Source organism: Stylophora pistillata, chromosome 8 (genome assembly GCF_964205215.1).
Source record: "Stylophora pistillata chromosome 8, jaStyPist1.2, whole genome shotgun sequence".
NCBI lineage: Eukaryota > Metazoa > Cnidaria > Anthozoa > Scleractinia > Pocilloporidae > Stylophora > Stylophora pistillata.
Window position 1 is genome coordinate 2,290,537 of NC_142526.1, and position 140,705 is coordinate 2,431,241.

Sequence of the window (140,705 nt, forward strand, 5' to 3'; positions counted from 1 at the left end):
ATTGAGTGATTTTAGAACGCTTATGTGAGGAATCCCTGTCCTCTACGTCATCGAATTTAAACTTAAACGGGGCTTTATCTGTTTAAATGCAGGTCACCTGCGAAGCCCCCGTGCTTACTTCATTTTCATCCGTAGGTAAAATTACATTTATTTCATTCAAAATATGATCAGCTTCCTCCAAGGGAAAGAAGAACCCTCTGAAGTATGCCGTATGCCCGGCTTCCAGTGTGTGTCTTCATAGCTCAGTTAATAGTTGGTGTTGAGAGGGGGGGGGGGGGGGTTACCACTCGCTTAGCGAATTAACAAGAGGTACCAAGATTCTGTTAATTTTCTTCTTTATTCCCTACTCTTCTACTTTTGCTACTACCTTCTACTACCACGGCTATTTCTCCTCCAACTTCAGCAAGGAGTACCCTCTTATTTAATGTAAAAATCACAGACATGTTTGGGTTAGCTGACCGTGGGAATTTCCAAAACAGGATATTCAGTGTGAGTAAAACTCAAGCTCAGTTTTACCAACCCAAACATGACATGATTATTCTCGACCATAACAAGCGATTAAAATGTCTAGCACGACAAGAAGGAAATCCGCGAACTTAGCCAAGTTCAAGCGCACACTAAAAATAAAAGATCAAAAATACAGATCTACAAAAACAACATGTAGACGCAAAAAGGCCAGACTCATCAAAACAAAGGTAAACCTACAAATACTCGAAATAGCAATCCTTTAAAATACTCTAAAACAGTACCACCAACTAGTATCAAGGAGGCACGGGAACGAGTCCCCGTGTAAGTCTAAGTTTTTTTTAGGTTTCTACTCTGCTATTGCTTAACAGCTCACCTGTGAGGATCACTGCTTTACTTAAAGTATTTGTTTGTTATTCGTCATGATATTACAGAAATCTTACGCTGTGCTTCGCAAACTTACAAACATAACCTGTAAAATGCTCCAGAGTCGAACTACATACATAGAAGAAAATCTTTGTAAAAGTGAGAAATTCATGTTGCATGAATAAAAGCAAAACGATCTTTATTGACCCCATATTATTTGGACATCTTCCTTTCAGAACACGTAATTGTCTCAGTAAAGTCAATGTGTAAAAAAAGGCTGGAAAAAATTAAGTTTCATATATTGCATGCTTAGAAACTTATCACAGTCCACTGGTAAGCGAATTCATCATTTTTCCTGAGCGCCTCAGAGTGCTCCTCATCATCACAATCACTCTGTTCACACGGGTAAGCTCCAATTTCTCCCAAGGGACCAACATTAAGAGACACGCAGTTGTGTTCCTGAATCAAAAGCATCTCGCTTTACATTCACTTTCTCTTTGTACCTCGACGCTCTAACGAAACCTTGCTGAGTAAAATCTTTCATATCTGGCTTGAATTCCAAAATACGACAGCCATCTGCAAAGGTACGTTGATTTTAATATTTGTCGCTCGCTCTTCACAAGTTTCATAGGGTCACTCCTTGAAAGGGTGAAAAAAAAAAACAGACAAAACAAAACAAAAATAAAACAAAAAACTATAAAGTCTGAAGAAAAGCAAACATAAATCATTGCAAAATAAGGTTAATACTTAACAAATACTCAGTTGGTAGAAGAAGTCACAGCGTAATCGTGTAGTCATGGTGGCTGTTTCAAGCTGTGCAGATAGAAGGATGGAAAAAGGGCCACATGCTCATAGCATTTTTATCTCACGCTCTGGATATTGCCCGTTAGTAACTCTTGTGATCAACCACTGCGATTTCGATCTTTCCAACTTTCATAAACTAAAACGATGTTTAGTTATATTCAGTTAAATTTGTTCTGTCCAAACAATTAACACGATGAAAAGAAAGCAAGGTTAGCTGAACTTAGCGAAAATAATCTGAATACATTCTCTATACGATTTATGACTGAAGAAGAGTAAATACACTGACTGTCAACCAAAAAAGAAAAAAGCAAAGCAATAAAGAAGAAAATCTCAACACACACGTCCGTTAAACGTCCAAACTATCTTACTCTAGAGCCACGGTATTTAATGGGATAAAGTAAACATATAGCTGTGAAATGAAAAATGAAACGAGACATCTTGAAAGAGACAGCGGTCTACCCCCAAAGCTTAGTGTTGAAAAGTCTTCTTTAAATAACATTTTCAACAAGTAATGAAACAATTGTTCCATACACAATAGCTTAAAAAGATCGTGGTTTCCCGTGAATATGTAGAACATGTTGCGTTTCAGTTTTGTTTACATCTGATTAAATTTATGCAATTGCAATGAAATCCCGATTTAGCCTTTTATGCAAGCAGCAGGCTTTCTTCAAATCGAATTTGACCTCTACGTCAAAAAAATTCCTTCAGTGCATGTATTTTAGCAATGTGGTCTGTACGCTTGCGAAAACGATAAGAACTATTAAAACTTGAAGAGTGGAATAGCTTTAATTTGACCACGACTGAGTATTAAGTACAAGTGGTATGATACAATGAAATCGTCGCTCGCAGCATTAAAGTAGATCTGTCCTTATCAGAATTCCTACTTTTTTCGCTTTCGTTTTCTCTCACAAGCAAACTGTCTCTACAAAAAAAGAAATAGAGTATAACACCTCAAACCTATATTAACAGTATAAGATATAATTGTATTTCGAATTCTTTGGGTGGCAAATATCGTTTTTCGAAAGCGTTTGACCGCGATATTATTAAACACATAGTAAAACTAATTCATAGCAGCAGAGTTCTGTCAGTTAAGAAGCTAATGTTGTATTTACAAGTTCGTCAAGTACACGTACTACTTTAGTGCCCTGCTGCCAACTTAGTTGACGCGCAATATATTCGACTAGTGACGAGGAAGTATCAGGGGAAGAACAAGCCCATTCACAAACAGTTTTAAGATGTTGCTGAATCGAATCGTTTCGTTCTCATCACGTCTTAACTTCATCTGTAATCAATTACAGGAACGAAGTACGGCAACATGGAATCCATTTTGTTAAGTAGGTTTAATTTTTGTTTGATTTCGATTTTTTTTTTTCGGGCTGAGGGCTTGGCATCATTTATTATGGGTAGCGTTAAGTCCATTTATTGTGATAGTAATTGATATGGTTTAAAGAAATGGAAAATGCGAGCACTTAATCCCTGTATGTAAGTAGAAATACATTTGAAGCGCATTTTTATTGCGAAAAGTTTCATTTTGACCTAAAATTAAAAATCTGGGATGAAAGACAACGAAGAAAAGTGTGGCTCTTGGAGGGTGTCCACTTGATTATGATGGAAACTCGATTTGATACCAAGAAACCAGAAAAAAAAACAATTGCACAAAGGAAAACAGGCCAGAAATTCTTAAAAGTAAAATAACGTGCATTTCCGTACACTTCTTGGTCACTGTTCAATTTCTTTCATTCTAAAGAATAAGTTGTTCCCAACAATCCAGTAGATCAACTCGTTCGTTTATTGAGATTCAATGAATATATGAAGTTTATATATTTTGAACTGCGCTATTAGATACGTATGATGCACGACCCTCGCAGTAGATAGCGCTATTTATGCAATAGCGAAAATCAGACCTGAAAAAAATCAGGTCTGTACGGGACTCGAACCACTGACCTCTGCGATACTAGTGCAGCGCTCTACCAATTGAACTAACAAGCCAACTGGGAGCAGGCTGTTAAGTTGATTCGTAATAAACTCGTGAAAGTGATAAATGAGATACAATGAATATATTCCTTGTATCTCATTTATCACTTTCAATGAATATATTCATTGTATCTCATTTATCACTTTCACGAGTTTATTACGAATCAACTTAACAGCCTGCTCCCAGTTGGCTTGTTGGCTCAATTGGTAGAGCGCTGCACTAGTATCGCAGAGGTCAGTGGTTCGAGTCCCGTACAGGCCTGATTTTTTTCAGGTCTGAATTTCGCTATTGCATAAATAGCGCTATCTACTGTGAGGATCGTGCATCATTCGTTCGTTTATTGTTTAAGTCATGGGATCATCTTTAATTATTTCGCAATGGGCTTTTCTTGGACTTTATCTGTTAACTGCCTGTGTCCCGAGTATCCCTAAAAACGAAAAAAAGATAGGAACTCTGAGAACAAAGATTAAGTTGACTTTGCTTCATAGATCGATTTTATCACGCCAAATTACTTCCCAGTTCTTTTTATTATGTTTGTTTTTAAACCCTGTTGATTAAAGGGGGTTCATTAGACAATGACTGCTTTCGAACTCATATTTGGAGCCCCAAATTACAGCAGGCTCACCCTGCTCGGTCATTGAACGATACAATTAACTTTATTGGGAATTAGTGCACACAGGGGTATGCATGGATAACGTTCACCATCGAGCATGCTGCCTAGCTAATTGGACACAGATATACTGAGATAGAGCTCTTTCTCTACTTAAATGAATTGGCCTTGCGGAAAACCATTAAAAGCCTCATTGACAGATTGATTTCATCGATTGATTGACTGATTGACTGATTGATCCATTAGTCGATTAGTCAATTTAAATTTCAAAAGGCAGACAGAAATAAAGTAGAAATTTTACCTTAGTTATCTAGCCAATTCTCAGAACTGTTGTCTTCAAACCAAGGGCTTTCAGCTGGCGCGTCTCTTCCTGAAAAAGCAAACGAATAAGTTAAAAAATGATGAAACCATAATCACATAAATGAGTAAGAAAAAGATAAAACATTTACGTAAGTTCTTATGAATCTATTGGTCCTACTGTCGTGATTGGTCGCTGGGAGGGGGGGGGGGGTGGGTCTGGGTAAATATCCACCCCTAGCCACCGGCAAGGTGGTTCCATGCATTGATGAGGCAAATTATCAAACATTCAAAAGTACTTGTAAAAAAACAATCCATCCTTTCAATTATTCTGACATAAATAATCTAAGAGCGTGTTCACCTTGACACACGCACTTGCAGAAATACGGGAGTTTACTGTCGTCTCCGTAGTCCGGTTTGGTACATACTTTTCGCTTACCCTTGAAACATCCGAGACGTCCTGGATATATTTTCTATAAATAAAAAAGAAGCAGAACAAATTAAAGGAAACAAAGCAAAACAAATCGGAACAGAACAGACTATAAAACAAAAGAAAACAGACAGAACACCGGCACAACCTCAAGTCAATATTCCCTAATAAGGCCCTCCTGCTTATTTAGTAAGAAGTTAATACTGTTCATCCTTATTATCCAACTACACTTCGTAGAGTACAAATAACGCCATAGACGAATGCAAATATCACGCGGTATTTGTGCTCTAGAGTACCGGTTAAACAGGTTCTCTCGAATCGTGCAAGCGTAGAATTGAACTGTAGTTACGAAAAAAAAAATGGCGGACAATTGGAATCATACTTCCGACAACGAAAAGTCAGAATGGCTGGCAAATATACATCCAAGTCTATTAGATGAATGGAACGAGGAAAAACAGCTAGACGACCTGGAAATTTCTTCATTTATAAAAGAAAATTACATTGAAACAACAACACGACAACGCGCCAATTCCGTTCAGGTTCGCATACTTCTGTCACGCACTACCCGTAAATAAATATCCGCGAAATTTGCCCGCACTGAAATAGCAGTTTGGCGTGTTGGATAATAAATAACTTATTAGACGTTTTGTTTTGTAGTACCGCTGAGTATTTTTACGGGTTTTGCCGTATTTTGACGAGCCCCTAGGGCGAGTCAAAATAAAAGTAAGGAGTAAAAATACTCAGCGATACTACACAACAAAACGTCTGATACTAAGATCTATGTATATTTAAAACGATCTTATAAACTACGTAGTTTTTTTTCCTTTTATCAAAATTATATTATTGCCATTATAGTGAATATTGTTCATTCTCCACTATTTAGTAGTATGTTTCTGTGAAGTTTCAATTCAATAAGAAAAAAAAAAGAAATTAATGATATGAATAATGATATGAATAATGAAAGAGTAACCTGGTCTTGACGTTATTGTATAGGATGACTATTGTTCTATACATTGTCTCAAAGTTCTGCAAAATTCACGCATATCAATCCTCCTCTGCGCTTTACTTACGACTTCGGCGGTATCTATATCTAAATCACCCTGGGTCTTCCAATTCTGAAAGAAAAAGTAATTTCATATCTGTTATTACAATAAGTTTCATTACCTGTGGAGAGAGATGGCACCTTAATATTTTACGGTGATGGGGTAACTGCGTTTGCCTGAGACTAGATCCGAATTCAACACTATTGAAACTCCTCTCAGCTATATCCACCAACGCATGTTTTAAAGCCGTTCTGTTAAACACGGCTGAAATTTTTTTCTTCATAGAAGCTGCTAAACTAGTGTTTGTTGGCGTTGAAATGAAATTTAGTGACAACTTGAAACCTATTGCATGCAAAACTTAGTTCTTCACTTCTATTTCTGATACAATGAACAGGATATTATAAAGTAAATATTTTGAGAGATATCCCTCTCATAGGAATAATTCTAGTGGGAGGGGCCTTAATTGTTTAACTGCTTGTCATTTATGACTGCTCATAGCAATCTTAAGAAGATATAATTATACGAATTTTCTCAGTGAGAGAATCATGTTGATTCTTACTAGTTTTCACGACTCCATCTCTGAGTTCCTCTGCCGGATCTCCAAAGAAAAAAAAGAATGATTATAATCAACAGAACAGAAACAACAACATAGCAATGTAAAGAAAGGAAAACAAAGCAACAAATCAAAAACCAAAAACCAGGAAAAAAAAGGAAAAAAAAAGAAACAAAAAAAACAAGTAACCAGAAAACTGGAAAACAATAGCGGCAACAAATCAAACGGGTAATACGTTTTTTCTTGAAGTCCAGGTGTTCTTTCAATGGTTGCATGTCCCATCAGAACTCTGCTAAAATTCTCACTACAATATCGGAATTTCTATCCAGTTTTAATTCAATCTAGTTTATTGTCTTTACGTGAGGCAGTTGCCCGAGCCATGTAGGAGGACATTCATGTATGCTGTGTGCCTCTATGTTCTGGTTTTAATGTTAATTTCCAGTCTTGCGACTCGGATGAAAAGTACTCGGATGAAAATTATTCGGATAATAATAATCAATAAAAATGGCACGATGTCATAGCCAACTCGTCTGTTCCTTTGTTTGCGTTTTTTAAGCATCTTTTAAGTGAAGATAAGTGATAGATGATGGTAATAGGATGGCACACTCCTCTGTTTCACGCAATACGTCCATTATGTCCAACGTGCACAACTTGCCGTCTCTATTTATTTTCATAAACAAAGCAATATTTACACATTAATTTTTAGCGTAAAAAATACTGAGTGCTTGAAGTATTATGATTCAAGGTCGCACAATCCGACAGCCCATCTCCTCCCAGTCCGTTTCACAAGGGATGATGGACATTTTTCACAAATACTAGAGCAAGAGCGAGTTTCTCACAAGAATGAATAGGGCAATATTACGGTCGAAAAGCTCTCTATTTCTTTCCCTACTTAGTAGAAACAGAAGAGGTGTTTTTTTTTTTTATGTTTTCAGAGATCCATCGTCGTTCAGTGGAAACAACCTCTGTTTGTATCTAAATAATTCAACACAAAGTCTATTTAAAACCCTCTCATGCCAAGCTGATTTGATAACTATTACTAATATTAATAATATTAATACGACGTATAAATATCCATATGTTATTTACAGGAAGAGAGTTTAATGCGACTTCTAAAGCGCATGTCCAAAGCTAGTGAGCAAGTTAATTATATTCAAAAGCAGCTGCGTAGCTTCTTTTTGTAATTCCCTGATTATCTTGCCAATTTATCATCTTGTTAGTCGTGAGGACAAATGATATCTCCTTTAAGGTCATCAAAGTTAATGTGACCCCAACAACAGATCTTCTCGTCAACGAGTCTGACTTTCGCGTAATGACCAATAAACTCCTCTACGTCCCAGCTCTTACGATACATTGTCTCCAAACAGTTTCCTGTCTCGTTTCTGACGACCTAAAGCGTAACAACAAATTTAAACAGTTTAGACGATTACTGACGCATCTAGTATGACTATATCATACATTAATTGACTTGCAATCTTTAAACTTAGGGAAAAAGAACTGTCGTTTTGAAGGGGGGTAAGCGAAAGACAAATAGAGTGAAATATTAAGTGTCAGGCTCGTGGTTTGCTATGTCATGGACTCTTCCTTAAGAAAGCTCAAAATAAGCCATTTTTAAGTCTAAAAATATTTCAAAGTAAAAACTAGACGTTTTCGACACTAGGTCGTCATTAAGTTCATCATCGTTCACCCCGATGATGACCTAGAGTTGGAAATGTTTGTCGTTTACTTTTTAAACATGTTTTTCCCCGTAAAGATTTAAACTTAGAGGAACTTTAGGGATATCACGAAGCCCAAAAAGGTTTTGCCGGCAATGTTAACAGACCAAATCTCTGATACCTTGAATCAGTCTACTTGGACTGTTTCAAAAGAATCAAACGAACATAATGATCAAGTGCATGATCTCACCTTGTTGTCGACTATAAGCTCCGCACGAACAACATTTACGTCACATCCCCCACCAATGAGAAACGAGATATTCTTGCCTACAATGCGAAAACAAGGTGAAGTGAGAGTTCCTTGGGGTACGTCGGCTCCTTCTGGATGCTGCTGTCCTGCGAAATCGCTCTCTCTGGGTCGTTTTTCAGCTCCCCCCACCCACCAGTCACCTTCGTGCTGGGCGCTTTCTCTAAAGCGCGCTACTGGATTGTCACCAAATGTTGGCTGATAAACAAAAGCTGTGCCTGTCATTTCCCATCCATCAATTCCATCTTCAAAATCAAAGCTGCAAGCTGGGCGAATTGCAGAAAATTTCATTTCACGAAAAGTTCTTTAACAGTTAAAACTCACTTCATTAATTTTTTTAATGATTAATTACCAGTCGTACAGCGTGCGCCAGTGAATCCAAGAGGACATCTACACCGAAATCCTTTAACAGTGTAGCCAGCTTGACACGTGCCATTGTTCAAGCAGGGACTGCTGATACACGGATTCTGTTTAAAAACAAAATGGACAGTTTACTGTGATTATTTTCTATTACTTTGCTTATCCTTAAGTTCTTGTGATACTTAAAGAGCTTAACCGTATTGAGCCTACGTCGTCTTTCGAGCTTCGTACCCGATAGGAGGCCCTCAGAAGCTTTTGCATCTCATCTCGTAAACGATTTTGGGAATTGCACAGTAAGGAATCACTAATCTTACCTCAATAGCAAGATAGATGTGATCTTTTTTACTTTGCAGAACAGGTGAGCTTTGATTTCCCTTTGAGGAATGATCCTGATTTAACTCGCAGGTGAAGTTTCCCCCTGCCTCGGGTCCAAAGTTCATAGAAACGCAGCTGGGCTCCTGATAACACATTTCGTTACAGCTTCCCTGATGCGAAACCTCTACAGTTCTGATTAAGTTGCCCTTCATGACTTTGTCGTGTATTGGTGTTTTGAAAATAATGGTGCGACATTCAGCACCTGTATAAGTATTTAAGAAAGGCTTTGATTTTAGTTTAAATATTTAATGGAATTTATGTCCAAGATCAGAGTGATCTTTGCAACACTATTTCAGTAGTAGCGAGAAATAAGGCCTGAATAAAGTCAGGCTCGCTAGCGAGTTGAATTCATGACCTGTGCGATTCGGTGCTAACTGAGTACTGAAGCCAAATGGCATCGTTATTTCCTTTACGAATCAACCTTGGTAAATTAAGTGCTCATTTTGCTTATTTGTTGTTGTTTTTTTTTCTAGGGTATCTAGATGTATCTTAGCAAAAAGTCTAGATATATGGACAGGGGTTTAGTGTTCATAATCGTGATCAATGAGCAATAATATGTACTTTCTTTTGACTTTCAAATCGTGGATTGGAGTGTTGAAAATTTCATAGTTCTGTCGGAGATCTGAAAACAATTTGTAGACATACATTGAACAATTAAAGCAATCACAACAAAAGAGAGAGAAGTCTCATAGAGCATTTCTACCCACTTATCTAGGAAAACGTGCAAGTAAGGTTCGATATCATTTGCTTGACCATTTCTTCCTAGTATTCGCTTAATGAGGCACAATTACTAGGGAGTTTCTATTTATTTAGCCGTCACTCAGCCATTGCCTTCACACCAAAGTTGGTCACAAATTTCATATCTTTTAATTTGTTCAAGAAGTAAGTAAAGCAACTGATGGCAAATGAAGCACTTTTTTTGGAAGTTTTAGGATCGATTTACCTGAACAAAACCCTCCAGTTACATGAAGTCCCTCCTTGCAGGTACAACCATAGGAGGTCTTAGTGTTTATGCATCTCGCCCTCACACCACAAACTTGACTGTTATTGGCGCACTCGTCAGTATCTTTAATGCAAGTTGTTAAGTTATACAGATAAAGTAACATGTTTTTTATCAATGCAATAACGACAATAATTGTGGTAATAATATCAAAAATTGTAATAACGATAACATTAATGATAATAATAATAATAATAAATATGTATGATGCACGATCCTCGCAGTAGATAGCGCTATTTATGCAATAGCGAAAATCAGGCCTAAAATTATTCAGGCCTGTACGGGATTCGAACCACTGACCTCTGCGATACTAGTGCAGCGCTCTACCAATTGAGCTAACAAGCCAACTGGGAGCAGGCCGTTAAGTTGATTCGTAATAAACCCGTGAAAGTGATAAATCAGATACAATGAATATTTGAAGTTCATATATTTTGAACTGCGGTATTAGATACGTATGATGCACGATCCTCGCAGTAGATAGCGCTATTTAAGCAATAGCGAAAATCAGACCTGAAAAAAAATCAGGCCTGTACGGGATTCGAACCACTGACCTCTGCGATACTAGTGCAGCGCTCGACCAATTGAGCTAACAAGCCAACCCGTGAAAGTAATAAATCACTTTCACAGGTTTATTACGAATCAACTTTACGGCCTGCTGCCAGTTGGCTTATTATCTCAATTGGTTGAGCGCTGCACTAGTATCGCAGAGGTCAGTGGTTCGAATCCCGTACAGGCCTGATTTTTTTCAAGCCTGATTTTCGCTATTGCATAAATAGCGCTATCTACTGCGAGGATCGTGCATCATACGTATCTAATACCGCAGTTCAAAATATATGAACTTCATATATTCATTGTAACCAATAATAATAAAGACGGAGAAACTAAACCAGGGAAATGGCCCATTTCTGAATTGCCTTTAGCCTCTTCTCAAAGCGAGTCCTGGTGCTCATCCTTTCGTATGGTAATAAGTTTTCATTCACATGCAAATTAAACTCATTTTCATACTTATGGTTGAGCACCAGGCCTTGTTTTGAAAAAGAGACCAAACCTAATGCGAAAATGCCCTAGTAATTCGGAAATGGCCTATTATGAACATCATCTGCCCACTATTGACCACTTTGAACTGTATGAGTTTGTGAAGGAGTAAACTTGTCTGTTGTAAGAACCACCAAACAATTTACAGAAGGAATTTCGGCCCAACTAGGGAACGCCGTTGGCCAATTGTAATTGTGAACTTATCACAATATAACCTTTATGATCAAATAAGGTTACCATTGATAACGGCAGACGTTAAAGCAGCACTTGATACTGTCGGCAGGGCCAAGATTGACTTAGTAGTATTACTACTTGGCCTCGTGGAGATTGTTGGTGGAGTTAAAGCTGAGCTAGAAAACTCTGTGAAAAGAATAAACAGAAAAGAGTGAGTTAAGATATTTCCTTCTTAGTGTCTAGCTTTAAAAAGAAGGCTCTTCTCTACTTGTTACTAGAGAAAACAGTGGACCATTTTATGCTCTAGTTTCTGTCCATGATAAATAAATATGCGTAGCTTTGAATATATCCCAGAAGATACACGGTTAAAAATGTACTACCACTCGGTTTCGTGGAGGAATTTGCCTGTTTTGGAGTTGTACTTGGCAAGTCTGGAAAAGGAACATCCTCGGAGACCCAGGGGCTGAGTCGATTTCAAGTTAGGGCATGAAGAGCCCCTGGGGACATTGTCTTACAAGACTAGTTCCAAACGGTCGCAGTCGTTCTGCCATCTGATTGGTGCCAGAAAATCTTTGTGTTTTTCTGCCCAATCAGAGTGAAGTGTGCTTTAGAGTCCTTTCGTGTGTTTTAACACGGACATATACTTGTAGCCCAGTTGCTCGCTATGTTTGTTTGGACCGTGCGACAGAGATTTGCTTGAGGTGAAAAGTTTCAGTCTCGGCACACAACGTCAGAGAAATCGATCAGATTGTCCGCGAAAATCTTACCGGAAGTTATACTGAATACTTTCGCAGGTATCACTAGAGAACGTGTTTTAAAGTTTGCGAGGTTTGTATACCACACGATGGTTGCAGTCATTGATATGTCGCTTTAAACGATAAACGAGATTTAAGCGTAAATCTTTCTGGATTTTTTGCATAATTTGCTGTGACTGAAACTTTGCCAATCCCGTGAAGTTATTTCGTCGCACGGGCCACGCAGGTATGTCGAGCAACTGGTACTTGCGCAACTTTCTGTGCATGCCAAAATCTAATCTCATCTTCACTCGAAAAAAAAGAAAAGCTAAGCGTGGAAACATTTGCTTATTAGATGTGGGTAGATGACCCTGTACTACTAAGCTGACATTTGCAATAAAGCAAACCCGCCCTTTCCATCCAATATTTCTTGGTCTTTGGTTTTGATTTTCCCATTGAAAACAGCATCGGATCGATTCCCAATGATCAAAGGTATTTAACTTGGTCTTCAGCAATCGACAGACAGAGGTGAAATGACAATGACCAAGGGACTAGAAGAGAATCCGTGGCCTTCCTAGCTCAAGAATTTCAACACTCTAGACAGCAGTTGAAAGATTAAGCTCTTTCCAAACCCCTTCGGTAACTGCCCGAAAACATCTCCTTCCCACGATGTTCTCGTTAATAAGTTTTTGTTCAGATTTTAATTAGCTAACCGGAAACACAGCTAAGCTTTCTCTTAGCACTTGCTGGAGGTCGTCCACGAACTTAACGTTCTCTGCAACCTTGGCCGTATTGTGAACGCCTTTACTACTAAGATTAGATTTTGGCGCGCAGAGAAAGCAGAAAGCTACGTAGGCGAAAGCGCCAGTTGCTCGATATACCTGCGTGGCCCGTGCGACGAAATAACTTCACGGGATTGGCAAAGTTTCAGTCACAGCAAATTATGCAAAAAATCTAGAAAGATTTAAGCTTAAATCTAGTTTAACGTTTAAGGCGACATATCAATGACTGCAACCATCGTGTGGTATACAAACCTCGCAAACTTTAAAACACGTTCTCTAGTGATACCTGCGAAAGTATTCAGTATAATTTCCGGTAAGATTTTCGCGGACAATCTGATCGATTTCTCTTACGTTTTGTGCCGAGGCTGAAACTTTTCACCTCAAGCAAATCTCTGTCGCACGGTCCAAACATACATGGCGAGCAACTGGGCTACAAGTATATGTCCGTGTTAAAACACACGAAAGGCTCTAAAGCACACTTCACTCTGATTGGGCAGAAAAACACAAAGATTTTCTGGCACCAATCAGATGGCAGAACGACTGCGACCGTTTGGAACTAGTCTTGTAAGACAATGTCCCCAGGGGCTCTTCATGCCCTAACTTGAAATCGACTCAGCCCCTGGGTCTCCGAGGATGAAAAAGGAAAGTGGTGTATACCCTTGCTATGAGGTGTTATCGTTTGTCTCTCGAGGGTGTCGCTTCCAATGGGAAATACAACCTTTTCAACTGCACACTGCTAGTTTTTTTTTCCGGCGTTAAGGTCCAGCGTATTTGCATTATCTAAAGAACGCTATTATACTCACCACCTAAGGAAAAGAAAATCGTCACGATCACAATTAAATGACAAAAACATACAAAGTAGTCAATCATATTACCAGCAGGTGTTGTGGACGTTTCCAGCTCGTTTGGGGCTGAATTGGCAAGTGCTGAAAAATAGTAACTTGCCTGTTATTTTTATTAGAAAAAAATAAGGTTGTAGGTAACCAGTGGGAGGAGAGTCTTTTTATTATCGTTGTGATTATTATCCTAGTAGATATTTTTTTGCCTTGCATGTAACCATCAATGAAAAAACAAACAAACAAACAAAAAGAAAAATTATTGATGAGGTTATAAAAGAATGCCGATATTTAGCAATTGGGAAAAAAAAGTTTCAATTTTTTTACCATTACCTTCACACCGGTAACCTTTATACGTAAAGCCATTTTGACAGGAGTGATGTAGAGGACAGGGATTCTTCGCACAAGCGTTCTAAGATTTAAAACACCAAATGTGGTTCTAAGTATTTGCTTCTCATAATGTTTTTCAGGAGTCTCATGCTGACCTTCGCAAGCTCATAAGAGAGTACAAAAAGTTACAGTTTCGAGCTACGAATGCATCAAAGGAAAGAAAAAGATCTATGTTGAATAAAAATATGACAAAGTGATCTTAACTTGAGAAGATTCCATATCATATGGTCGCTCTCCTTTCATTGCAAACCACCTCAATAAATCAGACTCAATAAGTTCATTGCACATTGTGAACTGTTTTAAATCTTGCTTGTTAAGGAAGCTAACCTCAGTTGAGTGATAGTTGAAGCCATCTATTGGCTTGAGCGCCTCAGGATGCATCTCATGATCAGAATCACTCAGTTCACACAGATAAGCTCCATTTTCCTCCGAGGGACCAATGTTGACAGACAAACAGTTGTGTTCCTGAAAGCATCTCACTTTACATACACTTTCTCTTTGTACCTCGACGCTCTTGATAACGAAACCTTGCAGGGAAAAGTCTTTCAATTCTGGGTTGAATTTCAAAATACGACAATCATCTGCGAAAACAAAAGTCATAGATATAACGTTTTTGTCGCAGGCCCAGTACAGTTTCCATGAAGGGTCTGTTAAAAAGGGAAATTTAATTTTTTTTAATAATTGGACCTGCCCCCCCAAAAACTATCCATTTCTATTTTGCAATGTCGTAGTTTGTTTTTGAAGAAAACAGAAAGGTCCAAATGAGTGTAGTTCTCGGTGTATTTCGATGTAACTTCTTTTATTGTTGTTTCGACTGCACACTACCATTCTTCCGAATTTATGATCAAATGACAAGCACGCAAAATAGTCATTCATATTACCACTAGGTGTCATGGAGGTTTCCTGCTCTGTTGGAGTCGAATGGGATACTAATATAATGGAGAAAAAGAGTAATATTAATTCTAATATTTTCACGTGAATACCCCTATACAATTCCTGTGAAAGATCTCCCTAAAAACAAGATTGCTTTTTTTTCTTTAATAAGTGAGCCTACCCAAAAACTAAATCATCTATTTCTATTTTCCAATGTCCTATTTTTTTTTAAAAGTCAGATCATCGTCCCTTAAACGAAACAAACAGACAAACATAAACAACAAACAACGCAAAAATAAGAAGAAACTCAAAAGAGAAAAAAAAAACAACCACAAAGACGATAGCAAACGCTAACAAACAAACAAAACATCTTAAATTAAACAAACATACAGTTTAGCAAGGGAAGTTACAATGTAACAATGGTGGCTGATTCAAGCTGTGCAAGTAAAAAAGATATAGAAACAGGACACATGTTCATGAAACACTTATCTCACACTCCGAATATAACTCATAAGTGCCTTTATATGGTGTATGATTGAAGAAGCAAGAAGTGAATACTCTGAATATGGATAGAAAAAAAAAGGTAAAAAAAAGACGACAGCAAAACAAAGTAGTAAAGGGCATTGGAAATTAAATTCAATATCAGTCGCTATTTCTAACACGCAAAATTCCGATCAAATCAGGCACTTCTTTCTTAGCGCTAAACTCAAATCAAATAATCTCTGACGAATGTAATGTAGCAGTAAGTGAAATTGTGAATTTCTTTTCCTGAATCGAGTAAATGTTCTTGTTTGCGAATAGTGTGCGTGCAGCATCACAAAAAATGAAGATCTCTTCTTATAATGATCTCTACTACCACAGTGATGTTATCAAGTCTTAAAACTTCCGTGAACAACTATTACCCGACGGATGTAAACAGAATAATCCATGATTAAATCCCCTCTTCGGTTAAAATTTATGTTGCTCTTCTTACGTAATAAGTATAGCCACTAGTTTCGTTTGGCGATTCAGCACAAAAGTTTGTTAAACGTCCAAAGTATATCATACCATCTTCAGCCACAGCCGTTGAAGGAATTAGGCAAACGCATAGCTGAAGAATTAAAGTGAGGCGAGACATCTTGGGAAGGAAAGAAGTGTACCACCAAAAGTATCGAGAACAACTCCGTGTATACACTTCATTCCAAGGCTTAGAACTGAAAACACTTCCTCTTAGAATCATATATATTGCATTCTCGTCAATTAAGGAAACAATCGTTCCATAGCCAATAGTTTGAAAATATCATGGTTTCCCGTGGATTGTAATACCCGTTAACTCATTGACTCTTGACTTAGTGTATTGATATCTTAGTAGAGTAATGGTGTGAGCTTGGAACTACCTCTAAATAAAAGATGATGCATGACGTGAAATCCCGGTGAGGGCTTTGTAGCTTCATATGCAAGAGGTTTTTTCGCCAATCTAATTTGCTCTCTGCGTAAAAGCTATCAAATTCGCAAATCAAATCTAATCAAAGCTAATCAAATTCGCCTCAGCCCATTTAGTTTAACAACACAGATCGTAAATTAAACATAAGATTTAGATGGGAGTAACAAAAAACTAAATCTTAGTGGGGTGAATGGTTCTACGTTGGCGAATGACTATTGAACATAATTGATAGAATGCATTGAAATCTCACTCAATACCGAATTCGCTCTCATAACACTTTTTTCCACAAGCGGTCCAATCGTACTGTATGTGATTTTGAGGTCTAAAGGTCGTAAACGTTAATAACTTTAATATTAGGACTGAATTTTTAAGTGTGAGCGTGGACTGTCAAAAAGGCAAAAAATCTATGAAAAAATAGAAACAAATTAAAAAGACAATGAAAGCGAGGAATAACGTTTATTTCGTAGCTCCTTTTATCGCTTGCAGTCGTTTTAACGCTATTTTGGCGAATGTATTCAGCATGCGTGTCATTATTACATACAGAAAAACACACACACACACACACACGATGGTCTGTTTGTTGGCTTCCAATCCAAACACTTCCGCGGGAAAATGGAGCCTACCTATATGAATTGAGTGATTTTAGAACGCTTATGTGAGGAATCCCTGTCCTCTACGTCATCAAATTTAAACTTAAACGGGGCTTTACCTGTTTAAATGCAGGTCACCTGCGAAGCCCCGTGCTTACTTCATTTTCATCCGTAGGTAGAATTACATTTATTTCATTCAAAATATGATCAGCTTCCTCCAAGGGAAAGAAGAACCCTCTGAAATATGCCCGCAATCCAATGTGTGTCTTCATAGCTCAGTTAATAGTTGGTGTTGGGGTGTTTTTTACCACTCGCTTAGCGAATTAACAAGAGGTACCAAGACTCTGTAAATGTCTTCTTTATTCCCTACTCTTCTATTGTTGCTACTACCTTCTACTACCACAGCTATTTCTCCTCTAACGTCAGCAAGGAGTGCCCTCTCATTTAATGTAAAAATCACAGACGCGTTTGGGTTAGCTGACCGTGGGAATTTCCAAAACAGGATATTCAGTGTGAGTAAAACTCAAGCTCAGCTTTACCAACCCAAACATGACATGGTTATTCTCGACCATAACAAGCGATTAAAATGTCTAGCACGACAAGAAGGAAACCCGCGAACTTAGCCAAGTTCAAGTGCACACTAAAAGTAAAAGATCAAAACTATAGATCTACCAAAACAACAGGTAGACGCAAAAAGGCCAGATTATCAAAACAAAGGTAAACTTAAAAATACTCGAAATAGCAATCCTTTAAAATACTCTACAACAGCAGCACCAACTAGTATCAAGGAGGTACGGATTCGAGTCCCCGTGGAAGTCTAGGTTTTTTTCAGGCTTCTACTCTGCAATTGCTTAACAGCTCACCTGTGAGGATCACTGCTTTACTTAAAGTATTTGTTTGTTATTCGTTCATATTACAGAGGTCTTACGCTGAGCTTCGCAAACTTACTAACATAACCTGTAGAATGCTCCAGAGTCGAACTACATACATAGAAGAAAATCTATGTAAAAGTGAGAAATTCATGTTGCATGAATAAAAGCAAAACGATCTCTATTGACCCCATATTGTTTGGACACCTTCCTTTCAGAACACGTAATTGCCTCAGTAAAGTCAAAGTGTAAAAAAAGGCTGGAAAAAATGAAGTTTTATATATTGCATGCTTAGAAACTTACCACAGTCGACTGGTAAGCGAAGTCATCTTTTTTCTTGAGCGCCTCAGAGTGCACCTAATCATCAGAATCACTATGTTCACACGGGTAAGCTCCAATTTCTCCCAAGGGACCAATGTTAAGAGACACGCAGTTGTGTTCCTGAATGGAAAGCATCTCGCTTTACATTCACTTTCTCTTTGTACCTCGACGCTCTTGATAACGAAACCTTGCTGACTAAAATCTTTCATATCTGGCTTGAATTCCAAAATACGACAGCCATCTGTAAAGGTACGTTGATTTTAATATTTGTCGCTCGCTCTTCACAAGTTTCATAGGGTCACTCCTTGAAAGGGTGAAAAAAAAAAAAAAAGACAAAACAAAACAAAAATAAAACCAAAAAACTATAAAGCCTGAAGAAAAGCAAAGATAAATCATTGCAAAATACTTAACAAATACTCAGTTGGTATGAGAAGTCACAGCGTAATCGTGTAGTCATGGTGGCTGTTTCAAGCTGTGCAGATAGAAGGATGGAAAATTATTATTATTATTATTATTAAATTTAAATTTATACCGCGCAGTTTCTATAAAAATATTCAACTGCGCCTTACAATAAATATTAAATCAAAAATAAAATAGAAGTTCAAAATTACATTTCTAAAATTCCATAAATAAATAAATAAATAAAATAATTCATCAATAATGCAATTTAATCATAACAACTATAGTAACTAATTAAACGCCCTATTAAATAAAAAAGTTTTAAGTCTAATTTTAAAAATATCTAAAGTGGAAATAGATCTTATTGTGGTAGGAAGCAGATTCCAAAGTCTAGGGGCGGCACAACTAAACGATCTATCTGCCAGGGTCTTCTTGGATATTATTTTCGGGAAAGTTAATAAAGCCACATGATAAAAATGGGCCACATGCTCATAGCATTTTTATCTCACGCTCTGGATATTACCCGTTAGTACCTCTTGTGATCAACCACTGCGATTTCGATCTTTCCAACTTTCATAAACTAAAAAACGACGTTTAGTTATATTCAGTTAAATTTGTTCTGTCCAAACAATTAACACGATGAAAAGAAAGCAAGGTTAGCTAAACTTTGCGAAAATAACCTGAATACATTCTCTATACGATTTATGATTGAAGAAGAGTAAATACACTGAATGTCAACCAAAAAAAAAAACAAAACAAAACAAAACAATAAAGAAGAAAATCTCAACACACACGTCCGTTAAACGTCCAAACTATCTTACTCTAGAGCCACGGTATTTTAAAGCAAACACATAGCTGTGAAATGATAAATGAAACGAGACATCTTGAAAGAGACAGCGGTGTAACCCAAAGCTTGGTCTTGAAAAGTCTTCTTTAAATAACATTGTCAACAAGTAATGAAACAATTGTTCCATACACAATAGGTTTAAAAGATCGTGGTTTCCCGTGAATATGTAGAACAGGTTGCGTTTCAGTTTTGTTTACATCTGATTAGATTTATGCAATTGCAATGAAGTCCCGATTTAGCCTTTTATGCAAGCAGCAGGCTTTCTTCAAATCGAATTTGACCTCTACGTCAAAAAAATTCCTTCAGTGCATGTATTTTAGCAATGTGGTCTGTACACTTGCGAAAAAGATAAGAACTATTAAAACTTGAAGAGTGGAATAGCTCTATTTTGACCACGACTGAATAGTAAGTACAAGTGGTAGGAAACAATGAAATCGTCGCTCGCAGCATTAAAATAGATCTGTCCTTATCAGAATTCCTACTTTTTTCACTTTCGTTTTCTCTCACAAGCAAACTGTCTCTACAAGAAAAGAAATAGAGTATAACAGCTCAAACCTATATTAACAGTATAAGATATAATTGTATTTTGAATTCTTTGTGTGGCAAATATCGTTTTTCGAAAGCGTTTGACCTCGATATTATTAAACGCATAGTAAAACTAATTCATAGCGGCAGAGTTCTGTCAGTTAAGAAGCTAATGTTATATTTACAAGTTCGTCAAGTACACGCAGTACTTTAGTGCCCTGCTGCCAACTTAGTTGACCCGCAATATATTCGAATAGTGACGAGGAAGTATCAGAGGAAGAACAAGTCTATTCACAAACAGTTTTAAGATGTTGCTGAATCGAATCGTTTCGTTCTCATCAAGTTCTAACGTCATCTGTAATCAATTACAGGAACGAAGGACGGCAACATGGAATCCATTTTGTTAAGTAGATTTAATTTTTATTTGATTTTGATTTTTTTTTTCGGGCTGAGGGTTGGCATCTTTTATTATGGGTAGCGTTAACGCCATTTATTGTGATAGGAATTGATATGGTTTAAAGAAAAGGAAAATGCGAGCATTTAATCCCTGTATGTAAGTAGAAATTACATTTGAAGCGCATTTTTATTGCAAGTTTCGTTTTGACCTAAAATTAAAAATTTGGGATGGAAAACAACGAAGAAAAGCGTGGCTCTTGGAGGGTGTCTACTTGATTATGATGGAAACTCGATTTCATACCAAGAAACCAGAAAAGACAATTGCACAAAGGAAAACAGGCCAGAAATTCCTAAAAGTAAAATAACGTGCATTTCCATACACTTCTTGGTCACTGTTCAATTCTTTCATTCTAAAGAATCAGTTATTCCCAACAATCCAGTAGATCAACTCGTTCGTTTGTTTTATTCATAGGATGATCTTTAGTTATTTCGCAATTTGCTTTTCTTGGAATTTATCTGTTAACTGCCTGTGTCCCGAGTATCCCTAAAAACGAACAAAAGATAGGAACTCTGAGAACATAGATGTAGTTGACTTTGCTTCATAGATCGATTTTATCACGCCAAATTACTTCCTAGTTCTTTTTATTATGTTTGTTTTTAAACCCTGTTGAATAAAGGGGGTTCATTAGACAATGACTGCTTTCTAACTCATATTTGGAGCCCCAAATTACAGCAGGCTCTCCCTGCTCGGTCATTGAACGAGACAATTGACTTTATTGGGAATTAGTGCACACAGGGGTATGCACGGATAACTTTCATCATCGAGCATGATGTCTAGCTAATTGGACACAGATATACTGAGATAGAGCTCTTTCTCTACTTGAATCAATTGGCCTTGCGGAAAGCCATTCAAAGCCTCATTGACAGATTGATTTCATCGATTGATTGACTGATTGATCATTAGTCGATTAGTCAATTTGAATTTCAAAAAGCAGACGCAAATGAAGTAGAAATGTTACCTTAGTTATCTGGCCAATTCTCAGAACTGTTGTCTTCAAACCAAGGGCTTTCAGCTGGCGCGTCTTTTCCTGAAAAAGCAAACGAATAAGTTCAAAAATGATGAAACCATAATCACATAAACGAGTAAGAAAAAGATAAAACATTTAAGTAAGTTCTTATGAATCTAGGGGGGGGAGGGTTACTCTCTTTTGTCTTTGTTATTGGTCTAGGTAAATATCCACCCCTACCCACCGGCAAGGTGGTTCCATGCATTGATGAGGCAAATTATCAAACATTCAAAAGTATTTGTAAAAAAACAATCCATCCCTCCAATTATTCTAACATAAGTAATCTAAGAGGGTGTTCACCTTGACTCACGCACTTGCAGAAGTACAGGAGTTTACCGTCGTCTCCGTAGTCCGGTTTGGTACATACTTTTCGCTTACCCTTGAAACATCCGAAACGTCCTGGATATATTTTCAAAAAATAAAAAAGAAGCAGAACAAATTAAAGGAAACAAACAGAACAAATCGGAACAGAACAGACTATAAAACAAAAGAAAACAGACAGAACACCGGCACAACCTCAAGTCAATATTCCCTAGTGAGGCCCTCCTGCTTATTTAGCAAGAAGTTAATACCGTTCATCCTTATTATTCAACTACACTTCGTAGAGTACAAATAACGCCATAGACGAATGCAAATACCACGCGGTATTTGTGCTCTAGAGTACCGGTTAAACAGGTTCTCTCCGCATCGTGCAAGCGTAGAATTGAACTGTAGTTACGAAAAAGAAAATTGTGGACAATTGGAATCATATTTCCGACAACGAAGAGTCAGAATGGCTGGCAAATATGCATCCAAGTCTATTAGAAAGCCCTTCGTCGGAGCTAACGCTCGAAACGTCAGCTTTTGTAATCATTACCGTGGCCAATTTACCATTTCAACTTTGTTGATATATCCAAATTATTTCGTAATGATTACGAAAGCTGACGTTTCGAGCGTTAGCCCGACGAAGGGCTAACGCTCGAAACGTCAGCTTTTGTAAGCATTACGGTGGCCAATTTACCATTTCAACTTTGTTGATATATCCAAATTATTTCGTTACTCCCACCGACGCAGCCCCAAACAGTCTCTTTCGAAACTATCAGCCTTTATTCGCTTATGTATAAGGACATTCAGGGGAGGAAATTCACCATACACGGTGGTCTCGTGCGTGGGAAAATAGCTCACGAATTTTGCATTATTTATTCTTAGATTAAGAGGAAACTGCAGTCAAATTGGAGCTCTTATGTTCATGTTGTGTGATGTTGTAGCAGAGGGACAGAAACAGCTTCCTCCTGATCCTACATGTAATGATTTACCTTGCTCTTGGTCTAACCCTAAAGGTAAACATATTTATTATATGATGGTAAAGTATTACAGCAGACGATACCTTACATGTGTGTTTTTTATCTCTTTTGGGAGTCAAGGCTGAGCAAATCCTCATTGAGGATATCAATTTTTACAAAGCTAATTTTGGCAAAGAGCCACCACAGAAAAAGCCTAAACCATCCCCTTCTGTAACAGAAGTTTACTCTGGTGTAGATGAAAGTGAAAGGAAATTGAATGATGAAAGAAAATTGGAATTAAACCAAAACGTTTTCCTTGTAAATGAAGGGAAAGCACTACCGCCTATTTTCCATATACTTGGATCAAAGAGGGAGGAAAGTATCAGTACTCCAATCCCTACAAATCTGCCTGACATTTTACAGGGAGATGATGTTCGCCTAATATAGAGTTCTGAAGTAGAAATTGACTCAGAATCTATTGAAACTGACAGCACAAATGATTTCCTGAGCCTTCTTGATGTTCATCCAGCATCTTTGCAAGATATATGCAACAAAACACAATCAATAGTGGACCATATTACTGTAGATGATAGCAAGATAGAGCCAATAGAGCAGTTGACACGAGATCAGTCAAAAAGCAGTATGTGGCTCAATGAGCGCATTCCCCGCATTACAGCATCTCAATGCAAGCGTGCTCTAATTAGAGAAACCACAAGTCCTACAAAGGCTATAAGAGACATTCTTGGCTATAACGAACGTAACGAATTTAAGTACATGAGGGATGGTATTGATTCTGAATCAGAAACTATCAGGCACTATTCTATTATGACTGGATACAAAGTAGAAAAATGTGGTCTCTTTGTTTCTAAAACACATCCATTCCTTGCAGCCTCTCCCGATGGACTCCTGGGCAAGAAGTGGTTCATTGAAGTAAAAAGAGTGCACCCTTATGAAGCTGAAAACTTGGAACAGGCTTTCCTCCGGTAGCATATTATCAAGGAAATAGATGAATTACTACAACTCAATCCTAATCATCAATATTACCATCAAGTAGAGCTGCAGATGTTTTGTACAGGGAGGACCTGGGCACATTTTGTAGCTTCTGATGGTAAAAACATTATCATCAAAACAGTTCTGTATAATAAGGAATCTATGGATGCTATTTTGCCCAAGCTGATTAACTTTTATTATAACATACTTTTACTAGAACTAGCATACCCTAGAGTAAAGGATGGGATAGACAGGATAGGTAAACTAGGTTTTAGTTATTTAATGCTATGTAACTTAAGGAATAACTGATGAGACTAACTGCATTGTCACCAGTAAATAGAGTGATTTTTATTGGATTCTGAAAGAATAGTATGGCTAACAGCTGCTAGTAGTTATCAAGCTCTTTGGTTTACTACTTGGTAATTTTCTTTTCACAGTCAAGAGATTATCATTCTAGGTATTTATTGCCAACATAATAGCACACATGTTCATAAGTCTTGAGCTTTCATTGCTTCACATTTCATCAATACCTAAAGGTAACATATTATTAATATATTGTAGCACTTTTTTGCATTAAAAGTCATGACTCATTTATACTTCATACATTATGGCAGTGAATACATTTTTCATTACAGAAAATATTACCATTTTAGGATCAAAATAAATATTTTTAACAGGGTTTTTGCAAGAAAACACAATCAAAATAGCTTATTTTTGATAACCTTTATGTTTCTTGTTCATTATGTCTTGATGGCTACTATGTATCTTGCATGTTTTGCAACAACAAATCTGATAGGTATTATTAAACTTAGTTATATATTTCATTATGGGTGACTGAAAAATTACTAAATACCCACAAACAATAAAGATTTGCTCTGCGAAGGGAACCAAGGACAAGCGTACGTCACTGTCAAGAATATGGTATTTCTCGATCCTCTGCATTGCTCTTTCGACATGAATCCTCGCCTCTGCTATTTTCTCTGATCTTTTGCCCTCTGATTTCTTCAGCTGTTATCTACCTTGCCCTTTAAAATCTGGTATAGTTACACGTACACCACTTTCTCCTAAAACATCTCCAATATCAAACCCTCTATCTGCCATCACCTTATCTCCTTCCTGCAATGTTGCAATAAAATCTATACTAGTAGCTGTTACATGTTTGTGTGAAACCCTCAATTGGTTTAGAGCGCCGGATTGTGTTGTGCGGGAGGTCGAGGGTTCGAGCCCAGGCCGGACCAATACTCATCTTCTAAAAATAATTGAGGAGAATTTGGTACCTTTCTACAACAAGAAATGGATAGGTATTCTAGTCTTCTCGGATAAGGACAAATAAACCGTAGGCTCTGTCTCCTGCAGGGTTAGGGGTAGGAGACGTTAATTTCCCACGCACGAGATTACTGTGTGGTGGATGTCCTCCCCTGGGGTGGGATGGGTAGGCGTTGAACCTGAAAAGCCCTTACAGGGAGTGGTCAATTAACCTATGTATAATGAATATATATGAATTTCATATATTTTGAACTGCGGTATCAAATACGTATGATGCACGATCCTTCGCAGTAGATAGCGCTATTTATGCAATAGCGAGGATCGCACATCATATGTATCTAATATCGCAGTTCAAAATATATGAACTCCACATATTCATTGCATCTCATTTATCACTTTCACGGGTTTATTACGAATCAACAACGGCCTACTCCCAGTTGGCTTGTTATCTCAATTGGTAGAGCGCTGCACTAGTATCGCAGAGGTCAGTGGTTCGAGTCCCGTACAGGCCTGATTTTTTTCAGGTCTGATTTTAGCTATTGCATGAATAGCGCTATCTACTGCGAGAATCGCACATCATACGTATCTAATACCGCAGTTCAAAATATATGAACTTCATATATTCATTGCATCTCACATCTCCACAGGCAGCCCAATCATACTGTGGGTCTAAAGGTCGTAAACGGAATATTAAGAGTAAATATCAAGTGTAAGCGTGGGACGTCGAAAAAGGAAAAGTTGTGAAAAAAATAAAAGGGATAATGAAAGCAAGGAATGTGACGTGTTAGGTCTTTTTACTTTTATTTCGTAGACTCTGATCGCTTACGGTTGTTTTAACGCTATTTTGGCGACCGCCTTTGTAAGGCGTGTCATTTCTATACATATATATAGTCGTATATGAGAACGATCCTTCGCAGTAAAGCACTATTTGAGCAATAGTGAAAATCAGACCTGAAAAAAAAATTTCAGGCCTGTACGGGATTCGAACCACTGACCTCTGCGATACTAGTGCAGCGCTCTACCAATTGAGCTAACAAGCCAACTGGGAGCAGGCCATCAAATTAACTCGATATAAACCCGTAGATGATATATATAGTGTATACATTGTTATACACATTTCCCTAAGGAATGATTCTCTGTGAGAATCGCAAACCATTTTAGACAAGGGAAAAGGGCGGTTCTGTTTGATCTAGTTCACTCTAATAGTTAATTGCTATTATACCTGCACCTATTTCGTGGTTCAAAATAAGGATAGGATTTTTTGAGCTGGTTCACCAGAATAGTTAGTGATTATTCTACTTGCACTTTTTTCGTGGTTCAAAATAAGGATAGCTGAAAGATGTTATCATCTTTTTTACTAAACGCAATGTTTTTGGTTGAGAATTCAGATGAGAACTGGATAAGAATTGGAAAAAGAAAGAAACAAACAAACAAACAAACAAAGTCTTAAGCTCTCTAAACAACAAACGTGTCTAGTTACAATGAGATCGGACGTCAGTATTATCAGGCGCCTCTGGCAGATGCTTCAGTCCATGTAACGATCTCACCTTCCCACCCATCCCACCCCAGCGGAGGATATCCACCACGCAGTAATCTCGGACGTGGGAAATTAACGTCTCCTGCCCCTAACCCTGCAAGAGACGGGGCCTACGGTTCATTCATTCTTATCCGAGAATACTAAAATATCTATCCATTTCTGGATATTATAGAGAGGTAGTTAATTCTCCTCAGTTATTTTAAGACCATTAGTATTGGCCCGGTCGGAGCAAAAACCGAAAAATATTATTTCTCATTCACTCCCGTCTTCTCCCTCCTCTCCGACACCAGCGAGAACTCCTTGGCTCGTAACAGACAGTTTAATGAAATGACCCCAACTAGTTACCGTCGGGCATGATATACAGCATGTTAAGAAAGTAATCATTATCATCATTCTCCCGATTAAGAAATTCCTACATGATTATAATATTTAGAATATTAATATAACGTATTAGAGATATCACTTCCTTTCTTTAAAACTGTCAACTTACAAAAGTGCAGGGGTGGGCCCAAAAGAGCTTAAAGGTAACACAAGACAACTTATTAACTAATTCCAAGTTATGCAAATTTCTGGGCAGAATTAAGAAAAAATTCTCACAGGTTTTAATATAATAATAATAATAATAATAATAATAATAATAATAATAATAATATCTAACGAGGGAGCCCAACTCGCCATAGCGGTTTTCAGTTGGGCCCTCATTTTTTTTAATTTCTTTATTTTTTTTATTTTTTTTAAGTATTGCTCAAGTTTCGGTCAAGTATAACAATAATATCGTTGTTGAGGATAAGTTGAAGAAGCTACAGAATCTAAGAGAGGATCGTCTCTTGAAGAACTTGATTCCTCGGGTGACGACGAGAGATTCGTGACTTGTCCAGTTTTAAAAATTCATAACTATTTTCTTTACATGTTTATTTGTCTGCCTGTTGTTTGTTATTATTTGCCATTTATGAACTAATACAAATTGTAGCTTTAGTTAATGAACATAAAACAATATTTCAACCATACCACGAGTACCTAGCCATTACGTCAACGGTGTGGACCTCAGTGAATGGATTTACATAAAGAGAGAACATTTCAGACCTGTTCATTCCTTTATTTTACTTGTTTATTAGTTATTGGCCACATTACAATAAAATTTAACGAAGCCTGAAAAGCTTAATTAAATACCACAATATGTCTGGCGAGGAAACCTTGAAAAAAACACTCACTTCTCAGTTAACTCAGTTTAAATCATGTGAACATACGATATCCCCTCTAAGGTGATCAAAGTTTATATGAGCCCGTATATCAGTGCTGTTGTCCACGAGTCTGACTCGAGGGTAATGACCAACCAATTATATCGACGTTCCAACTCTTGCGGTGCATCGTCTCAAAGCATTTACCTGTCTCTGTTCTGACAATCTAAGAGAAAAATTAAGAAGAAAACGAAAAGAAGAATTGTGATTGAATACAATACCCTCAATGGCGAAAATAAAGAACATCAATGAAATTATTTAAAAAAAAATTCCTAGATCTTTCATTGCCTATTTTTACAACAACTGTCAATATATCAATCAATTAATTTCTTTTCTGGATTTATTTTGTTGGCCTGTTTGTTTAGTCTTTGCATTTTCTTAACCACTCTGAGCTTTTGCCTGTGTTTTTGCCCTGTCTTTGTTTCATTTTTCTTTTCTGCGTTTTTTATTTTGTTTTTTGTTTTTTTTTGTTTTATCTTTTAACTTCTGAGCTGCTTGTGAGTTGACTGCGTTCCAATGCTGTATGACTCTATGTTCTTGTTTTCATTTCCGTTTTCGTTTTAATTTGCAGTCTTGTTACTAGTTTTGTTTATTCTGTTTCCTTTTGGTTGCTCCTTTGTTTGTAGTTGAGTATTTTTATCAGGTGTTGTGGGCTCACAACATACAGGTTATTTCGTTGAATGCGATTTCCAAAAATTATTAACAACGCTGCACTTATTATCTATGCAAACTACTCAGATAAAAATTATCGGCTCATCTATAAAACTGGCTATCATAGTCAACTCTTCTGTGCCTTTGTTTGCGGTTTTTTTGAGAAATATTATAATCAATCAATCTCATCTTTTAAATAAGTGTCAGATGAGGCATAGGGTAAAATATGGACTGGACTGAACAATTTTTTGGACCATTTTTGGACCATTTTTTGGACCATTTTGTAAGGGGGAATGCGATTTCCAAAAATTATTAACAACGCTGCACTTATTATCTATGCAAACTACTCAGATAAAAATTATCGGCTCATCTATAAAACTGGCTATCATAGTCAACTCTTCTGTGCCTTTGTTTGCGGTTTTTTTGAGAAATATTATAATCAATCAATCTCATCTTTTAAATAAGTGTCAGATGAGGCATAGGGTAAAATATGGACTGGACTGAACAATTTTTTGGACCATTTTTGGACCATTTTTTGGACCATTTTGTAAGGGGGAAGCACCTTTAGAACTCAGGGAGGGGTGGGTGCAGTCTACAAGTACTAAGGGTGGGTTGGCGGGAGAGTTTTATTACTCAGGGAGGGGTGGTAGGTTGTTCTAATTGTAAACACTACTGGTTAATGGAGCTTTTACTGGATTGTAATAATTATTTTAATCGATTTTTCGGCTGACATCAAAATTTTTGCGCTGGGCCGCGGCGTTTCTTCAATTTTTAGTCATGCGAAACTGCCAGGTAAACACTGAACTTTAATTTTTTTTTGAAAATATCGTGTTTACGATCCTCCACTGTTGGGATACCAGTCTGGCATAGGTGTGCCTTTGGAGTCGACTTGTGCACCATCAGGAAAGGAAATGGGCAACGGTAACTTTTCTGTCCTCACCAATAATTGTCACATATTAAAAAGGGTAAGAACTACCATTTCCTGAATTTGGCTTTTGTTTTTCTCATATGAACTCTAGAGACTTAGCTCCTTCTGTATATGATTTCGATGAGCTTCAAGTCATTCACGCTTAACGGCCGCTGGAATGATCACCAAGAAGGGAATAGATTGGATAATCGTGACTAGGTATTCCTCGCGACTACTTTATAAGGGAGAAAGCATACTCCGAAATCCGTCAGAAGGAGGTCATCTCGTGTAGATTTCCAATTACAAAATCCGAGCTCCCCAGATTTTGTGCCTGTGATGATGGCCCTATTTAGCATTTTAGACCCGCATGATAGATTAGAATCGAACATGAAAGAGAACACAAATAAACTAGAAATAGAAATTTAAGAAATGAAAATAATAATTACTGAAAAATTCACGCCGCCTGAAGTGGACTGTTCATATGGTATATTTAACATAAGATTTTCATAGTTAGCAGTTCACTTTTACGAAAAAGAAAAAGTAAAGAACAGTCCAGTTTTGACCATGTCTAGAAAATGCGAGAAATTACACCTTCGATTTTGCTGGAAAGCCGTATTGCTTCGAGACAATCTCAACCTTTGCTTTCCCAAATTAAACTGCCCGGGTGAATTAACCCTTAAACTATCCTCACAACTTGTCAACTGCACGTCCTAAAGTGCTCGCAAAGTTCAAACTAAAACCTTGAAAGATATTTAGCGCTGAAAAATAGTAAGATGAAAAATGTAGATTGACAAATAGAGAAACAAGTCAATGTACAGGTAAAGTTGCACTTTGAGAAGTCAAATTATAAAAAAAAAATGTTTTCCCAAAAAAGCCATTTAACGTACTGCAGCGCAGCTTAACCAAACCACCTGTCTCGCCAATAATCACGTGCAACTCCTTGGCCTTGCATTCCTGTTAGAATTAGCGATGTCACACAGATTTATCTGCAAAACTGTTTTAGTCGAGTAGAACTGAAGTGAGTTATATATCAGTTTATGAGAGTAACCATCAGGGAACAGTATAAAACAGCTGACCGATAAGCACGAATTGAGTGCAAGTGAACTGTCAGCGAGTAGAAGGTGACTGAATAAACAAAGTCTTCGGGCCACGCATGACTACTCGCGTGTCGCGCGAGTTTTAAAGAATGATTCCAGCAAAACTGAAGGTGTAATTTCTCGCATTTTCTAGACATGGTCAAAACTGGTCGGATGTTACTAAAACTGTTAACGGGGAACGGGGAACGGGAACGGCGAATGGGGAACGGGTGTACAGCAGTAACCCGCCTGAGAATTCAAAATGGCGGAGTAAAGGGAACTAAAAGGGTCAGGCAACTAGTTTTGAGCACGCTCTTCGAACGCAATCGTCGGAGCAAAAAGCATGGACGGTAAGTATAGGTTTTAATGAAGGATTTTACTTTGAAATGTTGAGTGCCTCATAAATTTAGTTTTTGTCTGGCACACATTGCAGGGTGCATAGAAATCAAATCCTCGGAGAGGTGAGTGTCTTACATTTCATGCACAACATTTGAACAATCAACACAGAACTACAAGCTCGCGGCATTTATTCTTATATTCATAGAGTAATTGTACTGCAAGGTAATGAAGTTTACCTCCAATATCTTCACCGCTACAACCTAACAATATATATAATGTTGTAAAGCAAACAGCTGAATGACTTTCACGCCCATTATGAGAGTCATTTTCTCTTGAATATGATCAATGCAGTGTAAATATTATTGTAAGCATTAGCATGACTGTGAATTCATACACCTACATTCTTGAAGACATAACTCATGTTTTCCTGTTAAATTAAATGTTATTAAAAGTTCTGTCAATGTTTGATTTCTCTATTTTTTACATGGAAGCTTATGGGTCGATACAAAGATATGTTCCCGATGTTATTTTGCGGTAAGGTAAGTAGATATCTGCATGTAGTAATTTTAATAACTAGGCTGGTTATTACGTTTCCTAGCTCATTTCTGTTGATCTAAGATATTACCTCCTTGCTACTTATCTGCAAAAAATGCTGTTGGGCGATGCAAACAGCCAACATATCCAAACTCTGCCAAAAGATGCAGATTTCAGGAAGGAAAAACAAAGAGAGACGTCAGAACAAATGGTGGCATGGCAGCCATTGCAGAAACGTTGACTTCAAATTCTCGCCTCGGAATACTAGGCTTCGTAGCTTCGCCTGGGTAATAGTTAGATAAGAGCGGGTCGTCTAATTTCGCTGCAAGCGGCGACCTAGCGATAAAATCAGTGTTTGTAAACATCGTTTACTCCGCCATTTTGAATTCTCAGGTGGATTACCGCTGTACACCCGTTCCCCGTTCGCCGTTCCCCGTTCCCCTTTCCCCGTTCCCGTTCCCCGTTCCCGTTCCCGTTCCCCGTTCCCGTTCCGCGTTCCCCGTTCCCCGTTCCCCGTTCTGTATTTCCCGTTCCCCGTTACTAATTTCAGTAACATCCAAACTGGACTGTTCTTTACTTTTTTTCCGTAAAAGTGAAATGCTACGTATGAAAATCTTGAGTTAAATATACTATATGAACAGTCCACTTCAGGCGGCGTGATTTTTTAATAATTATTATTTTTATTTCTTAAATTTCTATTTCTAGTTTATTTATGTATTTAATTATTCTTTTATTTTTTTTTTATTTTTTTTTTTTAGACTCCGCACTCTACACTCCTCGTTTTCGGAACAGCCTTCTCTGGGTTCTTTCTCGGGAGTTAAAAAATCCATTCCTAAAGGAAAAGTAGGCAGATCTTCATCGGCTTGTTCACTTGTTGCCCTGTCTAGTTTAACTTTTTTTGCGGAAGCTTTTCTCGTTTTTTAATGAAAAATGCTGAGGTCACTTGCGAGAAAATTTTTTCTTCGAGGCATTTGTTTGCTGACGTCACCAGCGTGCACAATGGAAAATTGAAGCAAGCTCGCGCAATTGAATTTGATTGCACGAATTTACAATCTATGTTATAATTGTACTCGTGTTTGGTGTGAATGCCATGGCTATAAAAGAAGCCCGAGTGAACGCTCCTCGAGCGTCCAGTTTGAAGATTAAAGAAGTCTCTGATGGTTTGATACCTTGTTTGTCGCCTTCTGCACCAACTGCCAATCACTTCTTGCGTAAAAACTTACGAAACCTTCGAAGTGAAACTAAGGTGGCTACTGTTGCTTGCCGATATTTTCCGCCGACAAAACGTAGAAGTCCGATTTTGATTGGGAAATTTTATTGTCTGGAGCTTAAATAAGTCAGAAGAGTTTCATTGACAACTGGATTACACCCCGTTCTTTGAAACCATCTATAAAGACATCCTGCTTTTTCTTCACTTTTTTTTCACGTGCAAAAAGGGAAACGCGAGGCAACTGAAAGACGATTCATGCTAACCCGTGAGTATCATTTAGCACTAGCTCAAGTCGACTTCACAGGCACACGCATGACTTAACGGTGCAAGATGGCGATATTTTCAATTAAAATTAGAGTAAAGTGTTTAGGTGTCAGTTTCTCAGGCCTACTCTGGGGCCTTAAGAGGCTGTCCGCCTAAGAACGGATAAGGCAAATTTCGGACCTTCACCGATTTCCTTAATTTTTACTGTAAAAGTCGAGACTTCTATCCCATGAACAAATATTGCGTTTATTTTGAACCAGTCCGGTTATTTCACTTTTTACGAGATATTTTTCAAGGTGACCTCACAGGCACCCATTTCCCCCCCCCCCCCCCGACCTCCATAATTTAGCTACAAAAGTCGATCGCTGCTGTAGCCGTATTTTCAATTCTAACGAGCTTTCTATTTTATGTGTCTAAGATCAACCTTTTGTCATTACGTTAACGGTAAAATAATCACACTGTATATATTTTTCACTGAGTTACAAATTTTTCAAAATACTTATCTCAAGCACTGAAATTTGTGATGCGTGAGGTACATGTGGTTGAAAGCTATTTTCTCTTATGTGGGACCTAATCTCGAGTCAAATCTATTACAGCCTATAAGCACTTACACCTAATAAGTAAATTATGGAATAGAACTTTTGGGCACTCTTCATAGCGCGCCGCAGAGAGCTTTGCGAATTTCACAAATATTCGCCATTTTGATCGAAACCAAAGATAACGCGATCCGCACATGAATCCGATTTCTAAGCCCTAATGGCCTAAAACTGCTTGAAGATAAAGTACCAACTCCTTAATGAAGTATCAAATCGATAAAAATATTGTTTTGTCCGTTTTACATGGCATGGAGGAAATGTTTCAGAATAATCTTCTCTGAAGTCATATGCAAATTAGCTGCATGCGTTCCTTGTTTTTCGACACACGCGTCCAAAATAGTTTCCGTAGCAATATTTGACCATGCAAACAATAGTTTCTATAGAAGTGGAAACGTTACTGTTGTATTCCTTTTGGACTTGAGAAACTTACTTAATGTTCAAGAGCGCTAGCCTTTGTTTTCAGTTATCAACGACGTGCCAACGGAATTTGTTGTTGAAAAAGTTGTTCATTTCACTCGTGTTTATTATTGTGGCCAATTTGCCAGATTTGACCATTTCTTCCAGCTATTTGCTAAATTTTTCCTTTTAAGTGGTTAGCAAGTTGTTCATCATCATTTGTAGAATGGCATCACTGTTGGTTTGTTAGCCTAATGGTAAGAGCGCTGAACCGGCGGTGTTGCAAAAGTCAAGGGTTCGAATTACGTTCAAGCAAGAATTTTTCAGGTTTATTTCCGCAAATTAAAAGTTTCGTCTATAATTGCGATGAAATTCTTCTCGTTCCGCAGTTCCAATATACTGTATTCATATATTCATCATTTCAAAACGGTATTTGTTGAAGAGGTGAAATTTACATGTTTACTTTTTCAACGTGACTGAGTCAGTTACGCCTGGTCACGCAACATCTAGTTTCAGAGGTTTGTCTTGTCGTCGAACCAAACGCGAATCCCGAAGATATGCAATATGATCGAGTCATCGAGAGTAGGAGAATCCTGCCGGGAGAAATTGAAAAATAATACAAATGATCGAAACTGGCATTTTAATAAACTCCTGCAAAATTCACATATCATTAATTTCTCGAAATTAAGAAAATCACAAACCTATATTTACGCGTAAATGCTATTGACATCTCCCACGGTCAGGGTAGTATTTTTTTACTTTCTTTTTTCTCTTTTAATTTTTGCGAGTTAAGAAAATCGCCACAAACTTAATAACGACAAATTCTGAGAGACTTTCGCGAATTTTCTCAGAAGTGAGTACGTTAATTCGCTGAGTACAACTGTTTATCAGGTTACTTTGAGGCTGTGCCTATTCAGTCCAAAACAAACTCGCTCCACAGGCACCATCATTTGTTTTCCTGGGCTATGCAGCTTCTGATATAGTTTAATGAAAGCATTGGCATTCCTGTATAAATGACATCAGTTGCTCAATAAGGTCTTTTTTCCTGTCTCTCGATTTAAATGGTTCTTCAAAAAACGAGAGGATTTCTTTGAGCATTGCTACATTAAAAAGACTAAGCTTATTCTCCTTTGCGCACTCACACAGATTAAAGGCATCGTAGGACAGAGGATGCTGCGGCTTTAGCTCATTAAGGATGTGTTCCATCAGCCATTGCCGTTCAGCTTCCTCTTCCTGTAGGGAGAGTTCCTTCGGATTTTGCTCGATTTCTGAGGGTGTTCGTTGCCTTTTTCTGTTTGCTGTAAGGCGAGAGAAAAACCCCTACACTTGGCTCTTGGTAAACCACTCGTCTCGGTCAAACAACCTATTATTCTGCTCGTCTCTTGCCTTTCGCATATCATTTGAAACCTGCTGAGGGGCAGCTTTTAGCCCTGATTGTTCGCCTTGATCAAAATTTGCTGTTAAATAATTCTTAACTTTGCAACTGAATCTAGTGGATCGTGCTCGTGGCTTGGGTAGGGCCCAGCCCATACTGACAGTGTTTACAGGAGGCATTGAGTCACGTACAACCTGGTGGGTACTAGTTTCGCCCTGTGGTTCGTCAGTGATGCTGACTGATGTAGTAAACCTCTCTGCCCAATCTCTACGGAGTTTATCATATACTGTTTCTGACAGCCTTTCATCCTTCACACAATGGTCCCCTACGTTCAAATGTAACTCGAGCTCTGAAAACGTTTTAAAACTCTTCACGCATCCAGGCTCCGAACATTCAAACATGTCCATCTTTGAATCGTCCAAATCATCGTCTTCATTTGAACCCTCTGTTCCAGGAACTGTGTATTCATACACACGTGCATTGTGAAAAGGGAAGAACTCCTTACTTACAACGAGAGCGGTGTCTCCTTGGTCATTTGAAACTAGCTGGTCGTAAGAAATCTCCTTGCCACGCCCTATTCCGTACGACCTCCACGCACGTATACTTTTTTCCCCAAACTGCATGTTGTGTAGCTTGCTAAAACAATCTATCTTGTTCACTTCATAGGTTCTCTTAGACTCGTCAACTTCACATACGCACGCGGATGTACCTTTCACTGGTCTCTCAGAGAGCACCTTTCTCAATTCTCCCGCTGTTAGAATGTCGTGTCCTTCGTTGCAGAAACATCGGATGCATGTTTTCATTGGGCACAGGATACGATCACACAATCCTTGCCATACTGTGACTCTGAAAAGTCATACCGAAAGACTTCAATACCTGCCCGCTGACCGATAAAAGAAGCTGTTAGGAAAACGAGCACTGTTGCGTCTTGCCGAAAAAAAAAAACATCTCTTGCTACTGAAGAGAGGTTAAGGAAATATTACTGGTAAGATCTTCGATGTCCACTTCTCTGTGGTTGATGATAACTGAATTAGTTGGCGATAAGCGTGCGAAACAAACACTGCTGTTTTACTTAATCAGCGCTTCGTGGGAGATGAAAATGGCCATAAACTCAAAAAATACCTTGCCTTAGAAGTGTGGAATAATATGATCTTCAGTTAAAAGAGACAGCTCTTTGTGTTTAAGAACATGGTAGAAAAAAAAGTTTTATGGACACAATTTTAAATAATGCTAATTTGCATAATTTATTAACTATAAACACAGGTCTTTCCTCTTTAGAACTCCAATGTTTTCAACTTAACGACGAAAAAGTCGCATGATATGTATTTTTCAATATAAAAATCCGCTCTTCATTTTTTTTTTTATGATTTGTAACAAGTTCTCAGATCCCAAATTTACCTGTTGGTCGGATCGCGTTATCTTTGATTTCGATCAAAATGGCGAATATTTGTGAAATTTGCAAAGCTCTGTGCGGCGCGCCATGAAGAGTGCCCAAAAGTTTTCTCCCATAATTTACTTATTAGGTACAAGTGCTTATAGGCTGTAATAGATTTGACGCTAGATCAGGTCCCACATAAGAGAAAATAGCTTTCAACCACATGTACCTCACGCATCACAAATTTCAGTGCTCGAGGTAAGTATTTTGAAAAATTTATAACTCAGTGAAAAATATATACAGTGTAATCATTTCACCGTTAACGTAGTGGTAGAGGGTTGATCTTAGACGTATAAAATAGAAAGCATTTTAGAGTTGAAAATACGGCTTCAGCAGCGATCGACTTTTGTAGCTAAATTATGGAGTTCCGGGGGGAGAAACTGGGTGTCTTTGAGTCACTTTGAAAAATATCTCGTAAAAATGAAAAAACCGGACTGATTCAAAATAAACGCAATATTTGTTCATGGGATAGAAGTATCGACTTTCACAGTAAAAATCAGGGAAATCGGCGAAGGTCCGAAATTTGCCTTATCCGTTCTTAGGTGGACAGCCTCTTGAGTCGCCGTAACTTTAGGCGACTTAAGCGAAATTGGCTAAAAAAAACATTGCGACTTTAGGCGATTTAAGGCAACTTAAGGCGACTTAAGGCAACTTAAAGTGATTTTATTTGATTGAAGTGATGAAATCAAAGTTAGGAACAGTCTCTCCATAAACCCTAAAAATATCTACAGAATCCCTTGCAATAAACACCATAGTCAATTTGGTTACTTTTGTGTGCTCATAGGTCACCATAGCCTAAAATATTCAGATTTCAAACCAATTTAGCTAAAAATAATTAGACAGAATTACCACAACAGTTATTGTTAAATTATACAGTCAAAGCTAGTGAATAAATAGCCAGGAAAACATTATGGGTTATCTACCCAACATAAAACAAACCTATCAAAAATATGCACGTAAAGACACATTTTTAATTAAGAAAAGAGACATAATTTACATTAAACTATCAATAAATTTTCCACTTAATTCATTAAAAATAGCTTGATTATTGAATTATTTCACATAGCCTCACAAATTATAATAAATTGTTATCTTGGTAAACTTATCTCCCATATTTTTGCCACTTGCACTGTCAATTTTGGCATGAAAGTTTGGAAACTCGCATGCCTTTCCAACAGCATCGAAAATTAGTCGGTCCTTTTCAGGGACCCAACCAATTTTTTGTTCTCCTGCCTTAGTTAGACAAAACACTCCAATACCATACTGAGAACCATATGCTAAACTTTTTCTCCACTGCTGATCGGATCAGCAGGACCCTCCAAGCACTCAAGTTTTATTTTAGCCTGGTGGCAGTATTATAGGTTTAAAAGCATTCATTGTTACCTCACAACTGTCTAGAAACTAACGAGTCGCGACGAAATTCTCCAAGCTGAAAGCTGGCTCTAAAGTCTCCGCAATTATAATTCTCCAAGCAATCTTGGCGCCTCTAACTAATTTCCCTGTTTCTAAGTTAGGAGCGGGACAACACTATAGGATTTCTCTCGCCAAGTACCGGTACGTCCATTTCATTGAGGCGTTCGCCCAGTTAAACTTTCAGAGTGAATTTTTTTAAAGCTTTTTGATGATCTTTTTTTTTTTTGCGCAGATAAATTAACTATTTTTCTGTACACTTTCGGCAAGCTCGCGCGCGTGTTGTTCTCAAATACACTTTGGTCACGGGAAAAAAACGAGTCACGTGATCAAATATTTCTGGTGGCCACGTTTGCCTTAAAAAGCTTTTCTTGGCTTAGAAGTGGTTGATGTATGTTTATCATCAAACTGACGAAAATGAACAAAAAGACTATCAAAGTTTCAAGATAGATAAATATTTACACCTTTAGTAGGTTCATCGAGCTACAAAGCTCAAATGTTTTCAGTTGGTCAAATCACATTTGGGAAATAGCTAGTACAAATTAATGGGTTTATGCTGGAGAAATGGCCCACTTTTGTCATTCTTTTACTCTGAGTAAGTTACGTGCATTAAATTTAGCTTCATTTAAGTTTAGTTGACCTTTGATAATGTTATTTACACTGCTCAAGGTATGTGAGTGGCAAGAACTGAGCCTTTCTCCAGAATACCTTTCTATCGTTTTATCTTGATGATCTGGTACTGTAGGTTTTATATGATTCAACTTTTATTATATCCTGATGATAATATGTTGTGGTTCAGTTTTACCCTTGGTTTAAATTTTATTTTCCATTGTTTTTGGTTATGGTAATGTATGATAATAGGGTTGAAACAATGGAAAATAAAATTTAAACCAAGGATAAAATTGAACCACAACAAATACACTGTGTCAACCCCTTTATCAACATTTTCATCATGAAATGCAAGACAGACAATTTGTTGAAACAGATAGCTGTTTTAGTAAGAAAATGGAAGAGTATACAGTGTCATATTCCTACATCAGTATTGTTTACATGTAGGAATTACCCATGCCAGCATAGGAGCTGGACAGGTACATGACTATTTTTACATGGAGTTTCTATATATATGGAAGCCACTGCCCACCTCACAATAACAATAATTAAACTCAGTCCATCGCAGGGTTAACTCCCCCCCCTGCCAACCAGTACCGATATTTTCACCCAGAAAGGGTGAGGCACTTTGAACTTACAGTTTCTTGCCCGAGAACAAAATGCAATGCTCCAACACTAGACACCAAAACTGGACCAATGTCGAGTCTAGTGAACTAACCATTCAGCCACCATGCCTCCTCCTCTGATCCTTATGATTAAAATGGGGTGAATGGGGTCAATTGGAATTAGGGTGGAACCCTTATAACATTGTGTAACCAATAGTGACTTAAGGAAACTTAAGGCAACTTAAGGCGACTTAAGGCGACTTAAATAAGGCAACTTAAGGTCCCAGAGTAGGCCTCTTTCTCGTTCGCATGACAAACAACTAAAGAAATGCTACGGAAGATAGATAAAGGAAGATAGATAAATTCAGTAATAACATACGGTATACACAGAGGAAAACGTGAAGCAACTGATAGTGCACACACAGGTCCACTCAAAAGGCACTCGGATAACTCAACAGTGGAGGATCGTTAACGCAGTGTTTTCAATAGAAATTAAAGTCCAGTGTTTACGTGTCAGTTTTGCTTTCGCATGATGGAAATTCCATTATCTCGTCTGATAACATCAATGACAAAAGGAAGAGAGATAAATCTGGTAATTACACACTGTATACACGTTTTTCAAGGTCTACGTTTTCGAGATCTGCGGTTTGCGGTCTGCGTTTTCGAGGTCTGTGTTTTCGAGACACCCGAAAGAAGATTGCTTTGTACGATTGTACCAAAAGTTATTTCATATAGTAAACGTACAAACGTTAAATCTGCGATAGCACTTGTGAATTCTAGTCAAGGGCTAAGGACCGGAAATTCCATGACCTCGTCTGATAACATCAGTGACAAAAGGAAGATAGATAAATTTGGTAGATTCACACTTTTTCACAAAGGAAACTGATGGTTCAGAAGTCGACTAAAAAGGCTTGCGCATAACCTATGCCAGACAGGTAACTCAACAGTGGAGGATCGTAAACGCGATATTTTCAATAAGAATTAAAATCGAGTGTTTACGTGGCAGTTTCGCTTTCGCATGACTGAAAAATTTAAGAAACGCCGCGGCCCAGTGCAAAATGTTTGATGTACGAGAAGTCAATCGAAAAACCGATTAAAATAATTATTACGCTCGAGTAAATGCTCCATTAACCAGTAGTGTTTACAATTACAACCACCTACCACCCCTCCCTGAGTAATAACACTCTGCCCCACACCCCTCTCTCAGTACTTGTAGACTGCACCCATTCCTCCCTGAGTACTAACGGTGGGCTCCCCCCTTTTAAATTGGTGCAAAAAATGGTCCAAAAAATGGTCCAAATAATGTTCCAAAAAATGGTCCAAAAATGGTCCAAGAAATGGTCCAAAAAAATGGTCCAAAAAATGGTCCAAAAACTGGTCCAAAAAATAGTCCAAAAAATGTTCCAAAAAATCAGTGATCCAAAAAATGGTCCAAAAAGTGATCCAAAAAAATAGCCCAGTCCGGTCCATTAGGCCATATTTTACCCTATGCCCAAGGATAATGGTTCTATGCTTTTAAGATATTTTACAATCAAACAATCGTATCATTTGAATAAGTGTCAGATGATCGTTCTAAGGTTTTAAGATATTTTACAATCAATCAATCTCATCTTTAAAATAAATGTCAGATGATGGTTATAAGTTAGCAGATTCTGTCCAACTTACACATCGTGCCGGCTCTATTAATTTGCATAAACAAAGCAATATTTACACGTATTAACCCTTAGCGTAAAAATACCGAGTGCTTGAAGTATTATGAACCAAGGTTGCATAATCCGACAGCCCATTCCCTCCTGACCCGTTTCACAAGGGATAATGAACAATTTTCAGAAATGCTACAGCAAGAGCGAGTTTTTAACAAGTAAAAATGGGGCATTATTACAGCTGAAAAGCTCTCTCTTACTTTGTAGTAGAAACAGAAGAGGGTTCTTTTGATGTTTTCAGAGATCCATCGTGGTTTAGTGGCAATAACCTTTTTCTTTCTAAACACTTCAACACAAAGTGCATATAAAACTTCTCATGCCAGCTGATGTAATAATTATTACCAATATCAATGATGTTAGTATGATGCATAGATATCTGTATGTAATTTACAGGAAGAAAGTTTAATGCGACTTCTAAAGCGCATGCGTAAAGCTAGTGAGCAAGTTCATTATATTTCAAAAGTAGCTGCGTAGTTTTTATATGCAATTTCCTGATTATCTTACCAATTCATAATCTTGTTAGTTGTGGGCACAAATGCCGTTATCATTGGTAACCTAATTTGCTCATAAACATCATATTATGATAAATTTACAATTTAATTCGCCAACAGTGTTCCCTGCTTTGGGCTGAAATTCCTTCTTTTCTTTTGTTGGAATTATTTACAAACTGATCTCCCCGGCCTGCTGAATGGCCTTTTGGACTGTTTGGTTGTTCTTACAACAGACAAGTTTACTCCTTCATAAACTCATACAGTTCAAAGTGATCACTAGTGGGCAGATGATGTTATAATCCCTATGGTTTAATTTCCCGTCTCAGTTATCATTATTGTTGATGTTATTGTTGTTACTGTTATTAATATCATTACTATTCATGATCAGACGTTGAAGCAGTACTTGATACTGTGGGTAGGGCCGAGATTGACTTAGCAGTATTACCACTTGGCCTCGTGGAGATTGTTGGCGGAGCTACAGGTGAGCTGGAAAACTCTGTCAAAAGAATAAACAGAAAAGTGTGAGTCAGGGTATTTTCTTCTTAGTGTCTAGCTTTAGGAAGAAAGCTTGTCTCTAGCTATTACTTGCAAAAACAGTATACTTCTCTGCGCTCCAGTTTCTACCCCATGAGTAATAAATAATTATACGAAATTTTGAATATATTCCTTAAGAAATACGGTTGAAAAATGTATTACCACTTGGTATTGTGGAGGAGTTTGCCTGTCTTGGAGTTTTACTTGGAAACTCTGGAAAAGGAAAGAAAGAAGTGGTTATAATTATTTCTCATGGTGAATACCCTTGTTATGAAGTATTATTGTTTCTCTCTCAATGTTGTCACTTCAATTGTGAAACGCGACTTTTCGACTGCACACTGTAAGTTTTTTTTCAGACGATAAGGTCCAGCGTATTTGCATCATCTAAAGAACGTTATCATACTCGCAGCCGAAAGGAAAAGAAAATTGTGATGATCCGCATTTACAATTAAATGACAAAAACATACAAAACTAATCATATTACCGCTAGATGCTGTGAAGGTTTCCGGCTCGTTTGGGGTTGAATTGGCAAGTGCTGAAAAAGAGTATCTTGCCCGTTACTTTTATTAGAAAAATGACTGTACATGAATCAGTGGGCGAAAATTATTTTACTTTTATCGTTGTGATTCTTATGCTAGTAGATAGTTTTTTGCCTTGCGAAAGAAACGAGCAAACAAAAATGAGGTTCTAAAATAATGGCGATATTTAGCGCGCGAATTAGAAAAAAAATTCTTAGTCTGCCTATTTTTACTGTAAAACGTAGACATTTCAATTGTTGCTTTCACTATCTGATGTATGGAGGGTATAAGGTACGGTGCTGTGCCGCCAAGCATATTTAAATAGGAATCAATCTCAAGCGCTCTGGTATGCTTTTTATAACCTTTTTCTGCCTTTTAAAGGACTCAACTTGGAAAATAAAACTTTGAAATTTTTTTTACCATTACCTTCACACCGAGTTTCCAGATGGGATTTGAACCCACGACCCTCCGTGATCTAGTCGGATGCACTAACCATTGAGCTACAGGAGACTCTATGGTGTCAACCATGCAGCCAACCATCCTCAGCACATGCAGCCAACCAGCCTCCAAAGTGAGCACTTTGGAGGCTGGTTGGCTGCATGTGATGCTTTAATGCATGTGATGCTTTAACGAGACAGCGTGATGCTGTTAGTGAGCTTCTATGCGCTAACTGATGTTTGGCTGTGTAGCCGCGTGATGCGGTTCCAGTCAATACCCACTAATTGACCCTTGCTCACCATAGAGTCTCCTGTAGCTCAGTGGTTAGAGCATCCGACTAGATCACGGAGGGTCGTGGGTTCAAATCCCATCTGGAAACTCGACTTTTAAAAATTGTTTATTTCATCTTTACATACCTACACACCGGTAGCCTTTATCCGTAAAGCCATTTTGACAGGAGTGATGTAGAGGACAGGGATTCTTCGCACAGGCGTTCTAGGATTTAAAACACCAAATGTGGTTCTAAGTATTTGCTTCTCATAACGTTTTACAGAAGTCTCACGCCGACCTTTGCAAGCTTACAGAAGAATAAAAATAACAGTGATGGAAAGAAAATCTATGTTGAATAATGTTTCAATAAATTCATTTCGCATTGTGAACTGTTCTAAATCTTGCTTCTTAAAGAAACTTACCTCGGTTGAGTGATAGATGAAGCCATTTCTTGGCTTGAGCGCCCCAGAATGCGTCGCATGATCAGAATCACTCAGTTCACACAGGTAAGCTCCATTTTCCTCCCAGAGACCAATGTTGAAAGACAAACAGTTGTTTTCCTGAAAGCACCTCACTTTACATTCACTTTCTCTTTGTACCTCCACGCTCTTGATAACGAAACCTTGCAGAGAAAAATCTTTCAATTCTGGGTTGAATTTCAAAATACGACAATCATCTGCAAAAAACATAAATATTACATTTTTCACGCACGCCCAGTACAGTTTCCATGAAGTGTCTCCTTAAATTCGGTTTTTCTGTTAATGATGGGACCTTCCCAAAAACTAAATTATCCATTTCTTTTTTGATTTCCAATGTTCTATTTTGTTTTGGAAAAAAATAAAGGTCGACATATGTGAAGTTCTCGGTGTATTTCGATGTGAACTTTTTTATTGTTGTGAGACCCACACAAGGCTATCCGATCAAGGGGATTATGAACCTCATAAAACTGTGAGAGTGTATGCAGAAGTAAACTTGTCTGTTGTAAATAATTCCAACAAGGAAAAGAAACAATTTTAGCACGAAAAGGAAACACTGCTGCCCCATCATAAAGCTGGATTTATCATAATTTGATGTTTATAAGCAAATGAATTTACCAAAGCCAAAGGCTGACGATGAAGCAGTACTTGCTACTGTTGGAAGGGCCGCGATTGTCTTAAATGTATCACCATTTGGTCTCTTGGGGACTGTTTGCGGGGTTGTAGGTGAGCTGGAAAACTCTGTAAAAAGAATAAACAGAAAAATTTGTGGTACGAGATTTTCTCTCCTAGTGTCTAGCTTTAGAAAATAAGCTTTCTAGCTGTCATTAGAGAAGACAGTGGGCTTTCCTACACTCCAGCCTCTGACTTGAGAGAAATGAATACACGAGATTCTGAATATATGTTTGAAGATATAAGGTTAAAAAACGCATTACTATTCGGTTTCATGGAGGGTTTCGCCTTGTTTGGGGATGTACTTGGCAACTCTGGGAAAGGTAAGGAAGAAGTGGTCATTCATCATGGTGAATACCTGTTTTACAAACTATTATTGTTTCCCTCTCGATATGGTCATTTCCAATGTGAAACGCGATTTTTCGACTGCATAGTGCCAGTCTTTTTCAGGTGATAAGGTTTAGCATTACCTAATAAACGCCATTATACTTGCAGCCCAAAGTAAAAATAATCTTCACGATCCGAATTTACGATTAAATGACAAAGACATACAAAATAGTCATGGGTATTACCACCAGGTGTTGTGGAAGTTTTCGGCTCGTTTTGAGATGAACTGTCTAAATGCTGGATATTATAATGAAGCTGGTCCAATACTGAAAAAGAATAACATTAACTCTCATACTTTAACTTGAGTAGGCCTTGAACAGTTTCTCTTTAAAAAGGAAATTCCCCTCCCCCTTTTTTTTTGTTTTTTAAATAATGCGACCTGCCCAAAACATAAATTATCCATTTCTATTTTCCGATGTCCTATTTACACGTCCCCTACACGAAACCAACCGACAAGCAAAAAAAAAAAAAAAAACATTGCAAAAGTAAAAAAAAAAACTCAAAAGAAGAAACACACAGTTGGGCGTGGGAAGTTACAACTTAACTAATGGTGGTTGCTTCAAGCTGTGCAGATGGAAAGATATAGAAACTGGCCACATGTTCATATAATTTTTATCTCACGCTCCGAATGACTCATAAGTGCTTTCATATGATTTACGATTGAAGAGGCAATGAGTGAACACTCTGAATCTTACATATGATGCACGATCCTCGCAGTAGATTTCGCTATTTAAGCAATAGCGAAAATCAGACTTGAAAAAAATCAGGCCTGTACGGGATTCGAATCCCGTACAGGCCTGATTTTCGCTATTGCTTAAATAGTGCTATCTACTGCGAGGATCGTGCATCATATGTATCTAATACCGCAGTACAAAATATATGAACTTCATATATTTCATTGTATCTCACTCTGAATCTTAATATTAAGAAAGCAATTAAAAAAGAAGACGAAACCAAAAGTAGCGGAGGGCAATGAAAATAAAATTCAATATCAGTTGTTGCGAGACCGACCAATGAAATCAAAATTTGCTTTAAGTCTTTTTATCGCCATTTCAAACACGCACAATTCCGATCAACTCAGGTACCTCTTTCTGGGCATTAAGATCAGATCAAATATATTCTAACGAACGCGTTTTATAGGTGGCGGAAATGTTCAACACTGGTCAGTGAAATTTTGAAGTACTTTTCCTAAATCGAGTAAATGTGTTTCTTTTTTGAAAAGTGTGCGTGTGGCATCAAAAAGATGAGAATCTCTTCTGTTAACTATCTCTGCTGCTATAGATAATAACAAGTCTTGAAATTTCCGTGAGGAATTATTCCCCGACGGATACAGACAAAAGTAGTCCATGATTAAAGCTCTTTTTGGTTGAAAATAATAATGCTTATATTACGTGATGAGTGTAGCCACTAATTTCATTGAACGATTCAGCAAAAAAGTTTGTTAAACGTATAAAGTATATCATACCAATTGGAGCCACAACCGATATGTTTAAGTCCATACCAATTTGAGTCATATCCGCTGAAGGAATTAAGAAAATGTATAGCTGTAGAATGAAAGTGAAACGAGACATCTTGAGAAAGTAATGTACCAGCAAAAGTTTCAGAACAACTGTGTCCGCATCATTCCACGGCTTATGAATCTATTAGTCCTACTGTCGTGATTGGTCGCGGGGGGGTGTTGTGGGGGATACTCTCTTTTGTCTTTGTTATTGGTCTCGATAAATATCCACCTCCTAAAAACTAATAACATCAATCAAATTCGCCTCAGCCCATTTAGTTTAACAATACAGACCGTAAATTAAACATGAGATCTAGATGAGAGCAACCAAAAACTAAATCTTAGTGCGGTGAATGGTTTACGTTGAACATGAATCACTATTGAGTATAATTGATAGAATGCATTAAAATCTCGCTCAATACCGAATTCGCTCTCATAACACTTTTTTTCCAACGTCAGCTTTTATAACCGTAACGGTGTCCAATTTACCATTTCAACTTTGTTGATACATTCAAATTATTTCGTTAGCCCACCGACGCAGCCCCAGGCTGTTTCTTTAGAAACTATCAGCCTTTAATTTTTTCCACAGGCTGCCCAATCGTACTGAGTGTGAATTTGGGGTCTAAAAGTCGTTAACGTTAATAAATTTAATATTGAGTGAATTTTTAATATGAAGACTGAAGTGTGAGTCACAAAGGTAAAACCGTAGACCGCAGATCGCAGACCGGATAACGTGAATCAACCGATAGTGCACACACAAGTCGACTCAAAAGGCACAAGGATAACGCAACAGTAAAGGAGCGTAACCGCAGTATTTTAAATACACATTAAAGTGCAGTGTTTACGTGGCAGTTTCGCTTTCGCCTAACGGAATTTCCGAGATCTCGTCTGATAACATCAATGACAAAAGGAAGAGAGATAAGTCTGGTAATTACACACTGTATATATACATAAGTTTTTCGAGAAGGGCGTTTTCGAGGTGTGCGGTCTGCGTTTTCGAGGTCTGTGTTAACGAGTCACCTGAGAGAATATTGCTTCGTACGATTGTACCAAAAATGATTTCACATAGTAAACGTACAAACGTTAAAATTGCGATAGCGCTTGTGAATCCTATATTTTCGGCTAAATTCAAGGGTCAAGGAACAGAAATTCCGAAACCTCGTCCGATAACATCAATGACAAAATGGAAAGAGAGATAAATCTGGTAATTACACACTGTATACACAATGGCAAACTGATGGTGCACAAGTCGACTCAAAAGGCACACACATAACCTCTGCCAGACTGGTAACTCGACAGCGGAGGATCGTAAACGCGATGTTTTCAATAAGAATAAAGCCCCCAGCGCAAAAATGTTGAGTTAAGAGAACTCAGTCGAAAAACCGATTAAAATAATTATAATGATCGATTAAAAGCTCCATTAACCAGTAGTGTTTACAATTACAACCACCTACCAACCCTGCCTGAGTAATAAAACTCTTCCCCCACCCCTCCCTCAGTACTTGTAGACTGCACTCACCCCTCCCTGAGTACTAAGGATGTGCCTCCCTCCCTATAAAATGGTCCAAAAAATGGTCCAAAAAATGGTCCAAAAAATGGTCCTCAAAATGGTCCCAAAAATGGTTCAAAAAATGGTTCAAAAATGGTCCAGTCCAGTCCAGTCCATATTTTACCCTACTCCATTTTGTTAAGTAGGTTTAATTTTTATTTGATTTTGGTTTTTTTTTCGGGCTGAGGGCTTGGCATCTTTTATTACGGGTAGCATTAAACTCCATTTATTGTGATAGGAAATGATATTGAAAGAAAAGGAAAATGCGAGCACTTAATTTATGTATGTACGTAGAAATTACATTTGAAGAGCATTCTTATAGCGAAATGTGTCAGTTTGACGTGAAAATAAGTTGGGATGGAAAGCAACGAGGAAAAGTGTGGCTCTTGGAGGGTGTCCACTTTATTATGATGGAACTCGATTTGAAATTAACAAACCAGAAAAAAAAAGTTGCACAAAGGAAAACAGGCCAGAATTTCGTAAAAGTAAAATAACGTACATTTCTGTACACTTCTCGGTCACTGGTCAATTTCTTTTATTCTAAAGAATCAGTTATTCACAACAATCCAGTTGATCAACTCGTTCGTTTATTGTTTCATTCATGAGATGATCTTTAACTATTTCGCAATTGGCTTCTCTTGGACTTGTTCTGTTAACTGCCTGTGTCCATAGAAACAAACAAAAGATATGAACTCTGAGAACATAGATTAAGTTGACTTTGGTTCATAGATCGATTATGTCTCGCCAAATCACTTCCCAGTTCTTTTTATCATGTTTGTTCTTAAACCCTGTTGGATAAAGGGAGTTTATTAGACGATGACTGCTTTTGAACTCATATTTGGAGCCCCAAATTACTGCAGGTTCACCATGCTCGGTCATTGAAAGAGACAATTGACTTTACTGGGAATAAGTGCACACAGGCGTATGCATGGAGAACGTTCACCATCGAGCCTGCTGTGTACCTAATTGGACACAGATATACTAAGATAGAGCTCTTTCTCTACTTGGATCAATTAGCCTTGCGGAAAACCATTTAAAGCCTCATTGACAGATTGATTTCATCGATTGATTGACTGATTGATCCATTAGTCGATTAGTCAATTTAAATTTCAAAAGGCAGACAGAAATAAAGTAGAAATGTTACCTTAGTTATCTAGCCAATTCTCAGAACTGTTGTCTTCAAACGAAGGGCTTTCAGCTGGCGCGTCTCTTCCTGAAAAAGCAAACGAATAAGTTAAAAAATGATGAAACCATAATCACATAAATGAGTAAGAAAAAGATAAAACATTTACGTAAGTTTTTATGAATCTATTAGTCCTACTATCGTGATTGGTCGCGGGGGGTGGTGTGGGGGATACTCTCTTTTGTCTTTGTTATTGGTCTCGATAAATATCCACCCCTAGCCACCGGCAAGGCGGGTCCATGCATTTATGGGGTAAATAGTCAGACATTCAAAAGTACTCATAGAAAAACAGTCCATCCTTCCAATTATTCTAACATAAATAATCTAAGAGGGTGTTCACCTTGACTCACGCACTTGCAGAAATACCGGAGTTTACCGTCGTCTCCGTAGTGTTTGGTACATACTTTTCGCTTACCCTTGAAACACCCGAGACGTCCTGGATAAATTTAAAAAAAAAACAAAATGAAGCAGAGCAAATTAAAGGAAACAAAGCAAAACAAATCGGAACAGAACAGACTATAAAACAAAAGAAAACAGAAGGGAACACTGCCACAACCTCAAGCCAATATACCTAGTAAGGCACTCCTGCTTATTTAATAAGAAGTTAATACTATTTATCCGTATTTTTAAAAGGATCTTATAGATTTTTTCTTTTATCAAAACGATATTATTACTATTATATTGAATACTGTTCATTCTCCACCATTCAATAGTATGTTTCTGTGAAGTTTCAATTCAATAAGAAAAAAAAAGAAATTAATGATATGAATTATGAAAACATAAGCTGGTCTTGACGTTATTGCCTAGAATGACTATTTTTCTATACATTGTTTCAAAGCTCTGCATAATTCACGCATATCAGTCCTCCTCTGCGCTTTACTTACGAGCTCGGCGGTATCTATATCTATATCGCCATGGGTCTGCCAATTCTGAAAGAAAAAGTAATTTCATAAATGTTAATACAACAAGTTTCATTGCCTTAGGAGAGGGATGGGGCCTTAATTTTTTTTACGGTGATGGGGTAGCTGTGTTTTCCTGAGACTAGATCGGATTGCAACACTATTGAAACTCCCCTCCAGCTATATCCACGAGTGCATGTTTTAAAGCCGTTTTGTTAAATACGGCTGAATTCTTATTTCTTCATAGAAGCTGCTAAACCAGTGTTTTTTGGCGTTGAAAATAAAATTTAGTGACAACGTGAAACCTATTGCAAAACTCAGTTCTTCACCTCTATTTCTGATGCAATGAAAGGGATATTACTATACACAGTAAATATTTTGAGAGATATCTCTCTCATAGGCAAAATTCTAGTGGGAGGGGCCTTAATTGTTTAGCTACTTGTCATTTATGACTGGCCATAGAAATCTTAAAATGATAAAATTATAAGAATTTTCTCAGTGAGAGAATCTTGTTGATTCTTACTAGTTTTCACGAATCCCTCTCTGAGTTCCTCTACAGGATCTTCCAAAGGAAAAAAAAATGATTATAAACAAAAGAACAGATACAACAACATAGCAAATGCAAATAAAGGAAAACAAAGAAACGAAACAAAAACCAAAAACTAGGAAAAAAAACAAGAAACAAGAAAACTGGAAAACAACAACAACAGCAAATCAAACAGGTCACTATTTTTTTCTTGAAGTCCAGGTGTTCGTTCATTTGTTGCATGTCCCATCGGAACTTTGCTAAAATTCTCACTACAATATCGGATTTACCATCTCAAGCAACGCAATATTTAACAACATAATCACAATGCGTAGTAACAATACAGCAGCAAACCGTGTAATGTTACAAAACATTGTCAGGAATGATGCAGATCCAATTCCATGTTGAAAGGGTTATTATTAATTTATTATTATTGTAAGGGTTATTATTTATCGGAGGATTTTGACTGTGCCATGATGAGAAGTAGCTGATCCCATCATGAGACTTTGGAGTGTTCTCATGATTCCCAAGAATGGAAGTTAATTGGCAGTCAATTTTCTCTAGTACCCCTTTATGTTTTGTTGGCGACACTGACTCAATCACTGATCAGATACCATTGAATATGAATGTTTCCATTTTCTATCGTTCAGCTTGTATACTCTGGAAGATCGTTTACTTTTAGGAAATTTCACGTCAAGGGATGGAAAATATCACCCTGGAAGTTACTCTGTGACAGAGTGATGTAATGGACCGAGCAGCATTTTCCAACCGAGCCAGAACATTAACAGCCTTTTTCTTTTTTTTTTTCTTTTCTTTTTGTTGCATCTTCCTCCTTATCTTGGTCAAATTGCCGAGACCAGATCATCCCAATAATGGCTTATGTGCCGAAACATACGATATTGGTAACTTTAAAGGTGTTTATCACTATTGTTATTGATATTGTTATTTTTGTAAAAGTTGCTATCTTCGAATTCCTTTATGCAAAAATAATTCAATTTCATGGCTTTCCATTGGGATAAGCCCCTTTTGCCAATGCAGCCAAATGGTAAAAAAGCAGTGACAATTGAAAAAATACTCAGTGGCGTAAAGTGAAATGATAACGCAACCACTCGAAACATTTATCAGAGATTGTGATGTGCGTTGTACTCGATGACGACAAGTAACAGGTCGAAGTCAGATAAAAAAAGGGTCAAGTTATATCGTAAAAAAACAATGTGATCATTGCACTAAAAAAAACTGACCTCTTAATTCCTCCTCATCCCTTTCGAAGTAGTTCTCTGCCAAAACGATAGAGAACAAAACAAGAAGAAAACCAAGTTTTAGATACATTCTGTTGTCTTCCCCCAGTTAAGTCATGTACGCTAATGGACACGGGCCCTTTTAGTAAGTTCTTTTATAACACCTAGTGGCTCTTAAAATTGAATTATGCAAATAGAATAAACCTGATATGGTGATACTTTTAACCCTGTGTCCATATTGAACAACTGTAAAAGTCATGTTGTAGTTATCTCGCCCACATATCTGTCAATGCTCCACAGAAAGATAATTAAGATTACCATAACAAAAAAAAATTTCTTAAAATTTGCTTAAACTTTTAAATTTTCTTAGATTAATATGTGCCTCATCTGCTTGGTGATTCAAATATGTGAATTGTATTGTGCAAAGAAATTAGGTCCGAACTGATTCCTCTTAAGAAATGATTGAACAACTGATTGAGCCAAGTAGTTATTCATTTTACCAATATCTCTAAATATCAAGATCAAGAGCGGAAATGTTGTTTCTTTTTCAGAAATTTCAGAAGTAATAATCAGTGAGAACATGTTGCGAGAATGAAACAGGAAAAAGACCAGAAAAAAATCGTGAACTGAAATGGGATGAAATGTAAAAAATAAATTATGTGTCAATATAAAATAATAATTAAAAAACGGTGTTTGTGAATATATATGTATATATATAAAAAAAACATCCTAATTGCTACTTGCTTGGAGGAAATGATAAATAAGTGTTTTTTGTAGAAGAACACCTTTCTTCGCAAGTTCTTGGCCGAAATAAATTATATTTAATTTGGTTTCATATTCGAATATTCTTAAAGTCAAGTTTGGTTTTTGTAGCGACGACTTGGCCTTGAATTTTACAAAATAGACCAAATGATAGAATTGAATTTGTTGAATGATGCAGATTCAGAAATAGGTAAATAAAAAAATTAATAAAAAAATGAATGAAAAAACCTTCAAGTTTCCTTCTTTCGCCAAAGCTGTATCAAATCTAATCTTTAATTATATCATCGTAAGAAACTGTTTGATTTTTTTTCCATATGGTATCAACCTACACACTAACGTATTCATTTGAAAGTGATATTGAGCCCATATCCAAAAGTTGGCAAGACTTTCACGGTGTGATTGTGCTGAACGATATTTCGCAATATCAGTAACCAGTTAATCAATGAGATTTTTAACATTTCGTTTTGAAATAGCATTCAGCGCAATCATACCGTGAAAGTCTTGCCAACTTTTGGATATGGGCTCAATATCAGTTTCAAATGAATACGTTAGTGTGTAGGTTGATACCATGTGGAATAAAAAGTCAAACAGTTTCTTAAGATGATATAATTAAAGATAAGATTTGATACAGCTTTGGCGAAAGAAGGAATCTTGAACGTTTTTTCATTCATTTGTTTATTCATTTACTTATTTACCTATTTCTGAATCTGCAGCATTCAACAAATTCAATTTGTAGATAATTTACTTTCGACTATCTGTCACTAAAACTCTAACTAATCTCTATGAATCCCTCACAGTTGTTATAAACAATTTGAAAAATATCAATTCCATCTTGCCTTCGAATTCTCCTTTGCTCATTAAAATCACGGCATTTAATTAAGCCTTTACACCATATATTACCATAAGATTTTCTCAGCTAATTGCTTGGAATGGATTGCTGTGTGATCAGGTTAGTCAACCTATATTGTAGCGATGGAATCATTTTTATCGAAAAAGTAATAATTACTAGGTCAATTAATAAAACGGGGAACACGTAAACGCACGTTTTAACCTGCAAATGATATATTTTGCGTACTATTTTGGCTTCAATTTCATACACGAGAATTTTTTTTCATGTGGGTCGATTTCATTGTTATATTACTGATTATTGAAACGTCATGGCTCAGTTGATACGATTTGCGAGCTCAAAAGCATTAAGATATACCATTTCATCGGCATGACCATAGTACCAATTTAATTAAGCCTCAGTTTCTTCGTCGGGATTTCAGATGCATATCTGAACTGATACAGTACGCAAAGGTGTCACAGAACACGTAGGATCCATCAATATCGATTTTGTTGTTGTGGTTTTATTTTTTCAAAGAGGATTCCGTTTGTTTGCTAGCATCAAGCGACTCCTGGAATGTTTCAAATCAAATTTACCAGAAAACTCAATAAAAAATAAGCGAAAGAAAAATATTATTGTCAAAAATTGCGTGGATACGAAAAAGGAATAAAAAAAGAAGAAATAAAAGAAGAAAAAAGAAATCGTGTGATTATTAGTTACGTGACTTTTGATAATATCAATGTGTGAACTGATACAGCGGGCAAAAGTGTCACGGAAGACTCTTACTTATGAAGGAAAGTTTTCCAGAAGTTTTAAAAAGGAGGGTTTTCTGAAATCATCTCTTTTCCAACTCCCTCATCCAAACAGTTCTTCCGTGCAACAAGTATTTCTCTCTTTCACATGTTCGTGATAGATTAAGCCCCCATATAGTTTTGAATATCTTTTACTTGCACAGTCGGTTATACCGAAACGTTTTAAGATTTATATCAGAGGTTTTATCCGCGGAAATTTAGGTTGTATATATGCATATATGCTAGTCTCTTTGGATGAAAATTGGTCTCATGCCTTTGCAATTTGATTTGATTTTATCCTTTGCGCAATAGTCTATGGCTTTGGTACAAAAGTAAAAGTCTGTATAAGCGGAATATTGTCATCGATGCAATCTAGTAATCTCCCGACGTGCCCACACAATATATTATTTCGCTTGCTTAAGTTTCCCCGTGTTTGCCCGTTCACGACCGCTCGATAACGGTATCGTGATTCTAGAGCTCTTTTTAAGCTGGACTGACACTTTCAAAGCCCCAGGATCATTATAAGTCATGCAATGTCCTAGAATATTAAGAGGCGGTCTCTCTAAAAGCGGTCCGATGCATTTCGGATCAAAATATCGATTTCTTTCAGACTTTGCCCATGGATCTGTCTTAGTTTAAAAGTAATCGAAACCATATTTGTCTCTTTGAATATGGTAAATTCAGATTTTTTTCCGAGCGGAAATCGCCTCAGCGCTTGAAAGCCCGTTTTTAAGAGCGCTGATTATCAAAAATGGCACAAATTGAATTACGCAACGTCTTTTCACATTAACCTTGCTAGAGGAATTATTTTACTTCGCATACATAGATCGATCCTTTGTGAGAACAAATCACATCAGATCGATTTTCTTTTTTTAACTGTTTTTCACTCTGAAAACTATTTTTTATTTCGAAACCCACTTGGCTTTTGCCGCCGTATGACCGCAAATATGCAATTTATTCAGTTAATCTCGGCTTAGCGCAAATTTCCAACTTCTTTCCTACGATATTTTTATTCAGACTAACCAAAATAGATCGAGGAGTATGGGAATATAAAAATATGTTGTGGTTTCGGCGAACTTCTTGTACAGCAGGTCAACACAATATGAGCATTTTTGAAAATTCCAACCAACAATGCAAAAAAGCGGAGTCAATTATTTACCAAATTTATGTCTAAAACCCTATGGTTGACGCCTGAATTAAGCACTTTGAAGCTTTATCATACTTGATAATACCATAAAACAGCATTTAGGGGAGAAATATCTCACCCTTCTACAAAAATGCTGCCACCGAAAGATTACTTTTCACTCTAGGCGACATATTGTTTTGTTTATCACTTAGTAATGAGAGAGAGGGAGGAAAAAAAAGAAATGACTTGGAGGATAGATATAAAAATATTAATGTTAATCCAAAATATTTAACAATTATTCCACGAGCGCGCGTTGGATATGAGATGATAGATAGCCAACGAGGCGCGTAGCGCCGAGTTGGCTATAATCATCTCATATCCAACAAGCGCGACTGGAATAATTGTTTTATGAAAAAAAGTGCCCCCAAGATATTAGACAAATCTTCTCGACTTTATTTTGTTAGAAGAATCCGGATGTTGCAATGTACAGATATTAGATTATGGTATTTTGGCTCATATACCATAATGGCTAAGCCAATAAAAAGTCTTAAATTGCATTATGCAATGATCCAGTTTTTAATAAATCCCATTATCCAATAATGAGATTAACAATTAATATTACTAAAAGAGCATTCATTTTAAATTAGAATATGTAAACTGTAATTTTAAGATAGTGAGCGACGTGAACTAATTTATTCAAAGGTTTCATCTGCAGTGTTGATGAACCTCAAGTTTTTATGAAATCGCCAGAAATAGAATATTTTACAACATATTTAAGAAACAAAATCTTTATAGACGGGTTTACAAGCCTCTTTCAATCATTTAAGAGTCAATGCTATCTCGAAATATTCAAGACTTACGTAACACAAGTAAACTGAAACCCTGTTTCCTTTCGGTGTCTCCACAGGTCACACTAGTTCCTAAACTACTGCTGCAGATCATGATGCATACGAACATGCGCAAGTGTGCGTGGAAAGTTCAATAAAAATCCTAGAGAAACTGGAGTCTATGCACTTAAACAGTTGAAGTGCAATAGAGACGACATTTGGTTTTCTAAGGAAAGTTACATTGTTTTGGATAATAGTCGGGAAACAAATCAGCAAACATTAAGGAGAAACAAATGGACTTCGACCAAGGGTTATTAGGGAGTTGTCGTTTTGTTTCGCGCATTTAAATTGATGTATTAATCAATTAATCAATTATTTAACTGATTTATTCTTTTATTTATTTATTTATTTATTATTATGCTCCCAATTGCCTTTAAAATATCAAACTCTTTCCCCTGTGAGTGGAACATTTGATTTTGAGTAATCTTACTTGAGGGATTTCGTAAAATTACCCTTAGCGCATGGGCGAGCTCCTGTGATTTAAAATGGCGGAAAAAACGAAACGCACGTCGCAGCCTCCAAAACGGCTTTTAAACGAATATTTGGCGGTTGAATATAAGAAAAAGAAGAGGAGGAAATCAGCTGGGGATAATAAGCTTTATGAAATCGAAATAGTCGCGATCGACAGACAGAAGAAAAGAGTTAAAATTCACTATAGAGGTTACAAAGAAGAAGCTGATGAATGGCGTGACTGTCAGGACGAGAACACGTTTCCATTCGAACGGGTGGAGAAAGCGTATATTCCTGAAGAAATATCTCTTGAAGACAGGACGAACGTCTTCCATGGACATATCTATCAAGAAATAAAGCGTAAGCTGTGGTCAGGGCAGCGTGATAATCCTGAAATCAGGATCGGAGTTAATGTTGACTGTGATGTTTTCGATAGAGGACTTGGTCAGGTTGTAAAAGGAATTCAGATCAGAGGGAAGAAGGTGCATACAATCAAGGATAATGCTGACTTGGATCATATACTAGGTTTAAAGTGGAATGAGAGGATTTTCAATGAAAATGGCGACTTCGCGTATGTTGTGAATGGAACAGTACAATACTGGTTGACCAAGAGAAACCCAATTAAGGAGTTTAAATACATCGGAGGAAAGTTTGTACGGTCAGAGATAGAAGGCCTGTATGCTTTAGTTTTAACCTTTGTTAGGGGAGACAGCAACAAGAGACAGTACATCAGCAGAACTTTTAAGTTTTATTATAATATGTCATGTGTAAAATAAATTTTGCATTATGTTTGCATAGTCGACACTGCTAATTTGAAAGGACATAATTTGTCAAAGGCCTAAATCACTCAATGAGGTAAAAGTATAATTTCACTGTTATATTTTCTGAAATGAACATAAAACAAATGGGGAATAAGTTCAAATTATGTTGTTAAGACTGCTACAAAGGCTTTGCTAGTCACTTAAACCCCACATACATTTTGGGGTCCATTTTCCATTAATTTTAACAAGATGCGAGCAACATCTAGGATGCTGGCAATGTATACAATGCGATGTACATGTCTTAATTGTGTGCCCAGTGTTTGAGCAGTTGGAACACTTATAGGTGTTTTTGACCCTTGCATATCCAGCTGCCTCTAGGTACTGTATTCTATTTTTCTTCAGAAATAGTTGTTTGAGTGCAGCAATTCCCCTGTGGTTGGTGGATCGAAAGTAATCCTTTGATGCCCTATCATTGTACTTCTCCATACCTTGCTGAGTATAGTGGGCAATGTTTGTGTATAGATTAAGGAATTCAGGAACATGGTAATTAAAGGCATGCATGTAAGGGGTGACATCCTTAGTTTGGTATAATGTAAGAAAGTTACCTAACCAATCCCCAATCTTGCCTTTTAAATGCATAACTTCATCATTACAATGAAAATCAAGCTTTAAATCACCAATAATATCTATGAAATCAGCCCATAGCTTTTGAATTTGGGCACAGTTTTCACAAGTAGGAAGAATTGCTGACATTTCTATATGTTGAAACAATTTCAGCTTCTCAGGACCAGTCAGGTCTCTGTACCCCAATTTCTTGCTTTCTTTCCCAATATGCCACTGAAATGATACTCCCAGGTTGTTGAGGAGCATTTCATAACCCCCCATATATTTATATTTATCTCTTGGAAATCCATCTGTAAATATTACCTTTTTCTCAATGCTATCTAGTCTTCTTAATTGTCTAATCAGAAGTTCAATCAAATTGTCAGAAATTCGTAAGAATAGATGTAAAGTATCAATGACTACATGATCAAGAAGAATAAACGGGAATAAAGGATTCCTTTTACAATTAAACTTTTTTGATTTTGCACACTGACTTATTTGTGCCAAGTTTCGTGCCCCTAGACTAAGATCAGTTATAGACCATTGCTTATTTGTATCCCACCTCTGTAGTCTGGGGCACTTGCACCATATGCAAGCATAGTCTTGGTTTGCAGCCCCCAGGCCACAAACACAAGCCAGAAACTTCCAGTCTCCCCCAAGGAAATATTCAATATCATAGTTGCAATTATTTACAGTAATTGTCTTAAGCAATTCCATCTCATTTCTGAGATCAGAGAGACTTTCTTGTAAATTTTCATAGCTTTCAGTTGTTTTTATTATTGCCAAAATGTAATTCCCTTTTTCCCCCATGGCTACATCTTTCTCATTTAATATAGTGTAAGTGAAGTTCACTATTTTCAACCTCTTTCCTATCTGTGTTCCATCCCCACTGAGCTTTACCTTAATTGTGTTTTCTTTCAAGTCTAGTCTTGTTAATTGTTTTCGAAGGCTGTCTTCAAATTTTACTTGAACACATTCTGCTTCACCAGGAGTGCAACTAAAATTCCATGAATTATTTAACTTGTTTATCTGTTTCGTTATCTGGGACAGTTTTGGCATATCTTTTGCCTTGATTGAAAACTCACGCCAGGCTTCATTGGAGATGTTAAATTTGTCTTTCAAATACATCCACATATTAAGATCATCCAGCTCTTTGTCTGTCATTTCCTTTGCATTGTCGTCAATAAAAGGAAGTTCACCTTCTTCAAGAAGACTAAAAGTCTCTAACTGACCAGTGTCCTCATTGAAGACTTCTACCTTGGTGGCAACATAATTGTATAAACCAAGGAATGACAGGGTTGTGTGACATTGTTCCTTCATTTGTTTTTTGACGCATGCCTGATGCTGTCGCGTGTACTGCTGAAAAGATTTCTTCTTTGCTGGGCCTCTTGACCTTTTTCCCGAGCACATGTCTGCAACCTTTTCTGCTAAACGTTTAAATCGTCTCTTGCTCTCTTCATCTTTCTTCTGTGACTTATTCAAGGCAGTTTTCAATTTCTCTTCAAGGCAAATCCGTTTAGCTGCTTGCTCAGTCACGCACTCCTCGAGAACTCTTTTCTCACCTCTCAGCCGATCGCAATCACCCTTAAATTTCAAAACGTCAACTTCGTTGTAGAACACTTTCAATTTATAATTTGGTCCAAATTTCCACCCGTTAACTAATTTCTTCAGGGCTTTTCCTCCTGATTTGCTCGCCCGCTTGAACGCTGTATGGAGGATTGATATCTTTTTCTTAAAAACGTTCAAAATGCGTTTGTTTACCGGTCAGTACAAAATGCAGACTGCAGACTGCAGATTGCAGACTGCAGACTGGGTATAAAATGCAGACTGGGTATAAAATGCAGACTGAGACCAAAATTGGGTATAAAATGCAGACTGACAGCAAAATTCTCGTTTCGTGCAATACGCGATATATTTTCATCGTTAACTCACCCCCCAGTCATGTAATCGCCTTTCCGAGTTCGTTTCCTTGCAATTTCCTCTCCATATGCATAGACTGTGGTCAGTCTATGTGAACAGTCCGTTTATTTGTTGCGCTGAAACATGACAACACGTTCGATCGTAGAGCCGCCATCTTGAATAATCCGAGCAAACCCGAACGATAGCGATTTCCTATTTGTCATTACCGCTGGCCCATGCATGTATCAAATATGGCGGCTGTAGCATGCGCAGCGTGTAATTTAAGCAACCAAATGACATATCTCTGGCACCAGCAGCCGTTTTAGTTTATGAACTCGAAGGGAAACATGTTGTTCTTTTGATGAAAAAGCATCAATTTATGGACATATCTTATGAAAGCGCCAAGAAGGAAACTTTTAGCGGCTGCTAAACTCAGGAAGGCGATTGCGTGACACTGAGGTACGTTAAAAAAAAACATTGCTCTCGCATAGTCTGCATTTTATACCTAATTTTGGTCTCAGTCTGCATTTTATACCCAGTCTGCAGTCTGCAGTCTGCATTTTATACCTAGTCTGCATTTTATACCCAGTCTGCAGTCTGCAATCTGCAGTCTGCAGTCTGCATTTTGTACTGACCGGTTTGTTTACTTCCACATTACGTGCTCCTGAGTCTTCCAAAATTTTCTTCACGACAGATGCTAAAGGAGAATCGTTACCTTCATCGTCATGACTCTTTCCCTCCTTCGATATGGTGTAAATAAGCAAACTAAAGGGAAAAAAATGTAACACCGGTAAATTTATTTTAAATGCCGCTAGCATGAAACACATGTAACACAATCTTACTTTAGAATTGTTGACATTACGTAAAGTGTATTTTGTACTTCTTGAGCCGGCTACGGCGAGCGCTTGTATTCGATGTTATTTACTCCTCTTCCGAGCTCAACTACCTTTTCCGAAGGTACTCTTTACAGTATTAAAATTTACAGTAAGAATGTTATTTTATATACTTACTTGTTTATTTCGTACGAGAACGAAGGAAAAGAATCACCCGATGAACCGCTTCCCTGCTCTCCTGAATCATGCCCAGCCGATTCACTTCTTTCAATGGAAATGAATAGCAGCAGTAAAAATAGGTATAGGTAACACTTGAAGGCCATCGGTCCGTAAGAAAATGTTCATCAATGTTTATGAATCGTACACCAAAACGCGGGGAATTTATTACAGTTTTCAAATCTGGCGGTAACACGGCTATCCCGGCATGCAGTGAGAAGCTGTTCCCCAGTTTTCACAGGCAGTTTTGCTTTTCGCGCTCAGATTTCTTAAAAATTGACTCGACCTATTAAAAGAAACTTCCAAGGTCCGTGACTTGTTATGTGCTTTTCGAACTAAAAAAGTGCAATAAAGATGTAATAAACAGGTACGTTTCATAAACCGGTGGTAACCAATTGTGAAATTTTTCATGAAAATCACAGTGAGCAAAAACTACCAAATTTTCATTTCTTTGTGAGAGAGCTATTATTGGGCGTGGCCATCGGAAATATGATAGAACCTTTTGTTAACAAGGAGTTTCATATGTTTCCTTGTTCCATTATGGATGCAGTTGCTGTGATTCTCTAGGAAATAGCAAAAAAAATCATTGTGAGATCATAACCTTCGGCTTTGATCTGCCACCACGTTTTTAATTCTTCATATTCTATTTTTATCCTTATTTAATCTTCCCCGCCCTCAATCCTCGTTAAGATGGCAGGAAAACTAAAAGCATCAAACAATGGCCCACATATAAAAATACAGTTCGAGCTCCACGTTAATCACAAGTTAATCAGAAGGGATACCGACTTTCGTGGCAGTTGTGCAACCAGGGTTACTAAGCTAGAAGCTATTCTCGGTAAAAAGCTCTAATAAAACAGAGTAACAGATGCCAATATGAAGTACTCCTTGCAAATGAATCATTTGGCCGTCCCGGAAACCTTATTTTTGGTGTCTTTAGCACGAAGACACCTATAGAAGATTGGAAAAAAAATTGAAAAATACTTCATATAGCACAAATTATGACGTCATACCACTAAGGCCACACTGGAGTATGCATTTTGTGATGGTCGACATGACAGAAAAAGAAAATGTTAACCAAAAAAAGTGTAAGAGATCGATTTATAATCGCGAGAAGTCGGAAACGAAGAAACTAAGACGAATTCCACTCAAGAAAAAAGAAAGAGCGAGGAATAGTCGGGACCAATGGAATTCGGAAACGAGAAGAAAACATCAAGTCGATGAAAACGTGATGTTAGCTTTCGACGTTGTGCGTTGTCAAACCCACGCGTGGGTGGTGAACTAGGTAAGTGAAGCGGTCTTCTTTTCTAACTTTATAATGAGTTTCCTCCGAATGCGTATTTTCAGTATTCCACAGTTTTCGAAGTTGGAACAAATTTGGCTAAATTAAAGGCTTTGAAAGATGCCTTCGAGTATTCGATGACTGCTGTCTTCGTCGCCACACAACAACAGCGCTTCAAAGACAGCGCCGGATTTCCAATCGGAAAAAAATCCAGGTTGTCCTTATGGCAAATGCCGAACAACCTAACCCTTGGGTTTGGTTGCCTGATGAGGACTTGGTTATCCTTTAAATGTTGTATGATTTTCGGTTTTAAATGTGCTCTGAGGTCATGAAATTATAAATGTAATCTACATTCGATTCACACCGGCGTGAAACAGTGGATCTGATATAAAACTGCAATATGTCTCATCTCATCTCATCTCCTTTATTTTTTTTTTTGAGCAGGTTGAATTATGGCAGCTATTTGCTGATGTGGACCTGCTATCATCCCACCCATCCTACCCAAGGGGAGGACATCCACCACACAGTAATCTCGTGTGTGGGAAATTAACGTCTCCTACCCCAACCCTGTAGGAGACGGGACCTCCGTTTATTCGACCTTATCTGAGAAGACTAGAATATCTAACCATTACTCGATGTTATAGAAAGGTAGCAAATTCCTCTCAACTATTTTAAGACCTTGAGTGTTGGTCCGGCTGGGGCTCGAACCCTCGACCTCCCGCACAACAGTCCAAAAAAACACAACGGCGGTCAAAAAACAACGCTTTCACTTACTAGAAATGTTAATAAGAATATTCCTTTGTATTTTCTGAAGTGGTCTAGTATTTTTGTAAATCCCAGCATCCGCAAATCACACAACCCAAAACAGCTAAATTTAAAAGTATTCCCAGACAAGTTGCGTCTCGGATAACGAAAGGGGTGTCAAATCTGTTCGCTCAAAAATTAAAAAGTAAAAATTTCCGACTAAAGATTGAAAATATGAAAAAAAAGTCGACTTAAATTTATTTAGATTTGAACTTCATCCAAGATGGAGCCAAGAAATGCATTCCAAAGCGCCAAGAAATAAAAAACTTCGAAGTCATGCAGCATGCGTAATTAGTTTGGTCTGGGTTAGAAGACAACATGTCAATCTTATCGTGGATTATTGAACTAAACGAAAAACGTCCAACTCATTACATTACATTTGATTGCCTTCATTTTTAAGAATTGTCGGGCATTCCATCGAGCAGAAGAGAGCTATTTAGAGCTACCTTTGTGTCTCAATTATGCATCTCTGATCTTTATCCTGTTGAACATCACGATGTAATTCATGAACTGTATTGTAACTTTTCTCTGGGTGGTCCGGCGGTTTTTTCTCGGGCAACCAAGCCTTTGCTTTGATTTTCCTGAAAAAAATTCTTGTTTTTTCCGCAGGTGTCTTTGTGATGAATTTCTCTTTTATATTACGATGTCATAAAGCGTTTTGACAATCTTTAAGTGGCTTTTATTTGCTAATTGTTTATTTTTTTCCTTTCAATTTAGAGTAATCTACTGTGATCTGCGCACCAACAGAGGTCAACAGAGCCAATTGCAAGAAATTGTGGAAGTTATTCTTGAAGTAGATGCTTACTGATGTGTGTTAGCAAACAAAATTATGTCTAGATCATATAGAAACAGGAGTAATGGAAAGTTTTAACATCCAGAACTAGTTGTTGCTACCTTTTCTTCTTTTTAGGATTTAGAAGAAAACACTATTGTGAAATCCAAATGAAACAGAAACAGAAATTACGACAGTCATTTTTATCATCCAAAATTTATTTCTGTTATATATTCTTATTTTTCAACCTTATTAAAAGGAATAATGAGAAATTCTCATCTATCATCCAGGAGTTGTTGTGGTTATATATAATTTTTCTTTTTAAACCTCTTACATAACAACATTGTTGATGTTCAAGTTTCAGTTTCTTAATACTTGTTACAGCTCAATGAGCATATTGAGAAAACTTCAAAGCACAACCTTAAGTGACGAATGAATCAACAAATTGTTTCCAACCATACAAAAATGGTTAAGAAGAACTATTCCCGTAATTGTTGAATAGCCAAACAAACTTATAGTTTCATTGGTGGATTGTAATTGTTTATGTTCTTATCAGTAGATACATAACATCTGGGCAGCACTCCTTTACCTATTGGGTACACTCCAAATTCATTACATCTGAGTAAGCACATTATGATCGTGTTCATGTTAAATTTTGACCGAAATCCTGGAGATCATTATGCAAGCAACTATCCAGCTGCAATGACACCTGGCACCGAATTTATTTTCAAAATAACTGCTCTTAGCTGAGTCAGTGCGGAAAGTAATGGCTGTTAATAGAAAAACAGTTAGTTTACTATAACATATTAGCACATTATGTCCATGTTAAGGCCTGGCAGGTAAAGAGTTGAATTTGATAAAGAATACAATTATTGTGAAGGTGTAGTCTGATCGTCCGGGTGAGTGTAGTCCTGAGAAGGACTGTTGTCGGTGGTAGTGACTGACGTTTCGACAACCTGTGCGGAAGTCATCACCGTGTTTCCTCGAAGAACAACTACAACAACGACTTCATCCGACGAAACACTCACCGACCCACCACCACTACCGAAACAAAGGACACCGCAACCCCTACGACTACAGTAACCATACCACACATAAAAGGCATGTCTGTAAACATCTCGCGCATCTTACTACCCTTCAATATCCGCGTCGCCCACAAACTCATCACCACACGACGTCAGTTACTAACCAACGTTAAAGACAAAGACGAACCGAGGAACAGACAGGGAATGATTTATTAGATCAACTGTTCCGACTGCCAAGCCTCCTACATCGGTGAGACTGGCAGAAACCTCACAACAAGACTGACTGAACACAGACGGGCGACGAGGAAAGGTGATGTCAGCAATCACATTGCTGAACACCATCGACTTACCAACCACAACATTGACTGGGACTCTACGCAATGCCTAACCTACAGCACTGACTATTTTCAACGACTGACTCTGGAAAGCTGGTTTACTAACTTAGAACAGACTCCCCTAAACAGATGTCAACAACTACCCGCTCCATACAAACGACTCATTCACGACCATAAACATCACAAACGACCGAAAAAGAACGACCTAACTTTACCGACAGATCGAAACAGACCAATCACGACCGACTTACGTCACTTGAGTCTTACAGCCAATAACATCACGGCAAAACCAACCGATCATTTTACACGAACTGTAATAAGAACATTCTACTGACAACAATCTTTCACTTGACTCTGATGATGACTTCCGCACAGGTTGTCGAAACGTCAGTCACTACCACCGACAACAGTTCTTCTCAGGACTACACTCACCCGGACGATCAGACTACACCTTCACATGTTACTCCCGGGTTCAAGCCATTCACTGCAATACAATTATTTTTGAAAAAAAATTGTTTATTTCGTGGTCACAACTTCCCTTACGGAACACTTTTATCGGGATCCGCGGCACTTCAATTAAAACGTATTGAACCTACTCTCTACAGAACTCTCTTCAAATATAAAAATTGAAATACATGTATCAACCATTCACATTAGTGTTAGTAGGTAGAATATATTCCCACACTAGACGCATGTACGCTTTGCGGACCTATTTTAACTTTATTTGTCTAAAGGTATTAGATTAATGTATTTCCAACTTTAATTCGCATCTTTCAATTGGGTTATTGATCCAGTTGATAATCATTAATATCATCATAAAAACCTCACTCTTCAGTCGATTGATTGTTTCAAAGAGGAAGAGATGATGAAAAACGAGAAGAAGACTGAGAAAGGTGAGGGAGAACTTTCAATTTAGACAATGGAGCTATTGTTGGTGAAACCTACTAGAGCCTTGAGGTTTTTATGCAGTTTGGTTTTTCTTGAGACTTGTCTGTTGCTTCTTCTACCAAAATAATCGAATATAGTTCGCATGAATGATGGCATAAATAATGAATCTAACGAAGGAAAAAACATCAACTGAGGGAGCAAGCTCCCGCAAGTGTGTATGTGTTTGTGAGTTATTTAATAAATTAATACAACTATGTAGGTCAATTGGTCATTTCTTTTTAAAGCAAAGCAAAAGAGAAACCAAACCTTCCTGCTTGGTGGGGTTCACTACATATCCTAGGGAATAAAAATAAAAATATAATAGCCCAGATTAGACAAATCTATAAGGGTATGTATGTCACTTTGTTACAATCAGAACGGCGAAAATGTGGCAACTGTCCATGGCTGGGAATCACACCGTTTTGCAAGATGCTTAGAACCTGTAATCGGCCTATAATTCTGCAGTTTAGTCTTCCGTCCTAGCTAATCCTAGTAAATAGTCTATTAAAAACGTAACTCTAATAAACACATTCAAGATGGCTTCATTTGTAATCTAATGTTGAGGAAAAAAAAATTCGAAGAGGGTTTTAATGACCTGAACCTTTTGTTAAATGGGATTATGCTTTTAAAGGTTTCTACGAACTTTTATCACTGTGCTGTGAACGGAAGACAGTGTATTTAATAATTACATTGGATACGAATCCAATTCAATTTTCTTACATTCTTCTTCAGTTTTAATTTTTATGTATATCTATTTTCACATCGCAATTGAATATCCGAAGCAAATGCAATTACAAATAGTAATAGTCAATCTCAACTTGCAAGACATGATTAAAGGAAAAGTTGTTACGCGATAATTATCCTGTTTTAATTCGTACCGGTACAAGGTGTTATGTAGGCGTCTCTGACTTCCTCTAACAGATCTTTTAGTGAGCGAGGAATAAACAAAATATATTATTATAACAAACAACGTATAAAAAACAGTAAAAATAATAATGACGATGATAATAAAGCGAAACCGACAACGAAAAGGACGAAAAATATGAAGTAAATAAAAAAATAAAAAAAAAAATTTAAGTACGTAAAACACATTATATATCAAGAAACCAAACATTCAAGAAAAGTTATTTATATCTGAAAGTCTGATTTCTAGGGAAAAAATTAAATGTAATGATAGCAGTTCTTGACTTACTGCCGGGTGGTTTTAAAAAGTTGTTTTGACTGTTATTTTACCGGTTTCACCAAATATAAACAAACAAACAAAAAATAGAAACAAATTACCGTAATAATCAAATAATAATAATAATAATAATAATAATAATAATAATGATAATGGTAAAAGTATTTGTTTTGTCGTGCGTCGTGCTGATTAATAGCTAGTTCTCCATGGCCTACAAAGAGGATTCTGAAGAAACTGAAGGGAGGATTTATGTTCTACTGACAAAATAAATTGAATTCCTACGGTTTTTTTGGTGTCTCCATCGATGTCCTCCTCTAGATCATTCAACAGGAAGCAATGAAAATAATACATAAGAAACCAAAAAAAAAAAAAAACATGATTATTAAAATATAATCAGGCTGCCATGCAGATCTTAAAAAAGTTTAATTTCTTCCCTATGTTTTCCAATTTGCTAACCTTGTATAACATCAAATTGAATTTTGTCAAATCAGCTTTCACCAGAAGGCACAAGTGCACTACTTTCCACAATTAAGTAAGTGGAAATCAAAGTGTTATAAAAAGGGCAAGTGACACCGTTCTACACATTTCAATAAATTTACTCTGTAGTTGTGATTTTTAATTCCCAAATTTCCTCCCAATTTCTTCTGCTCTTCTTCTAGGTAGGGCTTTGCGTTAGCAACCGTAAGGAACACAATAAGGAGACTAAGTTTCAGGTACATTTTGATTCGCTTTAAAGTTAAGACATCAATGAAGCTTCAACCTTTAACTCACCTTTTTGATGTCATTCAGTGGGTCAAGGGTGGTAATTAAGTTGCGCAAATAACTTAAAAGCAATGAATTGTTGCTTTTAAAATCGGATCTCTATTTGAACAGTTGTTAGAGACAGTTTTTAATCTTTAGCCGGATTAAAATCTCCGGTAAAATCTCTCGAAAGAACGAGGATGCCTAAATCTCGAATACATGTTGCTATGATTAAAAAACTAGGTCGAATCGAAAATTTTCATTCTATCTTAAAAAGCTACGTATCTAATTCATTTTGTAACTTATAGCTTTTGATAAATGCTTGAACAGCTGTTTGAGTCACTTTATACCTACCTAACCTTTTCTTCATGCTGTCAAAGGGAAGACATTTCCTTTAAGTTCTGTTTATTATTCAGAGTCTAACGCAGTATCGCTAGCTGTATCATTCAACGTTTCGATCTCAGTTCAAAACCTTCTTTCCAAGGCAAAAAAAGTTAAAATAATAAAACGAAACAGCCTCATAAGGACAACAGAAGGATCGGAAACGATGAAAACTACCATAAAATGAGATAAATTAACTAAATTTTACGCTGTAAAATCCATGAAATTAATGTTTTCTCCATACTATCGTATTATTTTGCCTGACTTTAACATCCAGAAATTAGACCAATGTTTCCAAATATTAAATCGAGATACGCCTAAAGGCCTAGAAGTTTTCTTCCAAGAAATTTCTACAAACAATTCGCTCAGTATCAGTTTCAAAGAAAGAGAGGAGATGTCATAACTTATAATCCTATAGGAACACATCAACAAGACCCAGCTGCGATGCAGCTGATTAACCAAGAAGGAGGTAGAATGAAATGTCGATCTCGATCTTTCTTATCATTTATTAGATCTGTTCATTTATTTGTCAATCGCTTTAATCTGCAAAGTGCTCGGACATGACACGATTCTCGACAATTTGCAGATAAAGTGTTGTCAAAATATTTGTCATAACACTTCCATTTAATTTTAGTATTGAACTCGGGGTAGGTACAAGCTCACTTGAAAACACTGATTTTAATGTGTTCTGCATACTTATTCAAATACGACATTTTATTGTGCTTCTAAAGCTTATTTTACCATAAACGTTGGAGGCGAATCTAAAACTCTAAAAAAACTCTAAAGCTGGTGTTTTGAGCGTTAGCCTTTCGTCCACTGGGTAACGCTCAAAACTTTAGCTCAAGAAGTGTCCAGCAGTATCCAAAAGAGACAGAGAGATCATTTGGCAACATAACGTTAACTTTCGATAAAATTAATGCCAATATGTAAACTGATACAGTATACAAAGGTATCACGAAATACATTTCTACACAGAGTTATTTCGACTGTTTAAAAAGGAGAGAGTGTAATTCCGGAGAAAACATAAATATACAATATAAAAGCTGACGTTTCGAGCGTTAGCCCTTCGTCGAAGCCTTCGAGCGTTAGCCCTTCGTCGCTCTGACGAAGGGCTAACGCTCGAAACGTCAGCTTTTGTAATCGTTACGGTGGCCAATTTACCATTCAACTTTGTTGATATATCCAAATTGTTTCGTTACTCCCACCGACGCAGCCCCAAACAGTTTCTTTCGAAACTATCAGCCTTTATTCATAAATATACAATATAGTTTGCCACAGACTATAGCTAACAAGGTATGTCCCTACAGGGATGACAGCTAGCTCCATGACAACGATAGTTGGGCAGCTGGCTCCATGACTATGATAGTTGGGACTACTAAGAAGAGTTTGGCGACCACAAAGAAGACATTACCGATAACCGAAGAGAGTCGGATGACAACTAAAGATGGTTTGGGTTCAACTTAAGGGAATTTGGCGTCAACTAAAAAGGGTTTGGCTACAACTCGGGGAGGGGGGGGGGGCGACAACTATGAAGAGTTTGGCGACAACTAAGGGGAGTTTGGTGATAAACAAGGATGGTCTGATGTCAACTAAAAAAGAGTTTGGGAACCAATTTTATCAGCCTAATTCAATACCCTCTCCGACTGATGCATTGCTGAGTATGATCTATAAAGGACAAAGAAACTTGCAACAGAGAAGACAGCTTGAATCGGGTGGATACAAGCAAATTAGCTAGAGAAAGACAGCGCAAGAATTATTGGGGAGTTGTCAGCCGATTTTCTGTTTTCTTTTTTTTTTTCTTTACATTTTATATTACTCCATTATATTAATCAATCGTTTGAACTCATTTATTTTTTTATCTTTTATTGATTTCTCATTATGCTCCTAATTGCTTGTCTTTATCTTGTTCCACTAGTTAGGCTTGGGTTAGTCTGCATATCTAGGAAAATAAGAATGCACGCATAAGTTCATCTACGTACAACTGTGCGTAATAGATTGTCAATAAGATTTTCTACCACAGTTGGCATTAATATAGCAGTTTGATTGGCCATTTTGCCGTTTTTGATAAGAGCTGCGTTATCTGTACTCATACCTAAAGCCGCAAATTGGCCAATCGGATTGCGACATTATTGCCAATTGTGGCGAAATATTGGTTAAACCTACCTTAGTAACCTTGCTAATCTTAGGAAGCGTTCTCTTTCTGGTCAACTTTTTCAGCTGGCTCGTCTGCTGCTCCTTCTATCGAAATAAATGAATACAGGGCATAGTCATGGATGTTATAAAGTGGAAATGAAACTTCGTGTCGCGCCGTTTAGAATGGCCAGAGATCAATTCACTAAACTGTACTCCAATCATTTCAATTACTGTCATTCATTTTTACCAGTTCTTCTGACCATTTGCGTCCAGCAACTATTGGTCCAGAAACAAGTTCATAAACCTTAGTCGTGCAATTTATCCCTCCAACCAGATAACAATATAAACTTAGAGGAAACGAGACCTGTAACCTTGGAGGTTTGACTGCAGACAAATAATCAAAGCACTTTACGTTACGTCAAACCGTAACTCCTGTTTACGTACCACTTTTACTCGCCGGGTCTTCCAATGCTAGAGAATAGGAAGAAAAGAAGAAAATATAATGTGTAGTTGAAAATAGATAAAAACGCCTTTTGGTAGTTTGCTACAATCAATAAAGACATAGAAGGGCGGAGGTAATTCAGCCATGTTCGGTTGGGACTGAGAAAGTTTTGTAACGCGGGTGTTACCCATCCCGCTGGTGATTCTACAGTTTGCCGTATTCATTTTTCAGTGGAGATTTTTAACTTCTAGTCGGTGATAAATATTCTTGGCATGCAAGACGTGGTTAAAAAATAAATTCATACGATAAGGAAGTTATTTTGACTCTTACCAAGTGGGACTGTTTTGTCGTCATCACTGTGTTCATCCTCCTGATCTTTAAATAGGATGTAAAAAAAAGAACAATAAAAAAATTAAAATAACTGGAAAACAAAATACAAAAAAACAAAAACACACTAAAAAAGAAAATAGAGAGGAAAGGGAAAAAAAGTAGATGTAGCAACAAAACCAAAAATTTAAAACAAAGGCTGAAAGTGAAACGTAACAGCGTGCAATTTAATTGAAATTTCCGGTGGGAACACACCTATTGACAGCTCTCTATAATCAGCAAAAGAGACTTAAAATAAACAATATCAAGCTTGTTCTTAATTTTACTGACAAAATAATTTGATTTTTACCATTTTTGACCAATTCGTCGCTTAGGTCTTCCTCCTGATCTATCAAGAGAAAATTATGAAAATGAGACAAATTGGAAAGCAGTTCATCAAAAAGAATGTTGATAATGATAGCGATGATAATCAATTAGTTAGTTTGAAATTTTACTGAAAGTTTCGGTGGGCGCATAATGCTATGCTTTATCACATTTATTGATAACTTGCGAGCATTCCCTCCTTCTCGCCCGAGTCCGTCGCGCGAGTCGAAAACATCCATAAAAATTAAAAAGGAATGTATGTTGGCTCGCCGCGGGAAGCTATACTTTTGACTTAGGCATCGCGGGGCTCCATGAGTCTTGCGCTCGGAAAGTACCCACAATAACAATATATGTCGCACCCACATTAACAATATATGTCGCACCCACATTAACAATATATGTCGCACGCACATTAACAATATATGTCGCACCCACATTAACAAGATATGTCGCACCCACATTAACAATATATGTCGCACCCACATTAACAAGATATGTCGCACCCACATTAGCAATATATGTCGCACCCACCATAACAATATGTGTCACTCCGGCTCATTATTTTTACACGAAATTAGTAAAATTAGGAAATTTTTATCTCAGAAAGACACCAAAAGGGTCTTTCATGCCTTTATTTTCTCTAAACTGGATTACTGCAATGACTTGTTTTAAGGCTTGCCCTCTTCTGAAATACAGAAACTTCAAAGACTGAGAAAGTTTTGTAACGCGGGTGTTACCCATCCCGCTGGTGATTCTACAGTTTGTCGTATTCGTTTTTCAGTGGCGATTTTTAACTTCTAGTCGGTGATAGTTATTCTTGGCATGCAAGACGTGGTTAAAAAATAAATTCATACGATAAGGAAGTTATTTTGACTCTTACCAAGTGGGACTGTTTTGTCGTCATCACTGTGTTCATCCTCCTGATCTTTAAATAGGATGTAAAAAAAAGAACAATAAAAAAAATTAAAATAACTAAAAAACAAAATACAAAAAACCGAAAACACACTAAAAAAGAAAATAGAGAGGAAAGGGAAAAAAAGTAGATGTAGCAACAAAACCAAAGATTTAAAACAGAGGCTGAAAGTGAAACGTGACAGCGTGCAGTTTCATTGAAATTTCCGGTGGGAACACACCTATTGACAGCTCTCTATAATCAGCAAAAGAGACTTAAAATAAACAATATCAAGCTTGTTCTTAATTTTACTGACAAAATAATTTGATTTTTACCATTTTTGACCAATTCGTCGCTTAGGTCTTCCTCCTGATCTATCAAGAGAAAATTATGAAAATGAGACAAATTAGAAAGCAGTTCATCAAAAAGAATGTTGATAATGATAGCGATGATAATCAATTAGTTAGTTTGAAATTTTACTGAAAGTTTCGGTGGGCGCATAATGCTATGCTTTATCACATTTATTGATAACTTGCGAGCATTCCCTCCTTCTCGCCCGAATCCGTCGCGCGAGTCGAAAACATCCATAAAAATTAAAAAGGAATGTATGTTGGCTCGCCGCGGGAAGCTATACTTTTGACTTAGGCATCGCGGGAGCTCCATGAGTCTTGCGCTCGGAAAGTACCCACAATAACAATATATGTCGCACCCACATTAACAATATATGTCGCACCCACATTAACAATATATGTCGCACCCACATTAACAATATATGTCGCACCCACATTAACAAGATATGTCGCACCCATATTAGCAATATATGTCGCACCCACCATAACAATATGTGTCGCTCCGGCTCATTATTTTTACACGAAATTAGTAAAATTAGGAAATTTTTATCTCAGAAAGACACCAAAAGGGTCTTTCATGCCTTTATTTTCTCTAAACTGGATTACTGCAATGACTTGTTTTAAGGCTTGCCCTCTTCTGAAATACAGAAACTTCAAAGACTGAGAAAGTTTTGTAACGCGGGTGTTACCCATCCCGCTGGTGATTCTACAGTTTGCCGTATTCATTTTTCAGTGGCGATTTTTAACTTCTAGTCGGTGATAGTTATTTTTGGCATGCAAGATGTGGTTAAAAAATAAATTCATGCGATAAGGAAGTTATTTTGACTCTTACCAAGTGGGACTGTTTTGTCGTCATCACTGTGTTCATCCTCCTGATCTTTAAATATGATGTAAAAAAAAGAACAATAAAAAAAAATTAAAATAACTAAAAACCAAAATACAAAAAACCAAAAACACACTAAAAAAGAAAATAGAGAGGAAAGGGAAAAAAAGTAGATGTAGCAACAAAACCAAAAATTTAAAACAGAGGCTGAAAGTGAAACTTGACAGCGTGCAGTTTCATTGAAATTTCCGGTGGGAACACACCTACTGACAGCTCTCTATAATCAGCAAAAGAGACTTAAAATAAACAATATCAAGCTTGTTCTTAATTTTACTGACACAATAATTTGATTTTTACCATTTTTGATCAATTCGTCGCTTAGGTCTTCCTCCGGATCTATCAAGAGAAAATTATGAAAATGAGACAAATTAGAAAGCAGTTCATTAAAAAGAATGTTGATAATGATAGCGATGATAATCAATTAGTTAGTATGAAATTTTACTGAAAGTTTCGGTGGGCGCATAATGCTATGCTTTATCACATTTATTGATAACTTGCGAGCATTCCCTCCTTCTCGCCCGAGTCCGTCGCGCGAGTCGAGAAAATCCATAAAAATTAAAAAGGAATGTATGTTGGCTCGCCGCGGGAAGCTATACTTTTGACTTAGGCATCGCGGGAGCTCCATGAGTCTTGCGCTCGGAAAGTATCCACAATAACAATATAAGTCGCACCCACAATAACAATATATGTCGCACTCACATTAACAATATATGTCGCACCCACAATAACAATATATGTCGCACCCACAATAACAATATATGTCGCACCCACAATAACAATATATGTCGCACCCACATTAACAATATATGTCGCACCCACAATAACAATATATGTCGCACCCACAATAACAATATATGTCGCACCCACAATAACAATATATGTCGCACCCACATTAGCAATATATGTCGCACCCACATTAACAATATATGTCGCACCCACATTAACAAGATATGTCGCACCCGCATTAACAATATATGTCGCACCCACATTATCAAGATATGTCGCACCCACATTAACAATATATGTCGCACCCACATTAACAAGATTTTTCGCACCCACATTAGCAATATATGTCGCACCCACCATAACAATATGTGTCGCTTCGGCTCATTATTTTTACACGAAATTAGTAAAATTAGGAAATTTTTATCTCAGAAAGACACCAAAAGGGTCTTTCATGCCTTTATTTTCTCTAAACTGGATTACTGCAATGACTTGTTTTAAGGCTTGCCCTCTTCTGAAATACAGAAACTTCAAAGACTGAGAAAGTTTTGTAACGCGGGTGTTACCCATCCCGCTGGTGATTCTACAGTTTGCCGTATTCATTTTTCAGTGGCGATTTTTAACTTCTAGTCTGTGATAGTTATTTTTGGCATGCAAGATGTGGTTAAAAAATAAATTCATGCGATAAGGAAGTTATTTTGACTCTTACCAAGTGGGACTGTTTTGTCGTCATCACTGTGTTCATCCTCCTGATCTTTAAATATGATGTAAAAAAAGAACAATAAAAAAAAATTAAAATAACTAAAAACCAAAATACAAAAAACCAAAAACACACTAAAAAAGAAAATAGAGAGGAAAGGGAAAAAAAGTAGATGTAGCAACAAAACCGAAAATTTAAAACAAAGGCTGAAAGTGAAACGTGACAGCGTGCAGTTTCATTGAAATTTCCTGTGGGAACACACCTATTGACAGCTCTCTATAATCAGCAAAAGAGACTTAAAATAAACAATATCAAGCTTGTTCTTAATTTTACTGACAAAATAATTAGATTTTTACCATTTTTGACCAATTCGTCGCTTAGGTCTTCCTCCGGATCTATCAAGAGAAAATTATGAAAATGAGACAAATTAGAAAGCAGTTCATCAAAAAGAATGTTGATAATGATAGCGATGATAATCAATTAGTTAGTTTGAAATTTTACTGAAAGTTTCGGTGGGCGCATAATGCTATGCTTTATCACATTTATTGATAACTTGCGAGCATTCCCTCCTTCTCGCCAGAGTCCGTCGAGCGCGTCGAAAACATCCATAAAAATTAAAAAGGAATGTATGTTGGCTCGCCGCGGGAAGCTATACTTTTGACTTAGGCATCACGGGAGCTCCATGAGTCTTGCGCTCGGAAAGTACCCAGAATAACAATATATGTCGCACCCATATTAACAATATATGTCGCACCCACATTAACAATATATGTCGCACCCACATTAACGATATATGTCGCACCCACATTAACAATATATGTCGCACCCACATTAACAAGATATGTCGCACCCACATTAACAATATATGTCGCACCCACATTAACAAGATATGTCGCACCCACATTAGCAATATATGTCGCACCCACCATAACAATATGTGTCGCTCCGGCTCATTATTTTTACACGAAATTAGTAAAATTAGGAAATTTTTATCTCAGAAAGACACCAAAAGGGTCTTTCATGCCTTTATTTTCTCTAAACTGGATTACTGCAATGACTTGTTTTAAGGCTTGCCCTCTTCTGAAATACAGAAACTTCAAAGACTGAGAAAGTTTTGTAACGCGGGTGTTACCCATCCCGCTGGTGATTCTACAGTTTGCCGTATTCATTTTTCAGTGGCGATTTTTAACTTCTAGTCGGTAATAGTTATTTTTGGCATGCAAGACGTGGTTAAAAAATAAATTCATGCGATAAGGAAGTTATTTTGACTCTTACCAAGTGGGACTGTTTTGTCGTCATCACTGTGTTCATCCTCCTGATCTTTAAATAGGATGTAAAAAAAAGAATAATAAAAAAAAATTAAAATAACTGAAAAACAAAATAGAAAAAACCAAAAACACACTCAAAAAGAAAATAGAGAGGAAAGGGAAAAAAAGTAGATGTAGCAACCAAACCAAAAATTTAAAACAGAGGCTGAAAGTGAAACGTGACAGCGTGCAGTTTCATTGAAATTTTCTTGTGGGAACACACCTATTGACAGCTCTCTATAATCAGCAAAAGAGACTTAAAATAAACAATATCAAGCTTGTTCTTAATTTTACTGACAAAATAATTTGATTTTTACCATTTTTGATCAATTCGTCGCTTAGGTCTTCCTCCGGATCTATCAAGAGAAAATTATGAAAATGAGACAAATTAGAAAGCAGTTCATTAAAAAGAATGTTGATATGATAGCGATGATAATCAATTAGTTAGTATGAAATTTTACTGAAAGTTTCGGTGGGCGCATAATGCTATGCTTTATCACATTTATTGATAACTTTCGAGCATTCCCTCCTTCTCGCCCGAGTCCGTCGCGCGAGTCGAAAAAATCCATAAAAATTAAAAAGGAATGTATGTTGGCTCGCCGCGGGAAGCTATACTTTTGACTTAGGCATCGCGGGAGCTCCATGAGTCTTGCGCTCGGAAAGTACCCACAATAACAATATATGTCGCACCCACATTAACAATATATGTCGCACCCACATTAACAATATATGTCGCACCCACATTAACAATACATGTCGCACCCACCATAACTATATGTGTCGCTCCGGCTCATCATTTTTACACGAAATTAGTAAAATTAGGAAACTTTTATCTGAGAATGACACCGAAATGGTCTTTCATGCCTTTATTTTCTCTAAACTGGATTACTGCAATGACTTGTTTTAAGGCTTACCCTCTTCTGAAATACAGAAACTTCAAAGACTGAGAAAGTTTTGTAACGCGGGTGTTACCCATCCCGCTGGTGATTCTACAGTTTGCCGTATTCATTTTTCAGTGGCCATTTTTAACTTCTAGTCGGTGATAGTTATTCTTGGCATGCAAGACGTGGTTAAAAAATAAATTCATGCGATAAGGAAGTTATTTTGACTCTTACCAAGTGGGACTGTTTTGTCGTCCTCACTGTGTTCATCCTCCTGATCTTTAAATAGGATGTAAAAAAAAGAACAATAAAAAAAATTAAAATAACTGAAAAACAAAATACAAAAAACCAAAAACACACTAAAAAAGAAAATAGAGAGGAAAGGGAAAAAAAGTAGATGTAGCAACAAAACCAAAAATTTAAAACAGAGGCTGAAAGTGAAACGTGACAGCGTGCAGTTTCATTGAAATTTCCGGTGGGAACACACCTACTGACAGCTCTCTATAATCAGCAAAAGAGACTTAAAATAAACAATATCAATCTTGTTCTTAATTTTACTGACAAATTAATTTGATTTTTACCATTTTTGATCAATTCGTCGCTTAGGTCTTCCTCCTGATCTATCAAGAGAAAATTATGAAAATGAGACAAATTAGAAAGCAGTTCATTAAAAATAATGTTGATAATGATAGCGATGATAATCAATTAGTTAGTATGAAATTTTACTGAAAGTTTCGGTGGGCGCATAATGCTATGCTTTATCACATTTATTGATAACTTGCGAGCATTCCCTCCTTCTCGCCCGAGTCCGTCGCGCGAGTCGAAAAAATCCATAAAAATTAAAAGGAATGTATGTTGGCTCGCCGCGGGAAGCTACACTTTTGACTTAGGCATCGCGGGAGCCCCATGAGTCTTGCGCTCGGAAAGTATTCACAATAACAATATATGTCGCACCCACATTAACAATATATGTTGCACCCACATTAACAATATATGTCGCACCCACATTAACAAGATATGTCGCACCCACATTAACAAGATATGTCGCACCCACATTAACAATATATGTCGCACCCACATTAACAAGATATGTCGCACCCACATTAACAATATATGTCGCACCCACCATAACAATATGTGTCGCTCCGGCTCATTATTTTTACACGAAATTAGTAAAATTAGGAAATTTTTATCTCAGAAAGACACCGAAATGGTCTTTCATGCCTTTATTTTCTCTAAACTGGATTACTGCAATGACTTGTTTTAAGGCTTGCCCTCTTCTGAAATAGAGAAACTTCAAAGACTACAAAACTCTGCCGCCTGACTTATTACACGAACGAAAAAAAATTTGAACATATTACTCCAGTCCTCATTAATCTACACTGACTCCCTATGGAACATCGTTTTATTTCCAAGCTGCTTCTCTATACCTATATAGCACTTCATGGTCTGGCTCCTGATTACTTGGCAAATCTGTTAACTCTCTACACACCTGTCCGCTCTCTCTGTTCCTCAAAGTCTATTAATCTGTATGTCCCAAGATCTAGAACCTCTACCAATGGCGACAGATCCTTTGTGTGTGCATCCCCTGTGCTTTGGAATAAGCTTCCTGATTTTATAAGATATTCCGAAACCTTAGATTCCTTTAAAACCAGGCTTAAGACTTACCTTTTTAAAATCGCTTATAATTTGTAGTTAATTTTAATCTTATATTTGTACTTCAAATCTTATGTAAAAGCATTGAGACTCATGTATAATGCGTTTTAAGAACTGTATTGTTGTTTTATTATTACCATAGAGTTTTCCGCGCTTTTTCGTGAAGGTTTTCGACTCTCGCGGCGGATTTCGCCGAAAAGGAGGGACTGCGATTAATGTAACCTAATGAGCGCTCTTTATGATAAGCAAAAGAAACCTAATATTAACAAGATTAAACTAGTTCTTATTTTACTGACAAAAGAATTTTAATTTTTACCATTTTCCATGAAGTCATCGCTGAGGTCCTCCTCCGGATCTTCAAACAGAAAATTATGAAAATGAGACAAATGAGAAAGCAGTGAATAGAAAATGGTGATAATCATATTGATGATGATCAAGTAGCCTTGAAGCTCCTTTATAAAAATAATTTTACCTTAATACTATTCAAATATTATCCAAAGGAAAGGTTGCTATTGATGTCATTGCTTTAATTACTGCTGTTGCCTTCGTTGTTCATGTCCTTGATACACTGGAATATTTTGTTTCTTTTGCTACGTTACAAGGGAGTTAAGCACCTTTAAACCCAACGAGATAAAATAGCGGTAAGGAATTGGGTAAGAAATTTTGCACAGTTAAACGATATGCTATTTGTATGAACTACTCTGAGCATTTCCTTGATATCGTTAGCTATCTTTTTATTCTCATTCAACAATGAGCACGTCGTGTTCATAGTGTAAAAAAGGTCAAATGATATCGTCCTAACCCATCCAATAAATCTTCTCTTTGTTTATGGCTTTAAATAGCAACTAACCTTCAAATTTCTGCTGTTCCTCCCCTAGGTAAGGCCTCGCGAAGGTAATCGAAAGCAAAAGGACAAGAACGCACAGTTTTAGATACATTTTGATGCGCATCAAAGTTGAGATAAAACACCTATAAAGCTAGAGCCACTGTTTTTCTTTGTTTTATACCATCTCATGGATCAAACGTGGCAGTTGAGTTATACAAATAACTAAAGTGCAGTTAAGTGATGCTTTTAACTTTGATTCTACATTTGATCAACTGTTAGAGTCCATTTTAAGTTGTCAAGTCGAGGTATCTTTTGCGACGACGAGAACAGATGCTATTACGCTTCAAAAACGTTAATGAAGTTTACAGTCTTGGTTAATCTAAACTAGTTTAATCTAAACTATATATCTAGTTCAATCCCTGCCTAATGGCGGTCGATTGAACGTATGGATACTTCAAGTTCAAAATAGTTGCTTTATCAAATGTTTAAACAACTGGTTGAGTCACTATTAGATTATTTGACTATTATCTCGTAACACCATAATAAAGAATTGCCTCTGAATCTTTTTTTTTCATCATTCCGGACTTCCCGCTATTGGAAGAGTCATTCAACGCTTCGATGTCAACTACTCCATAACATATTCAAATGAAAAAGAAACTAGATCAGATAGACTGAAACATCTAAGACGCTGAAATGGTTCCCGAGAAACATCGGAAAATTAGTGTTCTTGTGAATGAATTTAACATTCAGATGTTCATTCACGTTTGAGTCACACGTTAATTTTCTGAGTAAATGTTTAAGCTTTGTTTTACAAAAGCTAAGGAAAATGTCTCATAAGATTATTGGCCTTAAACTCTAAAGGAAAATAAATGGCTCGATTTCAGCTCGATAAATCAGATAAACTCTTATAAGGTAAAATAGTTCCTGAGAAAAATCGGAAGATCAGTGCCTTTGTGGATTAATTCAACATTAACACTGTAGATCGTCAGTCATTTTATCGAGGCAAGTTTAAATTCTGAGTAAAATGCTTCAATTTTATTTTAAGAAATTTTAGAAAAATGTCTCATATCGTTTTTTGCCTTAAACGCTTCTTATCCACAAACTCCCTTACGGGAAAACAAATCTCGAACTAGATTTCAGCTCGATAATATGTTGACGGAAAGGCTTGGAAAAAACTGTAAACAGTCCTATGAGAAAAAAATAAGCAACAACAAGCTGCTATGCAGCTGGTTCATCAAGAAGGAAGGAAAATGGAATGTTTTATCGGTGATATTTACCTTTATCTCTACTTAACAGTTTGTGTTTTGAAACGTCAATCACTTTAATCTAAAAGTGCTCAGAAACGACATGAATCTCGTCAAGGACCTCCGATGTTCAATTTTCAGATATGATGTCATCAGAGCATTTGTCACTTACACTCCCACTGATGTTTTTGTAGACTCAGGGCAGTAAAAATATATTTGATTTCATTTTTACCTTCTTACCTATTCAAAACATGGCATTTTATCTGACTTCTAACCCGTATTTTGTCGTAAATGTAGTCCATAAATCTATTGTTTTATTGCCGATTGGGTGAACTTTACTGAAACTGCATGCGGAGATGAAATGCTCGTCAACGAAAGAGTGATATAAAGTAGATCAGTTCACAACATGGAAATCCATATTGACGCCCATTCTTGAAACGAATGATAAGGCGGTGCAGCTTTAATTCATTACGAACACTTAACGGTCTGTGTATCTTCTTGCCAAATGCTACGTCATCCTGCTATTTATTATTAATGGCTCATCTACTACGCTCTTTGTGCTAAGTGGGACATTAATTGAATAAACGTAAGAAAAAAAAAAAAAGAAAAGAAAACGGCGATAAAATTCTTTGTTTTTATCCTGAGTGCGAAACAAGAGATGCGAAACACAATTACTTAGCCTAGTTTTAACTTGCAATTCCACGCTAAATATCTCGCTTTGTTAACCTATTCATTTAAGTGATTCTATAACAGAATTTCCTTTGACTTGAGCCTAACGTTATATTTATTTCTCAAGGAACAACCTTATAAAACAACATTGATAGTAAAGGTAACTTCCTCGATATCTTACTAAATATTGCAGTACCCAATCACAACTGAGATTTTAAGCGACAATTGATCCATTTTTATTCTTCATTAAATACCAAAAAAACTTCCGCTTCGGTGAAAGTGATAAGTTGAAATTAGAATTAAGAGGGAAGAATCTAATCCCTTACTTTATCATACATGTGCTTTTATTAAAGCTTTTGCAGGGCTTGCTTTGACTACATAGCGGCGACTGAAAATAAATCGCATTCATCACTCCTTATGCGATCCTACGAGTGCATCAAAGGTTCCCTGAACAGCAATCTGGCCTTCTTCTAACAATAAGATACTGTCACAGTTTCGAACAGTATTTAAACGATGAGCAATGATAATGACAGTTGAGTTATTCAATTTCTCGTGCACAGTTGACCAGATGATTTTCTCTGTATTTGGATCCACGTAAGCTGTCGGTTCATCCAAAATAACGATCTTACTTCGCTTAAGCAGAGTGCGAGCCAAGCATATCAATTGCCGCTGACCAGTACTCAAGTTTTCACCTCCCTCAAAAAGTTTGTGATCAAGCTGACCGTCTAGATTTTCGACCAAGCTGGTGAGTTTCACCTCTTTAATGGCAGTCCATAGTTCGTCATCTGAGTACTCCCCCAACGGATCCAGGTTTTTTCTTAACGATCCGCTGAAGAGAACAGGCGATTGTCCGAGGACAGAGATACATTTTCGTGATTCCTGAAGTTGAATATCTTCTATACACACATCATCGATGAATATCTCTCCTTCAGTCTCAGGCATGCGTAGAATAGCTGATACAATGGACGACTTCCCATCTCCCGTCCGACCTACGATTCCCAACTTGCTCCTTGCCTGGATTTCAAAACTTAATTTTTTTAGCACTACCGGTCCGTCTGGATAGTACCTCATGGAAACATTCTTAAAACTCACATGACCGTCATGTGGCCAGTTTTTCGGAGGAAGTGTTTTGGTGGTGTATCCTGGCTCTGTGTTGAGGCGAGTGTACGCCAGGACTCGCTCGACAGACGTCATAAGATTCTCAACACCAGCATATCGTCTAACAGCGATTTGGGATATTTTTGCCGTATCGATAGCATAAGCGAGTGCCAGACCAGCTAAAGCTGAGATAAATAGATTAAAATATATTAGTAGATCAGCAAGCATAGACTTGAGTTGATAAAAAGCTAAATGAATCATAGATAAACTTTGTCAGTGTTATCAGCTCCGTCGAATCTTCGAGATTGATACCTGGGTTTTGAGAAGCAAGAACAGAAGCGAATGCCACTGCAGTTATTAATGTCGCGCAAAGTACATCAGCACGGAAACCAAGCCACCGTGTACTGGCTAAAACCATGGAAAATGCTCGATTGTGTAAATCTTGGTGCCTGTAAGTTGTGGAAATAAACAGATACTATCAGGAAAAAAAATAAGCAAATTAGAACTACAACAAAACGAGAAAAGCTATCATTTTTAGTTATCTAACTCCATTACATTCATGGACACGTACAAAACCTTACACTTAGCTACATTCATTTTCGAAATTGCTGTCTTGGCACGGTTAATTGGAAGCTCATTTTATGTAAAAAAAAAAGGAAAATTTTTATATGCGGCGAAATGGAGGTACGAAGATATTGGTGGCCTGCCTTTATTAACGGTTCCACGCAGAAATCACTGAGGGATGCTAAAAGTGCGAGAAAATGCTTTAATGACGGAAGAATTACGAGAAATTAAAGCTTTCAGTTTCAAGATTTTACATTCTGAAAATTATCCAGATTCAGACTTATTAGATTATCATTTACCCTCTTAGCGAATGAGAAATGTTTGAAAGTCTTTTCGGTTCATGGAAATCGTGTCAATCATTTCTTGTCTCAACTATCCCTTTTCGTCGGTGATTAGTAACACGTGTTCTTCAGCTATAACAACCAGTTTCCGTTATCGGTTTTTGCCATAAAGCATTAAAATTGATTGCTTCCTGCAATAATACCCACCTATAAAAATCTTCGATGAAATCTTCTTCTCTGTTCCGACTACGAATTGTATCTAAACCGATCATGGTTTCTGAAAAGTGCGAGAAAACTGGACTTTGACAAATGGCCTCGAGCCTCTTGAGTTCACGGGAGCTCTTCAGGTAAAACCAAGCTAAGCTTAGAAATATAACCACAGCTGGAACCGAAACAATGGAGAGCCAAACATTCGTAAACAAGGGTAGCAACATGGCTGTGGATACAAACAAAAGATACTGGATGGCTGATAGAAACGTCTTGGGAAGCAACTCGTCCATGCAGTCAATGTCCTTAGAACATCGGTTTAAGATGCGTCCGGCAGGATTGGTGTCAAAAAATAACACTGGCGCTTTAAGTAAACAGGTTACAAGGTGGTTGTGCAGGTTTTTAGAGGATCTGAGAGAGACACTGAAGAATATGATGGCACGTATAATGACCATAGCAAAAGCGCCTGTCACAAGAGCGGCGTAAATACCCAATGTGGAGAATGATTGTTGTTCCGATAAAAGTGGAATTGTAGTGAGCACTGAAAGCCAGATGTCGGGTGACACAAGAAGAGCTGATAAATGAAAAATTAGAAAACAAATTACTAGTCTTTCATAGGAGGAATGATACTATGGTATAAGCATCATTCTTTCAGAGTTGCTAAAAAATCACGTATTTTTTCGAGAAAGCAATACGCGCTTTAATCATAATAACAATAAATATCACTGCTAATCGCCGTCGCAAAGTACAGCAAGGACGCAGCTCGACAAGTTCGAACCGAAAGCAGCCGCTAGCAGCCTCTACCAGCCGCTATGTGTAACCTTGAGGGACAGCTTACAGCCAGCTGGAATCAGCTGTATGTTGGTTTTTGAATTGGTGAGGGAGGAAAACCAGAAAACCCGGAGAAAAACTCTCGAAGCAGAGAAGAGAACAAGCAGAAACTCAACCCACATATGGACCCAGGTCCGGGAATCGAACCAGGACCACATTGGTGGGAGGCGAGTCCTCTCACCACTGCGCCATCCCTGCTTTAATGTACCTGTACACCCCAGCTGTTCTTTAATGTACCTGTACACCCCAGCTGTTCTTTAATGTACCTGTACACCCCAGCTGTTCTTTAATGTACCTGTACACCCCAGCTGTTCTTTAATGTACCTGTACACCCCAGCTGTTCTTTAATGTACTTGTACAACCCAGCTGTTCTTTAATGTACCTGTACACCCCAGCTGTTCTGGAAAAGTTTCAAAATACAGTTCACTCAGAGAACATTCATTACGTAATTTCACTCGAGATAAAGACACCAAAGGTAAAATGTATAATGCATACAGCCGCTTGGTTGTTGCTAGTTTCAGGTTGCTTAAAAGTACTTAATCATCATCATCACATCAAAATTCCATTGCTAGTTTTATTTTTGCCAATATTTTTCCTCACTATTCTTTCCTAAGTGAACCTTAGAATAATCATGAGAAGTTTGCAGGTATGATTATCTTACCTTGTGTTATAAGAAAAATTAAAAATAGAATAATCATAAATAATGGATGCATTCCGGCTCTAAAATAGTTCCAGTATAACGAGGAGGAAATTTCTCCAGTTGTAGTATCTTCTTGGGTAACAGACAAATGCTCCTCAAATTGGCCTCGGAATTCTTTATCTCGCAAGTTAGATTCTTTTTCTGCAGTGCTGGTATTCTTTTCTATTGCAGCAGATCCAGCTATGATAGTATCAAACATTAATCCGCTTTCTTTCAAATCGCTAAAGGTACCTTGTCCTGAAACGGATCCGTTGTTGAGAACCACAACATGGTCAGCCATTCTGAGATGCCTCTCTGCGTATGTGACTAGAATTCTTGTTTTATCCTTTAACAAGTTACAAATGCACTGACTAAATATGTGTTCACCAACTTTGGAATCCACTGCACTCAAAGGATCATCTAGCAAATACATGTCTGCATCTGCGTACACTGCACGAGCCAGATTGACACGAGCTCGCTGACCGCCACTCAACACGACACCGTGTTCTCCAACAAATACGAGGTCACCTTTGGGAAACCTGTGAATGTCGTCAGATAGTGCACAAGCTTGAATCACACTGCTGTATTTTTTATCATCGAAAGGCTTACCAAACAAAACATTTTCTCGGAGTGTTCCAGAGAAAACCCAAGCAGTTTGAGAGACATAAGCCACAGTTCCGGAGTAGGTAATGTTCCCACTGAACGCGACGATTTCTCTTGCAATAGCAGCTAGCAGTGTAGATTTTCCACTCCCCACTTCACCAGTAACGACTGTTATACTCTTTTCTGGGACCTCAAAACTGACATCTTCAAGGAGATTTGGCCCTTCCAGTTCATTAGCTTTACACCAAAGACTTTCAATGGATAACTTCCCTGGAGAGGCTTGTGTAAATTCAGTCCTAGAGGCAGGATTAGCATCGGTGTTAAGAGGAATGTAATCATTGAAGTCTTGATTTTTAGATCTTTTTTCTTCATTTTTAATTTCTGTTCCTAGAGATCCTCTGCCATAAAGCGCTGGGAAATTGTTTTTAGATTCTTGAAAATGATCTTGGTTGCCAGGGGGCGCCTCAGAGGTCTCCAAGCTCAACGAAGGGATATTTTTCAGTAAAAGAAAGTTTCTGATTCTTCTAAAAGATATCCGCAACTCAAATACTGAGGTGATAGCATAAGAAAGTCTTGTGATAGTAATTCGAAGTGTGTTAATAAAAGCCAACAACATGAACGCCTTGGCAGACGAAATTAGATGGCCATCGAGGCTGAGAGCTAAGACAGACAGAAAAGTGGCTACAGTCCCTGCAGTAAACGGAAGAGATTCCACAATTGATAAAAGAGCTCCCTTCTTTAGGAGGATCCAGGTCTCCTTCCTACAGGACATATAAAAAATAATTCTCAGCTACTAGCACCTCACAGCATAAAATAGTTATCAAAAGTGGACGCCATTGTAGCTAAACTAATCATATTTTTCGTGACAATAAAATCTGTTTCAACCCTATGAGAGTGAAAACCAGTTATTTTTGGTCAGCAGTCCGTCTTTCCATCACTCAGTTGAATAACTGGTTAGTCTAACAATTAGCAAGTCAGATGGTTGATCAGCCTCTACATGGATGTCAATTATAAGCGAACTTTATCTCGATTTTGTTGTTTTTTTCTTTCTTTATAAGGAAAGAGGTCCTCTTTTCCTTGTGGAATAAACCTAGCCAATCATCACTTTTTATTTTTAGTTTTAATTTGCAGTTCCATTGTTGTACATTATTATGAAATATCTCCACCTATTCTTGACAGAATGACCTCTCTTACCTTCTCACTTCTTGAATCCTATCCCCGTAATTGTTCTCCCAGGCATTAGCCTTAATTGCGCGTATGCCTGATATCAGTTCAATCATCATCGATAGGCGATGATCGGACACGGCGGCTGTTTCCTGCCTCAGCTGAGCACATAAGGATGAAATAATCATGACACACGGAATCACAGCTACAAGGTAGAAAACTCCCATTATCGCTTCCCAGCTGATGAGGTAAAACAACAAGGAAATGACAGCTGCAATTTCGAGCATAGTTAGAGTTGAAGTGAATATCCATCTGGGCGCCATTTCAATTCTTTGAACGTCATTTGAAATTAAGTCGATGACATTTCCACTTGTCACTTTTCGAAGCGTCTGTTTACTGATCAAAGGTATCTAAAAGGAATGATCACTTGCTGTTAGAAGCATGATCGGCTTATTGACTGATTGACTGATTACAAGTTTCATTTGCTGTCTAAATAACTGACCTTGAGGTATATAAGACCTTTAATAGCACTGCTGAGTCGCATTCCAAGAAGTTCTAACCGAAACCCAGTATAGTGAATACAGGCTGTGGATAAGCCGCTTAATGCCAGCAGAAAACAGCATCCATATGCTAACGAGTAGTCTTTCTCAGTTAAACGGAGCAAATGAAGGAGCAACCCTAGGAATAAGGGCTGTAACACACGACATACTGACTCCAAGATCAAAAAACATGTCAGGACGGAAATCTCCCTTGTGGTTACGGTCTTTAAGATGCACTTCCAGAGCCTGGGTTGTTCTTTACATGCTTTATCCTTGTTGAGTTCATGTACGTGTTTGTTCCATTCTTTCCGCAGGTTCTCAGTCAAATCTCTGGTCCTGTCTTCTTCATGAAGAGGCAGTATATCAGCGTGTGTCAAGGGTCTCTCTGCTCCCACTCTGAATGTACCGTTCATCCACCAAAAGGATAGTAATGATAACCAATTTGCAGATTCAGCAGGATGAAAAGAGCTTGTACCATCTCCATCACTTGACAGCCTTTGGTAACTTGCTTCGTTGGACATTCTGAATTTAATAACTAAATAAAAAACAATGGGAAAGATAACCTACAAGCATGAGGTATGGATTAGCAAAAAGAGATAGACTGATGCATCGATTGCTAACTTATTGACAAGGCTGCTACCTAATTGAATCATTCAGAATCGTTACTAATTTCCATTTTTACTTCGAATGGATCTTGGAACGAAAAGGAAACGAAAAATGTGCTGGAGAATTGTGCTTGCGAACATTGCAATGATAAATTTCCCTCCCTTAGCTTTTTCTCCTCCCAGGTTGAATTTTATTGCCTTACGAGATTGGGCTTCGACACTACAATCATTTTACAGAATAGAACTTTCGTGCGGAAATGCTCCAAGGTTCAACTTTCCTCCCGATTACCCTACAAACCTCCTTTAAACTTTGATATATCGCTCATTTCTTAAGTGAAAAAAATTAAAGCTAGGCGAGTGTTGTGTAATTTCTTTTATAAACGGCTTAAACTTTATATCAGTCTCTACCTCAATAAGAAGACAACAGCTCTCTTTAATCGTCAGAATACCCCTTGGCTCTCACATAAATAAGTGAGTGTCTAACGATTTATGAAAATTATAGCACACATAGCACACATTTCACACTCAAAGAAGAGAAGCCTTACCAAGTTAAATTTCGCTCTCGAGCAACAGCTTCTGTGAAGGTCATAAAACTGGTTATCAGCGATTCGACCAGATCGGATGGCAGAACTCTCAAATAAAGTTACACGCATGCTAACTCTGTAAAACTGAACTAGAACCGCTGAAAAAAGACCGCTAACAGCATCGATAGACATCCACGTGTTAAAGCTCATGACGTAATTGCTAAAAAAATGACGAATTGACGAAGATAATTAATGCTAATCGTTTACGTTCATACTTTACTGGTCGAATAAGGCAGGTGTAGCGGCTGAAACAAACGAAGAAGGTTTCGATGACAACTATTAAGTTTCGCAAGTGAAGACGCACTATGAAGCGGGGATATATTTTACGGACAAGCCTTGAATCGTTTTATTTAACGTAGTCGAGGTATCCAAGTACTTATCGTAAACTGAAATATTAAAATCATAAGGAAGAAGTTAAGCTCATTTCCAGTTTTCGAACTGACATTTTAAACGTTTCGATACAAAGACATAAGAAAGCTGAAACCTAAAGCACAAACTCACACAAAAACTATATCTTCGACAGGATAATTGTGAACCGCTTGAAAACGAACTCGTACACATACCAATAGCCAAGTGGGAAAAAACTTAGCCAAGTGGGAAAAAAACTTGTAGCGTTCTAACTTAACGTGAGCCAAGTGTCACGAGATTGCAAAAACGAGCGATGAAGAAACTAGTGTAAAACCTGAACGGGATTACTAAAAAGGCTAGAAATCTAGAAAAGTACAAAGAAAAGGAACAGATACTTGCATAAGAGTCCCGCTTGTAAGAGTCTAACGAAAACGAACTACAAAATAAGGTGGGCAAAACTCTCTTCCGATAAACACTACCTATCGTTAGCCCGAGCAGAGACAACTGACTAAAATGTGGTTCCAGATGAAACCTTAAAAGATCACGTCCCAAATGGACACATGATAACGTCACTATTGCGGTTTAACTCAAACCAAACTTGTGCTAAATCTCTCTTATGTACAGTGACATAGGCGTGGCAGCCGTTACAACCAGAAAACACGGAGAATCAGCTGTGATTAACGATGATTTATTAGCAATAATTCAACGTATACTGTAATATAATGCAGTGAATCAACTTATTACTAAACTTGTAATTGTTTTAAGGCGATGGCAATAATATAAACGATAACAGTCATAAAATCCTTAAGTCCATAGAATTTTAGGAGATAAAAAGCTACAGGTTATATCACGGTATACGATCACGATTGTTTTCATTAGTGGCCATTTGTAACAAGACGCTCATCCGAAAATGGATGTCTTTGTTCACTAACTCACTCACTCAGTCTTGTCTTTGTACAATTTTCAACTATATCGTCCGCGGTTGCAGCAAAACAGGGTGTTTTCTTGACAGCAATTCGAAAGTAAAAGAATTTGATTGATACTTCACAGCGTAATTCAGCTAATCGAGTTTCGCAGCAGTGTGATTCCTAAAAGAGGCAAAGCCACTAATGTTGTCGCGATGAGTAAACGAGTGAGTGTAAGAATAGAATTCCGTTGCGATCTGACCCAATTTTGACCCAATGTTGGCCACTTATTATTATTATTTTTTTTTTGGAGCAAAAAGCGATAAACATCTGACAATCATTTCAGAATTGTGCACAACATAAGTTTTCCGTCGGAAATATCTTAAATAGAGGCTGATAGTTTCGAAAGAAACTGTTTGGGGCTGCGTTGGTGGGGGTAACGAAATAATTTGGATATATCAGCAAAGTTGAAATGGTAAATTGGCCACCGTAACGATTACAAAAGCTGACGTTTCGAGCGTTAGCCCTTCGTCGGAGCGAATAGAGGAATTGTGGGTTGTGTGAGCTTTAAAGGCGGAAAATGGAGCTACGTTATTGGTGGGAAAATTCCTCTATTCGCTCCGACGAAGGGCTAACGCTCGAAACGTCAGCTTTTGTAATCGTTACGGTGGCCAATTTACCATTTCAACTTTGTTGATATATCCAAATTATTTTAAATAGGCGTGATCGGTGCATCATAAAACCTGGGGGAATGTTTTTTTTCCTTGGGAAGAGAGCATTTTATCGTTTAAATCAGCAAATTATGTAGACCCGACAATAAATTATAACATTTTCAGTCCATGCCGTACGTGACACTATCAAAGACGATAAACATCTCAAGATAGTTTCACAGTCTGCGGCATTCAATGACGCACAATTTTAACTCCAAAATGAGGTTGACACCAAAATGACTATGTTAAGTCATATTAACAGAACTTGCTTATCCGCTTTCTATTATCTTTATAATTTACGTAGAATTAGGAAACATTTGAGTCGTCCAGTCACCGAATCATTCTTAGTTAGTAAGTGTAACAATAGAATTACGATCTCGACCCAATTTTGACCGAATGTTACCCACCTATTGTTTTCTTCGGAGCAGATTCAATCAGCAAATTAGGTAGATCCGACGATAAATTATAATATTTTCGGTCCTTGCCGTACGTGACACTACCAATGACGATAAACATCTCAAGGACATTTTAAACAAATCATGCAGGGTAATACTGAAAACCATATCATGGTCGTAAAAGTCCTCTTTTGGTCTGCCATGCCTACGCAGAGGTCTGTGGGTTACGTTATCTTTTAAAAATGCGTCATATCGTGCCATCCATTATAAATCTCGTTGAGGTAATCGGCAATAAAACCGAACACTCAGATAGAAAACGAATAACATGCACAACAATGCAAACATACTCAGGGCAAAAAAAAGATCAAATTTAAATATATATCATTATTAAATTTTCATTATCATTTTTAAGCCATTTATTTAGCATGGATATGAAGAGGTTGGCCCAGTAATGGAAGACACAGTGCTTCAAGGAGAATATTGGTGCGTGAGATCGAATTTTCCTTTGCCCTAATTTGGCTAACTTACTCCCTTACGTGAACAAACACGTATATTTACTGACAAGAACAAACCGATTATGTTTTCGTGAATAAATATGCAGCGTCAGATATTTTATTCATTAAGCACAAATCAACAGCAACTGATACCATGTTTCAATTTAAAGGTGTTGAAACAACCTCATAAAAGTGCAGTTTTAAGGCAAAGTTAAGCTATAAACGATCTCCACGATGTTGGCGCACCTTGACAAACAACCTTGCCGGCGTTTCTATCATTTTAATGATAAATTTAATTTTTAAGAATGTTAACTCGCAAACACCAATGGATTTTATTTGATGTATTGAGAAATTGGGAGATCTGAAACACAAGTTAATGGGTTTGCTTTTACTCACGAAGGCCATGGAGGTCATGGATATCTCTATGAGAGAACCTTACCTAGAAACGAAATCGCCGAATTTGCATTGTCACATCATCTGGGAAAAAAGAAAAAAAACTAACGGACCCGTCATTAAAATAAGAGTTGTGCGCCACGGCACTTGAATTATCATCAGAGCAAACTCTCTTCAAATACACTTTCAGTTCTTCATAAAGGCATGTTGTACAGCTAAAAGTTTTTGCTGAATGCAACAAAATAGCCTCTCTTACTTCATAACAGCATACTGTCCTTCACACCTACTCACGTTTGGGAATGCAGTTATTTGTGAGATGTGTTTTATTAATTAAGCAGGCCAGTTCGTCTCAATCTGGCAGCATCTAAAAAGGGAGAAATGTACAATGACCATTTTTGACTTGGTTATATTCCCCACCACGGTATGGAAGGGAAGTTTTCCTTTTTCAGCATTAATATATTTTTTTTTGTTTATCATAAATTATAAATGAAAAATTTACTACAAAGCACTGTAAGCTATCTTTTATTAAAATGAGATGCCATCGATAGAAGAATGTAGCGAGGCAACAGAAATATTACGTGAAACACAAAAAAGGTAATAATGGTGATGAAATTAAATGTGTGAAACATTTGTGCTGAAATTGTTCGTTTTGTGTGATTTAGTTAGGATATCGCTTCAATTCTATAAACAAAAACCAGGTGATGTATAACTGTGTTTCTCATTTTGAACAGTTTTTACGCTACCGGGTTAAAAAAAGAAAGCAAATTTTGGACAGGTTTTCCTTGGCTTCAATTGGTTTCGTTGGTAACATAGATGTATAAAGATCACAAGTTTTTTCTTCAAAGGGAGACTGGACAAGTGTTATTTATTCGAGAGAGAAATGTGTTACTTAAGTTAGCTTTTTTTTGGTATCGCTATCAATTGATCCCAAAACTAATAACCTAAAGCACTGCTGGAGTGAAAATAATTTTTGCCAACCTTCACTTTGACCTGCACAATTTTGCAATCATAAATCTGTGTTCTTTGAGTTTTTATTCTTCTCAGTTTGACACTGTATGCTCCATAACTTAGCCAAGATGTTGTTATATTAGCATTTTTTTAATATTTCTGAGGCCAATAGTGCACGTACAAGTGTTCTCGAACTCCCGCTATATAAGTTCTTGGCCTTAAAACGATAAAATGCAAGTAGCCAATTATATCAGCAGCAAGAATAGTAATCGAAGCAGCATAAGTTGCAGAAGTTAAAACTCTATTATGTTGTTTTTTAGCGTTTTGTTCATGGTTCAGCTCTGTTTTCACAGTAATAGCTTAGCCGATTCCCCTCTTAAATCTTAAGGGTGTCTTCTGATTTCTAGATTTTAAAGAAAGGAGATTTACGATCAAAAACTCTATCATATTTCTAAGCTGAAAAAATTCTCAGAAATATCTACCTTATTAAAGAATAAGATGGAATATTACCTGACTTGCGATGACTGATCGATGATTGTTTCATAGAGCTTTATCTGACTATTTGAGCAGAGATTTCATATTTACTTTGCGCGCAAACTTTGTCAGGCAGGTAAATGTCAATTTTAATCAACAGTTTCTTTAAAGGTTATAAAATTGGTTAGCATCAAAAGAAACAATTTGGACCTCTTGGGTAGCATTAGTTCAACGAAATCAGTTGGTATCCTTTATAGAAAAAAAAATGCCTCATGATGTGTCGGAAAAAAAAGGAGAAAGAAAATAAAACTTTATATGGGCAATTTTCTCATAAGAGTCTGTGTATGTTTAGTTATAAGCGATTTAACTCCGTTTTTAGAAAAAAAAAGGGGGACAGAAATGACGTGGCAGTGAAAAAAACATAGTAATAAAAATATGCACGGTGAAAGATTAAACACTCTCTTGGCAAGAAAAGACCTTGTATAATTTTCCATGTCACCAGTGGCAAAGGTATTATCTTTGAGTGATATGCAAATCCCGTTGATTGCAAAGCTGAGCGAGCTGGTCGTTATTAAAACTAAACACAGGCTGAAAACAAACTGACACGCACAATAAAGCAATTATATAATTTTAAACACAAAATATAAATTGAAATTGATGGCAACACTTTTTTAAGGTGAACAATTCCATTGATACAGGTTAGGCCCACGAAATTTTGATTCGCATCGGGTGTTACTGCATTTCACAGATAATATTGGTAAGTTGGATTGGATTTACTTTTATTTGGTTATGACCTTGTTACCCTGTTCGCATTACTCGAAACACGATCATGTGTGATTGTGTCTCTCTCTCTTTTTTTTTTTTTTTTTTTTTTTCTGTCGTTGGATAAAGAAGCAGAGGGTCCTACACGCCAACTTCGCGTGATTAAGAGTAACCATGATATGTTTAAGGTGTCAAGATGTTAATGTGTTCAAATAAAAGCGAAATTTATGAATTTATGTGGGCCTTGACAAAATTTCGGTCGCAGATGCTTATGTGCTACTGTTCATACTTGTATGAGATGGGGGGAATGACTCTACAGCCAAAAAACGGTAGAATTAGTTTTTTTTTTGGTACCCTCATACATCGGCAAATGTGTGCTAGATGCACGTATTCATTTCTTTTTTATATAAATATCGCCATTGCTTGTGAAACTTTCATAAATGAACGCTGAGTTTTATCCATTTATCATATTCTTGTTTTCATTCTTTTTATTTAATTATTTTATCAATTTATTTGTTTTTGTATATTTCTATCAGCTGTACAGGAGAGTGACCCAACTCTCGACATGGAGAAAAAAGGAATAACTGGATCAACACTGGCGGCTGTGGCGTTCGAAGCTTCGGCGAGCTATGAACGAATTCGACCTACATACCCATTGGAATCTGCAAGATTCCTTTTGAGAAAACTCGGAATTCTAGAAAAAAACAACTTTGAAAAGTCTTCATTTACCAGAAGTCTGCCTCACACTGTTCTTGAATTAGGATCCGGCACAGGCAAGTTTACTCGAGTCATGGTTGAAATCTTAAAAGGCACTGGGACTCAAGTAATAGCAAGTGATCCCACTGGTACCATGATACGGCAGTTCCAAAGAGTTTTACCTTTCATTGAGGTGCTGCAGTGCAGCGCAGAGAATATTGGTAAGTCAGGTTTAATTCACTTTGTGTCATCTTTTGGAATAAACAAATAAGTTATCCATAATTGATAGCCGTGAAATGATGAAGCAGGAATCGTTTTAACGAGATAACGACAAAATAAGCAAGGTGGAGGAGAAGAGAAAGTTAATCAAATGATGAGAAGTTAAGGAGTGGCAAATAACCATGAATCGGGTGCGAATAAAGAGCCTATTTATTACTATTAATTATCATTATTATTTTTATAAATTCTATTATAATTATTATCATAATAATATATTATCTCATGCAGCATTTATAAATTGCCTCTACGTAGTGAGATTTACAATTGTATATTCAAAATCACAATTAAAGTCTCCATTATTATGATTATTTATGATAAAATCCATTAATTCTTTCTGAAACGCCGTCATAAAAAAGCATGTTTTCAAGATAAACTATAGAGGAAACTGATGCAGTTACGAGGAGTGAGTATTTCAAGCTATTACAATTTGCTTGTTTTGCTCGCTTTTACAAATTAATTTTATATCTTTTGCCCAATTAGCTCTCCCAGACTCGAGTGTTGATGCAGTTGTCGCTGCGCACTGTTTTCATTGGTTCGCAAACGAAGAGGCTGTGAGAGATATTTACAGGGTGTTAGTGCCTGGTGGTTCTCTGGGAATGATTTGGATCTTTCCAGATGAATCAGTGCCCTGGGTCAAAGAGTTGTTAGCATTTTTTCGCCCGTTAGAAAATGGTTTCAAACACACAACCTCAAAAGAAACCATGAATAGGATATTTCAAGTGGTCGGAAAACTGTTCACTGTACAAAAGGATTCGACAACGAGGAAACACTGGCAGCTTACTTATGACGAATGTTACAATACCCTGACCTCTAAAGGTATTTTGCAAAGCAGCCCGGATGAAGTGAAAGATGAATTCAAGTTTTGGTTTCATAACGTCATGCGAAAGCATTTTCCCGATATCAAAGAAAACGAGCGGATCCCATGTCCGTCGGTCACGTTGATATGTTGGTGCAAAAAAAAGGAAACGATAGAAAATTTAGAATGAAACTACTGGTTCCATTCCGTTTGATTTGCTTGGTGCTCACGTACTTTTTCATATGACATCTAGCTCATTTGCACTTAAAAGTTTTACCGATTCACTCCTTCAGCCAACAAATCCTTCCCTTGATGTATTAGAACTAGCTAAAATGGAGAGTCCACACGGCCTTACAGATTTAACCACTTCAATTGAAATATATACCTATACTCATGCCATAATTATCACATCTATTAAATCTGACCGCACTACCCCATCATCGCAGTCAACTCTTTAACTTCATTTCCAATACATTATAGTTTTTGACAAGTGTTAGAAATTTCCAGAGTATATTTTAGAGTCGGGTAGAAATTTGACAGCAGTTAAAGATTTGTTGAGTTTCTCTCTGATAGAGGAAGTAGCGCCGTTACAAACGTCGATGTTGCGACCGTAGAGTTGAGATTTGGAGCCATTGTACTGATTGAAAACTGTCGCTCAGCATAGCCTAGAATAATATTGGCGTACGTAGTTGGGTCCCATTTTTCGAGTTCTTTTTTTAAGAGAGATGGGGGATGGGTAGAGTTGGGGGGGGGGGATTCTTTGGTCAGGACACAAAGGTTAACACAGGAGTAAATAAAAAAAATAGTTTTACGAGAAGAAGTCAGGTAAAAGCAAAGCATTTTGCCATGGTATCAAAATTATTTTAATCTAATCATGCTGTCAAAATTACAAGTTGGAATCTCCGCTATCGCTATTACTAGGTTTAATCTTCAATTACTTTTATCGTTATTATTGCCAGTAGTATTATATTGATTATTTCACACATGTTAAAGGCATACTTTGAAAATTACATAATCAAATACACTGAGGACAGGTACCTGTATGGCGTGCTATTGGTCAAAAATCTTTCACCCTTTCATCCGATAGTTAAGTATAGTTGTGGATGATACGATTCTCCTTATCCTTCCACCAGAGAAGATCCTGGTTGAAAAAGGGTTCCTTTATCAATCGTATTTTGTGCTCGAATGGATACTGCACACAGTCAAAAGATTGCTGCTATTCGTTAGAAAGTTGAGTATCTTGAAAAATTTCAATGATTAAGTTAGTTATCGCACCTTTCGTTAACTGGGTTTTAATTATCATTTTAGTAGTAGTAGTAGTAGTAGTAGTAGTAGTAGTAGTAGTAGTAGTAATAAATTCCACAGTCGTAGCGTTTTCCCTTTCGTACAGGCTCCAAGAAGGAAACACGCGATCAACAGAAGTTTCCTCTGCATGGCTGCGACATTTTGAAGACCGATCATAGTATGTCTGTATGACTGAGTAAAAGCACGCTTCTATTCATTTTGATGGTGCAAATTTAGGAGACACAAAATCCAACATATCGTATAGCATGTTTTGGAAATAAATCTCTGAAAGGAGTAAAACGAGCTCGATATTGTATGATAAATAGCGAGACAAAGAGAAGAAAGAATAGCCTAATAAAGACATATTGAATGTGGCATATTGAAAAATGTTAGAGGTCTAGCAATTTGATATAGTCATTTGTAGGCTAAAATAAAAATAGTAGCACTCATTTGTTAGTTAGACACTCAAATGTCAGTTTTTTTGCAAAGATTAGATGAAAATTCGAGTAAAAACGGACTTAGTTGTTGCCTGTGTATGTCGCAGGCAATTACTTGTACTGAGTTTGGAATTGTATCAATTACGTACGTTATAAAAATCATCTTTACCCAAAAGAGTGAAATATGATAATCGTGCGAAAAGGTATTTGAAAAGTCTTAGGAGAAATGACCACTACGATTTGTAAATTAGAGGAACTGATACTATTTTGTTTTCAACAAAGTTCTGTTTATGAATTGGTCTTTTACATCGTATCCTGAATATGATGTCTAGGACACGCTTGTCCCTTCTTGAATCGTTATTTCGTTACTCCTGAATTTCGATATCTCACTGAACTATAACTAGACAACCCCCAGTTAAAAGTTGTATTGGAAGACAGTCTGTATCTGTATTATAAATACTGTGAGTGACTAAAGCAGTTGAAAATCAAGTGGTCCAAAATAGATCAGGTCTAGATATAAAACCTCCCTGAGGGCTTTTTTATTACAATATATATTTTTTCGTAGGCAGGGTCCTCTCAAAAAAACTGTAAAGAGTATGTTGCACGCCAAGTACACGAGTTCACGAACCAGAAGGTGTACTGTGTGGTGTCTAAACCTGCCGTTGCATTCGTTTAATCTTAGCACTATTTCTGGAGGAGCTCTGTTTAAATAGGACCAACATGCTGGTAGGAATCACTTGTTTCCGTGATCATGTAAAGCAGATGTACGTTATAAAAAGAAAGGGCGTTACGTCGCAAACTGTGGTGTAGTTATTAGTACGCGCCACTGTACCTTAGGGCAATAATCAAAGATATCACATCGCGTGTTTTGAAACGATATTTCTCAGAAGAGGTCAGGCTAGCGTGACTAATATTAAGCATGACATGATATTTTTGGATGGCGAAGCGGGAAGGCGAAGCAGGAATGTAAATCAACAAAGAGGTAATCGCACATATTAATACATGCAAGCAACCTTCAATGTACTTTCTGCTGTTTGTAAGCCGACGTAAAAACATTTGCATTATTTTCACTGAAAAAGTAAGTTTTTCATATTCTACTTCTACCAGCTTGACGTAAGGGTTACAAAAACAGGTAGGAGTAAAATTACCCGATTTGTAGATTATTATTTATATTGGATTTGTACTATTTCACAAAAGTAAAGAATAACTTCGTTAATAACAGTTTTATTACGTGCTTTGACAGTGTTAACGACCATCTTAAACTTGTACCATGAACCAGCCTAGATCACCAGACCTAATTTTTAAGGCCAAGACTTATCTTTTGAGCTTTATATCTTTAAGAAGAAAATCTCATAACGAAATGGCATACGCTCTGAAACCTTAGAAACTAACTATGCAGGGGAGATCATGAGCAAGCATTCCTCTACGAGCCCATAGTAGGCGATCAAATTAAATGTAACAGAAATGTATAAAATTCCTACGTTATTTTAAATTTGGAATTCTATTGTGTCAGATATTCTTGAGTAATAAAAACTTATTTTTTGAAGATGATTTGAATGTGGACCTACCGACTGCACGAATGTTTTCGTGCCGTCTACAAATCTAATCTATTACGACCCATTTTCTTAGACACATGCTTTCCTTGTTGGTTATACATGTATTTGTGTGTATCATGTCGTTTCCTCGGCCAAGTTTGTGAATTTTCTAGAATTATCGAGAGTTAATAGAAACTACACTACAGCAAATAAAAGATATAACAACATAGTTTTAAATGCGACTGCTATTTTATTTTCTTCTTCACTGCTACATGATCATTTATTCGGCTGCCATTAGCAAATAAACAGTTTTTCTTTTTAATTAAACATATGTACTGGATTTTCATGACTTCTTCTGAAGGACTCTAAAAACTGAAAGAAAAAGAAGCGTTACTTTTGATACTTTACTTTCATGCATATCTTTAAACGCACCAAGTCATAAAAGACACAAATGCTAATCAAGGGCATAATTTACCCAAACGCTATTGTTACTTTTTGTTTAAACTTGCAGGTCTCTTTTATTTCAACAAGAGTTTAAGGCAAATCAAGAAACATCACACAACAGACTGAATTGAGAAAATAAAAATGGAGGAAAGGATGGAAGCAATACCTACTTTAAAATTTGCATCCCAGTGCTGCCTTATGCGTAAAATCAGTAACCTGGGCCTGGAATATAACAATAAAATTATTGTTTAATTTTGCAACTACTTTAAGAATGACTTGTTTTACCTTGTGAATGTTCAATGAAACATTGCCAAAATGAAACAAACAAATGAAACAAACAAATGAAACAAACTCGAAGGACACTGGCCATGTCCTTTTGCTTCTCTTAATCGTATCTACTACTGTACAACACGCCAAACCCGAAAGTGCAGCATTAACAAAATAGATTCACACTTAATACTTCCAGAGGGAGAAGCTAAATCGAACGAGAAGAAGCCTTGTATGAAATAAAGCAAAAAGCACACAGAATCATTAAAAAGAACCATAAAAAGATGATTAAGAATAGCTTAAAAAATTGATTGAAAAATGTTAGAGCAGTCTTTCGCGGACATTCCAGAATTAGAGACAAAAACAACACTAACTGCTCTTTGAAATAAAAAGTTCAGAACCTTCAATTATCATTTATAGGTATTAATTTGATATAAGACAGCTTATTAGATCACTTACAGGGCTTGTCCTTGCAACGTTCCACCTGGTCATTAAGCCCAACACAACCAGAGCCTCCATACTGTGGAGGGGGATTTGCACATGAACGAGATCTTTTCCTGTAACTCAGACCACAAGTCTTGGTGCATGAAGTCCAGGCTCCCCAACTTGTCCAATTACCATCGACTGCCACAGTAGAAAGAAGAAAAAAAAATGAAAAGAGACGTACATAATCCAGCAAACTGTTTCACTCGTACAAAAGCACAATGATTTTGTGAGGGCTAAGTTGTGAACGCTATGATCAAAAGCGAACTCGCCCCCTTCACGATTTGAACAGGTTTGACAGAAAAAGAACGTCTCTCTACACTCCAACAAGCAAAAATTGCTAATTTGAAAGTAGTAATGCAAGAGGGTTTGACTCCCTGAAAGGTTTATATTGCAAAAGCCGAGTTTAAAATAGAAAAATACTAAAAATGATACCGAGAGTTGGAAAAAGGTGAAATACCTGGGCAAGGATAATAGGCGTGGCATCTTGCCTTCTGATACCCAACACCCACGCATGACTTTCCATTGTAGGCTGGTTTTGGATTATCGCAAACACGTTTTCTCTGTCGATTTCCGTATCCACACGTAGCACTGCAAGCGCTCCAAGGAGCCCACGAGCCCCAGCTCCCGTCGACTGTGGTAAACATAGAAGCGAAAGTGAATAATTTGTTTCATTAGCTTGTATATGTTAGGGAGGTTAGAAGACAAACGAAGGGAAAAGTGTTCTTAGGATCGTAGGTTTTTGCGAAAATGGTGGATAATTTGGAACGGATCAAACAAACAAAAAATAGCTTTTGAAATATTTTAAAACAGTAATACCACCTAAAGATACGTCAAGCCATAATGATTCAGATCATCAGTCGAAATCGAATTTTGTTCAAAAGCTTGAAAGGTTTATTTAGTACATCCTACATGCATTCTAGTGCATCCTACATGCATGCTAGTGCATCCTACATGCATTTATTAGCTTTCTTCATACCTGGACAATTGTTCTCATTACAAGGCCGCCTCTGTCGAAATGCCCCTTCACATATCTTGCCTCCGTGCGCAGGCGCAGGACTGTCGCACAAACGCTTTCTCGAGTGTTCTCCTCCCCCGCACGACTTGCTACATTTGGTCCATGCTCCCCACTCGCCCCAGTTTCCATCCACTGAGAGAGGATAAAAGAATTAATGGTGAGACCGTCGCACATGTCATTCAGTAGCTACTTATTTCTACTACAGCATGATTCTGAATTCATTCTAACCAAAACTCCACCAGATTTAAAGTTTTAAGTTCTGTTGAGATATTAACCTAAGGCTCTCAGCATCACCCATAGTGCATGCAGCTATTATCATTATTATTTTGATTGCAAGAACTTGTCACAGAGAAAATCAATAATAAGGAGGACACACCATTTAACAAGTAAATACACATTTCTCAAAAAGGACGCGCACGCAAAATCTGAGCCTCAGATGAAATAAGCGACTGACGCCGCATTTACCCGTAAATTAGTTATTACGGGGAGTTCTTCAAAATACTTCAATCATCGTGATGATAATTACAGACAAACTGGACAGTTAAAGCTAGTAAGCAGCAAAAATAGCAACTACTTAAAGAGGACAGAAACACACTCTCTTCACTGAAAAAGTATCCATTTACTTGCTATGACGAAATATTAGTTAGTTTTAGATTAAACCTGCCTGGGCATGGAATATTCTTGTTGCAAAGTTGTGTTTGCCCCGATTCGCCGTCGCATTTTTTCCCACCATATTGAGGTTGAGGTGAATTGCAAGCTCGCGTTCTTGATTGCTTTCCTTCTTTACATGTTTTGCTGCACGTACTCCATGCGCTCCATTCTCCCCAGTTTCCATCAACTATAAGGAAAAGTGCCAGTAAATAATGGTAAAGTACTCTTTCTAGTCGTTTGTTATTTAATTCCAAAACAAATAATCATGAACTCTGAGGAATACCGTCGGGTTAAAACCAATTGGAAAACCCAGACTCTTGACTAAAATCCTTCTTTAAGCTTTCTTGCTCACCTGGGCAAGGGGTCTTGTCATTACATATTTGGTTTTCATCAGCTTCGCCTTCACATTTTCTCCCTCCATACTGTGGAGCAGGGTTGTCACATTTCCGAGTTCTGGATTGTTTTCCTTGCTTACATGTTTTGGTACATGTGCTCCACTCGCTCCACTCTCCCCAGTTTCCGTCAACTTATAACCAAACCAAAACAAAACATCAACTTATAAATCATTCAATATCAAACGATTTTGAAGAAACCTTTCGATGCACACTGTGATAGCTGTATGCTCTTCAGAATGTTGAAAAGGAATTTTTGAAAAGAGGCGAGTTGGATACCGAGCGACCATCCGAACACTGTGAAAATCTTATGCAAATTTACGTCTTCTCCAATCTGTAACTACACCAATTTGCATTTACTTCGTAAGTTATCTATTACCTGGGCAAGGTGATTTGTCGTTACACACTTGTGTCTCCTTTCCTTCACCATCGCAATTCTTTCCACCATATTTAGGAGCGGGGGAATTACATTGACGAGATCTAGACTGTTTTCCCTGCTTGCACGTCTTTGTACAGGTGCTCCACACACTCCATTCGCCCCAGTTTCCATCGACTGAAAGCATACAGATTTCTCAGCTTTTAATTACAGTTAGGGCCTTTGTCACACCATCAAACCGTTGATCCCTTAATTTATCTATACATAATCCCTTTTCGCTGGATAACAACAACAATCCTAACTAAAGTTAATGTGCAACAACGCAACCACTCTGGCGGAAAAGTGCCACTGTTTGAACGTCTTAGTGTGGTAATAATCAGAGCTTATTCGTAGAATAATAGGCGAAAATTCAACTACGAGTCACGTTCTGGATATTGCATCCAACCCCTTTATCATAATAATTGAAAATACTTTGCCATAATTGTTCCTGAAAGAAGACTTACGTACCTGGACATGGGACTTTGTCGTTGCACACTTGTGTTTCCTTTCCTTCTCCATCGCATTTCTTTCCACCATACAGAGGAGCTGGTGAATTGCATTCACGTGTTCTCGACTGTTTTCCTTGTTTGCATGTCTTAGTACAAGTGCTCCATTCACTCCATGCTCCCCAGTTCCCATCGACTAGAATTGAAAAGATCATGAGCTTTTTATCACAATTATGGCTTCTGCCAGGCCATGAATTGTGCATCGTTATCCTTGAAAAATGCCATTGCAAATATGGAAATAGCAGCTTTGGCAACAAGGACATTTCATAGCTTTCACGAAATAGTTATAAGAGAAATGATAGTCACCCTTACCGACAGGTCAGGTGTTTGCCACGAAATCACGATCTGAGTAAAACGTCGATGAATATTAAAGATCATATTAAAACAAAAATTCCAGAAAGAATATACTGAATACCTGGGCAGGGGACTTTGTCGTTACACACTTGTGATTCTTTCCCTTCTCCATCGCATTTCCTTCCACCATATTGAGGAGTTGGTAAATTACACTTACGTGATCTGGACTGCTCTCCCTGTTTGCAAGTTTTTGTACAAGTGCTCCATTCACCCCACTCGCCCCAGTTTCCATCGACTGAAATCGTAAAACATTTAAAAATGATCAACAAGGTTTACCTATCTATTTTTAAAGCTTCAGATGACAGCTATGCAGTCCTTTTTTTGCCGTCTATGAAATTACTGATGTTGGTATCAAACACTTATACAACCCCGAGCAAGCAAGGATTTTTGAAAGCTATTAATGCCGTCTGCTTCCCAAGGAAAAGAGCATTACAACAAACTAAAGAAAAATTTTATTGTTGTTAGAAATGCTATTTTTTGTTAATATTGGCAGTTCTTGTGTTGCAATTAATGCTAGCCCTTTATTGCTAATTTTATTTTTGGATTAAGGAAAAAAATGAAAAACAATAGTGATAAAAGCAATCAAGGAAAAAAGGCCTGCCTACGTCATTGTCTCTGAAATAGTAAACATAATTAGCTTTCTATGTTTTTTAATTCTCAAGCTAACATTGCTTGGCTATCTATTTCCCAACATCTTAATATCGATTGCTTTCATTTTACATTTTATTTTTCACTGGGAAACAGCGGCTTTGATGATAAATAATTTCATTTTAACGCAACTACTGCGCTGATGAAAACTGCAATATCGTTATCTTTACCTTTACCACATAAAATAATTCATCTTCCAATCAATATCCAGTTACCTTGGTACAATATTGTCCTTGAAAGATTAATAGAAAAGGAAAGGTCTTTTTTATAGGAAAGAAAAAGTCTTTTTATAGAATTACGCAATAGTCCATTTTACAGTTGTGTGCTTGGTTGCCAAGCCTTTGAATGGGAGTGAGGCTTGGGTTGACCTTGTTAAGATACAAACCTTGCTGCCTTTCAAATGTAAATCACTTTGTTATCATGCTAAGTAGATACAGGTCTCTATCACAACAAGGTCACCTTCAGCCTCACTCTGAATCAAAGGCTTGGCAACTAAGTACACAACTGTAAAATGGCCTATTACTGGTGAACCAGTGGTTTCCATTGTCGTCCTTGCAAACAAATGAAACAAATGGTCTAAATTGAATATAACATCATCAAGAACATCATTAAGAACCCCAACCGGCCGGAGGCAAACCAGTTGGCTATTTACAAGCGTGGCCAAGGATCTGAACGCGGGGCTACCGTGAAACAAATCCAGTGGTCAGGGTGGGACTCGAACCCGGGAGCGGCGGATTACGGGTCCGACACTCTAACTACTCGGCCACACTGCCTCCTGATACCTGCCTCCTCCACCGTAATAGTTACCTGGGCAGGGGATTTTTTCGTTACACACTTGTGATTCCTTTCTATCTCCATCACAATTCTTTCCACCATATTGAGGAGCTGGTGAGTTGCATTCGCGTGTTCTGGACTGTTTTCCCTGCTTGCATGTCTTCGTACAAGTGCTCCATTCACTCCATGCTCCCCAACTTCCATCGACTGAAGACCAGATATTGTGTAAAAAAAAAATCATTAGCACCTTCCTGCAGTGCGATTATTTATAACTGTTTGCTGGGAAAGACAAAACCAAAGTGAATCTAGTCATTGCTTGAGCTCCAACGTAAATTATCCGACATTTTCTCGAAAAAAATGGACATCGATACTAAAAGCTTCACTTACCAGGGCAGGGGACTTTCTGGTTGCAAATTTGAGTCTGGCTAGACTCTCCATCGCATTTCCTTCCACCGTACTGAGCAGCTGGTGAGTTACATTTACGTGTTCTCGACTGTTTTCCCTGCTTGCATGTCTTTGTGCACGTGCTCCATTCACTCCATCCTCCCCAGTTTCCGTCAACTGAAATTCAAAATTACTGTTAAGAGCAAGGTCTCGTTTCTATTAGAGAGTACTTTTAGACATATCTGAGTGGTCTTAGTAGCTGGAAATAAAACAAACAAACAAACACTCAAAAACAACAACAACAAAAAAACCAATAAGTGACATCTCCTCTTCAAACGACGTAGCATATCATGACCATAACCAACTCATTATCGAGTACTTCTAAACATTTTTCCACTCAATGAACGGAGCATTAAAGGAACCTTTCTGAGACGGTAAGAAAAGTTACTGGCCTTAGATAAAGTACTTTTAGAAGAGTACTTTTATTTTTTGAACTTTTATCTAAGGCTAGTAACTTTGCTTACCGTCTCAAAAAGGTTCCTTCAATGCTCCGTTCAGTAAAAGGAAGAATGTTTAGAAGTACTCGATAATGAGTTGGTTATGGTAATGATATGCTGCGACGTTTTAAAAGGAGATGTCACTTATTGTATTTTTTTGTTGTTGTTGTTTTTGAATGTTTGTCTGTTTGTTTGTTTGTTTTATTTCTAGCTACTAAGACCACTCAAAGAAGTCTGAAGAGAGATTTCGGAGCGCCTTAAAAGTAAAAGACGAATACCTGGACAGGGGACTTTCTGGTTGCAAATCTGAGTCTGGCTGGAATGCCCGTCGCATTTCCTACCGCCGTACTGAGGAGCTGGTGAGTTGCATTTACGTGTTCTTGATTGTTTTCCCTGTATGCACGTCTTTGAGCATGTGCTCCATGCACTCCATTTTCCCCAGTTACCATCAACTAAAGACAACATCATTCATTAATTTCGTCTTGTAAGCCCTATTTTCTCCACTTGCAACAATGTAGAAGGCGGGGAGGAATAAAGGGAAAAAATCCTCTGAGGGAGAATTTGATCACTTTCCAAATTAGATCTTCTCCTGTGTCGCAAAAGATCACCGCTTCCTTTTCAGCCTATAAATCGGACCTTGACGTTTTGAATCACAAACTGCTCACACTGGTTAGAGTTAAAAGACGATTTCTGTTTGACCTTCAACCCAGGCGGGAGAACAGTTAATGAGGATCAAATGCAAGATTATATAACTTACCTGGACATGGTACATTTGCGTTGCAAATACGGACTCCAATTGACTCGCCTTCACATGCTTTTCCACCATACTGAGGGGCAGGAGAGTTGCACTCACGTTTTCTTGATTGTTTACCTTCTTTGCACGTCTTCGTGCACATGCTCCATTGTCCCCATTGTCCCCAGTTTCCATTCACTAATTTAGGAATAACACATATCTTTAAAAACTTTAACTACAGAGAAAATTTCAGAACAGATCCCCTTACAGAAGGTTAACAATTTCATATCTGTTTATAGATATATATTATATCTAGAAAGGTCCAACCTACCAGGACATGGTACATCCTTGTTGCATACTCTGGTCTCCTCTCCATCTCCTGTGCAAGCTTTCCCACCATACTTTGCTTCCGGTGAGTTACATTTTCGTGTTCGTGACTGCTTTCCCTGCTTGCATGACTTTGTACATGTGCTCCATTGGCTCCACTCTCCCCAGTTCCCATCAACTGCATAATAAACTTATACTTATCTCAAAGCGTATACAGCACTTTTCGATCGATTGTAGTACAGCCAAAACCAAAGTGATCACGTTGGCCGAGCGAAAGAAAGGAAAATATCTTTAGGAGCTAATGGGAACTCAAAGTAAAAGAAAAAAAATTGCCTAAAATAAAGGAAAGCGGAGACGATCATGTCGTAGCTGGTTTTAATTTTGCGTCTGATTGGCCGAGAGAATGGTAAGAATTTTCTGGTCCAATGACAGAGAGAAGTAAAGGAAACCAAGTGCAATGTTGAAGTACTTTCGACGCTCAAATGAAAATTTCTCAGACAATAGTGACTTATTCTCTTCTTACAATGTAGGTGGATTAAAGAAAGAGTGTCAAGAAACATACAATGCTTTATTTTCTTTGAATATTACGCTTAATTAAAAAAAAATAGTGAGTTCATCCCACCTGGACACTTGTTAGTGTTGCAGTCACGGGAATTCTCAGATGTACCAGAACATCCTTGGCCACCATAGGCAGGTCTGGGGTTATCACATTCCCGTTTCCTTCCCTGCCGCCCGCCACCACAACTATTCGAACAGTGACTCCAAGATCCCCAATTGCCCCAGTTTCCATTAACTAGAAAAAGAGGACCGTAGAAATTACACCAGGACCAGTTTCATCTTCCAACAATTTGTATTCAATAAGTGCTTTATATTTGATGCGTTTTTCTGCTACTTTGGACTTGCTTTAATTCTACTATGACTGATTTGGCCGGGATTGCTCACCTTCACAAATACTACAAGTCTTCTGACACTTAAAATACTTGTAAGAAGGATAACTGCAGTAACCCTTTTTCTTGTAGTGCTCGCATTTATCGGTGCCGAAGCGATCGCTATCTGGTCCTGAAAAATAAATAAAATTAATTCATGATTTCTTGAGAACTAATTTTGAATGACATATTGATTAACATAATGCTACACTAATAGCCCATTTGCAAATTACCCTTGGCCTCGTTTTCAAAACGAGTCCTGGTGCTCATCCCTTCATATGATTATAAGTTATTCATTCACATGCAAATTAAACTCATTTTCACAATAATGGTTGAGCACCAGGCCTCGTTTTGAAAAAGAGGCCAAAAGCAATTCGGAAATTGCCTATTGCAATCACTCGTTGAGGCACCTGTATAGTTATGGAACTCCAAGATTTAAACACAGTCATACCCTCGGCCATGCATTTTAATCTCCTTGTTTTGAATATTGTCTTTTCATTCCACCAAGATTTGTTACATGTGTCAAACATATCAATGAAAAATTCTCAAAGCACCTTTACATCCTGAACATGTTTTCCTGCAATAATTCATGTAATGATAACACTTTCCATATGACTTTATCTTAAAACATTTTTCGCAAGGGTAGGTGTCCAAACAACCTGGAAAATAAAACAGGCGAATGAAAACAGTAATAACTGTCCGTTTGGTGAACAACGATAATTAAATTACGTTTTGCAATCCGCTTTAGTGTACAAAATAAGTTCCCCCGGCACCCCCTTGTGTATCCTTCCTCATGGTTCAGAATTTTATTTCATTTTGTAGAACCACTGATAATGGCAAATCAGGGACCAAGAACACCGATAATGGCAAATCAGGGACCAAGGTAACATTTATCTCAAATACGCAGATTCTATTGAAGGTGACCCTTTATAGCAAGATCTGATTAACACTGGTCTTTAAAAACGTTCAAATGATAGTTGTATAATATATGCGAACTTACGATTAAAGTAGTCAGAATCATCTGCGGCAATGTTATCAAGATCTGTAAATATAAGTGTTAGTCGTAAGAACTCCCATTGTATTACACGTACATTTGGATTCGGGCCAGAGGTTGCATAACCACGATAAGAATTAAAGTTTGGTAAATATATCATATTAACCAAGCGCGAGGGCCGTACTGGGAGAATATCGGCCCGAGGTCTTGACAGTACGGACCGAACGCAGCGAGGTCCGTACAAAAAAGATCGAGGGCCGATATTCTTCCAGTACGGTCCCGAGCAAGCTTGGTTAATAAGTATACTTATCAAACCACGTTGCAATAAATATTTTTGGGCCAATTTCAAACAATACATGTGAGAACCTTGAAGAATAAATCCTGAAAACTTTATGCGGTTATCAATCTTAACTTTTTCAAATGGGTAAAACGACACCAACAAACTTATTTTATAAAAAGAAAATCATGCGTTAATAACTGAGTTACGCGATAGGCATGATACCCACACCTGTATCTTATAACTTCGTTGGAAGTTTTCTGTCCAAATACCCGTTATCACTTTTTTCCCTTCTTTTTGGTCCGATTCGTAGTATTTTCTGATTTCAAAAATATATGTATTACCTTCTATGGCATCAGAGCTCTCGGAAAACGGCCAAAACGCGGAAGTAAACTGGAGGGAAATGAAAAATAATAGTAAATTACGAAACAGCATTTTGATTTTGCTCGTCTTCGCGTTGCCCTTCTTGCCTATCTGTGATACAAAGAGACTCAGTCTATACTTATATATCATCGAAGGATCATGATTACGCATTTTTCTGCGGACGTCAATCGCAAGAAACTTTTCCACAAAAGAAACCATGGGGGACAAAATAGACAATACCTAGATCGGTTACCTAATGTTCGCTTTCAAAGTCGATTAAGCTAATTTCAATGAAGTAAAGAACTTTCTTAAGAACGAATTTAGAATTGTTACTATTTTCTTTTTGTAACTGCAACTATGCATTTTTGAAAGGAGGTGATACCCTCCTATAAAGAGTTAAGATATCTTTTTCGAAAAAAGCATGTCTTGTTCTTAACTCGAAAGAAAAATATATGTTGCCCCTTGATCAAGGTTTGATCTTCCTTGCTCTGAATGGGACATCTTTTAACACAGCACTGAGTTTCATATCATACAATAACATAATTTATTAAAAGCAAGTGCATTCCTATTTTTGCATTTTTTTCGAAGTTAAGATTGGGATTTGCTGTAAAAGTCATGCATTTCACTTTACAAGTAAAAGAATATTGAAAGTTAAAAATCAAATCATCCTGTTTCATGTGAGGCAGTGAGCATGTTGTAATATCACGGAGTGATTCAGTTTTAAGTTTCTTATTTTTCTTAACTTAAAGTACTTACAAGATAATCGAATTATTCGCGTAGCAATATCAGCTGAGTCAATCATGGGTGGTAAAATGATATTGTTCTTTTTAAGACAAAAGTATTCATGAGAGCCTTTTCACGATTAAAAGCAAATTCTTTTCATTCAGGTTTTAAAAACGATCCTTCAAAGGTCACCAAGAGCCCTTTTTATAACCTGTTTTTACGCTTTCATGAAATTGTGTTCGCTCTCATTTTAATCATTGGTCTCTTTTTAGTCAACCATAATTAGCAGCTAGTATAGGTCCCCAGCATCGCAAAAGATTTTTTCAGCTTTTGTTGATGGTTTTTTATTGGAGAATACAGATGATGATACACATGGCATCGTCATCGAAAATACTTTTAAAAGATAAATGCACACTTTTTTAAAGATGTCGCTTTTGTGTACTAGAAAAATTGGCTTTTGAAAAAAAAGAACCGCCAACCTAGCTTATAGAATTGGTTTTAAAATCCAGAAAACATGTCATACCTAGAGCTCGAGCATACAAGTCTCTCCCATGGACGAATCAATTGCGGTTATTGAGAATAAACAACAATATTAGCTTTTAATTTTCAGTGAACCCAATCTGGCATGGAAATATTCTAGACTGGGAATGTTGAGCGGCGATTAATAATGTTTTCTGGTTAAAATCTTTGAAAAATTTTAAAAATGAAATATACAAATGATCGAAAAATATAAACCGACAGCTTAGATGATCTGAAAAATTAAAGAAAATACGGAATTAAAGTTGTGAATTGAAATTAAAACACGAGAACGGTATCTGCACGTGATACTGGTTTTGTGTCAAATACTGATATTTGGTTTCAAAGGGTCTTTTGTCATAAACGGTATTATAGAGATTACTCAGTGAATTAACTCCATTGTCTTGTAATTGCGATGGAGCGACAACTGCTTTTTATTTTTCTCTTTCTTCTAACCTTCTCCTTTTCTTTGTCTAACGAAGAACTTGAAGCAGGTAAGCCATTATCTATTGACGCACTCTTAATGACGGTGGCTCAAAAGGACGAGCTGAAGCAGAGAGTATAAAGATAACACAGTAGTAGTAGTAGAGGGGGATCATGGGGAGATTAACTTAAGTGCAAACCCTTCAACTAACATTTAACTTCCATGCAGGGTTCATGCGCAGTTTTAGGAAAGTCGTATTAAAAATTTATGCCAAGTTCTCTAAAATGTTATGTTATGCCTTTCTTTTATCTTCTTTATCGTGATAAAATGGTGTGATAGGAAGCCCTATATTGTTAACTCCATATTCTGATATTTACCTGAACTAACCATGATGAATACGCTATCTTCTTTCATTAGATCTTGCTGAGGAAGTTGAAGACTTACTAGGTAACTTTTTCTTGCTCCTCCAACGAGCATCTATATTAGCGTTTTGGCAATAGACCCGCTCTCAAATGTTAAAGTAAATGGAAGATATAATTTAGGAGATGTTCAAGATCGCTAATTACATGAATTGCCACGATTTAAAGTAAAAGTATTTTGGAATATTTTTGATCATGATATCTCGATATCTAATTATCTCGGTTACCGTATTTTACACCGACCCATGTACGGTTCTCTTTTTCTAAAACGTTCTGAAACGTCTTTCTTTTGACTTTGTGCATTTTAGACAGCGCGCAAGATGAAAGAAAGAGGGATATTTTGCAATGATAAAATGGCCGCTAACTGCTAACTGTTAGCGTACATAACACCGACCCATATATGTACAGTACTTGTTTTCTAAAACGTTCTGAAACATGCTTCTTTTGACTTTACACATTTTAGATAGCGTGCAAGACAAAAACAATGCATTGAAAGGTATCGCAGTTGTTTAAAAGGACTTTTTCATTTCAAGTGTTGAGAAGGAAAGAAAGAAGAGAAAAGGAATAAGAAAAATGTCATAAAATTAACGAAAAAATTAATACCCTTTACTATACGTGCGATCCCATTGCATGTCCGTAGAGACCCTGTATCCAAGATGAATACATCCATGGATTATAATCATTCAGCGCAAACCTAGTCATATAGATTATGTAAAAATAATGGCCAACCTTATTTTAGTTCTGCCGTTCTATGGATTTGCTGTCCTCGTCTCATTCATTTCTATCACCCTTATTTTTTTTTACATGTTCTATGATCTCTTTAAAGCGTTCCTATCAATTCTCATTTCTGTAGGATGCTACGACAAGTCGAAATATTGGTGCATAAAATTTTCCAATTACTGTTCTCATATTTTTGTGTCAACCTCTTGTCCAAAAACCTGCGGCCAATGTTCAGGTAAGCTTTTATTTCCTTTAATCCAACAATACAGAAGAAAACAATTTTGTCAGTAGTGTATATATCATTTGATAGCGATACGCTATCGTTTCTATTACCGTTTTATCGCCGTCAACTTTACACATTTAAACTAAATTAAAGGAATTCAAGAATGGATAGTGAAAGCGATGCTCTTTGTTTTACAGATGGAGGGACCTGGAGTTCATGGAGTCCCTATGGTGAATGCTCGAAGTCATGCAATGGCGGCTATCAGTTCAGATCTAGGAAATGCAACAATGCGTCTTCATTTCAGGGTAGAAGTACTTGTTCAGGACCCGCAATGGAAACGCAGATATGCAACGAATATGTGCCGTGTTCAGGTATTCACAAAAGGAAAAAAAGAAACATAAATCCATGAATAAAAAGGAAACAAACAATCACCCAAAACATATTGTGATTGAATGAGATTGACATAAATTACGAAAACGTCCTGACGCATTGCTACTGGTTTTCGATGAAAGAACGAAAATCGCTTAAGATGTGGAATGGGGATTTTTCTTCCCCAATTCAGTCCAAATTCTTCATCCTAGGGGGGTAATGTTCGATGAAGCATTTTTTGCTACTTTTTACAACTTCAAGTGCCAAGTTGTACCTCATAGATATGGTTAGTTATGCATTGCCGCTTTTGTCTAAGCAAAAAAGCATATTCAGGGGTGGAAGAAGAGAACATATAAGTGTTGTCATGACGCCGTTTTCGATGGCTTATGTGTATCAAAAAACCTCAGTTGTTAATAAGGGAAACGGACAGTTTTTCCGCGAAATTATGCAAGAAAAAAGCGATTCTTTATTTGAAGTCGATTCGTTTTTTAAGTGCTGTTCGATTTCCTCTTTTCTCGCGAGTCCAATTTTAACGCTATCTTTTGCTCTCCCTCGTGCCGTGAAACGTCTGAAGACGACTTATCTTGCAGCTGGGAGGACATAGGAAGAAACAGGTCAATACAGCAATGTCAAGGCATTTCCTCATCAAAAATAAATACTTTTCCATCTCGATAAATAACAATGTTGATTAAACTCGAACTTTTTCCACATGTTTATTTATTTTTTTTTTTTGTAGATGGTGCGTCATTAGCTGCAATGGAATCAGCAGAAGGCCAGTGGACAGCTTGGGGAGCATACACCCCATGCAGCAAGTCCTGTGGAGGAGGCATGCAGTCAAGAATACGTAAATGCGTAAACCCATCACTTCCACATAGTTTAAAAACATGCCAAGGAGCGTTCAGACAGCATCGCCAGTGCAAACTTGATCCTTGTCCAGGTAACAAAACAAACAACACTAAATTCATCAGTGCATCACAAACGATTTCAGAGACTTAAGATTTCAGTGTATTTCAATTATTGAGTAAGTTAAACGAGTCGACGGTGGTTTAGCGTGTTCTGTATTCTCATGGAGAACGACATTTTTCATTAAGTGGTGTGCCGAGTGAGTCCACAACGAGAGACGCTAGTCAAATCTTTCAGTGCGTGACCATGGCGTGACACGTTGACGCGAGCAGCGTTGTCTGTACTCTTATCGAAAACGGCAAATTGGCTAATCAGATTATGACATTACGGCGTATTTTCTTTAAAAAATGGAATCATTCAAAGGGAAAATATTTGAGAAGTTGTCCGTAAGGGTTACATCGTCGTTTTTCTTACTATCGACACCTTTCATAGTGCCGGATGTCGACAGAAAAGTAACATTTGCATTAAACTTTCTTGTGTACGTCAGTTGATGGTGGTTGGACCTCGTGGGGACCGTATAGACCATGCAGTAAAAGCTGTAGTGTAGGTGTGCAATATAAATATCGAAAATGCGAGAAGCCTGCACCTCAACATGGTGGAAAGCGATGTGTAGGGCATTATAAAATTTCTCGTCATTGCAACGCTGGAGCATGTGCAGGTGAATAACATCTTTTTAGTTATTTATGTTTTTAGTTGGTTATAATTAATAATTATTCGCCGAAGGCCAGGTGAATATCGTCGAATAATCCCCGAGACGTGGATTATTCGACGATAATGTCGAGGGGATTATTCGTCGATACTGTCGATATTGTCGATTATTGTCGATATTGCCGATTAGTCGTCGATATTGTCGAGGGGATTATTCGTCGATATTGTCGAGGGGATTATTCGACAATATTCACCGAACCTGAGGCGAATAATTGTTTTAGTATATTTTCAGAGCTGAACAACAGAGAAATTTCTAAAATCATAACATTTTAGAACCATTTATTAAAATTTTATTCTAACATTTTATATAAACCGCATGTATCCGTTTATATAGCGTCATTTAAGAAACTGCTCGACCAATCAGATTGCTGGAAACTCTTTGCTCGGCTCTGAGATTATACTAAATATTGATAATTAGTCGGCAAGTATTCCCCCTAACGTTGAACCACATTTTCAATTCTAGTCTTAAGTCATTATGCTCACATGTTAATAATGAGCAGAAAGAAAATTTGATACCAATCAGAAATTATATTTCAACCCCATAAGCAGAGCGGGGGCAACCTGTTACACTTGCATCAAATACCCATCTTTTTTTGCGACTAGTTGATGAGCTGTAGTTTTCCTGGAGAGAATGTAACCAGTGCACCTGGAATGATTTAAGAAATAACCTTGAAATACTTTAGGATGACTGCATGCAATAACATATGTTTTTTAGTTGATGGTAACTGGTCTCCATGGAGTGTTTTCGGACAGTGCTCAAAGACGTGTGGCGGTGGGCTGAAGTACAGAACCCGCAGTTGCAACAGTCCACCGCCGAGCAATGGAGGAAAGAGCTGTCCAGGACCGTCTCGGGAGGCAATGGATTGCAACACAAATGCGTGCCCTGGTAACCGCCGAACGAATATATATTGTTCATGACCCTCTCAAATGCATTTTTAAACTTGTCGTTTCCACTGTTTTGGATCTTGCGGTGGCACTTTGGGGTATTATTTTTCTTACTAAACCCTTTTTTTAATGATATCATATTTTGTCTGTTTTCTTTTCTATCTCCTTTTCTTTCTGCTAGTGGATGGTAAGTGGTCTCATTGGAGCAGCTTTGGAGGTTGTACCGCAACTTGTGGAGGAGGGTTTAGGTACAGACGCCGGAAATGTGACCATCCTGCACCGGCCAATGGAGGCAAGAAGTGTCCAGGAGCATCTTTCCAATCAATTGGCTGCAATGTGCAGGCTTGTCCAGGTTAGTTTTTCAAAGTTGTAAGAACTGAAACGCAAAAGAAGTATATTAGTAATAATAGTGTTGACGAGGAGCTGTTATTTCAGCCGAGAAATGCCACAAACGTCTGTCGACATGTCCAATTTCAGCTCTTTACTCCTCTTGTAAATTGACTCACCTTTGATCCGCTAAGTGTCAAGGAAAGAGGACCTTTAGCTATTACTAAATTCTGATCTTTGAAACCTCAAAATCTTGAAAACCCAATTTTATACACTTTCAAATGAGATAAAGTAATCTTCTTTTCTGTTAATACCAGCGGAGATATGAAATAAAACATTGATACAGTCAATTTTTTGTGTTTTTTCTTCGGCTCTCAAAGAGTTAATCAGTGCGTTTTATCGTATGTTTGAATAGGTTACTATGCGAAATAATCGATATATCAACATCTTATAAAGAGTGAAAAAGAAATACTTTGTCCTCTTGTTGACGTTTCTAGTTGACGGTCACTGGTCCCCTTGGGGCAGATATAGAAGGTGCAGCAAGTCATGTGGAGGAGGCTCACAACACAGAACCCGGAAGTGCAGCAATCCACCACCAGAAAACGGTGGAGCAAGCTGTAGAGGACAGAACAAACAAACAAGAAGCTGTAATTCACGTCCTTGCAAAGGTAGGTAGCAGCCTTGAAGGGTAAAAAGCATAACCAAAGCGCGGAATTAATGAACGGGTGATTTACCATGAAACCTCTAAAGCCCACTTTGAAAGCTTTCACCTTAGTTATCGCGTTTTTTCACCACAGTTTTCCCATGTTTACTGCTTAGTTATGTTCTTAAGATTGGCTTAGTAATCGTTAGTGAGTAAGTTTGAAGATTTTCAGACTTGAAATGACATACACAAAGCTTTTTTCAGGAAATCAATGTACCTATTGACGTGACTATTATTTACGTTTTCTTTAATATACTTAGTTGACGGTCACTGGTCCCCTTGGGGCAGATATGGTAAATGCAGCAAATCTTGTGGAGGAGGTTATCAACACAGGAACCGGAACTGCAACAATCCCCCTCCGACAAACGGTGGAGCAGGCTGTAGAGGGCCGAGCCGACAAACAAGAAAATGTAATTCACGTCCTTGCAAAGGTTGGTCACGGCTGCTTGATGGAATGACGACGCCCTGGCATTGTAACACTAAAAAGGAAAAAAAAATAGTGCAATTAATAAACGGGAGATACGAGATGAAACCCTGTTAAGCACACTTTGAAAGCTTTCACCGTTTCACAGCAGTTGTGCATAAATACTGCCAAATTGCGTCCCTAACATGAAGTCAGCGATTTCTAATAAGTGAGTTAGAAGAGCTGTAAATTTAAAGCGGCATAAGTAGGGACTTGCTTCAAATAAATTTAGGAAAAATATTTCCGCGACAATTGGACACCCTGACTGAAGTGTTCCACCTTTCTTAGCATTAACTTTAGTTTCATTGTTTTTTCTTCACTCTGTTTAGTTGACGGTCACTGGTCCTCTTGGGGTAGGTATGGTAAATGCAGCAAGTCTTGCGGTGGAGGTTATCAATACAGAACCCGCAAGTGCAACGATCCGCCTCCAGCAAACGGTGGAGCACGATGTAGAGGACCGAGCCGAAGATCGCGACGCTGTAATTCACGTCCTTGTAAAGGTAGAGAAACCTCTTAGCCTGTAATGTAAACAATATGTGCGAAAAGTACAAGTATCAACTGGCAGGAACAGAAATAGATGAATAGATGAAACAATGATGGCTGGGGAAAGACTACGTTCAAAACAAGTCTTTTCGTCCAAAATTATTTGTTTCGTCGAAACTTTCATTAAATGATAAGAAAGAAACATTTGCATTCCGTTTTGTGCCCTGCATTTCCTGCTGAATAATGTGAGACAAGTTGCAGGTTTCCAACTGTACGTGTAGAAAAATTTGCACGAAGCAAGCCGATGACCTAGTTTTGACAATTGTTTTTGGGAGTTTTTGTCAAGTTCTAGATGTGTAACGAGTTGCTTCCACTAAAATATGGTATAAATTATTTATCATATCTTTGATTTGTATAGTTGACGGTCATTGGTCCCCATGGAGCGGATACGGTAAATGCAGCAGGTCGTGTGGAGGAGGATATCAATACAGAACCCGAAAGTGTAACAATCCACCACCAGCAAACGGTGGTAAAAACTGTAGAGGACCAAGCAGACGAAAGAGAAGCTGTAATTTACGTTCTTGTAAAGGTGAGATTGGCTGACAAGATGCGATATAATGATAAGAATAAAAAATACAAGAAAAGCAAAACGCATCCCTTGCATTTGTTTTTCACACACAGTTTCAAGGCAATGATACAATGTCCGTTTTACAACACTGCTAATTATAAAACAATTATTAGAATTCTTTATAATTTTATTATAACGAATTCTATGAAGCTTTTTTAGCATTAGTCGAGGCGGGTTGGTGTTGTCGCATATGATCCTCGCAAGGATCATACGCTAAAACAGCCGCACGCCGCAACTAACGCTAAAAAAGCTCCATAGAATTCCTTATAATAATATTGTAAAGAACTGAATGAAACTCTCCGGGATACTTACAGTGCAAGCCCTGTGTGTCTTCTCATGATGAAGCACTACCTCTTGGGCTCCACTGACCTTACATGTATAATGCGTCTCTCGCATTTTTTTTCTTTTTTATTATTTTCATTTAATTCTTGTAATTGCAGCTGCGAGTGGATGGTCTAACTGGGGTCCTTATAGCAAATGTAGTCGCACGTGTGGGTCGGGAGGCACGCAAACAAGATATCGCACGTGCTCCAGCCCTCATGCGTATTATGCATATGGTCGTTCTTCATGTCGAGGATACTCCAAACAGACGAGGAAATGCGGGGGAAAGGTTCCTTGTCGAAAAGGTGAGACTTATTTTGTCATTGCTTACTAATCAACGAAAGATTCATGAGAAAGAGCAATTGTCGACGGCTTAGAGATTGACGAGAAGTTTTCTCAAACGCTTTGATGCCTTGCATGATTATGTCTTTTCTTATTTTTAACAAGAGGGAGGGAGACTGCAAGCTTCCTTTCCTACAAGAGACAGCAGTCTTTGGAGGCTACCTTTATAACCTACTTTTCCTTTAACGGAATAAAAAATGTATATTTGTCTGTTTTCTTGGCCTTTAAACTGGTTGTGTTTACCTGAGAACCGCAGATAAATTATCTAAGGTGTTGCAGGTGTTATCCTGTTGTTCTACTAAAGGTCCTGTTTGTCTTTTTGTTTCTTATCCATTTAAGTGACTCCTTTGTCTCACTTTACAGTTTGCAGAAATACTCGAAGTCACGGCTATTGCAGATGGGTCGTGATGAGCTACAGATGTGGTCGATATTACAAATATTGTAGAAAATCCTGTGGTGCATGTAAGTATCACCGTGATCGGTCATTTTTAATTTTTGAGACGCTTTGGAAAAGAAATATCAAATATAAGTAAAAAAAAGAAAAACCAGAATTAAGGGTTCGACGTCACTATTCTAATAGCAAACATTTTTTAAGGATCATTCAAGGGTGTACAAACAATAGTCATGAAAGATATTTGTCTCTTTCACTTTAACTAAACCACAGGATGAAAACATATTCCAAAATGGAAACCACTTTTATCTTTATACAGTCAACGACGACTGCCAGCTCACCTAAACTAGGCCAAAACATGTCTACGAAATCAATGAATATATATTTTAAGAGCTCTATGTATTAACTTTGCAGGGTATGAATTCATTTCCATTCTTTCCTTTCACATAAATGTTCTAATTCTTAGCACAAACCGTTTAATGTCTTGTAGGTCGCTACCATTAATGGAAACAATCATTTATATACTAGCGTAGCCCGTGTTTTAAGGTAATGACTTTATTCCGATTGTTTCTATTTATCTTCTTTACCAGAATAGAAAGAGTGCTCAGAAAATAAAACGCGTTGGTACAAGCAAGAGAGCTAGAAACCGGGATATGATATGAAAATAGATTTAAGATTTTGAGTCTTTTGTCAAAAGACAAAGATCCCCTTAGTTTCCTTTTGAATGAATTATTCAGTCACTGTGATTGATCAGTTTGATTCTTACCCATTTATGAAACTTGTATATCTTTTTTATTTTTGATTATCTTGCAGCAAGTTTTGCAAGGGAATTTAAGAATGCTTCACCGAGGGGCTAAAAGGAGGCCAGTTTCATGCGGATTTCATTATCATTGTTAAAAACAGATAGATTAAAAAGTGTGTACATATGTCTTGTAGTATAATGTTCCTTTCTTTTTTCGCTTCGTTAGCTTGTAAATAGATTTTCCAGCCCTTTTCCAAAGAGTATATTTCTATTAGGCTCAGTATCTGTGGTTTGATCATCCCCAAGGAAATGATCAATGAGTTAGCTTGAAAACAATTAGTTCTAATTAACTTAGCGGGAGGTCTGTATGGGAGAATCTTGACCGAGGTCGCCAGTACAGACCGAACGCAGTGAGGTCTGTACCAGCGACCGAGGTCAAGATTCTCCCGTACAGACCGACCTAGCTCGGTTAATAAGATATTTATAATATGGCTGTGTCTTATATGCCAATTTTTTTATATTCTTTGTACCTTTTTTTTTTCTAGACCGGTCTAGATGCCGGCCTAGATGGGAAAATCTAGACCGCTTTCAATATTGATTTCAGCCAATCAAATTCGTGAATTCGGTAGTTCCCAGTCCTTGGTAGACACAGCCATATAATAATCTCTTGATAATGTTGATACAACTCATTACATTAACCCAACTCTCTCCCACTGTACACTGAGCAGAATCACCACCCTCTCCTCATCCTACAAAAGGAGGGAAAAAAAACTCTCCCAAAAAATTAACACGGAAGGCTCACTTGTAACCATGCAGATCTTTTATTACGAAAGTAACAGTAAAATATAGACTTTCCTCAATGATTAAGTAATTCTGGTGAAAAAAATATATCAGTCGGATTCTTTTTTAAGACGTTTTTCTTGATTCTGATCGGGCCTTGTTCGCGTCTGTGATCGTCGAGTCCCTCTTTCCTGGAGAAAGATAATCGAAACATAGTGTAACTGTTTTGGAATGTGTATGGGTGATTTTATCTTTCGCCTACGAATTAAAAATAAATTCAGGAAAAGGCTGTGGTAATAATATCAGCTTGTTTCTTAGAACGGAAACGAAAAGGTGAAAAAAACAGCAACAAATAATAAGGCGGAATGACAAAAGTGCAGCTGGTTGAATTGGTGCCAACTCGCACCTGATTACAGATAAAAGCCAAGGTCAGCAACTACAAAGATCAATGGAGGAAAAGCAAAAGAGATTTACAAAACAAACTAACGAACTAGCAGCAGCAGGCAGATCAAACCAACTAAACTAAAGCATGGAATAAAAACAAACAAAACAATAGGAAATTGTACTTAGATAAACATCTTTAGTTAAAAATTGTTAATATAGGGTGTGTTCGACTGCATTCGGTGATGTAATAATATTTCACACAATTCTAGCTTCGAAAACTCTGTATTTTGTTTCCATAATGCGTAGTATGCATTCGGTGATATTGTTGTTGGTATTGTTGGTGTCCCTGCTAGCCCGTTACTTCAAATCACATTTTGGAATAACAGAAACTGAATATGATAGGCTGAACTCTACAAAATCTGCACATCCGCTATGATTTATGAAAAATTGTATTACGAATCCTGTTTTTACCACATATCCTTTGAAACCGATGTAAGCCTCAAAGAATAATTGACCTCTTTTCCTCAGGTTCGATGCAAGCTTAACATTTTCTTAGCAAGATAATCGATTTCAGCCTTCAACACTCTAATGATGCTGCATACAGAAAGATATATTTACATCTATAAGATGGAATATTCTCACCGCAAAATTTGCAGGTTTTGGGACAAGATTCAATCATCATTTCTTGGAATCTGGGACTGTCACAGCTACCCAGTATGCTGAGACCTATGCACCTGTATGGGCTTATCTTGTCAACGCAATCCTCTGAAAAAGAACAGATATACATGTTTTCCTTGTCTAATGAATGATGCTGATAATGACAAGAGTGATAATGATATTATTTTAAGATGAATATGATGATACGAAAAGTAATAATGACAATGATAATGATGATGATGTTGGTAATGTTAATGATAACGATAACGATAGTAATGATTACAATGATAAGGAAATCCAAAAGCAAGATATTAAAATACATGGGTATGTTAAAAACCCAACGTGGAGTAGATGGAGAAAAATTGAGATATACATAAGGAAAGACAGACAGACAGACAGACAGACAGATAACAATTTTTTTTTGTTATATGCTTGTATGCTCGATCGCTTCTTTTGCTCAGGAACATACTTGAACGTCCATAGCCTTCATCGTTTTTTTTCCTCGTTTCTGAAGTTAAGCCAGAAGTGTATGACACGCTAAGAAGACCAGTGTCACTCACCATGGCACTTGTATAACTTGTTGATTTCTTCTCTATCAAAATAACTCAGGCCCAGTCGCTGACCAATTGAAGCCTTTCCATCTGCAGGTATAATGGTAGGGACATCCAAGTCCTTGGAGAAGGCGAACCTACTGTAATGCATTACGCTGTCGTAGTCGTATGGTTTACCAAAGCTAGATCCAAGATCTCGAGGGTATTTTTGGAAGTTTCGAGAATGCTCTAGAAATGGAAAGATAAAAGGCACGTTTCGTCATCCCACATTTTAAAAGAAAATAACAATAAAAAAATAGTATTAGGTTTACCACAAACGGCACTTAGCGTCAACGTCACAAAGATCCAACCAGACTCAGTGTTAAAAATGAACAATTTTCTTCCGATGTCCCTCACAACATTTCAATCAGAGTAGTCGAGAATTTGATGCTATGGATGAGACTAGAGAAAATTAGAACTTCCCATCCGTTCCTTGGTGATGTTTGATGTGACTCGTTATACCTACAACCCTCCAGGTCAGTTCGATGTAGGCACGAGATGCATCATCTTTATCCCTACCTTCCTGGATATTTGTCCAATCAATTTTGATATACTTGTCCCTGTCGGGCCTGGTGTGCTCATGGAAAAATCCCAAAGCATGCATGATCTCGTGCACCACTGTTCCGATCCTCTCGCATCCATCACCGATAGAAATCGTTTGTTCAACGTTAGAGGGGTCCTTGCCGATTCTGGAATAACATCTTGTGAAAAGAGAAAAAAAATGTTTACTGTTTCAACGAAATATTTGGTTCGTGTGTGTCATCTGACACCATCAAAAAAAGCACGCTCTGCGGTTTTAATTAAAGCAGGATATACTCGATTGTAAAGTTATTAACAACTGTAATATCGTGAAAGATGAGAGAGAATGGCTTCTGGCTTTTGCTGCTCAAGTAAGTGATGACATACCCGTTTCCACTGAAGAACCTGACATAGCTTTTATGAAACGTTTCATTCTTCGGAATTTGAACAAATTTGATGCATGTCCTTTCCTTTAGATGGTGGATACCACGTTTGATGACATCGATCTTGAGAGGCTCTGGGGCCGGGGAAAAAGTTGAAAAATAGGTCAGCCTTTTAAAGAATGTTCATTTTTTTTTTTTTTTATCTTTTTATCTATTTTCTTAGAATCTTTCTCCTTACAGGAATGAAACACCGGCGATCATAACAAGCTTAAGCAGCAACATACATCATCTTCATCAACAACAGCATTATCACCAACAATAATAACAACTACGGTTGTAGGAACTACAACACAAACTTACTCTGTAGTGTAATGTTGTGCGGCAATATCCGGTTTTTAGATAATCTTAAATATGGAATTATGGTAAAACGACAACAGCAACAGAAATATAAATAGCAACAACAAAGTAAGGTGAGGTGTCAATGCTGGAAGCCTGGTATTATAATTAAATTTCTATTTAAAGGAGAAAATTTATTAACCAACCTAATTTTTCATCAAACATGTAATAGATCACCCCTCTTGGCCAATATAATATAGGGGTGACTACAGCGTCACGTGACATGATCTCTCCACCCGTCAGATATCTTTCAGTATCCTCATCGATGAGAATATCACCTTCAAACAGACCTACAAAGTTTGAAAAGTTGTATTAACTCAGTCCACACATTATTTCCTTAAGATTCGTCCACAAAGGTATGCTTCGTATCAACTGCATGATCTATTGCGCAGTGTATGGTGTGGTATGCTTGGCTAAGTCGCATAAAAAAGATGTAAAGATCCCCGTTAGTAAACTCAGGTCATACAATAGCTACTTCAACCTGCGATAGAATGACAAAATGATATCCCATAACAAAAAGGCCAACATTAAGAAAAAAGCGTAATGTGATTTTACCTCGAGGCCCGTCATATATAGAGTTAAGTATTTAGGTGTGCCTTTGCATGGGGCAAGGAGCGTTGTCAATCACAAATCTTAAGCCAATCAAATGAGGTCAGATCAAATAGCAGCAAGGTTATAGCTATAGGCAAGGTCAGTTTCTCTCCTAGTCCTTCTCGCCTTCATTTCCATCCTGTTAACATCCGAACACAGATTTTCCGTACTCTAGAAGAATTTTACCCGCCCCCTCCCCATGCTCCGGCCTTCTCCTCAGGCGTTTGTTGCCTTTTTATACGTATTTGGCTCTCTGCCGATATTTAACCCCGCATTTGCTTAAGAGATTGTGTGATGTTTATTATATCAATGTTCTTGATGTCGGGTGAAATAAAAGCGTCACTATTGTGGCCAATTTATCCCACATTAGCAGTTATTATTTTTATCTCCCGTCAATCTCGTCAGAAAACTAACGCGACGTTACGCAGAGCTTCGGTCCCGTTTTAGTGGAGATACGCGGGTTTCGTGATAAAATGTTTATGTCAGTAAGCTGAATTGTACAAGCATTTTGATTGGTTCTCACTTATGATCTACTAGAGGACAGGCCGCAGATACAGGACGTCACCTTTGCACTGTTTTCCTTTATTTTTGCTTCTTTATCATATTAAACAAGTATGTTCCATGTTGCAATGGGTCTGTACATCAAATGTGGTAAGAACATCGTGACACACTTGGCTGCGACTGTTTCGTCTCGTTTTCGTTCTTACCACACTTTGACGTCACCTGTAATCTATTAAGCTCTATAATGTGATAAAGCCACGCAGAATGCTGGGAGAACGCGGGGAAAGCTGAGGATGGAATAAGATTTTTTCTTATTTTCAGCAGAAAACTGTGTGCTGTTGGAACTCTGCCTTAAATACGTAGTCCATTGTGTGCTAAATTTAGATTATCTTTGCTTTAATATTAATGGACCAGTATTAGAATTTCTATTTGAAATTTACAAAGAATGATTATATCGAGGTTCAACCTATGCAGAGGGATAATAAGACCTCCAAGATGTGTTTCCCCGACTCACCAAGGTCGGAAGTCAGGCTAAAGCCTGCCCCTTTAGGTATTTTTTTCTTCCTTTATAGTCACATTCGCGTAGTTAAGTGTGCTTGCCTCTTTTTTTCTTTTTTTTAGCATCATCCCAGTAACAGAGAGATTCATGCAATGCACTTAAACTCCAGCTACTTATTGCCTTCATTGCATATGCACACGAATCGTTTTCTTCCTGTAGCTCTGGTTTCTTCACGAGAACCGTTTCTCCTTGATTAATCGATCAAATACGAACGGTTCGTTCAAAAGAAAGTAATTAAAACAATTTAAAATGCTGGAGAAGATCTATTCTTAACCAATATCAAAATATCTCACCTGAGTTCTCCTCTGCCCTTGGGATGCTGGCATCAATATCAACTGTGAAGAAAAACAGGCAATCAATGTTAATACAGTGACTGTTAAATTTAAAAAAAAAAAAAAAAAGCAAAATAAAAAACAAAAAACAGCCACAGTAACAGTCTTCCACTGTTTACTCAATTAATCTAACAAGAAGTAAACATACAAGAACGTTCCTAATGGAAACTATTTTAAGAGTCAGCCTGCTCACGGTCTTATCTGTTATTGCCACAGTTTTATAAATAGACTACCGGCGCAGATCTGTTATATGTGGTGGATCACCACAAAAGCCACCGAGGCGAATTCCGGTTACCGGCTATCGTGAAGTCCTCGAGTCATCTTTAGTCTACTTTGTGTGTCTGAAAAGCGACATGATCGACATTCCCTGTGGCATTAAACCTCTCGGAAGGCAATGTCCTAAGCATGAATACTCGGGTCAATTTCGCGACTAAGAAATTTGACTTGAATGTATTTTAATTTATATGTCACTACTTTTTGTAACAGTAGATCAATGCACGAAGGCCGATGTAAACTAAATATCAAGGACGATGCCTTCGAAATAGCTTTCTCTACGTCAAGGCTATAACTGGTGCTCCAAAACTAGTGTCAAAGATAAACGTAAGCGTGAACAAGGCTAGTTGAACAAAAAATAAACACTGCGGAGGGTAATTGATAATTCAGTGGTCAGTTGCATTAACTTTATTCCCCAGCTGTAGCGTATATTACGGGAACAGGCTAGGGGCCCCAGGGCTACATAAAGTTATCTATGGATTAATTTCTGAGTAGACTTATAAAGGAATTCGTGGTGGCCTCGAAGGACAATTATTAGTGACAAGTAAATTGACCTCCCTCGAAAGTTTTGGAATAATGAGGAAAAGTCTGTTATATGTTTCTGAGGGAGTACTTTCTGTTTAAAGAGCTACCATTTTAGCAAAGAAACCAGCTTTTAAGAGCTCTGGCCTGTTAATAGAAAAAGTCGTGGGAGGTGTACGATCATTGACTTCAACAAATCGAATTTCTGCCCGGTGGCAGATTTGGTGTCGAATAGCAGCTTATCAACAATATGCAAGGACGAAAACCCTTACTCAAGCCGAGTCCACGGCCTTCCTCGACTACATCGCCCCTCAGAATTAACAGTGCGGATGCTAAAAAATGATCCTTTACGAGGTCAAAACGGCGTTTCGTTTAGTGATCTTCTAGCTGTAGTGATTTTGTAATATAAAGGCAAACTATATATCGCCTTTAATATGTAATAAGAAAAATATTTACTTTAGATTGAGTTGAATTATCCTAGCCTATTTAAGATTTATACTGGGATCAATTCGAACTTGGAAAACTCATATTTTCTGGAAATAAATTTTTCTTTGATGCCAAAAGCTGGAATATATATAAATGGTGATTAAAAGCGGAAATTTCTTACACAGCTGACGATAGTGTTATTAAACAATAGCCGATCTATGTCATTTGTTTTCAAATTTCCGAATTTAAGATAATAAAAATGAAAATCAAATATTTATTCTTCGATAAAACATTGTTATAGCAAGGCCAATTAGGGAATAATAATAGTTGTTGGGAAGATACTAGCAATGAAAATAAAACGAGAATGAAGTATTTTTACACGGCATCGGCAAGTAATTGAAATCTTGTTGAACTGGGTTCCTTCAAAATATTGCTTCATTACTTTAATCACAAGATTAGGCATAATTATTTGAAAGTTACTGCTGGAAGCCTTTCTTCCCGGTCGTTTCTTATTTTGTTTGATAAGAAATGATTATAAAAGATCCACATATTTAGCTGGGAGATCTAAGAAGTGTTAGGAAATCTCTTTCTAATTCAACCGCGTCCTAACACAAAACCCAATAAACATGTCGATTGGCATTCTTTCACTTGAACCAAAAATGAAGGAATAATTGTCGCAGGATGTTCAAACTGTTTTACTTACCGTAATCTTGTATTAAGTAATCCCCATAATCCGTTACTCTGCGTGATTCACAGCGAACAAAAGACAAACAAAGCAGAAGAACAAGAAACTTCTTTTTCATCCTAACAACAGTCGAGCGTGAAGCGACTTTTGGCAGCAATATCGCTTTAGGATATTGCTTAGACAACTAATATAAATTGCGGACCCTATATTCGGTTGATATCAGGCGCTTGGCATGTATCAGCTGGGTAACTCTTACGTCAAAAATAACATGACTCTTCAAATGAACACGTAGCCAAAATATTGCTATATTTTTTCTTCCAATAAAATTTTTAAAAGTAGAGACTTGCACTGAAATTAACCCCATTGAGAACCCCTCATTAATGATCACTTAAAATATGTAATACTCGTTAAGTCAGATATGACAAAAGGGTTCTAGTGGAACCATAGACACGAAGAAACTACGTACATCTGCCATTTACCATCACTCAATAATAGAGACGGAATTTTATGACGATCGAATTTTTAACCGAAAGCAGTGGTTATCATGTCACAATAAATTCCGCTTTGTAATTTGTTTCCGGTTTTGAATTTTTCCCTCCTACTAAGTAAATAGGACAAGTTTAAAGAAATGAAGACGATGGGGCCGGTCGATTGAACTGAGCGTTATCAAAATTTTCTGACCAGTACGTTTAAAGAAAAAGTGTACAACAATTAAAGATCGAAAACCGCCTTGACTGTTGAAAGAGGGAATGGAAACGCCACGCATCCGCGTAGAAGTATTCAACAAATAAGATATGGACATCCGAGGCTCAATAAGTCGTAACATCTCATGTGTCTTACTCTTAGTTCACCTTTGATGTCCAGTCAATACCACTATCTCGCCTCTTTCAGCCTCTTTTTCTTCTCCTGAAAAATAATAGAAGCCCCTCACTTTGTCGTCGTCGGATGTGACTGAATAAGCGATGTCACCTCCAACTCTTCCAGGGTACGCTGGTCCACCATTGTCGTCTACGCCGACTATTACAGCATGAGGAGGCATCTGATTGCCACTCTTAGCTCCAACAAAGTTCATGGCCAGTATCCAGCAGCAGTTCTCCGACTTCTTTTTGTTTGCCATCGACTGCTTCCCAAACGTTCAACTGAGACTCAAAAATATTTTCGGGTTTGGTAGGGACTTTGCATGCTATGCCCCCACCAACATGACTGACGGGTAAACGACCAAAATAAGCGCCAACTCCCCAGTGCTAATGGGTTCTTTATTCGAGATGATATCTCCCTTCCTTTTTGGGATCCACCGTGGTTCAGGGTTAATCTGACACAGATAGAGTGGTGCCCTTGTTGTAGACCTCAAACCAGAGGATTTACCACTATATCTACTCGATTTTTTTATGTTGTGAGTTAACAAATACGCATCCATAATTGAATGAAAGCACTTCATAATCCAAGAACCATAGAATTTTCGTTTAAAGAGGACATGCCGGTTGTTTTTGTAGGCGAACATACACGGTGAAGTCAGACCTGTTAGTAACATAAATGCGGTACATGGTGCTCTGCGGAATCGAAGGAGAAAATAATTTTGTTTAAAAAAAAATATTGGTGAGTTTTCATGAGCACCGTTTTCCCTAGTCTCGCCAGCTGCCGCTCTTTCCGAGATGTCACTAATCATCCAAAGAACGGTTGCGAGGGTTTGCTTCCTTTCCACTCAACGGCTTTATAAACCATCCCATAAGTAAATTCAAAAATTCGATCTTACAAAATCTATAAATATGTAAGCTACAAACTTCTACAAATGTGTTTAGATCTTCTTCTTCTATTCAATCATTTACGAAAAAAAATACTGTCTCAGCATTGTGCATGAATTCAAAGGACAAACAGCTGACTTGTGGAACTGGAGAGTCTTATCTTTATTTAAACAATTGTACCTAAGAAGATATTGATCAGAGGGTTAGCCTCCTGACTGTATTCGTATTACACTTTTCGATGAAAACCCTTGTTTCTCTTGGGTGCTTTCCTAGTTTCAGTACAATTAAAATGATTTAGATAAGTTTGTTCCTTTTCTAAAAACAAAAAAAAAAGGCCGTAAATTTGACAATGCTTAAAATGGTTTAAGGCAAGAACAAACTTCAAGGGTATTTAAAGCTTCCTTAAGAAGTAATTCTAACCGCCCAGAAACGATTTCCTTCCATACCACAAGTAAAATTCTCGCGCTATTCTCCAACGCAAACAAAAACTAAATTTTTTTTGTAGGTTAAGTTTGATTTCATGCAGTGAAAAGCATCATTGTCTATTCGCACTTTCTCCTTTCATCTAAAGACATGCTTTAATTTTTTTTCTACCAAGAAATGAACGAAACAGTTTTAACTTACAAGTTTACATGTTATTTGCATATACTGTCATCTTCCAATTCCTTTTCTACTTTTGCGAATTAGCGGGTATGGCACCATAAAACACATACACCGAAGTAGATTTCGAGCTTGAAGGATATTAATGAAATAAACCATGACAACTTACGCTTAAGAGAACGCTTCTATTCAAAGAGAATTCAAACCAAAACGGCTACTCGTTTGGAAGCAATGGACAAATTTGAACAAAGTTCCTGAAGGCAATGGAATAAACTATTGAAGGGAATTGTTATGAAATATTTACGTACTCCTCTCCAATCGTTTCTCTTCCCCTAGGTGATGAAGCTAGTCCCCCGCGACCTCACGACCGCGCATGGAGAAAAAGAGAATCAAGACTGAGGAGGAGTCAGTTGAAAATGGCAATAACTGATAAAACCAAGACTTTGGATGAATAGTTTTGCAGTTTTATTATATAGTCGGTGAAATATATTGTTTCTTGCTGGTCAAGCAAACAACGTATATTATTCTCTGGATTGCGACGGGTATCGTATCGTCATTAAAAGATATAAAAAAAAAATGAAAAATAATAATAAAAAAACAAAAATATTTCATTCTCAATCGGGATTGAACTTCTCTCTTTAAACAAACAAATATTTTGTTTTCGGTCATATTCAGTTACATTTTGCGTTTGAGCATGACAGATACGGTAACATCTCAAATATGTTTTGGTAGAGCGTGAGATACGCAAGGTAATCACAAGTAACAAGAACATGGTTATGTGGCCTTTTCAAGCATCTAAACAAGTTAAAGAAACCTTAACGTCTTTGTTTTCCCGATTGCAGAAAGAAAAGGATTGCAATCAATACCGCAAAGAAGACAACCTCGTAGAATAAGGAGGAACGCGTGCATTCTTTTTGTAGACGAATCAGGTTTTTGCAATTCCGCGATCTCGACTAAAGTTTTCAGGCGTAACTTTCCATCGCATGCAGTCTTGTATTCCTGAAATGACTCATCCGTTTTCAATTACTGCTTGGGGAATCGTATTTCTAATCTTCCTCAGAGGGCTTGGGGCTGATCGGTTCACCCGGTTGAATTTCTCTCTGATGGAGGTACGAAGGAGGAGGTACAGCACGAAGGAGGCACAGCACGGAGGAGGCACAACACGGAGGAGGCACAGCACGGAGGAGGCACAGCACGGAGGAGGCACAGCACGGAGGAGGCACAGCACGGAGGAGGCACAGCACGGAGGAGGCACAGCACGGAGGAGGCACAGCACGGAGGAGGCACAGCACGGAGGAGGCACAGCACGGAGGAGGCACAGCACGGAGGAGGCACAGCACGGAGGAGGCACAGCACGGAGGAGGCACAGCACGGAGGAGGCACAGCACGGAGGAGGCACAGCACGGAGGAGGCACAGCACGGAGGAGGCACGGCTCGGAGGAGGCACGGCTCGGAGGAGGCACGGCTCGGAGGAGGCACAGCTCGGAGGAGGCACAGCTCGGAGGAGGCACAGCTCGGAGGTGGCACAGCACGGAGGAGGCACAGCACGGAGGAGGCACAGCACGGAGGAGGCACAGCACGGAGGAGGTACAGCACGGAGGAGGTACAGCTCTCGCCATTGTTATTTCCTGTCTGACAGAGCCTGACGGACTGTTACCCCAAATGTTTAGGGCCAGTCCCTCATCTTTTGTATGTTCTATGGTACCCCGTTGTACAGGTAGTTACGGTTGTATAGTTTTATGTAAATCATGGCTCTTTTCTAAACTTTAAAATTTATGTCACTATGTGCATATTTTTTATAGGTTATTTTTTTAGGCATAAAACCCATGATTTTTCCTGGCTTTTCATTCACTAGCCTCGACAATATAATTAGAAAATAATTGTTGTGGTACATCTGTCCAAGCATTTTTAGCAAAAATGGTTTGAAATAAGGATGCCTCAGACAATGGTGACTTATGTGGATACAAAAGTAATCAAAATGACTATTGTGTTTATTGCAAGGGATTCTGTAACTCAAACATATGGCGACTTAAGGTCCTACAGTAAGCAACGAAACCACTTAAAGATAGATATGACTTGTTATTATAATCTCATTTGTGATTTTTCTCTATTCTCTCGGGAAAGTAATCTTTGCACACTTTCTTGCTAGCCAGTGGGAAAACAACAAATGTTGCAACAACTGGTAAACGTACAATAAACTCCCTAAGCTACATCGTAATTAGAAGTAACGTTGACGAAAGTAAAAGTTGAAGTTTTGAAATTCCTTTCCGTCATTTCCTTCAGACAAGTTTCACCTGGGATCTCATCTAAGGGTACCTCATATTCAGATCATAATTTATGGGCCTAGATGATTGACTGGTAGACATGGTGACTTCACGCTGGCAGAATATGCGACTTTAACGTAATCTTATGTATATTTTTCAGAAAAAGCTAAAACAAAATTGATGTTCGAGAAAATCGCATTAAATACATCACGACTCAAGGATTTTTTTGTAATCGACGTCCAGTCAATACCATTATTTCGCCTCTTTCAGCCCGTTTTTGCTCTCCTGAAAAGTAATCAAAATATCCCACTTTGTCGTCTTCGGCGGTAACTGAACAAGGGATGCCATCTCCAATTCTTCCAAGGTACTTGAGTTCACCATTGTCATTCACACCTACTGTCACGGCATGAGGAGGCATCCGATCGCCAATCTTAGCTCGGAAAAATTCATGACCAGTATCCATCAGCAGTTCGCCGAGTTGTTCTTTCCTACCATCAAATGCTTCCCACGTGTCCATCTCTCGTTCTTCATCTTGACGAATATACGTAACTCTGCACGGTGCGTGATCAAAAGATAAACGGCCAAAACAACCATTACCTCTACCCGTTCTGATAAGGTTTTCAGACTTTACACAATCTCCTTTTTTGCGTTTGATCCAGTGTGGTTCAGGATTAGTCTGACGAAAGTAAACTGGCACTGGGTCTTGAGTGAATGAATCCCTGCTGGCGGGCGGCCATGCATGTGTACTTCTTGGATTTTCTTTATGTGACATCACATCTACGCATCCATATTTAACAGAGAGTACTTCATAGTCGATAAGCCATAATCTTCTACTGGAATACAGCGATGCATACATACGGGTGGTATCGATCGTATCCTCCACTGCAAAAGGTGTCGTCGCCCCCTTTGGAATCATGCAGAATCCCCATCGCGCTAAGAATGAACTGACTTTGGGTTTGCTCTGTGTACTATCTGTATTCCCTCTGGGGTCCTCTGCTCTTGCAGTCAGCTGGTCTAACTCCCGATGGAAATTTCCGTTCAAATCCGAAATTTGTTGGCGATGAAGACGAACAAAGACGTTAACTCCAGACTTGTTAGAAACATAAATGTTGTACATGGTTGTCTGAGGAATAAAAACAAAAGAAGACGATAAAAAATAAAGGAATGGCCGCTGTAAAAGACGAACTCGCCGGTAGGAAAATGGTTTAGCTAACGCAAACAACAGCTTTTTACTTGACACTGCTGATGAATTCCGCTCAGGTTGTCGAAACGTCAGTCACTACTACTGACAACAGTACTAGTCCTTCTCAGGACTGCACTCGACCATACAATCAGATTATACGACCTCATGAAAATAACATGGCGGCAGATAAATATGATCACATGAGAATGGGAACAACAATCAAAAAATTGAAAAACCTCACTCTCGCGTACCACTTTAGTCCACAACAATCAAGCGCTGATTGGTCAAGAATTTGAAACTAGCCCATTTCTCGAAATCCTTAATTTAGTCCCAGCGGTTGGCACAGATCATATCAAAAAAGCCTTATTTTCAGTTTCTCGAAAGTTTTCTCAGAACGTAATGAAGGAATAGTGCTAATTGATGAGCAGTTATGGCCAGATTGGTGAGATCCTCGTTATTTTTGCATTTATTTTAGTTTGAAGTGAAGTAGGTCGCGGCTTCCCGACGTGGAGTCGTGAGTCTGCCTTGGATAGCTGTTCAAACAGTCGGTCACTCCCGACAACAACAACTAACCCTTACTACGCGAATGAGTCCTTGTATACATTTACAAAGTATCCCAGAACATTCCGAAAGCTCACTACATCACTCAGTTTTCCATCATTAAACAAAACCTGACAAAAAAAGTTCTAAGAACTTTCATAGAAAGTTCATGCATGCAAGTCAGCGTGACCACGCATTCTGGACAATTCTAAACATATATATATATATATATATATATATATATAGGAAGTCTGTAAGTCGATTTTCGCGTGGAACAGTGCTCAATACGTTAAAGCAGAGCAGAATAAATATTACGAGAGGAAAAAAGGACGTAACTACATTTCCCGACAAGCCTGTTTCGTGAATCGCTTCACTCTTCAGGGGTTTAATCCAAGGACTCATTAAACCCCTGAAGAGTGAAGCGATTCACGAAACAGGCTTGTCGGGAAATGTAGTTACGTCCTTTTTTCCTCTCGTAATATTTATATATGGCATGGCTTAGACGATACCACAAAGGTTGGGTCGTTTGGGGTGACCGTCTCGGTTCCCCCCCATCCTAGCATTAGCACTGCACTGATGAGGCCCAGAAGGCCGAAACAGTACTGTCTGCAGTTAGTTATATATATATATATATATATATATATATATATATATATATATATATATATATATAACTGCAGACAGTGCACACTGTTTCGACCTATGTGGGTCTCATCAGTGCAGTGCAGACACTGGGCCAAGCTCTGGAATGAACCATTGCCTGGGCGCTACACTTGTGGGACCAAGTGCAGGCATGTTGCCATGCGAGAGTGCTCAAATCACAACTAAGGTGATAGATATATATCTTATTGTTTAGCATCGCTGAGTATTTGTTAAGAGTTGTACCGTATATAAAGAGTAAAGATACTCACGAAACGAAACACCAAAACGTCTATAAGTTATTTATTATCCAACACGCCAAATTGTCATTTCACCGCAGGCGAATTCCGCGGATATTTATTTACCGGAAGTGCGTGACAGAAGTATGCGAGGCGGAACGGAATTGGCGCGTTGTCGTGTTGCTGTTTCTATTTGCTTCAGTAATAAATGATGAAATTTTGCTGTCGTCTAACTGCTTCTCTTCTTGGATTTATCTAATAAATTTACATCAATATCCGCCAGCCATTACGACTCTTCTTCGTCCGAAAAATTATTTAAATTGTCGGCCATTTATTTTTGTAACTTCAATCTAATTCGTAACTTTGCGCGAATACCACGTGGTAGTAGTTGTAGTTCATTTATTTGTTTAAGCAGGTTGATTAATTGGCAGCTGTAATAGCTGATGTGGACCTGCTGTCCGAACCCACCCATCCCACCCCATGGGAGGACTTCCATCACATAGTAATCTCGTGTGTGGGAAATTAACGTCTCCTGCCCCAACCCTACAGGAGACGGGACCTCCATTTATTCGTCCCTATCCGAGAATACTAGAATATCTAACGATTTCTTGATCTTATAGAAAGGTAGCAAATTCTTCTCAATTATTTTAAGACCTTGAGTGTTGGTCCGGCCGGGGCTCGAACCCTCGACCTGCCGCACTACAGTCCAGCGCTCTATCCGTTGAGCTAACCGGGAGGCGGTATTTCGTAATCTTCTTAGGCGTTGTTTGTACTCTATGGACTGTAGTTGGATAGTAATTATTTTTAGTCACTCTGTTTATAACAAATGTTCGTAACAGTGCTTGAGCGTATGCATCACCACACACGTATGCTATCATTCAATCAGTGCCGATATTTAAGTTAAGCTTTTATCAGCGGAGTTAAGCTATTACTGTGCATGTGTACCTAGGAATAAAGAAAAGTAGACTATCAACTATCTAGTGTCGAAAAAAATTAAACTGAAAGTTTAGAGAACGAAAGCAATTAAGACTACAGCTCAAATTTGCATACTCCTCTTCATGTTCTTGAAACGGCTCTGAAACTTCAGTCGAAAAATATTTGATAATCAAACTAAGAGGTAGTTGATTCACTAGCATTAATTTATTGACCAAATTGACTTTAAACTTTCTAGTAATCGATAAGTCACAAAAGACTGTCGAGGGATTCAGATGAGGGAAATTTGAATGAAACAGTACTTAATTATCATGCCGAAAAGTTTGAAGGTTTGCCTTGGGGAACAAGCTAAGAGAGATAAAAAGGTCGGTTGTAGTTGGTAGAAAGATGACAAGAAATTTATCTTAGAAATTACAACAACTTACTCCAACCTGGTCGCTCACTCGATTGCAGAGATTAGCACTTAGTGGTACAGCAAAACTCAATTCGTACTATGGAGAACCCGATAAACTGGGTGTTGTCAAAGTTCCCGGATGACAGGTTATAGGTGAAACAGGAAGTTTGCAAAGAAAATGAAACACTATTGGTTACTTCAGATTCTATAAATTACGCAGCCTATGAATGGTCAATAGATAATGAAAACAATTATTAACGTGTTAAGAACTAGTCTCTGTACATATCAAACATGTTTAACATCTTGGGAAATGAAAATTTTCAACCTCCCTCCAAATTTTGCGTTCAGTTAGGCTTTAGGCGGAATGAATATTAAATAACGGAATAAAGGTGTAACATTCTAAGGAACTTTGGTGCTACGTCGGTGGGTGTATAACAAAAAAATTAGATTTATCAACCGATTTCGATTGTGTAAATTGACCACCGTAAAGCGTTTCTGAAGCTGACGTTTCGAGCGTTATTTCATCGTCAGAGTGAATAGAGGAATTGTGAGTTTAGTGTGGCTTAATGGAGCTACGCTATCCTCGGTGAAGAATAAATTAATTGAATGAAAGGCATTCGTTGATACCGTTGGGAATTAAGAGTGCCGATTTGAAAGAAACAATTTTGTTCCAGAGTTTTGCGGTGTTTCCGAAATCCGAACTGCCTACACTATTTCGGCTTTCCGAATGGACCATGGTTTGTTCAGGCGGTCACGCAAACTTTTACGCAGAAGAAAGCAGTCATCCGTAATTGAAAGCGAAATATGCAAACTGTCTGTTTCAGCTGTTTGCTTTTTTTTTTCTTGTTTTTTCAGTTTTTCGATTCAAGCCTTCACGTTGACGAGTTTCGCTCTAGTGATAAATGAAACAATCAAATTTGAACGCGGGAAGGAAGAATGGGCCTGTAGTATCGGGAATGGCTTTCATGGCCCACAATTCAGTGTGCGCATTTCAAGCATACTGAACAAAAACCAAATAAGACACTTTTGTTAACTTGGGCTGTCTCTGTTGAAAATCTCAAGGCAAAACCGGTGATCAATTTGTTCAAAATGAGAATGCCAAAACGGTCATTAACGATAGCTAAGGTATGAAAGACCGGAAGCAATAAATAAATAAATGAATATAAGGGAAAAATGAAAGTAAGGTGAAAAACAATTAAAGGAAAATTGTATTAATTTGGTCTCCACCCTTTCTAGACTCGGGGAGTAAAACTTTAATGGCGACAACAGAATGTAATATAACCTGACTCGGTTATTATCACAATTGTAACCAGAACAATCTTAAATTATACAGCACCAGGAGTGAGTCATGAAAGACTTGTTGTCCCATTATCTCTCGGTCTCCGTTATTACAAAATGCGTAAGCTATGACAAAATACGTTGTTCTAACAAAACCGCAGAACAAACAATAAAAGTTTGAATTAACACCCAACGCAAATTGAACTTCAGTTCAGTTGATTCTCTTTTTACCACTGAGTGGCCTTTATGAAGGCAGTATTTTGATTTAAACTCCTCAGAATCTTTAGGCTGTGCCCTTTTATTTGAAATATGCTGGTGAACAGCTCTACTTATTTCAAGGACTTTTTACATCAAAAGTGGTTATCAAAGTTACACAATGCTTATGTGTTCAAAATAACAATAGCTCTATTTTAAGTATCAATTTATAAACTAATCAATTCGATATAAGGTTCCTGTGGAACGATAGGTTCTCGTGACATACTGAGAAACTACATCTGCAACATCTCACCAATCAACCAAAGCAACAGAATTCTCTGACGATCGAAAGCAGGGAATCAACTATACAGTGGTTAACGTGTCACAACAAATTCCGGTTTGTGATTTGTTTCCGTTTTTAATGTTTCTTTCTTTCAATGTTTTCCCTCGTATTAAGCAAATAGGACAAGGTTAGCCGGAAACAAAACAATTGGCCGGTCGATGGAACGAAGCAGTGTTCAAAGAGAGCAAGCTACAACAAAGAAACTTAAAAGAATAACAGAAAGAAATTGTTTAGTTTGACTTTGTGATGCTGAACTTAGCATCTCAATCGGAGCACTTTTGAAACGTTTCTAGGTGATAAACCCGAAAACAATTTTAATATTGGCAAGTATATATATGGTCCCATTCGACTTGTTAATCAGGACCGCTTCAGCGCTTCAGCTCATTGGTTCTGCAGTCAACAAGAGAACTTCCCCCGACGTGGCGATGTTATTCATCTTAGAATTATCATTCAAGGAAACGAATTGGTCAAGCATGCGATCCACGTCTGTTATTCCACAAGCCCTGTCTCCATTGACGTGCCCGAGAAATACCCGACGAAAGCCATCCCCGACGCTGACACTGACTGCGTTAACTGGAATGAGGTTGCCACGTTGTACCTTGACCCACTCGTACCCTGTTGCGGAAAGAAGGGATGGAAAACCTGACCATTGATAATAATTATTTTTTTTTATATCAGTTTTGCTTACTTCACAAATCTCATCGATGATGTTATTTTTCCAGATTGTGCCAAAATAAACAGGGTTTTCGTCTGGTCCACGATTAACCTCAACCAAATCGGCTCTGGGAAATGAAGGAGCTCTTTCTTTAAATTTGATCCAGCGGGGCTTGGGATTGGATGGGCTCACGCTAATTCCCTTTCTGTCACCTTTGATCGTGATACAACCATAATTTGTAGGATCCACGGGCATATTTGTGCTCCACACCTTGTTCCCGTCGTGTACTGAGACAAACATTATATGACCATCATTTTCAGCTGGAAATGGCATGGTCTCGCGATGGGGAAGATAGATGAAACCACCTTGGGGCGAATTGTTGTAAGTTCGCCACTCCCTCGCCCCTTTCATGTGTTTGTCATGGTGATTCTGTCCAACCCTACCGCCACTCTGATCCCCCTGTCCTTGAGCTTTAAGTCCAACGATATGATTATATATCTCTCTTTCCGTTAGTTTGTCGCCCTGGACTCGTATGAATATCTGTTCGACACCTTCGGTTTGGTTGGTCACATATACGTGCAATGTCCTGGGTACGCGCGCTAGTAATGCGGGAGAAAAAAAAAGAAAAAAAGTTTTGTAATGTATTTCAACCAAATGTTTTTTTCGTACGTAGTACCTTCACTTGCATAGAGCCATGCGGTAGTTTACATTCCTACAAGCAAGATTGATACGACTAATCAGCGGAACTGTTTCGAAGTTATTTAAGGTAACGACTATGTCGGAAATATTTAGTAAATAAACTCTTTCTGGCGGCCAGTATGTCGGCTGATATTGACTGCGGCCCAGAAGACAATCTCTCAGCCAAGGAAATAATTGGCCAACATACTAGCAAACCCAGCAAGACAAAAGGGGGTTTATTTACTTTATAACCCTTCCATTAACTTTCGTATCGCGTGTTGACAGCAAATTTTGCTAACTGTTTTAGTACTATACGAAGCAGCGTTTAAGATCGCTTTTTCAAGGTGACTATCACTGGACTCTATACAAAGAAAACGTTTTCCTACGAGAAACTCTCGAGCTAGCTTTTTTTTTTTCTTAGCTGGATTTGTTTTTGTTTTGTTTAGTTTTGTTTTTTTACGCAAATAATCGAAGGACAAGTATCCCTCCGACGCAAATGGGGGTTATTCCGTGATAACGGCGATCTTATACCACGTGACGTAAAGTAGTCAATAGAATGACCAAAAATAAAATGGGTGAGCTATATACTTGAGTATCAGCAGACCATTAGCTGGGTGTATCTACCAGACGCTTTTCATACACTTTTATCCAACCTGAACTTAACTGATTCAGTCACTGCATTTGCATGGCTCAGTGGAATGTGTATACTGTACATGTTTTCAAAGCCTTCGTAGGAGGAGTATTAAACATTTACCTGGTTTGCTCTCTGGAGCGCCCATGGTTGTATAGAATGTAACTTGAACTTCTCCAAATGCCCCGAATCTAAGAAAATGTAACAGCGAAATGAGCCAATGAGAGCTGGTCTGAGTCATTTTTTTTTACAAAAAAAGCCGGAAAGTAATTCAAAGCGTAAAATTGCAAATTTTTCGTTTCAGGCTGCCTGTTAATTTTCGGTTATCACAACTCAAGGCTTTTGAGTAACGACGGACAGATGCAAGGGTAGAAGTCGATCACTAACACAAAGAATGGATAATGAAATATTGGGAACGGGAAATGAATAATAGGGAGGTGGAATAGAAAATGGAAAATTGAAGAATGGAATTTAGAAAATGGAAGGTAAAGAATAGAAATGGTTAACAGGAGAAATTGTTAACAGGAGAAAAGAAGAATGGAGAAAAAATGATAGAGAATGGGAGATGAAAATCGGTGAATTTTTCACACGCGTGCAAACAGGTCAAAGTATTTTGCAAATTTATCAATGCGTGGAAGATCTTATGTCAAGTGCAATATATGAAAATGAAACAAGACGAAAGTAACCAAGAAATATTTTGGGATGAAAGCTTCATACAAAAGTTCTTGATTTCTTGTTAGAGGTGAAAAACGATCGGGTTTCTACCAACTACGAAAGCCATGTAGTAGAATTCATAACGCTAAGATGGTTGTTTACTTTCCTTCACGACCACAATATTGCGCAGCGTTATGCAGAAAATTCT

General features: G+C 37.7%; 12 protein-coding genes and 1 pseudogene across 33 annotated transcripts in view; 2 read left to right on the forward strand and 11 right to left on the reverse strand.

Moving 5' to 3' along the window:
• Positions 1-4,008: 4,008 nt before the first annotated feature.
• Positions 4,009-16,359, reverse strand: LOC111325781 (uncharacterized). 2 transcript variants are annotated; one of them, XM_088729228.1, is made up of 15 exons: positions 16,112-16,358; positions 15,073-15,120; positions 14,519-14,772; positions 14,135-14,213; positions 13,841-13,891; positions 11,513-11,635; positions 10,184-10,306; positions 9,180-9,442; positions 8,858-8,972; positions 8,449-8,771; positions 6,550-7,933; positions 5,918-6,062; positions 4,957-4,990; positions 4,522-4,590; positions 4,009-4,037 (listed from the first exon to the last, which is right to left on the reverse strand). In XM_088729228.1, exons 1-11 carry the CDS (start codon positions 16,281-16,283, stop codon positions 7,760-7,762), a joined length of 1,725 nt encoding a protein of 574 aa, XP_088585354.1. In that variant the 5' UTR covers positions 16,284-16,358; the 3' UTR covers positions 4,009-4,037; positions 4,522-4,590; positions 4,957-4,990; positions 5,918-6,062; positions 6,550-7,759. The 2 variants fall into 2 exon arrangements, with proteins under 2 accessions (XP_088585354.1, XP_088585355.1); XM_088729229.1 differs by lacking the exon at positions 15,073-15,120 and having other exon boundaries at positions 4,879-4,990; positions 16,112-16,359.
• An 18,728-nt stretch (positions 16,360-35,087) lies between these two features.
• Positions 35,088-36,339, reverse strand: LOC148724424 (uncharacterized). Its single transcript, XM_088730340.1, has one exon. It carries the CDS (start codon positions 35,943-35,945, stop codon positions 35,088-35,090), a length of 858 nt encoding a protein of 285 aa, XP_088586466.1. The 5' UTR covers positions 35,946-36,339.
• Positions 36,340-41,683: 5,344 nt separating this feature from the next.
• On the reverse strand, positions 41,684-46,326 carry LOC111325782 (uncharacterized). 2 transcript variants are annotated; one of them, XM_088729265.1, is made up of 8 exons: positions 46,156-46,326; positions 44,876-44,956; positions 44,280-44,372; positions 43,578-43,831; positions 43,302-43,380; positions 42,414-42,464; positions 42,092-42,142; positions 41,684-41,891 (listed from the first exon to the last, which is right to left on the reverse strand). In XM_088729265.1, exons 1-8 carry the CDS (start codon positions 46,259-46,261, stop codon positions 41,770-41,772), a joined length of 837 nt encoding a protein of 278 aa, XP_088585391.1. In that variant the 5' UTR covers positions 46,262-46,326; the 3' UTR covers positions 41,684-41,769. The 2 variants fall into 2 exon arrangements, with proteins under 2 accessions (XP_088585391.1, XP_022785408.1); XM_022929673.2 differs by having other exon boundaries at positions 44,250-44,372.
• A 1,795-nt stretch (positions 46,327-48,121) lies between these two features.
• On the reverse strand, positions 48,122-51,746 carry LOC111325756 (uncharacterized). 4 transcript variants are annotated; one of them, XM_022929625.2, is made up of 6 exons: positions 51,587-51,746; positions 50,343-50,381; positions 49,805-49,849; positions 49,261-49,356; positions 48,882-48,950; positions 48,122-48,397 (listed from the first exon to the last, which is right to left on the reverse strand). In XM_022929625.2, the coding sequence occupies exons 1-5, from the start codon at positions 51,672-51,674 to the stop codon at positions 48,883-48,885; spliced, it is 336 nt and encodes a 111-aa protein (XP_022785360.1). In that variant the 5' UTR covers positions 51,675-51,746; the 3' UTR covers positions 48,122-48,397; position 48,882. The 4 variants fall into 4 exon arrangements, with proteins under 4 accessions (XP_022785360.1, XP_088585422.1, XP_022785362.1 ...); XM_088729296.1 differs by having other exon boundaries at positions 50,319-50,381; XM_088729297.1 differs by having other exon boundaries at positions 48,303-48,525; positions 50,319-50,381.
• An 18,277-nt stretch (positions 51,747-70,023) lies between these two features.
• On the reverse strand, positions 70,024-79,845 carry LOC148724425 (uncharacterized). 10 transcript variants are annotated; one of them, XM_088729274.1, is made up of 17 exons: positions 79,689-79,844; positions 79,155-79,193; positions 77,764-77,802; positions 77,417-77,461; positions 76,619-76,657; positions 76,270-76,314; positions 75,351-75,389; positions 75,004-75,048; positions 73,869-73,907; positions 73,521-73,565; positions 72,674-72,712; positions 72,327-72,371; positions 71,433-71,471; positions 71,087-71,131; positions 70,759-70,785; positions 70,345-70,419; positions 70,024-70,120 (listed from the first exon to the last, which is right to left on the reverse strand). In XM_088729274.1, exons 1-16 carry the CDS (start codon positions 79,786-79,788, stop codon positions 70,364-70,366), a joined length of 726 nt encoding a protein of 241 aa, XP_088585400.1. In that variant the 5' UTR covers positions 79,789-79,844; the 3' UTR covers positions 70,024-70,120; positions 70,345-70,363. The 10 variants fall into 10 exon arrangements, with proteins under 10 accessions (XP_088585400.1, XP_088585409.1, XP_088585401.1 ...); XM_088729283.1 differs by lacking the exons at positions 71,087-71,131; positions 71,433-71,471 and having other exon boundaries at positions 79,689-79,845; XM_088729275.1 differs by lacking the exons at positions 77,417-77,461; positions 77,764-77,802.
• A 1,476-nt stretch (positions 79,846-81,321) lies between these two features.
• On the reverse strand, positions 81,322-90,562 carry LOC111325760 (ATP-binding cassette sub-family C member 4). The gene is made up of 7 exons (XM_088729221.1): positions 88,694-90,562; positions 87,507-88,078; positions 87,035-87,414; positions 85,220-86,601; positions 83,728-84,301; positions 82,988-83,124; positions 81,322-82,860 (listed from the first exon to the last, which is right to left on the reverse strand). Exons 2-7 carry the CDS (start codon positions 88,062-88,064, stop codon positions 81,986-81,988), a joined length of 3,906 nt encoding a protein of 1,301 aa, XP_088585347.1. The 5' UTR covers positions 88,065-88,078; positions 88,694-90,562; the 3' UTR covers positions 81,322-81,985.
• Positions 90,563-93,948: 3,386 nt separating this feature from the next.
• LOC111325755 (uncharacterized) lies at positions 93,949-96,969 on the forward strand. Its single transcript, XM_022929624.2, has 3 exons — positions 93,949-94,156; positions 94,698-95,078; positions 95,617-96,969. The coding sequence occupies exons 2-3, from the start codon at positions 94,727-94,729 to the stop codon at positions 96,120-96,122; spliced, it is 858 nt and encodes a 285-aa protein (XP_022785359.2). The 5' UTR covers positions 93,949-94,156; positions 94,698-94,726; the 3' UTR covers positions 96,123-96,969.
• Positions 96,970-98,861: 1,892 nt separating this feature from the next.
• LOC111325783 (SCO-spondin) lies at positions 98,862-109,741 on the reverse strand. The gene is made up of 20 exons (XM_088729222.1): positions 109,623-109,741; positions 109,008-109,049; positions 108,562-108,666; positions 108,024-108,140; positions 107,704-107,874; positions 107,086-107,259; positions 106,779-106,952; positions 106,300-106,473; positions 105,528-105,701; positions 105,174-105,347; positions 103,780-103,953; positions 103,327-103,500; positions 102,823-102,996; positions 102,404-102,577; positions 102,065-102,238; positions 101,362-101,532; positions 100,843-101,016; positions 100,359-100,523; positions 99,803-99,854; positions 98,862-99,560 (listed from the first exon to the last, which is right to left on the reverse strand). The coding sequence occupies exons 1-19, from the start codon at positions 109,711-109,713 to the stop codon at positions 99,841-99,843; spliced, it is 2,790 nt and encodes a 929-aa protein (XP_088585348.1). The 5' UTR covers positions 109,714-109,741; the 3' UTR covers positions 98,862-99,560; positions 99,803-99,840.
• Positions 109,742-111,258: 1,517 nt separating this feature from the next.
• LOC111325758 (coadhesin) lies at positions 111,259-120,115 on the forward strand. Of its 3 annotated transcripts, XM_022929629.2 has the most exons (17): positions 111,259-111,374; positions 111,722-111,751; positions 112,187-112,219; positions 112,577-112,678; positions 112,864-113,037; positions 113,772-113,972; positions 114,426-114,596; positions 115,362-115,532; positions 115,713-115,883; positions 116,356-116,526; positions 116,822-116,992; positions 117,354-117,524; positions 117,926-118,096; positions 118,576-118,761; positions 119,162-119,260; positions 119,680-119,735; positions 120,003-120,115. In XM_022929629.2, the coding sequence occupies exons 1-16, from the start codon at positions 111,296-111,298 to the stop codon at positions 119,691-119,693; spliced, it is 2,115 nt and encodes a 704-aa protein (XP_022785364.1). In that variant the 5' UTR covers positions 111,259-111,295; the 3' UTR covers positions 119,694-119,735; positions 120,003-120,115. The 3 variants fall into 3 exon arrangements, with proteins under 3 accessions (XP_022785364.1, XP_088585349.1, XP_022785365.1); XM_088729223.1 differs by lacking the exon at positions 115,362-115,532; XM_022929630.2 differs by lacking the exon at positions 112,187-112,219.
• A 618-nt stretch (positions 120,116-120,733) lies between these two features.
• On the reverse strand, positions 120,734-127,703 carry LOC111325820 (astacin-like metalloprotease toxin 1). The gene is made up of 8 exons (XM_022929734.2): positions 127,548-127,703; positions 125,585-125,626; positions 123,787-123,930; positions 123,249-123,378; positions 122,862-123,043; positions 122,313-122,531; positions 121,738-121,860; positions 120,734-120,902 (listed from the first exon to the last, which is right to left on the reverse strand). Exons 1-8 carry the CDS (start codon positions 127,645-127,647, stop codon positions 120,838-120,840), a joined length of 1,005 nt encoding a protein of 334 aa, XP_022785469.1. The 5' UTR covers positions 127,648-127,703; the 3' UTR covers positions 120,734-120,837.
• Positions 127,704-128,376: 673 nt separating this feature from the next.
• Positions 128,377-129,073, reverse strand: LOC148724426 (uncharacterized; annotated as a pseudogene).
• Positions 129,074-131,841: 2,768 nt separating this feature from the next.
• LOC111325761 (uncharacterized) lies at positions 131,842-136,220 on the reverse strand. Of its 2 annotated transcripts, none has more exons than XM_022929638.2 (2): positions 136,095-136,220; positions 131,842-133,258 (listed from the first exon to the last, which is right to left on the reverse strand). In XM_022929638.2, exon 2 carries the CDS (start codon positions 133,250-133,252, stop codon positions 132,350-132,352), a length of 903 nt encoding a protein of 300 aa, XP_022785373.1. In that variant the 5' UTR covers positions 133,253-133,258; positions 136,095-136,220; the 3' UTR covers positions 131,842-132,349. The 2 variants fall into 2 exon arrangements, with proteins under 2 accessions (XP_022785373.1, XP_022785372.1); XM_022929637.2 differs by having other exon boundaries at positions 136,101-136,201.
• A 698-nt stretch (positions 136,221-136,918) lies between these two features.
• The window catches only part of LOC111325768 (uncharacterized), a 5,373-nt gene continuing 1,586 nt past the window's right edge, over positions 136,919-140,705 (reverse strand). For 2 of the 5 annotated variants that reach the window (XM_088729251.1, XM_022929652.2), the window contains exons 2-3: positions 139,967-140,034; positions 136,919-139,133 (exon numbers count right to left, since the gene is read on the reverse strand). In XM_088729251.1, coding sequence (XP_088585377.1) covers positions 138,256-139,133; positions 139,967-139,991 — 903 coding nt within the window. In that variant the 5' untranslated portion in view covers positions 139,992-140,034 and the 3' untranslated portion in view covers positions 136,919-138,255. Of the gene's footprint in view, positions 139,134-139,966 lie in introns of all 5 variants that reach the window. The other 3 variants (XM_022929653.2, XM_022929651.2, XM_088729250.1) reach the window with 3 other exon arrangements.

What these genes read in the sequence shown, in the direction of transcription:
- LOC111325781 (XM_088729228.1), bottom strand. Translation starts at nt 16,283, where the DNA reads ATGATTCTAAGAGGAAGTGTTTTCAGTTCTAAGCCTTGGAATGAAGTG. An exon ending in TCAACTATCACTCAACTGAG is followed by an intron (nt 14,214 to 14,518) that starts GTTAGCTTCCTT and finishes TTTAAATCTTAG; the next exon opens with AACGCTTGTGCGAAGAATCC. An exon ending in TGGCGCACGCTGTACGACTG is followed by an intron (nt 8,772 to 8,857) that starts GTAATTAATCAT and finishes CAATTCGCCCAG; the next exon opens with CTTGCAGCTTTGATTTTGAA.
- LOC148724424 (XM_088730340.1), bottom strand. Translation starts at nt 35,945, where the DNA reads ATGAAAACATGCATCCGATGTTTCTGCAACGAAGGACACGACATTCTA.
- LOC111325782 (XM_022929673.2), bottom strand. Translation starts at nt 46,261, where the DNA reads ATGTCTCGTTTCACTTTCATTCTACAGCTATACATTTTCTTAATTCCT. An exon ending in ATCGGTTGTGGCTCCAATTG is followed by an intron (nt 44,957 to 46,155) that starts GTATGATATACT and finishes ATTCTTTTTCAG; the next exon opens with TATTGGACCAGCTTCATTAT. An exon ending in TAAAGGCTACCGGTGTGTAG is followed by an intron (nt 42,465 to 43,301) that starts GTATGTAAAGAT and finishes ACTCTTTTTCAG; the next exon opens with CACTTGCCAATTCAACCCCA.
- LOC111325756 (XM_088729296.1), bottom strand. Translation starts at nt 51,674, where the DNA reads ATGTATCTAAAACTTGGTTTTCTTCTTGTTTTGTTCTCTATCGTTTTG. An exon ending in GAATCAACAAGATTCTCTCA is followed by an intron (nt 49,850 to 50,318) that starts CTGAGAAAATTC and finishes TTTTTCTTTCAG; the next exon opens with AATTGGCAGACCCATGGCGA. An exon ending in ATATAGATACCGCCGAGCTC is followed by an intron (nt 49,357 to 49,804) that starts GTAAGTAAAGCG and finishes AAATTTATCCAG; the next exon opens with GACGTCTCGGGTGTTTCAAG.
- LOC148724425 (XM_088729274.1), bottom strand. Translation starts at nt 79,788, where the DNA reads ATGCGCATCAAAATGTATCTAAAACTGTGCGTTCTTGTCCTTTTGCTT. An exon ending in CGACGAATTGGTCAAAAATG is followed by an intron (nt 75,049 to 75,350) that starts GTAAAAATCTAA and finishes TCATATTTAAAG; the next exon opens with ATCAGGAGGATGAACACAGT. An exon ending in CGACGAATTGGTCAAAAATG is followed by an intron (nt 72,372 to 72,673) that starts GTAAAAATCAAA and finishes TCCTATTTAAAG; the next exon opens with ATCAGGAGGATGAACACAGT.
- LOC111325760 (XM_088729221.1), bottom strand. Translation starts at nt 88,064, where the DNA reads ATGTCCAACGAAGCAAGTTACCAAAGGCTGTCAAGTGATGGAGATGGT. An exon ending in AAGGTCTTATATACCTCAAG is followed by an intron (nt 87,415 to 87,506) that starts GTCAGTTATTTA and finishes CATTCCTTTTAG; the next exon opens with ATACCTTTGATCAGTAAACA. An exon ending in AATTTTTCTTATAACACAAG is followed by an intron (nt 84,302 to 85,219) that starts GTAAGATAATCA and finishes TTCATTTATCAG; the next exon opens with CTCTTCTTGTGTCACCCGAC.
- LOC111325755 (XM_022929624.2), top strand. Translation starts at nt 94,727, where the DNA reads ATGGAGAAAAAAGGAATAACTGGATCAACACTGGCGGCTGTGGCGTTC. An exon ending in GTGCAGCGCAGAGAATATTG is followed by an intron (nt 95,079 to 95,616) that starts GTAAGTCAGGTT and finishes TTGCCCAATTAG; the next exon opens with CTCTCCCAGACTCGAGTGTT.
- LOC111325783 (XM_088729222.1), bottom strand. Translation starts at nt 109,713, where the DNA reads ATGCTGTTTCGTAATTTACTATTATTTTTCATTTCCCTCCAGTTTACT. An exon ending in AACATGTTCAGGATGTAAAG is followed by an intron (nt 108,141 to 108,561) that starts GTGCTTTGAGAA and finishes TTTATTTTTCAG; the next exon opens with GACCAGATAGCGATCGCTTC. An exon ending in CCAGAAAGTCCCCTGTCCAG is followed by an intron (nt 105,702 to 106,299) that starts GTATTCGTCTTT and finishes TTTGAATTTCAG; the next exon opens with TTGACGGAAACTGGGGAGGA.
- LOC111325758 (XM_022929629.2), top strand. Translation starts at nt 111,296, where the DNA reads ATGGAGCGACAACTGCTTTTTATTTTTCTCTTTCTTCTAACCTTCTCC. An exon ending in CAAACTTGATCCTTGTCCAG is followed by an intron (nt 113,973 to 114,425) that starts GTAACAAAACAA and finishes TGTGTACGTCAG; the next exon opens with TTGATGGTGGTTGGACCTCG. An exon ending in CAACGCTGGAGCATGTGCAG is followed by an intron (nt 114,597 to 115,361) that starts GTGAATAACATC and finishes TATGTTTTTTAG; the next exon opens with TTGATGGTAACTGGTCTCCA.
- LOC111325820 (XM_022929734.2), bottom strand. Translation starts at nt 127,647, where the DNA reads ATGAAAAAGAAGTTTCTTGTTCTTCTGCTTTGTTTGTCTTTTGTTCGC. An exon ending in AAGGGCAGAGGAGAACTCAG is followed by an intron (nt 123,931 to 125,584) that starts GTGAGATATTTT and finishes CAAACTTTGTAG; the next exon opens with GTCTGTTTGAAGGTGATATT. An exon ending in CAAAACCTGCAAATTTTGCG is followed by an intron (nt 120,903 to 121,737) that starts GTGAGAATATTC and finishes ATCTTTCTCCAG; the next exon opens with GAAAGAGGGACTCGACGATC.
- LOC111325761 (XM_022929638.2), bottom strand. Translation starts at nt 133,252, where the DNA reads ATGTACAACATTTATGTTTCTAACAAGTCTGGAGTTAACGTCTTTGTT.